Genomic DNA, 144,179 nt, shown 5'->3' on the forward strand with positions numbered 1-144,179 from the left:
CTTTCTATCGCCAATGATGAAGCCCAACAAAATAAAAATGTTCACATTGTGCAGCCCCAAGACTCGTACTAGGCAACATTGAAGGGCATCGCCTTAGATATAGGTAGCTTCTTACATTAAGTTAGGCCGCAAGGCATTGTAAGTAGGCTCATCTTCTTTTACTTGATCGGAGGAAGACTCCCCGATGTGTGTATAAGTCTCCTTGTAGACTCTCTATGTAATAATCCTTCCTAACTAATGTGAAAGTAGCTTCATTTTGGAAAAAAAAAATTGTTCACATTGTGCATTATATTGAGATATTTGCATTTTCAATTGACATTAGATAGAATAAAAGGTGTAATGTGATATATATGTACAAGTTTACAACTCATAAATCCAAGCACTTTTTAACAAACAAGAAATATTGATCAAGTTTGTGTATTGTTACTTCCTTATTGCAACCATCCACCAATGGGACATTAAAGTTTCAAAAGTTTTTCAAATGTGTAGTAACGATCACCATAGACACGAGATATTTCGTGGCAAAACACAATGTAGAATTATAGACTTTATTCATCTCATAACATGTTAGATGCCTTCTCAATTAAATTGCTTATGAACTTACAAGCTTGGATCAAAGAATTTATATGGAGTTGTCATCGAGCTTGTCCTTTGCAACATTAATGTTGAAGGTTTAAATCTCAAGCATGTGTTGTCATGACTCTTCATAAACTTATTGAGATTAGGGATATTGCAATATACCCAAGCCATGATCTCCAAAAAAGTTGTTTTCCATATCAACCTAAGGGTTTAAATCCATTGCTTTGTCTTTGTAAAGTTGCGTTTGAAATGGTATTAATAAATGGATAGTTAATCTAAATGTCCATGAATGTGCACTTGCCAATGGAATTTATTGTAAGGTTGGAGAGAGAGAGCCTAGATGAATGTAGCTCAGTTGACCAATGGAGACCTAGTGTTCGGGGGTTCAACCCCTACATTCCTCAGTGGCATCTGGTGAAATAAGAGATATCTATGGACTAATAGAGAGGTGAGAAATTTTGGTTTCAAACCCAATATGTAGTGCTAGTAGGGTAACAACTTACCATAGGGTAAGCTAATTACAAATTACAATAAGACAAATAGAGAAAGAGATCTATAAGATGGGCCACGAGAGGGAGAGGGAGACCGATTGTGATCTATAAGACAGGACATAGCCCAAGGTGAGGATTGAACTCGAGTTCTCTCAATCAACGCACAAAAGTCACAACTAATAGCTTAAGACAAAATAAGTCAATTATTATTTGGGAGACATATGTTCACATGAGAACATGCAATATAGTAGTTTTTCCTGAATACATGGCTTTACAACCTAAAGTGCTAGAAATAATATGCATTATCTTCATTACTCATACTAGTTGAGAAGTTGTATCATATATATTATATGCAATATATATGACAATCCAAGATACATTATTGCACTATTAGGCAATGGTATTGAAAAAATATATTTTGCATGGAATATCTACCAAATAGATATTCATGATGAGCATTAATATTGATATTATGTCAATATGATAAACACGTGTCAATAATAATATCAGGATGCCTATCATTGTTCTAACATGGCACTTACTATCAACGAGGAAAATTGATGAGTTATTGCATTTGGAACTAAACACTGATTTGTCGGAAAATAGCTTGACACATAGATTTGTTGTCTATTTCCTAATATCAATGATTGTTGTTTCTTAATACTAATCGAGGGCCAAGAAATGTTTGCCATATAAAAACAATTGTAAGGAATCACAACAGGTGGCAAACTTTTGAGCAATTGTTAACCATTCCCACCTACCATTAGCTTTTGTTGCTAACATTTTATTCACCAACACTAACTTTTTATTAAACAAGTATAACCCGATACCAACAAAATCTCTCCACACCCAAAGCCTAAAATTTCAATGCACTTCAAGCGAAAACATGAGAAAACACTCCTAATCATTTCAAATGCAAAGAATATAACCTCACACAACGTTGTTAATATCCAAACTCTTTTTCTAATGAGATGAGGAGAAGTCGACACATCACAACATTAAAAACGCAAGAAGATATCAACTAATTTAGTAGCGAGAAACTGAAAGGTATGCAATTTAAAATCACCCACTCTACCCCATGTGCATCAGTGTCGAGAGTGGATGTTGAAAAAGGAATTACCCGATAAAAAAAAGCATAAAATAGTTCATGACACATGATTAATCACATTACTATATTTTGTTACAACTTTCCTCGAGATACACCTCTATTGATGTGCAAAAACACCACCACTCTATGAATGTTGATGTTTCATAAAAAATTATGAGACCATGGGAAGAACAAGTTGGATTATTATTATTGATTTTACAAGTCTCTTGCAATATAAACTCACCTAGCATCATAAATTACATTATTGTACCAAAAATGAGTAGTCTACAATTATTTTCAGAGACAATTGCTGGTCCAAAGTGGAATTATGCCATACCTTGATTTATGTTGGATAGTGGATAGTAAGTATTGTTCTACTTGTTCATATATGACATCATCTCTATCATAAGATGTACTAGCTTTTGTATCTTACAAAAAGAAGTGAGATGAAATGTCTCCTTCTGTTTTTCTTATGTAGACTTTTCAAGTAATATATTAAGGTGTATCTTCCTAAAAAAAAGAAAGAAAGAAATGAGTAGTCTAAAATGTGTTATGCGCTCCTCCTATTTTGATACATAACGAAAGGGAGAAATCCACCATACTCTTAGTTGTTTCATTTGGGAGTGGAATAGATTTCGGTCGAGCTTTGAAGCTCCTTGGTAGCCAACTCAACACATCCAAACAAGTAACATCCCATGTCAATGAGATGTGAAAATATGTATGAAATTTTGTATTAGAATGATGTGATCTCAAAACTACAAAGGGTTTTCTATGTAAGCAAGGTGTGTGCAAAGCCATGAAAGGGATTTTGCCTTCTCACGAAAGGAGATAGGGACTTGTGTTGACCCTAAAATTATGGAGCCAGTGATGATATTCATGAGATTGTACATGCATGGAACATAAAGTTAATCCTTGTATTGAGAAGATTAACATGGGAGTTCTTGAGTTGTCAAGAACACCTAACTCTAACCAGTGGTGGTTCATGGTGTCGAAAAAAATATGGGACTTTGTGCATCATTCAAGACTCCTAGCATATCAACAAAGTGGCAATTCACAATATTGGGATTGGGATGAGCATTTATGAGTTTGCCAATGCATTTGCAATTTACTAGATTGAAGAACTATACTCAGAAGTACAACCAAATCCACTTGGTTGTGGAATGTAGGGATATTGCGAAAATGCCAGCTTTGATTGGTCTAGTGTGAATATGTACTTTATTGCAAGTTGACATTAATTTTGTTGCCCACATACTAAACACAATGAACAAGGTGCTAAGAGGTTGCATCCTAAACATCATCATGTCTTTCCTCGATGATATTTCGATAAAGGGGTGTTTGAGAGAAAATGAAAGCAAGACCTTGGGCAAGGATGAGTGCAAACATTTCATGGCCAACCACATTGCTGAATGTGACAATACTTTGCAGAAATTAGAAGATGCATGTTTTACATTCTTAGTAGAGAAGTCAACATCCGGGAAATCAAAGATTTTGGTGGTAGGGTACTTCTACGAGCCACATGGGCAATAACATTCTTTGGTGAAATTAGATGTCATCAAAGAGGTGAAGGAGGAGGCCAAATAAAAGATGGACGTCAGACCATTCTTGGGTCCATGTGCATTCTATCACATTTGTATCCATTATTATGCTCACATAGTTGAGCCCTCGTATACGTTGCTCAATAGGGCAAAAGTTCAACTGGGAAGAAGAGCACATAGAGACAACGAGAAGGTTGAAGGGGATGTTGCTAATGATACCAACATCGAGGAAAGTCATGTACAAAGATACAAATTTGATTGGGATTGGGTGGGTTTTTATTTTGAAAGAAAAATACACCTTAGTATATTACATGAGAAATGTACATATAGAAAACTGAAGGAGACATTTCATCTCACTTCTATTGTAATACAAAGGCTAATACCAACATCTGATCAAATAGATGATATCATATAAGAAACAAGTGGGGCACAAGCTACAAGCTATGCAATAAAAAAGAAAGTATGACATAATTCCACCTCATACCACAAGTTGTATCTGAAAATAAGTGAAGCTCTCGCCACCATTTCTTAAAGTCCACTTGACGTTGCCTTAGAGCATCAGTTGAACCCTCTAGATCATCATTTTGCCCACGTAGGGTATGGACAAATAATAGTCATAATTCAATAACCATGGTGAGGAGATGTATGTGAGCATTATTGAAAACAACATCACATCTCACTTTCCATATTGTCCAAAGAGCTAATGACATAATAGTATGCCAAATAACCAAAATTTCAATTCTAAACCGTGGAATAAAAGATGGAAAAAGTGAGATAGAGGTACCCATGGGAAAAGTGAAAGACATGAGAAGCATGGCTACTTTCATACTTCATAACATCTCCATGAAGGACATCCTATAATAATGGTGTCTCAGTAATAAAAACAACTTACTCCAAAATTGCTTGATCCTAGGACATAACCAAAACAAGTGCAAAATAGATTCCATAGATGCATCACAATACATTCCGCAAGCATATTGCTGATTTTGCCTCAACCAATCACCAACAATTTGTAAAGCGGTTTTTTTTTAAAAACCCACAATGAATAGCACCCTAAGCATTCTTGAAAGGGTGGATCCAAGAACCATTTTTTTCCAAATCTTGCAAGTACTCAAATAGCAAAAACATTGGCGGACATCCACACATCTGATGCAGAAAATACAGGCCACAACCTACCATCATCATCCACATTAAAGTATATAACATCACTCGTAATGTTAATTACTTTAGCTCCTAAAATAACTTTTAAAGGAGAGAAATAACCAAACCAAATATGATTGCTAGAGGGGGACCATGAAGCCATAAATGGTCCCAATGCCACTTGCATATCATTGCACATAATAACTCTTGCTCGAACGGAAAGCATCGACAAAGATTGTAACGGTCGATTCATAACATAACATCCCCATGATAGAACATTACATGCTACTAATGCATCCAAAGAAGCCCAATTCAACTGAGAATGGCTCCCAAGTAGAAAACCCCTTCTATCAGAAAAGAGAAAATTCTAGGTTAAAGGTTGTCTCAACAAGTCATCTGTTGTCGAAGGCACCTTCTGAACTAAAAACTTTTTAACAATTGACCAACTTGTGAGAATTACAAGGATTGGGTGGGCCATGATGAACGAGAAGCATGTAAAGAATCAAGAGATGGATTCTTGGGAAGCGGAAGAGATATGAGTTATGTGTGTGTATGAGAGAGAGAGAGAGAGAGAGAGTGCGAGTGAGAGAGACAAGGAATAAGACACAAAGAATACGCAAGGTAAAAGTATATTAACAATGGAGAAAGACTCGACACAATACAAGGTGGGAGGAGGGTGCTTTATATAGTCACCCTCTCTCTTCATTAACTACAAGACTCATGGAGCATGGGGAATGTGAAGGCTCATAAGTTATGTGTCATAGAATATGATTCTATGACTCATACTAAATGCTAGAATACAAAGTGGTGACATAGTGGTGACTCTTGACCGTTGGAGTGTCTATTCACTCTCAAGGTGAGTTCACACACTAGACCAAGTTGAGCTTGATTCTTAACACGCCCCCTCAAGCTCAAGTCGGGTCGGTTTCAGACGGTATCCAAAATACGCTTGAACTCGCGTTCCGGAGTCCGCGTCGACTTGCATTTATGCGAAGTTGCGGAATCCGTGCTCTAGCTTGCATTGTGCATAGTTACGAAGTTTGCGCTTCGGCTTGCGTCTTTCTTCACGGCTTTGCCCGGTAGATCGGCTCTTCACGGCTTCATTGCGCGGTTGCGTAATCAACGCGTTAGTGCGTAATGTCTTTAGTACTACCCCTCAAGATAGGGAGGTCAAGGATCGTCAATCCGAGATCGGTCATGAATTGCCACAGCTTGTCGGCTCCTAAGGCTTTAGATCGGCTCTTCGCGGCTTCATTGCGCGGTTGCGTAATCAACGCGTTATTGCGTAATGTCTTTAGTACTCCCCCTCAAGATAGGGAGGTCAAGGATCGTCAATCCGAGATCGGTCATGAATTGCCACAGCTTGTCGGCACCTAAGGCTTTAGTGAAGATGTCGGTCGTTTGAAGATTTGTGCTAATGTGTTGTAGGTCAACATCGCCAGCTAGAACGCGCTCTCGGATGAAGTGATAGTGCACTTCAATGTGCTTTGTCCGCGCGTGGAACACCGGGTTCCGAGCTAGATAGATACTGCTCATGTTGTCGCAGTAAAGGGAGGTCGAATCCTTGATGGGTACGCCCAGATCCTTCAAAATCCTCTTGAGCCATATGGCTTTACACGCAGCTACGGTTGTGCCCCTGTAGTCCGCCTCCGTACTCGAAAGAGCGACGGTAGGCTGCTTCTTGCTACTACAGGATATTGCTCCGCTGCCGAGGGAGAAAACAAATCCAGAGGTTGATCTTCTATTGGCTTTGTAGCTGGCCCAATCGACGTCTGTGTAACCCTCGAGTCGTATTGGCATCGCGGTCTTGTAGAGGATGCCACAATCCATTGTGCCGCTCACGTATCGTAGAACTCGCTTAGCACAATCCAAGTGAGTATCACATGGTCTTTGCATGAATTGGCTAAGGAGGCTGGCCGGATAACTGAGATCGGATCGAGTGATTGTGAGGTAGATGAGACTCCCGATGAGTTGCCGATATTGAGTCGGCTCACACGTTTTGGTGCCGGAGTTCGCATCCAGTTTGAGATTGCGATCGAGCGGGGTTGCCGCGGATTTGCACTCAACCATCCCGAACTTGTATAGCAAGTTGAGGATGTAGTGTCGTTGAAAGATCATGATTCCGACCGGAGTCCGAATTACCTCGATGCCGAGGAAGTAGTGGAGCTCCTTCATGTCCGTCATCTCGAACTGGTCGGAAAGGAGGGATTTGACCTTATTGATTTCGACGAGATGCTCACCTCCAATGACTAGGTCATCCACATATAAGATGATGACGATCGGACTTGCAGAATCGCTTCATATGTACAGGGAGTTGTCCAATTTTGACATACGGAAGCCGATTTGATGAAGATATTGCGTTATCTTCAAATGCAAAGCACGCAGTGCTTGCTTGAGGCCATAGAGTGGCTTCTTGAGTCGGCACATAACTTCCGGATGAATGCGTGATTCGAAGCCGGGTTGTTGTATCATGTACACCTCCTCTTCTAATTCGCCTTGTAGAAATGCATTCTTGACGTCCATTTGATGGAGGTGCCACCCTTTCGCCGCGACAAGCGCAATTATGGTACGTACCGTCGTCATCTTTGCCACCGGGGCAAAGGTCTCCTCGTAGTCAACTCCGTGCGTTTGGGCGTAGCCTTTCGCTACGAGTCGTGCTTTGTAGCGGTTGACGGAACCATCGGCATTGTACTTCACTTTGTAAATCCATCTGCATTAGATCGCCTTTTTGCATGGTATCAAAGCGATTTGGTAGTTCGATCTAGCCCATTCGCCTCATCGTGATCGTGTGTTGTGCTCCACGTCGACGACCAAGAACCGTCTCATCGCTATCGTAGCTTCGCTACATAGCTCGCATTCGAAGAGAGAAGAAGAAGAAGAAGAAGAATCGACATAATGAATACTCAAATGGGGAGCGCTCTCCCTACCGAGAAGTTGGATCAAAACAACTTCACATCTTGGGAGTACAAGATGCACCAATACCTTGTCGGACAAGGCTATTGGAACTACACCAAAGGAGCGCATGAAGACCGACCCGCCGAAGCGACTCCCGGATATGCGACATGGGAGCAAGCTGCAAGCCGCGTGATGTATTGCTTGGCGACATGTGTTCACGATCACATGCTCGGCTACATTTGCGAAGCCAAGACGCCGAAGGAAGCATGGGAAAATCTACGAAAGATTTTCGCGGCGAACACAACCGCAAGGAGGTTTCAACTTCGCCAAGAGTTGAACAACATTCAACAAAGGGACATGTCCATCACGACATACACCTCGAAGATCAAGGAGCTTTGTGATTCGCTCGGCTCAATAAGCGTAAATATCGATGATGATGAGATGGTTCAAATATGCCTCAGCGGCCTCGCACCACGGTTCGGCACGATGTGAACCATCGTTCCAGCAAGGGAGAAATTTCCCTCCTTCTTTGAGCTCCAATCAATGCTATTGGTCGAAGAAAACCACGTGCGTACAATGAGCAATGAGTCGGAAGGCCACATGCTCTACACGCACTCGAACGGAGGAAGAGGACGCAGACGAGCGAGAGGCCGATTCGGCCAAGGACAAGGCGGACGAGGTCCAACCTACGACAACAACTCCCAATTTCAGCCGCAAAACGAAAGCCAACGAGGAACCTTCGCAAGAAGGGGGAGCTTCCATTCTAGACCGAGCCGTCAAAACGCAACCGAATGTGGATATTGCGGAAAGCTCGGCCACCACGAAGAAGAGTGTCGAAAGAAGATGCGTGAAACGGCTTCCACAAGCCGACAACTCACGAACTACACGCACAACTACGACTACGAAGATCGTGGTGGAATGTATGCACACAACTCCGACCGTGGCGGAATGTACGAGCACAACTCCGACTACGAAGATCGTGGCGGAATGTATGCACACAACTCCGACCGTGGCGGAATGTTCATGATGAAACATAGAGCAAACTCTATGACGGCCTCTACCTCAACTAGTGCATTCGGTTCGATAGACGTATGGTTCGTCGATCCCGGTGCCTCAAATCATATGACATCGCATCAAGAATGGTTCCAAGAACTTTGCGAGCCGGAGCGACCCGGCTATGCCGAAACCGGAGACGACACTACGCACCCGATTCGGCACATCGGCAATGTTCCATTCGGAAAAGAAGGTAAGCAAAATTACATTAAAAATGTCTTGCACATACCGAGCATGACGAAGAATTTGGTCTCCGTCGGCCAAATTGTAGAGCAAGGGATGCAAGTTTATTTAATCAAGGCGGTTGCTTCATGGAAAAAGAGGACCGACTCATCGCACGTAGACGAAGAGAGGGCCGAATGTTCATTCTCGACTCACACGAGATGAAATCGGCCATGTTCGCAAAGGGCATGAAAGCCGACTCCGACATAGAGTTATGGCACAAGTGGATTGGCCATATAAATCTCCAAAAGCTCAAAGCAATGAAATCGAAAGGAGTCGTCATCAGACTCGCAACATTCAAAGAGAAGGAGATTGAAGGTGTATGTGAAGCGTGCCAATTCGGCAAGCAACACTGACACCCATTCCCGAAAGAGCGGAATGCGAGCAAAGGTCTACTCGACGTAGTCCATTCCGACGTATGGGGACCGGCGCAGACGGCTACATTCAGCGGATGCCGATATTACATGCTCTTCATCAACGACTTCTCTAGGCACACGTGGATCTACCCGATGCGGCAAAAGAGCGAAGTGTTCAGACACTTCCAAAAATTCAAGAATGAAGTCAAGAAAGCCACGGGCCGACATGTACGATGTCTTCGATCGGATGGCGGCAAGGAGTACTTCTCGGACGATTTCACGGCATATCTCTGAAAGGAAGGAATTCAGCGAGAACTCACTTGCCGACACACTCTGCAACAAAACGGAGTAGTCGAGCGCAAAAATTGGCACATCCTCGAAGTAGCGCGGGCCATGATGAACGAGAAGCATGTAAAGAATCAAGAGATGGATTCTTGGGAAGCGGAAGAGATATGAGTTATGTGTGTGTATGAGAGAGAGAGAGAGTGCGAGTGAGAGAGACAAGGAATAAGACACAAAGAATACGCAAGGTAAAAGTATATTAACAAAGGAGAAAGACTCAACACAATACAAGGTGGGAGGAGGGTGCTTTATATAGTCACCTTCTCTCTTCATTAACTACAAGACTCATGGAGCATGGGGAATGTGAAGGCTCATAAGTTATGTGTCATAGAATATGATTCTATGACTCATACTAAATGCTAGAATACAAAGTGGTGACATAGTGGTGACTCTTGACCGTTGGAGTGTCTATTCACTCTCAAGGTGAGTTCACACACTAGACCAAGTTAAGCTTGATTCTTAACATATGGAAATATTTTACCCCGTTATTTTGGGGTTTTGTTGTTTTTGATAGGCCTCATCTCCTTCTTTTTCTTGTGTTTTAGGGTTTGGGTATTATCTTTACCCCCATTTAAGCAAGGGTTCTCTTCTTGCTTCTTCATTTTAGGGTAATTTTTTTATTTTAAGTGTGAGAGTGGATAATGTTGGGAAACAGATCCCTCCAGATGCGAAGAGAACGAACCAAATCGATGGCGTTAATGAGTATTTCGGCCGAGGCCGAAATTGGGAGACTATATATGTAAATAGTATAAATGTGCCCCTTGTGGGCTATGTATGTAAATAGCCAGAAAGTTGTATATGTACAAATACAACTAGGGCAATCTTTGTAGATATAGTTCATCGCTATAGTTGTATAGTTACACAGAAGGTAGTTGCCTCTGTAATTGTGAGAGTAGTAACTCTACAGTCGTCTGTCAGACGAAGAAGATCTCGAGGTTGTTGGCTCCGAGTATCTTATTGTACTCCACCTCATCATTAGTGTTCTAGCTCGGAGTTCGACTCCCGTGGTTTTTCCCTTTCAGGTTTTCCATGTTAAAACATCTGGTGTCTTTGTACTTGTTTTATTCTATATTCTCGTTGATGACAAAAGTTGAGGCGGTCATCATTGACAAACTCATGTCACCAAAACTAGAAATACCTTTCTCCTTGTTTATTTCCCCTTTTCCAAAAAAACATATCCTTCCATTAGTTTTAAAAAACATATCAGCTACAAAATACAAATAGGTGGAAAGGAAGTGACTATCCTTCCCAACAACATATTATCCAAATATATTACTCCAAGCATTATGCTCTCTTTCTCCAACCTTTTTGATAATTCCAAAGCTATACAATTGTATCCATTATCTACATAACCACCCAAAATTTCGACCATAGTTCGAGCATCATCTAATCTACCACATTTTCTGTACATGTCAACAAGTATACTTGCAACAAATCTATTGATGGAAGCCCAATCTTTTTTAAAGCGGCATGTTTATTTCCCCTTTTCTTTGCAATCTAACTTTAATTCTACCATATTCAAAGGGGTTTCTTATTGTAACTAAACACTAGTGATTTGTTCTCAATCTAACTTTTGGTGGACAAGAATGTTGTTTGTGTAAAACAAAACCTATGTTTGTAGAACAATTTGGGGAAGGAACATTATATATACAAAAATGGATAGAGTCTTTACGATGTCTTCCTTTTAGCCTTCTCAAACTAGTCTATTTTGGTATGGTATGTTTTCATCCTTACATGTCTTGTTGGGGGTCAGAGGTTTACTTCGATGTTTTACCTTCAGGACGACTTCATTCTCTCTTTGTGGAAGACAGAATTGTAACTCAAGGGAGTACATTGCCTATTCATATATAGTGGAAGACAGAATTGTAACTCAAGGGAGTACGTTGCCTATTCGTATATAGTGGAAGAAAGAAAGAAAAAAGTGTTGAATCCACATCCAATGATATAAACAATCTCTCTGAATTGTGGGTTTATTAGAGTAAGCCCATTTATCGCCTTTTGTGGGATCCCGGTGAGTAGAAATGGCAAGCCATATCAACGCAAGGAATGTTAGGTAAGCAAATCCCATTTTTTCAATGCTCGGTAAAAATGGGTAGAGAATTGATGAGGGGTGTGGCAATTATGCCAACAACTTGTAAAATTTGGAGATCTGGTAATGTACCAAACTCTTGGTTGAATGCTTATTGAAAACGGCTATGGGCCATGCAAATGCCTAAAAAAGTTGTGTTATTTAGATGGTTGTCGATACATTATGGCATTCCTGTGAAGTCATGGATGTGTGGGCATTGCCATGATTTAAAATGTGATAGTTGTGGTTCTCCCATTGAATCGGTTTACCATGTTTTATGGATATGTCCTATTGCTAGAGCAATTTGGAAAAGAATGTTGTATCCTATTCATGGTAAACAGGTGTACACATGGGTTTTTGTGAGATGGGGAAGATTGGCTGAAGAAATACAGAACTATGAAAAGGAGTATGTTGATTTTCTTCTCCTCTCCGATGGAAGACATGTATTGGAGGTTTCTTATACTACAACAATCTATTGCTTGGAAGAGGACAAGGTTTGGTCTACGATCTCTTCTTTAGTAGTTTGGGTATCGTGGAAGGTTGGATGTAAATGTGTATTTCAGAAAGTCAAACAAAATGCAGTGGAGTTAGTCAAGGAGACATGGTTAATGCTCTTACATACTCTAATAGGTCAATATGAGGCAATAACTGGCGAGATTGATGTTCTGATTCGTAAACAACAATAATTTTGAGAAATTTGGGAGAAGGCAGAGGTCTTCACTTCTTTTGGAGAGTGAATAAAGTGGAGATATGCTCCACGAAGATGGCTTTTTCCGCCCCCCGTCTTGGAACGGCCCTACATGAGGGCTTTTGATACTCAACATGTTGGTTGATGTGGGTATGAGGGTTATAATCTATTGTATGAATTCGTTGTATCCTTTGGGCATAGTTCCATTAATACCAAGGTGAGTCTTCATTTAGAAAAAAGAAAGAAAAGAATGTTGTTAGTCTCATCATGTAAATGTGTTAAGCAGACAAGGGAGAGGGGTTGATTTGTGGGTTTGTCAAGCAAGAGGGCAATAAGGTTTTGAATCCACGAAAGTTGTTTGTTGCCCATGCTCCTATTAGTTGCATACACTATCGTGATGTAACAGGTCCAAAGGTAGAAATTTCACAAAAAGAGGGCTAGCCATTAACTAGGAATCTGAATATGTATTTTTGAAAATAAAACTTAATTATAAAAAGTAAATAGCTTGGTGGTTATGGGCATTGACTATGTACAAAGGGGTGTGGAGTATGAATCTTCGTTAGTGTGTATAAAGGAACTATTCTTGTTTGCATTTTTTGATGCTACATAAACGTTTAATACCGAAAATAAGCGCCTCTTTCTCTATAAAAAGAGGAGAAGAGGGATTATTTTGAGTTCTTTGTTTTCAATTTAGGAGTGGACCATTAGGGTTTGTGAGGTTTCTTCTACATCTTACCATTCATATTTACTACTTTGAGTTTTATGGTTTCTTCTTACTCATTCATGAGAGTTCAAGGTTCTTCCTTCTTCCTATTATTTCTCATAACTTCAGGATAGTGTGATAGTGTCAGGTTATATCTCCTTCAACCTCCCCTTTTCGTGGAAAGCTCAACTCACTATCATGGAAGCTTTAAAAACTTCCATACACTACTCCGATTCAAAGGTCATCGTCATTGTCGTTGAGCAAACTCCACTCGATCTACTAAACACTATAAGAAAGGGGTTGAAAGAATTTTATCACAAGGCATCTTCGTCCTCTATTCAGGTTCGTCATAGTCTTGCTCGAGTATCACACACACGCATTTACATGATAGTGTCGTTTGGATCATTTTGTTTGTTTCAAAGTCGTTGTAAAGGACTTTTTTAAATCTTAACTTTATACTCGGTAACCCTTTCCATGGACATGATCTTAATTAGAAATGTTTCCATACGAATAAGTAAGAGGGTGTATGACGTTTGTTTATTGCCTTGAGGAATCGTAATAAAATGTAGACATTTTCAAACTAATTTCAAGTGGATTTAGGGATGTTATTGCCCATGCTTCAACCCATAGAGAAGAATTATTGTCATCAAAGTCTCAAAAAGACATCCCTTGAAGACCTAGCATTTATTTTCTCCACAATTACATGTAACAATCAACAACAATTCGATTTGATCTAAACCGAACCGCAAAACCGTGGCTTAACGGTTTAAACGGTTTGGTTCAGTTTCAACAGTCAGAACCGCGGGTTAAACGGTTTTTTATTTTTTTATTTTTAAAATTTTAAAAACAGTTTTTAAACAATCTTTTCATTTTTAAACTTTATTCTCACATTTTAGGAACATCTTTGCAATTAAAAAATTTTGAAATAATAAAATATTTTAAATTAAAAAAATGTAAACATTTAAAATTAAAAATTTGACCTAAGTTGAATACCGAAACCGAACCACGAAACCACGGTTTTAATGGTTTAATGGTTTAACAGTTTGAAATTTTTTAAACGGTTCGATTTAATGGTTTTGTGGTTCATTTCGGTTGGGTTCAAGGTTTCAAAAATTTTAATTGGTTCGGTTTTGACCCTCTCAAGCTGAACCGAACCATTCCCAATTGTTAATTACACATGTTTTCAAATGCATAATATTATCTCTTTCTTGCCTTTAAGTGGGGGGTAGCACGATCATTCATCTATTATTGGAGAGAACTTCAAGTTCAAGGTTAGTGCAAAGAGATATGGAGTGAAATTGTAGCCACTCTGAAGAGCCAATATGATGGCTTGAAGGGTGGCTCCGAGGGAGTTGAAAGACAACGAATAGCCTTCATCCAACAATGGTCGTCCTCTCCCTTTCTTGAGTCAGTGGGCATCCACATAAGATGGAACTATTGCGTCCCTTCAGGGATTTGTACATAATCGTCTCATTTGTAAAATTTTATAACTAATGGAAAGAGTTTTTTTGGAAAAAAAAACAAGTTCAATGTATGTATTTAAAGCTTTAAATGGTTTAGCTTCTTGTGTTGTTTTCCTACTTTCTCTTAAGGATAATGCTACAAGGATTGGAATTAGAGATCTAGTATTACCCCAAGGTTTTTAGTCATATCTCTTGTATATAAGTCTCGTTAAGAGAGAGAAAGGGGGGGGGGGGGGGCAAGATGAGATTGCCATTGGATTGGAGTTTTTGAGGTCACTAGTTTGAGACATTAATGTGGCATGCAATTTTGTAGAAGTGGCATATGGTTTGATGTGAAAGTAGGGAATTGGGATATAATTTGAACCTACTATGTTGTGTCGGAAATTTAATGAATTATCACTACGGCAAGCACTTTGCGAGAGATAAATAAATGTTATTATCGTATTCAAATGTCAAATATGACTTGTAAGACAAAAAGTGTAATGTTTTCATGTAATACATGTGAAAGTGAGTGTGTGTGAGAAAGAGTTCTATGTTGTTTACATGTTCATGCTCAGATGTTGTGGTGCTATACTCTTAAAGGCATTTATTGTCTCACTTCAATGCTGAGTGCTGAAGCAAAACTTGAAGATGTAGAGAGATAGCAATATTATTTTCTCGTTTTTCATGCTTTCTCTATGGCTACGGGGAAAAAAATAATATCCATTATGAATGATCAAAACGTGATTGTCTGTCTTTGGTAAATGAAAAATCTCATGAACAAAGTTATAACTTATGACCGTGAAAACCTAGAGAACAAATCAAGTACTTGACAGTTGAGATATTTAATGTTCTAGAGGTAGGATGAAAGTAGAGAGATATGATGCCCCTCGCATAAGTGAAGGATGAGATCACCCAAGCCAAGTTCAAACAAGAGACAATCACTAAACTTGATATTGTGAGCCCAAGTTATCAAAATTTATGGAGGGGAGTAAACGAGAGATAACAATTGAGAAAAATGGTTGTTTTGTTTACATTCGAATACGTGAAAGAAAAAACAACATCCTCTTTGTCACTTCCATATGTAGCTATTAGTCGCTTCGCCTGTTTTCCGCTCATACATTTCATTCCTCCTATGCCTAGACCAACGAGACATAGATGCGTTGTAACAAACGCAAGACTAGAATGCAAGCTCAACATCCACCAAGACACGAGGGAGACCATCGACGAGACGAGGTAATGAATATATGTAGAGAACCAAGTCACAAATAAAAAAACACAAGGAAAGGGAAAGCATCACTACAACAAATGTAGTCAGAATATATGTGGAAGTGGCCCTCCTCTCATTTGCTCGCCACTTCAATTGTAATGTGTTTGTACCTGTCTCATGGCGAGATGAGCGAGGGATGTGAAAGCTTGAAGCGAGAACTAGAAATGGATATGAGGTCCACTTGATGTGCGTGTGTGCGTGTGTGGGGGGGTGGTGTTGAGTGAGAAATGGATGGGCGGATGAAGGGGAGAGATGGAGATGGATGGGCGGTGACGAGTTTTCGGGACAATGGCCGAGAGAATCCCGAGAGAGCGAGGGAGCGATTCAGAGAAAGAGGAGAGGGGCTCATTCACTCAAGTCTTAGGAAGAGAGAGAAAGAAAGATATATTAAGAGAGAGAGAGAGAGAGAGAGAGAGAGAGAGAGAGGGGATAAAAATAGAGGAAAACAACAATTGTGATGATTTTTTCTCAAGCAAAATAAGAGAGAAACAAAAATCAATACTAAACAAAAAGAAGAAGAAGGAGAACTCAGAAGAAGAAGAAGGAAGATGGGCAAAATCTACAAATGAAAATGAAAATGAAAATAAAAATAAAAATAAAAATAAAAATAAAAGAAAAAGAAAAAGAAAAAGAAAAAGAAAAAAGAAAACCCTTCCCTTCCCTTACTCTTCACCAATTCTCTCTCTCTCTCTCTCTCTCTCTCTCTCTCTGTGTCTGTGGTGAAAAGCAAAACAAAAAATCCTAACCCTAACCCTAACCCTAACCCTAACCCTTGTCTCCCCATACATGTTCCCTCTCCATGGTTCCCTCCCCCCATCTTCCCCTTCATCTCTTCTGATTCTCCATCGCCTGATTTGACCCCCCCAGTCAGCAGATGCATATCAGCTCTGATGCCCGATCTTCTGCGAATGCTCGAGATTCCTGCATGTCTCCCCCTGATCTTTCGTCTGTTTCTACTTCTTCTTCTTCTTGGGATAGACCAGGTGGCTGCGGTAGAGAGAAGCTTGATCATCGATTCGGCGCAGAAAGAGATCGAGACAGATTCCTGGGGAAAGAATGGAGTTTGGATAACAGATCTTGCTCATACAGGTCTTCGTCTTCGTTTCCCGCTTCTTCTTACGGCGTGTCAGGATCTCTTAACGGCAAACGAAGAGCTTCAGGTACACTGCCTTCTTATCTGCTCTAACTTTTTCTCTGTTTTTTTTCTTGACCTAGTGTGTTGACTCTTGCTTATCGCTCCTCTGCCAGGTTCTATATCTTCGTTAATTTCTGTTGTTTTCTCTGTGTTATTTTCTGCTGTACATCATGGCCTGACATGTGGATGATCTCTTCCCAGTGTTCTTTTCTCGACCTTATTCTTGTATTCTGTCTGTAGATTTATTCGGATCATCATCTGTGGAGAAAGATCATGTTTTTGGATCTTTCCTTTTAAAAAAAAAACATTTGCTGTTCGTTCTTCTCTTTATTTCTCTTCTGTGATCCCTATCTTTTTTATTCGTCTTACCTTACTTCATTCTGCCTGTGTTTTTATTGACCTATTTTTCATATTCCCTATTTTCTCTTCTTTTTTCTTTTAGTTCTGCCCCATATCCATTGCTATGGCGTTCTAAGTATGTTCTCTGTGTTTTCTTCTCAGTAAAATATTTTGCTTTTCTGTTCTCCTTTAAAATTGGTTACTTTTGTATTCTTTTCTCTGTTGGTTTTTCTCATCCTCTCATCCTCTTATTCTGTTAAATTTGATCTACTAATTCAATATCTTGTTTTCTATTACTTTCCTCTCCTCTTTCCGCAAGAAATCCATGTAGAAAAACACCATGTAGTTTGGTGCACGCCATATCTTCTTCTTGATCTTATGCAGAGTATTTCCGCCCGTTTTATTTCAACATATGTTGATTTGTTTTATTCTTCTGTTGATTCCGCTCTTTTACTATCTTAATTGTGCCTTCCCTGAGTTATTCGTACCATCATTTTCATTTCCTGATTTTTTTTTCTATAGTTAAATTACTTGATCTTTTTCTCTGTTGATTGTGTTTGAAATCATGTTTTTTCTTTGACTGCGCATCCTTTTCTCTCTGTCTCGTTTCGCCTGTCTAAATATATGGAGAAAATGATGTTTTTGGTACATTCTCTCCGTTTTGGTAACCAGTTCTCTGAAATAGACTCTGTTTTTTTAACTAATATGTTGCTTTTTTTGATTCTTTCTCTCCTCAATCTTTGGTGAAGGGTTATACAATTTTTTTTTGTCTTAAACATGCTCATATCCTGATCAATAACGTGAAAAAGGCCATGTTTATTTGCTATCTCTGATTTTCTTGTTCTAACATTTTGATTACCTGCTCTTCTATTTCTCCTTAGTTCTCATTTTTTTTCTTTTTACTCTACTTGGAATCTAAAGAGAATGGCTATGCTCTTTTCTTGGTTTTTTTCTTCATGGTTCCTTTCCTTGTTATCCTCTGTTAATCCTGCTCAAAGCCTATGAAGAAAGAACACTGATCTTTTTTTCATTTCTTCATCTGTTGTGCTTTCCATCTTAGTTTCTGGTGATTCTGCTATTTATGAAGAGACCATGTTTTGGGTGATTTTTCTGGGCTTTGACTTATTGTTTTTCCCAAACATGCTGATTATGTATTCTAATCTATCTATCTATCTATCTATTTTGTTTTGTGCTCCAAATTTTCTCTGGTGTGCTTACCCAATTAAAATCTAATTGAAGAGGCCATGTATTTTTGGCCTATCCCTGCCTGTTTTACTTTTCTGTACTCTGTCTTCTTTTATAGATTTTGTTCTAAATTTGGATACAGAAAGCCACTTATCTGGTTTGAAAATCCCTTATTTTGTCAGAAAAACTACGTTTTGTGTGACTTTTCCACATTTGCACTTTATCTAATGTATGACTTTCATACTCTCATCTTTCTCCATGGTTTCCCTGTTGTTGTGTCTGCTTCTCTGATATTGAATCTGCTCTAGATCTATAAAAACCTTGTATCTTGATGTCTTTGGTGTCATTTTTCACCTGAAATACGGATTCTTGATTTCTTGATGGATTTGTAGTCTTATGTTTCTCTGTGTTTTCCCTGGTGTATATATTTCTCTGATACGGAATATGTTCTAGATCTATGAAAACCTTGTATCTTGATGCCTTTTGTCTTGTTTTCCTCAAATATGTATTCTTGATTTCTTTCTCCACAGTTTTTTGTTGTTCTCTATATGCTTGCTTTCAGGTTTTTCTTTGTCTTAACGTGTGGCCTTCCTGCATTTTTTTCTTTTCCCCCATCTGTTTTCTGTTGATATAGCCAGGTCATGTTTTTGGTTGCTGTCTATGTATATTTTTAAATGTATGTAGAATTACCTTTTACACAAAACCAATGTAGAAGGACCATGTATTTAAATCTATGCAGAAAACCATGTATGTTCATGTCTATGTAGAAAAGCTTGATTATTGTGTCTTAGCATGGACATAAATAATGATTGTCTATTTCTGTTAGTGATTATATTTGTGAATTTTGTGTGCATCTAAATGCTAATCTACAGATGTGGAAAATTCTTCTTGTCTGTCTAGAAAATATCTTCTGAATCTTTGTACAGGCAGGGCATTATTCTAATTGATATTTGCAGGGCTAGCCTGCTGTTTAATTCTCCTCTTATAAGAGAATGTTCTAAAGTGAAAGAGATGTTTTCAACTTCCTGAAATCTTAGAAGCTGGTCGAAGTACCTGTGTAGGGGCCTACTGTTCATTTTTTCTGTTAAGGGTTATGTTTGCGAACTGCTTATGTATATGTTGAGGTAGGAAAATTTACTTCTCAATTTTCTTGGTTTTTATGGGGTCGCCAGGTTTGTTTTTACAGGTAAACACGGATCATCTTCTGAGAACCAAAGAGATGCCTTCAGCTTCTCAAAACATTAGTATAAAGAACCGAGTAGGGGCTTAAATGCGCAATGTCTCTCTGTTAGGCTATGGTTTGCAAAATTCTTTCGTTTTTCCCAATAGCAGATTCTTACTTAATTATATGTTTGTCCTATCACCAGGTTTGACAGGAAGGCATGGTTCAGTTGAAAGTGGTAGATATGGACCCACTTTTGTAAGATCACCTTCTGAGAATGGAAGAGATGGCTTCACATACTCGGGTGGTCCTAGCCCAGGGTGTAATAGTAGTAGCCCCAGCACAGAGAAGCATATGAAAGATATAGATGGCATTCATTTCAAAGATATCCACCTTTCACCAGGGGATTCCATAAGCCCATCGTATGATCCTAGCCCTCGTTATTACAACCAGAATAACTTGGAAACAAACGGCATAAGAGAGGATGAAAGATTGAAATCCAATACTTCACATTATACGTGGGAACCAATCAGTAGAGATCGCGATTTTAGGGATAGGTCTTGGAGCCGGACAGAATTGTATAGAAGAGCTTATGATTTGCCAAAAATTGATTCGACAAGTGACTGGAACGTAGAAGATAAAGAGGTTCTGGAAGGGAGGATTGATAGATATGGGAATACATCTAATAGAGAACAAACTTCCTTAGAGACTTATAAGGATCAATCTCGAAATGAATGGGGGACTAGGGGAAGGGGTCTATGCAGTAGTGCGTTATCTTCCCGGATGCCTGCTTGCATGCCTAAATCATCCCTCAGAGACATTGGGAATAGCTATGTAAGAGCAGGAGTATTGGGGACGAGATCACCAGCTCATGATGATGTTGGCATTCTGAATTCTCTGAGAGAAGAGTCCACTGGAGATGAGGTAGTTGGCAACTTGAAGAAAAGACCACGGTTGACATGGGGTCAGGGTCTTGCGAAGTATGAGAAAGAGAAGACTGTGGATGATCCATCAGGTCAAAAGAGATCTGATGAGTATAGTCACAAGGGTGAAGGGTCCACTATGTGTGATACCCCCGGACGTTGTGCACAGAATGAAGATGTCTACGGTCATCCTAGCTATTGGCGTGATGAACAAATAGGCAATGCAGGTAAAGCATTTCTGTCATATGAGTTTGTGGTGCTTGTCTTAATGCCAATCTTTTATGCTATTTTGCCTAAATTCTACACATTGTTTTATATTAATTCTTATAGTAGAGCAGTCAATTACATTACTTAATTGAACTAGGAAGAGCAGTCACGTACATTACTTAATCAAGGTATCTAGTCACAAGTGGCCAAAGCTTGATCAATTAGTTGAAAGCTACTTGCATAGAGCAGTTTAACTCGTGGCCAATGATATTGATTACAGGTTATCACTTGAGTAATGAAATTGTTTTTTGGTGGATTCTTCCAGCAACAAGTTTGGCATTTTGATAGAATTATGTGAGACATTTTGGCAATTTCACATATAGAATGGCATGTTGGTTACTCAATTTCATATGACGTAATTACGTAACCAGATATCAATTACAGGGTAGCACTTGAGTAATGTAATTGTATTTGGAGTATATGGATTCATATGGCAAAAAGTTTGGTGTTCTGGTAAATATAGAATTACGTGCAACATTTTGGCCACTTCACCTATAGAGTGGCATCTTCTGAAATTCCCTTAAATACTTATATAAGTTATCTTCTGGTTTATTCTGTTTGTGATGGACTGACCTGGAGATGTGAATATTTTTGCAGATGCCACAAATAATGATGTTCAAGGGGAACAACACCATACATCTTCACCACAAGCAATTGCAGCTGCCAACAATAATGATGTTACACAAGAGGAACCCTGTTATACTCCATTGCAGAAATCACTTACATGCTCTAGTACAGAAGAATCGATGGAGACTTTTGCCATAAATCCCACTCATTGTACAATATTAGGAAGTGATGCAAACGATACGTTGTTAGTTTCTGTACCGTCAGCATCGGCTTTTACTTCTAGTATACAATGCATCCATAAATTTCTGGAAAGCATTCAAGGAAAATCCCCAAGTATAGCTAAAGAAGCCCTTACCCAGTATGTCGAGAAAGTGGAATTTGAGATTGATTTGGTGGAGAAGGAGATTATGAAGCTAGAAAAGGAGCAGGATTTTATTACACAATATGTCAAGAAGGTGGATCTTGAGATTGACCTGGTCAAGAAAGAGATCGTAAAGCTAGATAACAAGGATGGCATTGCAAATCTATACTGTAGTGGTTCTGGAATTAATTCCTCTTTGGATCTCTCTGAGCCTATACTTGGTTCTCTTGTTTCTTCTATACAACAACCATCACCTGATCTAAAAGTTGCTTTGCTACATGGAGATCCACCAATCAAGGAAATGGTAACTTCAACAAACAGTTTAACGGAATACGATAAAGAAGTGGAATTGGTTGAGGAAGCTAATGAAACAACCAAGTTTGATAGGTCTTCCTTAAAAGAAAATGTAGTATTGATCCCAAGCATATCATCCTCTCATAGTTCCTGTCTTGTGCTGGATAATGCTGAAGATATTGCGGCATCCGAGGAAGGGAAGAATACCATTAGAGAGAGTGAAAATGACATTTCATCTCTGTTACTTTCAAATAAGGGAACTGCTCGAGAGACTTCAGGTGCTTTATCTCACCTCTACCCAGCTTGCATTGACCTCATACATAATGAGGGTAGTGTCTATGGTTGTCCTCAAGAAGCTGAGGTTTGGAAACACAATGCTGAAAATCATCAAAAGAAGAGGAAATTCCTTGAATCTAAAATTATTGAGCGTAGGGAGAATGCTAAAATGGCTGAAAAAGCTTTGGCTATTAAATATAGGGTTAAAAGGGAGTTATGGAAGTATCAGCAAATTGGACATCTTCAGAAAAACTGGAATATTGATCCCTGCATCTGGAGTCCTGTGCAACGGGGCAGTGATGCCCCTTCTATACAGGAATGCTCTAGTGTGTCAGGTAATGTTGTGCTTTCTGTTTAGATTTATTTTTACCTTTGCAACATAGTGTTGCACTTTCTCACTACAGGGTTGTAATGGAGTAATATGTATGTTTTGTAATGAAGATTTTTTTCTGCTCAAATGTAAATTATTTTTTCATGTGCTTTTTCAGGTTCTGCTATAGTGGAAGCTAATAACAAAGAGATGCTGATTGCAAGAGAACTTCTTAGGATGCTTCCAAGCAAGAGTGATAGAGAATTCTTGAGGATGCCACCTATGACCTTGGGGAATGATCAGAAAAATCTTCATTGTTTTGATTCAAAGAATGGATTGGTTGATGATCCTATTGCTGCCGAACAAGAGCGCAAAATCTTGAATCCATGGTCTTCAGATGAGAAGAGAATTTTCCTTGAAAAGTATCTTTTGTTGGGGAAGAATTTAAGGAAAATTGCAACTTTCCTTGAACACAAAACTGTTGCTGATTGTGTGCAGTTTTATTATCTTAACCAGAAGTCAGAGGACTTTCAGAAGATACGTCACAGGCATATACTGAAGAAACGTAGAGATTCGAGGTCTAGTGCTCTGTATCTATCAAGGACCACATTAAGTAGTCGACAATGTGAAGTGGATACTGAATGTTTGGAAGGCCTATCATTGGTTGCTGCTGCTGCAGCAGCAATGTCTAGTCCAAATGGAATACGAGCCTCAGGTAAGGAGCGCAAGTTGTTGATGTGAATTTTTAGGAGCACAAATATGCTTTTATTCCCCTTTTTGCATACAATAGCTATTTTTTCAAACTTATTCTGCATGAGCATATTTTACTTAGCAAATGTATTATATCAGAGACAATATGAAAAGTTGAAAACTTGATTACCCCTGTACAGAAAGAAACCAATGTTTAAAATCTCTGATGTAAATGTGGTGAAATTTATAAAAATAAAATTCAACAAGATCCTGTTCAACAAACAATTAATTTGCTAGTAGAAGTTTCTATTTGTTTTGATATTTGATATTTGCATATTGTTCATGTAGCAGAAATAACCAATCCGAATGCTTATCGGGAGCAAAGTTTGAACAAGCAAGCATCAAGTATGTGTGCTCTGGTAAGCAACTCTTGCAGCGAGGAACAAATTCTATCCAAGAAGTCTCGGAAATGGAACAACCGATCGTTTAGGCAGATTAATGAGGAACATGAATCTCAATGGACTGATGCTGAAAGAGATCTTTACTTGAAAGCACTTCCTATGTTTGGAAAGGATTTTCATAACATTGCTTTGTATATCGGTACAAAAAACCAGGCACAATGCAAGTCTTTTTTCAGCAAAGCCCGTAAGCGATTAGGCTTAGATAAACTTGTGGAACATTATTTAGCAGCGGTTCACGCTGTACACAAAGAAAAGGAAAATGCTGAGTGTAGAGGTGCTTTTAAAGTTGATCCAATTGTCAAGATTGAAGAGCATCATGAGAAGCTTGAGAGGTTTTCACCTGATGTAGATGAGGTATTGCACAAGACACCAGAGAAAGAACTTCAGCGTGAAGATGATTTTTGTGTAAACACTGATTTGAAGCCATTGCTAGAACCAAGTGACATTAATGTCAGCGGGGTAAACGAAATTAAATCTGTTCTAACTATGGATAATCCTATCAATGAATGTGCAGCTATTGATGTTGATAGTGCTAGAATCTCTTGCAACAATCAAATGACCTTTGGTGAGAGCCTGGTTTGTGAGGAAATCCTGCATCTGAAGACGCCCCTTAAAGTAAAGAAAGAACCTCTTAGTTCATCAAATGGCACCAATGTGCCTCATACTGCTTCACATGATATTCCTACACGTTCAATGTCAGTAATGAGCACCCCCCCTGTGCTTCCTGTGATGCTATCTTCTCAAGTAAAAGAGAGAGGTTCTAAAGGATCAGAGACAAGAACTAGAAGAGAACCCACATCATGGACTCAGGAAGAGAAAGATATATTTATTGATGTCCTAAAAACACATGGAAAGAACTGGGAACGTCTTCGGGAAAGTTTGCCAGCTAAATCTCTTACACAGATTAAGACGTACTTTCAGAATTCAAAGGCCAAGCTATCTTTGGGGTTTGAAGGGTTTTCAAGTGGTAATCTAAGGGGTAGTTCATTTAAGAGAAAGGCAGATGATACAAATTCCAACACTAACACTGCCTCTGGCAAAGGAAATATTGCAGAGAAAGCTTCTATTCCATCTGATGATCTAAGCCTGAACACGTGTTCCAGCATAGTGCCTCCAAACAATAGTTTTGGAAGAAACTTACATGATGCTGTTGGGCTTGCACAAGGTTCGAGTGCAGGTACACTATCAAGTGTGAATTCTCCAGTGTTAGGTCCATCAAGTACTCACACTGCCCAGCAGTCATATTTGCATACCCCATCCATAGTTATACAGTCTCAGCAACCAATTTCACCGATGGTGGTTTTGCACCCAGCATCATCAACAGATAGTCACGAGCCTTATCAGCAACAGTCCATAGTTCGACCAAATCATGTGCCTCAATTACAAGCAATTAAGCTATCTACACTTCAACCACAACAAATGCATCAAATGTCTGAATCAAGGTTGCAATCACAGTCTCTGCCTCTGATTCAGCCAGGATTTCAAGAAGATCCTCATAGTTTCCACCATGATCTGAGTCACCTGCATGTTCAGTCCAATCTCTCAACTTCATCTCTAGCTATGAATAACCTGTCATTAACTTCTAGCCAAGGTGTGGTGATGCAATTTGCATCTGTATCTGAATGCTTACCTACTCAGCAATGTAAAATGTTTCAATCACAGCTTTGTCAAGTACATTCCAAGCCACCAGCTTGTCCCCAACAGACCAATCCCCTTATCAATGAGCAACATCAACAAAGAGAATTGGCAGTATTTAAACGATGCACACAATCAACTGCAGGGGAGGAAACTTCGATGCCATGTGAGTGTGATTATTCTCTAACTCTTGCCAAGTCACCTGACTCTATTTGTCCATCTCCTGGTGTGCCAGATGTACAAGAAGCCTCAAATAGTGATATTAAACTGTTTGGTCAATCTCTGTTACTGCAACCTGTGTCTTCTAATTCTAAAACTGATGGCAAGGCCAGGCCTGCTTCCTCCCCAGCATTAACACCAAGTAGATATCTTATTAACACAACTGGTCATCTGCATACCAATTCTTTGAATCTTGAACAAACGCCAGTTCAGAGCATACCAGCTTTTGTGAATGGTAGTTTAGCCAATGATTTGGAGAATCAGGATCATGAAATGATAAACTTGAGTACAAGAACAGCCCATGGGGATGATCGGGCTGATGGTATTTCTTTTCCTAATCTTAACCTTGTACAGGGTGAGAAAGCTTATTCTGAACTTGTCAAAGATGTCCATTCTGATCCAGAAAGCTTTTTGTGTGGACAACCTAATGAGAGCTCTACACATCTTAATATGATAACAGCTAACAAAAACCAAGTGCAAGAGTGCACCAGTTTCTCTTCGGTTACTAATGGACATGCAATTGTAGCCCAAGGATTGCCACGTGTCATTGATGCATTGGTTGCTTTAGCTGAGTGGCGACTACAAAACTCAGGTGGAGGTAGTGGAAAGTTAACTGATGAGTTTCTTAATCAGTCATGGGAAGCTCTTCAAAGAGATCCTAGTTCTTTCCTTGACTTAGGGAAAGTAAATGGAACTCTTGCACAGCTTTGTTCTGGAGGATCAGAAATGCTTCAGCATTTGAAAGACAGGGTTATTTACTCTCAATCACAGCACCCACAGCGCCATTCAATAGGAAATATAGCACATTCAAATGGCACACAAGATATGCCATCATTTCATGGTACAAATGGAATACTTGTGCCTGATGAAACTGGGAGGATTGAAATTCAAGATGTAGATGGGAGTTAAAGAGTTGGTATAATTTCTATTACCTTCGTTTTGACTAGTAAATGCATATTGTTGACCTAGTCGACCAGCTACCTATCAAAGGAAGCAGAAATTGAGGATGTCAAGATCAAAACCCTCATTTGGAAGGGCTGTAATAGATCACAGGTAAAACTTCTTTCCCAGAGGTTTTACAAGCAATCATCTAGTGTAAATTTCATTTCATATGAATAATAAGTAACGAGTAATTGTTTCTTTGTAGAACAGGCCTCCTTGTGTGATATTCCATTTCCTTGGGATTGGCAGAATTACTGGTGGTTCTACCAGGACCGGAAGAGCCAAATAAAATATTTGTTAAATAGTCCTGCGGTAAATATGATTTATTGGAATCCTTACTCAGGATTTTACCACATATGAGCATATGTACATAGTTGTCTTTTGTATGCCTTTCTTTCTACTGTAAAGTGACATTAGTGCATCTAATGTAACAGGGGGAGAGCTTGTTATTCCAATGTTGGAAAGCGTCAAATATTTATTTGTTGGCATGTACATCGTTGTATGATGAAGAAGGCCTCTTTGTTTTTGCTCAATTTAATGCTTCTTCAGTGTAATTTCTTAAGCACAAATTCAAAGTTTATTATGTAGAGTGATTTTGGTGGCAAAAAGTACTCTCATTTGTATGGGTGCTGTCATTTAGAAGAGAGTATTGTAATTATTTGAAGATCAATGAACATGCATTATTCCATTATGAATGGCCCTACGGCTCAACATTGGGAAATCTTCTACATGACACATGAAAGCAGTAGTAGATTTGGTTGAAACATGTGCGAAACAATATTAGAAGAGCAATTTCAACCATTTGGAGTATTGTAGTTGGAAAACAAGATATTTCTATAACACATGCAAATTTGGTTAAATGTAATTTGTGAACATAAGAGGAAGTTAATTTGGCATCACATTAGGAGTCTGATGGATTTCAAGCATAGTATGAACCATATTTACTATATGTGCATTCACATTTGAGAATGTTTCAATCATTATAGTATGATAAACACCCTCAAAGTATTTTTTAATTTAAGGTAAGAAAGTTATTAGGGTTTATTGTAAGGTAATTTTGTTAAAGGTAAGAAAGTCAAGGTAAAAAGTGTAAAAAAAACATAAGAATGTTATGATAACATACACATTCGTTTGCAAACGTATGAAAAAGAATGTTTGCCAATGCATCCGAGTATATTATGTACTATGATTCCAAGTATTCTAGTTGGTAAACAAGTTATTTTATGTGGTAATTCTTTAGTACTAAAATTTTAGATACATGGCTACTAGATTGGTGTACACATTCCAAACACCACACTACGAGGGGTTTTTCATCACCTAATGCTCTACAATTGAATGTGTTTGTGTAGGCTACGCACAAGAGTGGTAGATAATCATGATTCATGACTAAATCCTAGTTTGTCTCACCATTACTGTAGTCTATAACCTTGTTGTACGTTCGTCAAAACTTGACATAAGCCGAGGTTTGATCTCTTTTAGTATGCTAATCAATGATAGGTATATAAATTAAGGTAAGAATTTGATGGGTGTCATGCCTGTAAAAACATACACATAGTAAAAATGCTTGTCAACTGACATATAATGTTTAAATTTTTATTTTCATGTGAAAGGCCCCTACAAATTATACATGTCAAATGACATGCTAAATTTCTATTTTCCATGTCATATATATTATATACATATACATATGTCACTTATTATAGATACTATAAAGTGTGTATAATAATAATATATTTATACAAATATTATATGTTTTTTTTTCCCAAAAATTATATGTTTTTTATAACACCCTTAAAATAATATCATCATCATGTAATAATGATATATATTCTCAAATATTTATTCTTTACTAATAATATTAGTTGAAATTTGATTAAAATTTTAAACAATAACAGTTATTAAATACTTTAAGAGTGTAAACTCTAGGTTTGATTTTAATGTTTTAAGTTTTAAGTTAAAACTAAATTTTTTACTTACATAAAAATTTAAGTTAAACCAATTTTTTTTACTAACCATTTTTTTCATACTTATTAGTAAAAACATTAACACATATTTATTTTATGTATTTCATTATCTTTGTGAGGTAGTTATATTTATTTGTGCATCTTTATGTACTTTTTATAGTAATGAAATGTATAACAATGAAGCATCATATAAAGCTTTTCACTATTAAAATTTATATGTCAAATGACATGTTAGTTTTTGCACTCTCATGTCATATGACATACATCGTTAAAACATACCTGTAAAAAAACTTTAATACTAACCCGTCCAATTCAGGCCCTGGTACATAATAACCTTTCGTGGTTTTGCCTAACATGTTTCTACGGGTTGACTTATCATAGGGAGAGAACAAAAGTTTCCCATTATCTATCCTCAATCAACGAACATCTATAGTCAATGTAGCTAAGTTGCCTTACATATGGCCAACTCGCTAATATATCATAGCTAGGCTATATGTCAAGCACTCTTGAGTCGAAGATGAATGGAACTAAGCAATCTGCTAAAGTTGTGGGATGTCAAAATACATTAAGAATATGATTCATGAATGGTCCTTGGTAATTGAAGTGCTCATTAGTGAACTACAAATCACTATGTAACGCAGAATATTTCATGACGTGTTTATTAGATTTGTTCAAAACTCTGCTTGTAAAGTATGAAATACGGAAAAAAAATTGGGTCTTGATTTCCTTAACTTTGAAATTTGTGAGCACCACTAGTGCGGCAAATAGACCCCTAGTCCACATAATCTCCACTTTGACATAGTTTAGAACCCTTTTGAGTACCTTGAATTTGAAGGAAGCGATTGGAGAAGGAAATAGAACTCTTTTGAAGGAAGCAATTGGAGAACTGGATCTTTAAAAGATATATATGATAATGTGGATTGGTCTTTTCTAAGTCAATTGATGGTTTATATGGGTTTTGGAGATTGTATGTCAAGTTGGTAATGCTTAATGGAGTAAGCCAAGGTGTTCCAATTCAAACATTAGTTACTTGAGGGTATGTTGTTAGTTCATTGCTCTTTATTATTGTCACACATTTTCTTTTTGCTAAGTTATATGGTATGGAAGCCTTACATCGCACTAGCTTTAGCAAATTATTGTACCATGTTTTTTGGGTTTCATATGTAATGCATACTGGAGTAAGCCAAGGTGTTCCAATTTAGAGGATATGTTGTTAGTTCATTGCTCTTTACTATAATCATACATTTTATTTTTGCTAAGTCTTATGATATGGAAGCCTTACATCGCACTAGCTTTAGCAAATTATTGTATCATGTTTTTTTGGGATCTATGCTTGTTATGTAGGAATTGTTTATTTTTACATTAATGTTGGAGTTCAACATGCATAAGTTTGTTTCTATTTCATGTATGTGCTTGGATGGTCTATATCTAGGATATCCAATAGGGATGGAGGTTTCTTATGCTAATCTTATTGATTGGGTTTCTAAAAGGCTTGAAGAAAAGCCCTAAAATTGGTGCGATACAATAAACTATTATACCCATGGTATATTATCTCATGTTATGGTAAAAGAATGCTACTAAGAAGGCGTGGAATTCAATGTGGTCATTTTTGTGGAAGAGGAATGGGAAATCTAGTATTTCTTGATTGGTCTGGAACCATAGTTGTACTCCTCCTTGACTTGGTGGGATGGCAATATTGAACTTGTATGGTCATATGGTGGCCTAGAGGATTCCTTTGCATAGATTTCTATTCCAATGTGTAACACCTTGGATTGAAATGGCTCAGTCTTTACCATAAGGGCATGCATCAAGTTTGGAAATGTGGATTTAGAGACAAGTTGGTAGAATGTGGTGAATTCTAAGAGAATCATAAAGTGTTATGGGTATGATAATTAGCCATTTAATAGTAGTTTGGCAGTGTACTGAATTTTATACATTTATTTTTTTATTTTATTTTTTTCAAAACAAAATATCCTTCCATTAGTTTTCAAAAAACCTATCAAGTACAAACTACAAAATAGATGGAAAAGAAGAGAAAAAAGGGACTATCCCAATGGCTAGCCATGGATCCTTCATTTAACTAAGATCCATCTCAACATCTAATTTGATTTCAGTATATGACTACCAATTCTCCCATGTTGCCACATGCTTTCAACATACCAGAAAATGTCATCATAGTAGTTAGAGACCTTGCACAAGCATTCAGGGATAGAGTTGTATAGCATCCTCATTCTTATCCTGCTCAATATAACCCAATAACATGGTAGGCCATTGTACCATATCTCCTCGAATCATGAGTGATAAATGGAGACCTGCATGAAGTGATATACAATTAATTGTGTATGAATGGAGATATTGGCAATACATGATTATTTGGACTGGACGTAAATGGACTTCTTCTTCAATTTAACTGAATGGCTCGATAAGGATTCGTTATAATGCGGGATACCATGTTTGTCACACAAACAATTAATTGCATTTATGGCAACAATGTTGACATTTGGTTTTCCAAGAGGATAAATGCATATTTGCTCACATTTCTTAGTATTGCAATGTCCAATCCCTCCAAGCCATTGTATAGAGTACTAAACGTGTTGGGGGCTATGGTTGTGTGTATGCCCGATCAATTTGTTTCTTGTCCAATTGCGAGAATGGTTTGGAGGGTAATCAATGTAGCACCGATGTCTCTGACTAGTTTAGTAAGATCTATATTCAACTGGGTATTTCACATACATAGAGTTGAGTGCAATGAAGCTCCATTCAAGACTATTATAGAGTACTTAAGGTGTTGGGGGCCTAGGCTATGGTTGTGTGTGTGTGTGTGTGTGTGTGTGTGTGTGTGCATGCACGCCATGTCTGAGTACTGAAGCCTTCACCCTAACCAATGCGTGTTTGCCATGTGTTTTGTGGAATAATACCGGACAATGTTTTGTCCGCCCAAATTTTCGTGTAACCGGCCGAGGCACATTTTGGTTGTATGAATACAAACACATCAAAGTAAGTGATAGATTTGAGAGACTCTGAAGGAAATCTTCATGTTTTTCCAAGGTCTCTTTCACGCCTTCCCCTGTTTTGTCATGAACTAAGTAGTAAGAAAGCCCTTACTCTTGTCTTTGTTGAAAATCCCCTGTTTTTCCATGAACTATAAGCTAAGCCATTGCTACATCGTTTTAACTCTCCCTCTCCCTCTCCCTCTCCCTGTTCGATGAAACTCTATCTTTACATCACTTCAGAATATGATAATTGGGCGCCCCTGTTTTGTCATGAACACACCACACCCCTCCTGCTGTCTTGTTGAAAAATCCCCTGTTTTTTCCATGAACTGTTTGCCATTGCTACATCTTTTAACTATCACTGTTTGATGAAACTCATCTTTACATCACTTCAGAATATGATAATAGGGAGGCAACCACCATGTCTTCCCCATCACAATCACAATCACAATCACCATCACCATCACCATCGTCATCATCTTCTTCTTCACTCAAATCAGCCATGGAGGAAAACCCTGTTTCTGCTTAATCTAAGGACCTCGCTTTATAGGAGGCTGTATTTCAATTTCAATATATCGCGACGATTGAACCTGGTGAAGCTTGGAAGAGATGAAGGTAATTCTAGCTCCTTTGAAGACAGCGACTTTATCAAAGCATTTAACTATAATGAATCTAAAGAACCTATTCCCAATGGATATGGTGAAGCTAAAGAACCTTATCTCAACGGTTATGGTGATGGAAGGTCAGATTATGATAATGTATATAATGACCTAACCTCTTACACTAGGTGGAAGCTCGGCTCAGTCATACCCAATGCATATAAAGTAAGAGAAGAACAACAGGAAAGGGAAGATAGACCAAACGTGATTGCATGTAATGAAAGAGAAGACGACTCACATGAAAAAGAAGAAATATCAATGATGAATGCATATGAAGAAAATTCAAAGATGAACGCATATAAAGAAAGAGAAGAAGTTTCAAATCTGAATGCATACAAAGAAAGAGAAGAAATCTCAGACATGAATGCATTTAGAGTAAGCGAAGAACTGCAAAAGGAAGAAAACATAATCATGGATGCATATAAAGTAAGAGGAGAAGAAACATACAAGAAAGCAAAAATGTGGAATTCGAAAGAAGGAACAAATGAGGAGCTTGAAAGGCTTATGACTATAGGCAGTGCCCTTTTGAGAGAGGGAGAAGAGGGTTTATATGGTGGGTTAGAAGTCGGAATAGCCGATCGGATGCTTAGAGAGGCATCATTCCTCTTTGCATCAGCATCATCCCTCGATCCATCCAACTCCATACCTATCAATGCTCTAGGAAACACTCTCCTTCTCCGAGGACAGTTGAAACTCTTGCTGACAGAAGAATTGAGAGAAATTCTATCCGACTCTGGCTCGAACTCAAATGTATATGGAAATGCAAACCGAAGAGTTAATGGAAATGTTAAAAACCTACGAGGGGTTAATGGGAACTATCCAAATCGGAGAGGAGTTAATGGATCGATAAGGAGCTCGATCCCAAAGATATGTAATGAATGTGAAGGGTTGTTGGTGGAGGCTGGACGGAAATATCACATGGTGCTCTTGATGAACAAAATGGATGAGCATGCAATGTATTGTTGGGGTTTAGCACTCTTCTTCCGTGGTCGCTTGATAGGAGCACATGATCAAGAGGTACCCATACTTTTCCACCCTCATCATGACGTAACTGAAAGTGGAATTTGATGAAATAGTAAAAGAAAAAAGAAACAGTGCTATTAGTGGAATGGTGTTGTCCTTGAATTGAGCTATTGTGGGTATGATTGATTAAGTGAAATGATTTGGAACCCCAGGACCTTATATAGTAAACTGATTTGGTTGGACTTACAAAATGTAAATGGTCAGGTGAATTTATAGCTTATGAAACCCTGAAAGTATCAAAACTTTGCCTAGGTCAATGACCTCTGGAAAGTAGTATCAAATTCTTGGATTGGGATTTTGTGAAAATTTTAATGCAATATATTTCATACCTTATAATGGGTGGTTTGCTATACACTATTAAAACCCTTAATAATAACCACTGTTTTCGTTTGAGTAGGATGCAGTAGATGATGCAAAGAAGGTTTATCAAGCTTCCATTGCTAAGTTCGAAGCTGTTGTCGCACTAAACAAATCGTATGTTCCTTGCGGTGAGTCATAATTTTCGTCATACAGTATTGGAAGTTTGGGTTATTAAATATATATGATTCAATTGCAATCATGCCAATCATTGCAAATTATCAACATTAATTATATGGGGACTAGACATTGAGACAAAAGAAGGTGATCTAGAGTAGAGTGGAAGCCAATGCAATTGCATGTAAGTCAGCAACCCATGTCTTCGGGCTCATATATAAATTGCATTTTAACTTTTAATGATAAATTAAATGCAATGACAACCCATACTAATAATTTAGAGTTGTATAACAATACAACAAATCGCTATACAGCGCACTAAATTGATTAATACTGAAGCAAAACCTGTTTTTCTTGATAAACTCTTAGGAGCTATGCCTTCTTGGTGGAACAATGTGTAGGCATATGGTGCTTGGCACAAATATGTATCACTTACTGTCTAGTATAATCTTCTTGTTCATGCTCGAAGAATGAAAAAAAAATCCCTTCTCTTCTTTAGCATTGAGGGGTTATGTTTTCCTAATTAAACGTGAATACATATGGCAGGTGTTAGCCTATCCAGGCTCTAATATTTTTCTCTCATTTTCTAATATAAATTTCTTTATCATGGCCAAAAAGACAAAAAATCTCTTTTCTCACATAGGTGATAGTGCAAACTTCTATCATAGAGATAATATGACTTTTTGTTTTCTGTGTGTCTCTTTGATAGCCTTGTTGTATTGGGGATTAGCTCTTCGAGATCAAGCCTGGTTGTCTCAAATTGGAATTGATGAGAAAATGAATCTTCTCAAGCAAGCAAGAAAAGTATTGGAAGATGTGATAAGAGCATACCCAAGTTATGCACTAGCCAAATTGGCGGCTGCGGCATGTACTGAGGACCTCAAACATCTCTTTTACAGGAGTACGTTCTGAATGAAAACTGACAAATGTCCATTACATAGATAGATGGTATTAGCACTTCAGCTGATTATACATACCATCTCCTGAAATTTTGGGCAATATAGTTGAATTTGCTATGTTATGCAAATTCAAGTTCATAGAGTTGTACTTGTCTTGTATACTTCTTGGGAATATGTCGACAAACATTGAATTGCATGATGTATGTTATATATATATATATATATATATATTGTATAAAGCGAGAGAGCTCCTATGCATTTTCCTTTCTCCTACCCTCTTTGCTAAAAAGGGATTTCTGTGGTGCTGTAACTTTAAAGGTTTGTTCCATGTTGGGTAATAAGAGAAAAACTCTATTTATACCTACTTGCTTCAAAACATGATTTAAGTCTCTCCAAATAAGGCATTATAATGTAGTTGGACGTATTGGACAAATTCAAAAGCATTAGATTCAAGTAGTGTTGGTTTTAAAGTTAAATTCAAAAAATGAACTATTCTTTTTTTAATACTGAAACTCCCTACATACTTTTTAACTTTGAGGTAGTAGCATGGGGCTATTATCACTCCAACGCACCCTAATCACCATCACATGTACATATGGATTGAGCTCAAGTGTTACATTCCACATAAATTAAAAGTTGATTTGTGGATATTTTGCAGCAAGTGGTTTGAGATTGAGTTTTACAGTTCACACAGATTAAAAGTTTATTTGCAGTAGGCAATTGAGCTTAATTCTTATATTCCACATAAATTGATAGATGATCTATGGATTTTCCTTTACTTAGAAATCTTTTACCTTTTGCATAACAATAATATTTCCTTGTCCCAAGGGATGTTAACTTATATTCCACATAAATTTAAAGATGATCTGTGGCTTTTCATTACTTAGACAGGTAACAATAATATCCCCTTGTCCCAGGGGATGTTAACTCATATCCACATAAATTTAAAGATGACCTGTGGCTTTTCATTACTTACGTATTTTGAGTCATTTACATTAATCAATGACATAACATTAATATTCCCTTGTCCCAAAGGATGTTAACTTCTAGAGGTTGTAATTATCTCGTGGTGACACAAGGTATGATTTGTCAATTCATTAGTTACCTTGGTCTTAATGATATCTATGCATCAAACGCATCATATTTTCTCACACAATCAAAGGGAGAATCTTATTATTTTTTAATTGAGCTTGGCCTAGGACCATTAATGTAGATTTTAATATTAACGAAACACAATGATATCATCTTGGCTCATGCAAATAAGCAGACAAGAATTTCAATAGAAAAGTTTATGAATATGATTACCAAAACTACATATTGGTATTCCACCACCTTGTATCTGGTAGTTATTGAACATCTAACAATTAGAATTTTGAAGCTATACATAATACTAATGATATCTAGAAAAAGGATCAACGCCACCATAAAGAAGGGATTAACACGTGATGTACACAGCAGGGCGGCATTCACAAAATCTCAGTAACATTCACAATATATTCCACCACCTTGCATTTGGTAGTTGTTGAACATCTACTGATTAGAAATCTAACAGGGATGAAATGTGATGCATACAACAGGGCTCAATTCACAAAATCAAGGACAAGGGTTTAACACCAACAAAAACATAAGGTGAGAAAACAATAGAGCTCATTGACTTTTTTCTCCTCAACTATCATGTTGTGCGGATCCGTTTTCGAGCCAAATACCGTTCCTTGGCAGCTGATATTGCATCTTCTGAGGGTTTACGATCTGTCTTCACTGTTTCACTATTCCCCTCTCTCACTTCCTCTCCGGTCACAATATGTTTGGATGGACTAAGCTCTCTTGTTGTTAATGCCTCTTCAAGATTGCTTCCTTCAGGTTCTTTAACAGAAGTTGTGTCAGAAAGTGTAGAGGAGGCATCATCTTTGGCTGGTGGTCTAATATAATCGCTTTTTGATTCCTGTCTTGAAGGACTCTTCTCTAATGCTTTTTTGGGACTAGCAGGCTTTGGACTGGTTTCTTTACCTACCTTCCCTTCTGTTGTACCTGCACCAAATGCGACATTCTTGGAAAACAAATTCCTATAGAAGTCACTAAGATCACTTTTCTTCGTAACCTGGGAACAGAGAAATTAATGTGTTAGCAAAAATCTTCAAGGAAATCTTCCCATGAGGAGGATTCATAACCATTGTTTTGGCCTAGTTGTCAAAGCCCTTGCAATGAAGTCATGGGTTGACTCCCATTACAAGAGAGAAAAAAAATTGATTTCGAGAAAAACGAAAAAATTACCCTTTGAAATTTGAACTATCAACCCCACCATTAAGAGAAAATAGATTTTGGAAGTTGATGCCCTCTATTATGAGAAGCAAAATGAAATAGATGAAAGTACAACTGTAAATCACCTCTTCAGCTTCTTCTCGTAACTGACGTAACCGCTCTTCTTCATTCCATTTCTCGAGCTCTGCTAGTTTCTTTTTATAGGCTGCAGTCACAAATTTTTCCTTGTCTCCATATAGGTGGTCCTCTTGTTGCCTCTCCTTTAGAAGTTTGCGTTCATACACGATTTCTTGCTCTTGCTTGCGAATCTTGGCTTTCTCGACTAGCTTTGTTATATACTTAGGCTGCCAAAAAAAACGCAGATGATATAAGACATGGATGTATTCTGTTAAAACTAAGCTACACCACTCTAAATTCACAAAACATTCCAAATCAACGGGTAATCCATGGTTGTATAATGTCATAAAAAGGTCTCATGTCTCCTAAAGTTCTTTCAGATACATTGAGTTGACACTAGAAGGTAACCTAGAAAAAGTAAAAGTACTTTAGTATTATCATTTGTGCCTCCAGGTTCACTAATTTTCAAGATGCAATACACGGTTACATCTACTCTCCATATTTTATAACAACACTGATTTTCATGATGTGTCTCTTTCAGATTTTCAAGTAACAAATAATGATCTTGGAACCATTCATGTCATGTGAGACACAACAATACTACAACATTCTTGTTGTTTGGAACAAAGTCTCTCATGGCATGCATTCATGATATGCACAACACAAACAATACACAGCTTTTTTTCCATTCAAGAGCACAAATATGTGGGCATGTGCTTGATACATTATATTTCCTTAAGTAAAGATTCAGAAGGTAAACCATTGAAAGAATGCATGTGAGCATGATATTACCTTATCTTTCTCCCGAGCTCTTGGTGGAGGAGCCGATTTCGCTTTCATTTCATCATAATATCCATCATAATCAAACACTGTTGAATCTTGTTCCAAAGCAGCCTTATGTTGAATCTCTACCTGTAAATTGATGAAACCACATTAACCCATGGAATTGTATGAATCCAACCCTTGTTTCTGAAAATACAAGAAAATAGAAAATTCATCAAAGAGAGAAACTCAGGTGGCCAAAATCTGTGAGAAGGTACACATACTATTTCCAATCCAGGTTTTTGTTTTTAAACAAGGAAAAAAGAAAGGATCTATCAAAGAAAAAGAATATAATAAGAAACCTTTAATTTAACCTTCTTTTTCAAATGCCAGAAACCAGAAAACCCTAACCAAACTAAGAGATGCATTCACTAACGAATCCATTCTAGTCCAAGTTTTGTTTCTGAAAAGGGGAACAGGACCCTGGTGAAACAAGAAAATATTGAATCCAGATGTGGTGTCTCTAAAAATCAGAAAACCAGCCCAACTACGATATGCATGTACTAAAGCATATTTTCTATTCTAGTTTTTTTATCTATAAAGAGAGAGAAGGATCCATTAAAGGAAAAGAGCCTTGAATTAAATACTTGTTCCTCGAAATAACAGAAAACCAATCAAAGAGAAGAAACTGATCTAAATCTATTGTAAGAGTTTACAGATGCATTATGCTAGAGGATTTATTTCTGACCCATAATTTGTTTCATATAAAGAGAAAAAGAAATGACCCATTTTTCAAGGGAAATCACATCTCGAGGAACCAAAAGGACATATTTACTTCTTCTCTTCTTCTTACAGATGTTTAAAAGAAGTCATATCGTAAACCGATTTTGCTTATCTGGAAAAATCAAAGATCAATGGAGCCCTTTTGAAGAAGGAAAACAGGGGAACTGGACAAGTCCTATTTTCTTCTGTAGGATTATACTAGAGCAAACCTTTTCTAAACCAATTTCATTTTCTATAGAAACAAAGAAAATACCAGGCAAAAAACAGAGGGAACCGGTGCAGAGACATGCTTCATTCCTAACCAATACTTATTTTGGTTCTCAAAAAAAGATAAAGAATTAGTTTTTTTTTTTTTTAAATTTTGAAAAGGAACCCAAGAAAGGAAACAAAGAATCAGGAAACAGGAGATATTGAGAGGAAGAAGGAGAAGGCTTACTTCTTTAAGGGCTCGTTTCTTCGCGGCCTCGCGGGCGAGGGTCTGTTCCATGTCTTCTTCATCTTCGTCTTCATTGAAAATCGATGGTTTCTTCACAGAAGCAGAAGGAGGGGGGGGAGGGGGGGGGCGAAGCTGAAGACCATATTTCTTCATCTCCCTGGCCCTGACTCTGAATCTGACTGTGTCTCTGAGTCTGAGTCTGAGTCTGAGTCTGAGTCTGTGTGTAAGGATTGAGGGAAGAGGTGAAGGAGGGTAGAGGAAGGAATTTGTATAAACATAGACAAGCAAAGCAAATACATATGTATATATGTATGTATATGTATGTATATGTATAATTACATATGTAAGTAAATAAAAATATGTATGTACATATGTACATACTGCCACCAAAGCGTAATCCTTGACTTTTGGGTATTTACCGAAAGTACCCCTCTCCCTCCCACTGGCCTCACAAACAGCTCGAAGCATGCCCCCTGCAGAAAACCGCAAACACAGCTATAGCCTATACCTATCTATCTATCTATCCCTTGGACAACACTAGAAGTGGGGCTCTTTCCTTCCTCGTCTCCCTCCCTGTATCACACACACACACACACACACACACAGAGTTTTGCCAGCCCTGACCTTTCTACCTCGTTCTCAATCCCCGCCCCAGGCTCCCCGCTTTTTCTTTTGCCATTTGACTCGCTTCCCTGAATCAACGGTTCCCCTCTGGCTCCGCTTGTGTACTTTGTCCCGATGCTTCTTTCATCTCGCTTCAGACTTCTTTGTCTATGCCACCGCCTCGGCTATGTCTATAGGTGCAACACTCTCCTCGTTTCTTGACAATATATAAAATCGAGACTTGAACTAGAAGCATCTGCATTATAGACCCAATTCTTAACTCCCACGTTACAACAAGTCTTAGAATCTCGACTTATGGCTTAAATTTTCGATAGACAGAATTAGAGCACAAAGACAACATTGAAACAAGAGCAAAAATAAAACAATTTCATACTAAGAAAACCAAGCATGTGCTACAAAATATATACGAGGTGACATGTAATCCACAAAGAGGTAAGAGAAAGAAATATCACAAGTCTTGCCACCTCATGTTGCAACGTATCCTAACCCCTAACCCAAGGAAGAGATCAGAAGAATTTGCTAAGTAAGAGAAGAGTAAAGGAATTTGCTAATATCATAACAAAACAATAGAAATAAGCAGCGAAAACTATGTGATAACAATCACAATAAGTTTCGAGAATGAGAGTTCTAGGGATTGAAGATCTTTGCATACATGGGCAGTTACCTTTATGTGAGGACAAAGGAAGGGATTCATTGTTATGTCCACAAGTCACACTACAAGTGCTTGACATTTACAAATTCCTAACCTACATCCCCTCCCCCGACTTCCAAATCACCTAATAGAAGTGTGTTGTACTTTTGTCCAATTGGTCGAACTTAGTTATTCATATGGGTATCACCAACTATTGGCTCACTTCTTAATTCTGATGATGATGTTCACATGGCTCGTGAATGAAACTCATGTTCATCTTGATCATGGCTATGCCTCCATGATGTTGACTTCCCCCACCTCACCCACACTTATTCCTTAATCCGACGCATCCCCTCTCCAACCACCCAATCTTTCCTCACATCCTATGTTTCAATTCACCTATAGCTCTCCCCCACACGAGTTTGGCCTCACACAATCCCACATCTTCTAACTTGTCCATTGACTTTGACAAGCCTCCCTCCTTGTTGACACCCTTGCATGTACCTCCCCCACCTAGAAGTATGCATGTATTAGGTTGGGGGCATGCCATCTATATGTTGGGTCATCTTACCTCCAATGTTACGGTTTGTAGATACATTCAAGACTACTTATAGCAATAGGGATATATCTATATATCTATATATACATACATACATGGAGAGAGATAGAAATAGACATTAACATTGTAATGGGTATTCATACATATGTGAAATAGGGATACACACACACACACACACACACACACACACACACATAGTAGATACATAAATATATATGAAATAGGGACACACACACACACACACACACATAGTAGATACATAAATATATATGAAATAGGGATGCACACACATACACACATACATACATACATACATACATGCAAAGCTAAGTGGATGAGAATGCTCACTTAGTGGAAATAAAATATCTATTACTAGGGAGTTGATTCAAATGGCAGGCGATAATCAGAGTTGCATGCTCAAGTAATCTGATGTTTCATGGGAAAACATAGTATATTGAGATTCAATGCCAATTAATACAAAGGCTCCGTTTAGATGAGAATGTCAAGTTGGCATCCAAGTAGAAAGAGGTTATCAACAAGTGTACAAAGAAGAGTAAGATCATACAAGAAAGTGAATAATGTGGAGTTAGGCACATATATCATATTAACTTAAGATCCAAAATTGGATAATTTAAGCAATTTGAATATTCCTAAAGGATGATCTCTCGACCAATAGATTAAAGAGACTTACTTTGGTGGCTTTTAGTTTATTTTTAGGAAAATGGTCAAAACTTTCACATTAGAACTCCAATTTGAGACATCCTAAGTGCATTGAGATTTTGTTACCAAGATATTTTGAATGATGATTCATGTGATATGGTTTTAATAAGATCTACCTAAACATTTTCGCCACCTCAATGCAAAAATATCTGGAAACATGGTGTTTTTTTACAAGGATAATTTTTTTGTTCCAATCTAGTCTAATGAAAGATAAACCAAGAGTGCATTATATGAGTTAATCAATTAAAACTTTAGCTACCCTCAAGACTAAGTATACTTATAACATGATGTCTATAACAAGGCCCAATTCTTGTCCAAATTTGTGAGGCAAATTATGAGATGCTCTATAGGGTTAGCCACCTAATGTAAAAGTGGCTTTTGTGAGATACCTAAGGTTGGTTCTCCAGTTCAAGCTATTGACTTTTATACGCATTTACTTGCGTAGGAACATATGAGGATATAACTCCATCACATCATCCATTTGTAGGATTTTGTTTGGGCATCTCCTTCAAACGCATTTGTTGTTTTAGGCTTGTATTGGTTTTCCAAGGAACCCCATTAAATAAGAACGAATCAATCATATTGAATATCACACGTGGTTTCCATTTTAGTGAGGGAGGCGAGAGATTCGAGGATCAAACGACAAAGTCATAAGAGGTTACGTTGCTATCACAGGTCACCTTCGTTCTTAAAGAAGGTGGCCTATTGTATTGACCTTGTATACAATGGTCTTGTGCAGCATGCCCTGCACGTTTCTGTTGTCACTAGAATAGGGACATGACAACAGTCGTGTCAAGATTTGAACTCTTCACCTCTTGTACATAGTACAAGTGTTATATTCTAACCGACACATCCAAATACATGGTCATGTTATGACCATACCTTAGTAGATTATTAGTAGATGATCTATTCCAAGTTCTAGGGAGTTTTCAGAAGCTTCCAGTGTCCATGACAATAGTTATGTTTTTTTTTTCACGCTAGGTGCAGGTCCACGAGAGAGAAAACATATGTGATCCGAGAGAGTGAGACCAACGAGGGCATCGAGCGATTCATGGGATTGCGATTCGGAACTTATCATCGGCAAAGCAACATAGTATCGGACAGAGGCGGCTTCTCGACATATGTATTGTACATACATATGTTTGACCTGGGAGTCATTGGGTGGTTTTTTTTTGTTTTGTTTTTTGTTCTTGTGTGTTTTGGGGGGGGTGGTTTTGAGAAAACCATGGTATTGGTCATGAGAAGTCATAAGCAAGAGTCGTAGTTCCCCCCTTTCTTCTTCTTCTTCTTCTTCTTCTTCTTCTGCCTCCCCTCCCCTTCCTCTCTCACCTCCGATCAAAACAAAAAACAAACAAAAAAAAAAACAAAACTCTGATGAATCCGCCATAGCCCACCATCGCCGAGCTCCTCTGCTTCTCCTTTTGCTCCTCGCTCTCCTGATTTCCAGTGCTTCTTTTGAAAAATTCCCCCGAGATTCTGCTGCTTCGATTTCATTCCGACCACGATTCTGCCCTTTCAACTGCGCGCGCGGGGGGTGGGGGGGAACATAAAAAAAGAAGCTTCGAACTCCTCAGTAAGAATAAACAGGGTAGATAAATTTCTCAGTCAATCAAATCAACTTAATTTTCCATATTTACTTTTCTTCATTTTTTTTTCCCCCCTGCAGAAAAGAGAGAGTTGGAAAAAAAAAAACCCTAAAAAAAAATCATAAGCAGAGAAGAGTCACACCCACCCTACAATTTGATGCAGAGAAGGAAATTTCGTCAAATTTTAAGCAGATAAGGAAACCCTAACTTGAAACAGAGATTAAAATCCTAATCTTTTTTGGGATTTTTGAGACACGGCGCACTTTGAGCTAATATACATTGTTTGAAGTAGAAAAAACCAAATGTGGTGAAAAAGTAAACCTTGATGTGGTGAAAACAAACGCCAATGTAGTGAAAAGGTAACCCTACTGTTGTGAAAAGTGAACTTGGATTGGTGAGGAGCAGACCCTAATGTGGTGAGGCACAACCCATAATGTGGTCATACTAAATCTTAATATGGTCAGTAGTGAAGCCTAATGTGGCGAAAAGTGAACCTTATTTTGGTAAAAAGTGAATCATATCTTGGTGAGAAGTAAAACCTAATTTATTGACAAATAAACCCTGATGTGATGATTAGTGAAATGGAATGAACTGGAATTTGGGAACAACTAAACCATAATAGGAAGGATGAGGCTTAGGAGGATAGATAATGCAGGAAATGGCTATGGTTTAGCCCATCTTATGTATATACTTTGTTAGCAGAAGATATAGCCCTAATAAGATTCATCAAATTTGCTATTCTCAGTACTTGTAACTAAATCCATAATTATATTTATAACTATATCCATAACCATATCCGTAGCCATTGGTTGAGATTTGAATGCAAAAGAAATAGAGGGAAAGCTTTGCCATTGATGGTGGAGAGTAAGCAAAAGCCATTTCCACCGGTTCATAGAGCTTCTTCTTCATCTTCATCGAAAAATTCTGAAGGATGGAATGATATGGAGAGAATCAATGTTCAATCAATCAAGGATCATATAGCAAAGAGAGTTGGAATAGAGAAAGCAAAGAGGTATTTCTCTCACTTTCGAAGGTTTTTAAGCTTGGGGCTAAGTAAACCCAAGCTCGATAAGCTTGTAGTGAAAACAATTGGTAAAGAGAATGTATCATTGCATAATCAACTTGTAAGAGCTATATTGAGCAATGCTGTGAAAGGGAAAGTATCACCTATTCAGAGCGTTCAAAGTGCTCCTTCAAAACCACCTCTGATACCAAATTCTCCTTGTGTTACAAGTGAAGATACCATACATTATGCTTCACCATCGACCTTAATATCTAATGGAGATTCATTTCTTCCTTCACCTCGGAGAGGAAGAACTCTTCGAGACCATAAAGCTAGCCCACTTGGGCCTCGAGAAGATCATTCTCATTCAACCCCAGATTTATTTAGATCAACCCAGCAATTGGATGGTGTCAAGCCTGATGATGAATTGAATAGATCTCTTCAACCGCTTACCAAACGAACTAAGCTTAGTGGCAGTGGTATAACTGAATTAACCATACTGTCTGGTGAGAATAGTGGTTTGCTCATAGAAGGGAGGGATGATGCTATTTTGTCTGGTGAGAATGATAGTTTGCTTAAGGAAAGAAGAGAAGAGGCTATATTGTGTGACGACAATGGTGGCATGCTTAAGGAAAGGGGGGACGATGCAATGTCTCTTTCTTTTCCATTCAGAAGCCCGCTCCATGCATTACAAAGCACTCATCACAAGGTTTTGCCACAAGCTCTTCCTCATATTTTGCAAGAAGCTTTTGAGGAGGACTCTATTGATGCTAGAAAGCTTCCAGATGGAGATAGTATGCACATGTACATGGAACAGATGACTGAAACAGAGGGTTTAGAGGGTGTTAGTAGAGATAGTGCTGACATACTCAACCTTGCATTAGATGCATACTTAACTAGACTGATTAGATCATATACAAATGCAATAAGATCTCAAAATACATATACAGATACTTCATCAGATAAAAGTGGTAAAGAAGGTGGTCCTAAAGCTCATCATCAAAGTATAAATGGTGTACGGCAGGGGCAATATATGAAGGTTGAACATCGTAAGAAAGATAAAGAAAAGCTGAGAAGTCCAATATCTCTTACAGATTTTAAGGTTGCAGTAGATTTGAACCCTCAACTACTTGGAGGTGATTGGGCTCTACAATTAGAAAAGATATCGTTTCGAATGTTTGATCAAATAGCCCCTACAAAAGATAATCGTCACTGAGATAAATGAACCTCGAAGTTGTGTCATAGATTTTGATAGGAAATCATCTTGACGCCAATATTGTGAAAATGAATGACCTAATGACCTTCTTTGTGTTTACAATGGTGAGGCACCAACAGTATATGTTTTAGAGGATATTCGGAAAGATGAAAGTGTGTCTCTTTTGCAGTAGTTCAAGAAGGGAGATTTGTACCCACTTGAACAATTGAGAGAGAGAGATGGTGTAAGATGAAATTGGACTTAACAGCTTAGCATACAAGAAATTCCCCTTGTAAACATGAATTTATTCACTCCTTTATATTGTTTTTCCCCAACCTCAACATGTTTTGGGTTTTATCCAATCCAAACACTGTGTCTGATGGCTTCCTGTTGTACTTGGAATAGAATCATATGTTCTCAGTTCTAGTATTAATATTCCTAGAGCCAATTGATATGTAACAGAGTCAGTCAAGTTTTGCTTCAACTGTGAGTTAACTCTTCCTTCTTTATCATTTGTCTAACCTTTTTTGTTTTGTTTTGATCTACAACTTTTGTACATATATATATGTTGAATGAAGGAAATATCTTTCAATTTCTGGCTGCTAACTACCTTGACATCACGAGAACTACTGGTTTGTCACAATTTGAGGCTGGTATTCTCTTTGGCCGTCATTCTGAGTATTGTAGATGTGTTATATTCTTCCCATCTTTAAGGACTGTGTTCATATTAAAGAATTCTTCTGCTACTGTACTTGCTTAATCTTCTCCAGGTGATATGCCTGCTTCAAACATAGCTCCATTCTTTGACTTAATGCTACTAAGTATGGCATGCATGTCACATACCTCTGGTCTTCAGGGACTTTGTCCTCAGAGAAAAGAAAATTCTTTCGGCTACTCTGGTTTGCCTTACCCTCATTGGGTGAGGACTGCTTCAAAGGTTGGCTATGAAAACAGGAGTGAGTGATTGATATCTTCTTCTTTTCCAATCATCAGTGAGTTACTCTGGAAGCATTAAGGAACAACCCGGAGATTTCCTTAAGTGACATCAAAGAGAATCATAATGCCCAGTGGTAACAATCTTCAAACCTCCCCGTCATTCAAACCTTGGCTATGAAGAAAGAGTTGGTGATTCATATCTTTCTCTTTTCTGACCATCAGCGAGTTACACTGGAAGCATTAAGGAACAATCTGGAGATTTCCTCAAGTGACATTGAAGAGAATCATAATGCCAAGCAATAACAAGCTTCAAACCTCCCCTCCATAACAGGAATTTCCACATGCACATTGACATGTCCACATCTGCATATGCAGGTGTTTGTGGAAATGAAGAAAAATTCGAGTGTATTTCAGAATTCGTAAAAAGATAATCTGTAGCTTGATAAGATAATAGCAGCTTTTTTTATCTGTGAGAATGTCAATAACAAAGTTATATTTGAGTTATATATTGAATCTGTATTGCTTATTAATTGCTCTTCATTGTTATTTATTTTATCTATTGAATGGAGATTTGCTTTTTATTTATTTGTATTTTGTATATTGAATGTGTGTTTCTTTTTTCCTTGAAGTAGAAATCAAAGGAAAAGAAAGTAACATATATGCATCGAATGCAAATCAAAGCACACAAGTATATATGTACGTGCTGTGCGAATATATGTACATGTACATTTTGAATTCTCGTTCTTACGGTGCATATTTGAAGATGTAACTCATAATTAATGCACAATTAGAGACCATTTTGATCTCTGAGTTAATTAGAAAAAGTTTCTTAATTATGTACATGACTAACTAAAATATTATCAACTAGCAAGTGGGAAAGCATTGTCATAAACCTAGGAAATATAAATTAGCAATGACTATGGTAGATCTAATTTGATACTACTGGTTAGTGCGGAAAAAGGTGCAATGTTTTCCGAATGCCTTAGTTTGAATAGTAGCCAAATGATCCTATCTCTTGATTGCATCATCAAAAAAAACTTGTGAAAGCTTTCATCTTATTAGAAATGAGACCAATGGAACTTAATTAAACATGGCATCCAAGGCATAATCGTATGATTCTTTTGATGGAAATATTTGTGACCCATACTTAGAAAATGCTAATCCTAGGGTGTCATTACAATTTTTACCTTTATGCACATTCACATTGAAACATATTATAATGCATTGTTCCCGTTTTACCTTTATATGACTAACATGTTTCGATGTCAATGTGCATGATTTGCCACAAGAAGCCATGCGAATGTTAGGACTCAACGTTTTATAAGTCCTTTCGTTGAAACTAACATCATTTTTTAGCTCGCCTAGTTTAAGTAGTGCCATTCTTATATGCGCTTCCTAGATAACACATGTGATGTATGAGAAAATATTAACTTAGATTTAAAATTGACTCAAAATTGCACACTCAAAGTTGGTTGTTAAGGGACACACATTTCACAGTTCGAACAATGATTTACATTTGAGAGAAAAGGCATATCATCACAAACATGTCAACATCCCATGTGTGCTTTGAATTGTGCAAACAAAGCTGCGTTCATTAATCTTACACATATTTGTGAAAATGTACATTGTGAGAGTGGTTGGGTTACAAGGGAGAATAAAGGAAATTTGGAGACACAATGACTATAGTAACAGTTTGGGGGAAATATATCACGTCTTCTTGACCATGTGCCTTGCAATTTCACTAGACCATCGATGCACATTAAAATGTTTTTTGTAGGAAAATGAGACCCTTAAAACTAGTTTTTTCTTCATCTCTAGACTATTATCCTTCTTTAATGGAAAAGATTCTGTTTGTCCTAGAAGGCATGGTCTTCATTGTTCAATCTTCTTCGCTACTTCTCATAACTTATTTTAGTAGCTTTTATACTAATAATTTGTACCAAGGGGAGGAAATCCACTGTTACGTCCTTACAAACTTCAAACATTTAGATGCATGTCAAGTTCATGACTCACATATTCGAGAGAGGACTTGGATGGACTTGATGTTTTACTAAATGAATGCCATCACCTATCGTGCATTGTTAGTGTTTTTCTCTTAGTAGGAATTGACATTGCTAGTGATAAATCTGAAGCTATCATGGTGAAACATCACAAAACAATGGTAATGTACAAAATATTCCATGACAATGTTGTGGTCTAAAGGAACTCCAAAAATGTTTGCAAACAATATAATGTAAGGCAGGTTGAAGACTATGTCATTACATAATATCCATATAATCCATAATCGCTTAAGTCTAACCAACATATGGAACATAAATAAAAGAATTAAATAAGATGTGAGTAATCTTGAACAAAGTCTCAAATTACTAAGCACATTCACCACTAGACACCATGACGATGCTTCCCACTAGACTTGCATGCATTACACCTCACGAATATTCATACAAAGACATGTTCAAATTCATCATGACATCTATTAGCTTCACCAATGGTGTGGGTGAAACACCAAGTAGGCAACACAACGAGAATGCCCTCTCCTTGCAAAGGTTCAAATTGATCATAAGACTGTCTTATGTGGACAAGAAAACATGAGCAATGGTTTCAAGAAAGTGCAGATCTATGCTAGATGGCAACTTTGTTATCTTGCTAGAACGAAACATCGTTCGAGAAAAAAAAATGCAACAAGAATTAATAAATGGATATGAGCTTGTGATATACAGGTCTACTAGTGTTGCTACATATGGCCGGCCATAAGGGGATTTCCATGGGTATGAGATGCCCCACCGGTAAACATGGCATGTATATATCATACTATGAATTGACTTGTCAGCATTACCATGAATGTGGATGATGCCTAATAAGAGTGATCTTGGCACAAACATGCAAGACCATCCAATGTATGGTGAGACCCATGAAAACTACTTGATGCCCATGTGTACTTGTACCAAAATCACTTTTATGAGGCCTCATACACATTCAAGGCCAAATCAATCCAAGGGATCACCATCCAATATATGAGTAAGCACACATGGATGAGGCCTAATAAGAGTGATCTTGGCACAAACATGCAAGACCGTCCAATGTATGGTGAAACCCATGAAAACTACTTGATGCCCATGTATGCTTGTACCAAATGCACTCTTATGAGGCCTCATACACATTCAAGGCCAAACCAATCCAAGGGATGACCATCCAATATATTAGTAAGCAATACTATGAATGACACCTACCTAATATATGCCATGTGCTAGGGAGATTGCACGGCAAGACACATCAAACGGATGTTATAATGTCATGAACGTCAATACATGCACAATAAACAATTATATGACCATGACCATGTCAATGAATGGGGATTCCCTACCTATATGACCATCCCATGTCAATACTATGCTTACAAGCTCAACACTATAGGCCCTCTTGACCTTCATATATGAACTCACATTCACATATATGTTGTTTACATGTGCTTTGAATAATCTAAATCATGTTTGGTAATGCAAATGATAGCATTGAGCATAGGAAGAAACAAGTGAGCTATAAAGATTCATACCATGAGTTGGATTCAATTTTTTAGGAGCACATTTCAGAAAGCTTTATATACTGAGTTGAAATGCTCAAAATCTTATATCTAACAAAAACATTAAAAAAAAAAATGAAGATTTTTCGGCATTATGTAAGGCAAGGCAAAGGGTCATCGGGCTTCTTCTCAGATACACAAATCCCGAAAAACCTGCTCACCTATGAGTGTGCCGCCAAGTCAAACAAACCGTGTGTGTGAAACTGAGAAGTCCTGCGGACTCAAACGAGTGTAGTTTGAGTGTAACCCCGAGTTAAAGACACCGGAGTGTAACGCCTAGTAACATACTACATAGGAGTGTGACACCTAGAGGCGTACAGCGCTCGTGTGAAACTTAGTGACACACATCACATGTGTGAAACCAAATCCAACCCAGTAACACACATCATAAAGTGTGAAGCCAAAACTCTAAGCTGAGATAGATGACTTCCTCCTGACTAGTGATCCCGTGCTCCCTTCGAAAAGCTCGCTCAACTGGCTTTCCACATCCTCTGGTGAATACTTAACATATTTCTCGGGATTCCTCGGATCAAGGTGGTTCAGGAACCTCCCCAGAAATGAGCGATATGCCGGGAGTATCATCTCGGTGATGGAGATTTGTAGCTCGGCGCAAAGTTGAGGGTCAGGGACTATCCAACTCGATTGAGTTTTCACCGTCTCTTCGAAAGCCACATTAAAGCTTCGGAACCGCTCGCGTAGCATATGTCTTGCTGACCCTCCGGTAGAACCTGACCCGCTAAAACTCATGCCCTCATCACGGAGACAAGACAACACCCTTGTCCATGCCGTCCTTCTATATTCGTTATGATGTTGGTGGAGTTTCCCGCTCTTGCGCCGGATCCATTCATCACCAACAAGTTTGCGCACAGCATCATCTTTCGACTTTTGCACCATATAATGCAAGTTGTTCATCAAGAAGAGAGATGTGAGGGCTGGATCTCGGTACAACTTCGATTTTGCATCAAGATTCCTCTCTAGCAACTCCATTATTGTGAGTGTCGCGACAACGAGAGGGGTTTTGCCAGTAGTGTCGAGGTGCCTGTGAGAGGAGCTACCTTCCCCAACTGGCGCAAGAGGTGGAACATTCCGGTCCTTGAGCACCTCGTTTAGTGTGTCCGCATACTCGTAGAAAAATTTCACATAATTCATGATATATCGTGTGAGAGGATGCAAGGCACCACCTGGGGTTGGAGTGCGTGATACATCCCGTTGGATGCCATTCTCGAGCTCGGAAAAAGTCCCTCGTATGGCATCTGCAAGACGGCTCAGAATGGCTGTGCCCTCGGCTTTCAGAGATTCATTCTCCATCCCCGAGAACAATTCCTCTATAGCCGGGAGGAGATCCCTTAATGTCTCATACATATCGAGAATTTTGAATATCTTCTCCGGAGCACGCCTCCCGATTGCCACCGCCTCGCCGAAGTTGAGTAAATGGGTCATCGAAGCTCGGGCAATGTCGGCAAACACCGCATCCGACCCGTCTTCTTCGAAGACCTTCTTGCAAAGCTGCTTCTCGCTATAGAAAAGAACCTTGACAGCGACCTTCATGATGTGGACCCATTTCGTGATCTCGGACTCGAGAACCTCCCACGACATCCTTTGCACCTCTTCGATCGTCGGCCTCTCGAGGCCGAGCCTCTGCAGGTTCTCTTCCACCATAGCTCTTCTTTGGCAGACGAAGACTTGCGTGCACTCGGTTCGGTAGCCGCATGCCACCATCCGCGACGCGATTTCACGCACATCTGATAAGGTGTCGGGCTGCAGAAGCTCAACAGACACCGACACCAACGATCCGACATCATTCGGGCTATCTGGTTTCTTAGAGGCATAGACGATGTCCGAGAGATCTTCTGGGTTGCCGGGCACGGAGCACTCCTCGAGGAGATTCCGGAGCTCTTCCTCAAGGCGGAGCATTGCGATCTGTAAGAGGCTCTTGGCGTGGTCGATGAGGGCGGGATTGTCGCGATCCGAGGGTCCAGAATGGTCGGCTCCGAGGATGGGATCACGATCCGAGGTGGATCGAGATCGGTTTGACCCCAGGACAACCTCATGGACAGGGTCACGGTCTCTAGGCCGCCGCACTTGGTTCGATTCGACCACGAATTTATAAAGGGTGTCGATCGCCGAGAGGTAAGATTGGGCACAGTTCAGATTCTCGGTCCATATGAACACATGCCTAGATGGATCAGGATCCAAGGAAGAACCGAAATCCCATTTCAGGATGAGGTCTTGAGCTGAAATTAGGGCAGGGTCTGTAAACAATCCGTCCCCTTCTCCTTCTCCTTCTCCTTCTTCTCCTTCTTCATAATTGTCTCCTTGGGATGTTGGCCGTGGTTGAGAGAGGCTAAGTGTCGAGAATCGATCATCGAATGTCGAAAGGATCCGAAGCATATCATTCTCATTGTCTGAACCCAAAGTTCTTAAGATGTGATGGGCTGTGGCCATTACTCTATCATCTCCATTAGAGCCTTCCATAGCTGTGGTTACCTCTCTCTCTCTCTCTCTCTGTGTATATTATTCTCCTGTCCGTCCAGTCTCTTATTCTTTCACGGTGTGAAATAGGCTAATACTTTGATGAATCTCTGGCTGTGATGAATGCGCAGAAATTCAGAAGACAGATCTGATCTGATCTTTTGATATAGGTAGATCAAATAAACCCTAAAAATGAGATCAATGAAAACCAAAACGAAAAATAAAAGAAACACGACAAGAAAAATAGAGAAACAGAAAGAAAATAAGTACAAGAGTAAATGAATGGTCGATGGAACCCGAAAATACAGATTAACGAAACCCTAGGGATAGACAAGAAAACCCTAAAATGAATATGAGAGAAGCCGTTGAAAAAATACCACCGAAACCCTAAATTATGGATAGAAACCTTAAAAAAGGACAGTTCAAAGAAGCTCTAAAGAACAGATAGGCAAAGGCATAAAAATTAGACAAAAAAAATACAGAGAGAACCGGCTATAGAGATATCTGAAGTCCTCGAAGTCTTTCATAGCTCTGAGATTCCTGAATCTGATAGTCAAGCTCCATCTCCCCTTGATCAAACCGAAGGTTTTTGTTTTTTCCCTTTTTCCTTTCTTCTTTCTTCTCTATTATGATGAAGAAAGAAGAAACTTGGCTCAAAAGAAAAAAAAAAAAAGAAAAAAAAAAAAAGAGAGGGTTTCTTTACTTCTGATGGAGAAATTGGCTATGGTGGGGATGATTCCCTCCGTTTGTGAAGAAACTCGCTTGATGGGCGATTTGGGAGATATGGGGGGGGGGGGGGGGGGGAAGCTATGGATATGGTGGATATATCTCTTCCTTCTCTTCTGTAGACTTCAAAATAAAAGAAGAAGAAGAAGAAGAAGAAGAAGAAGAGGAAGAAGGAGACATAGTGGCAACAAGTCCACAATTGAAAAAGTCTACAAGACTCTCTCTCTTTCTCACACACACACACACTCTCTCTCTCTCTCTCTCTCTCTCTCTCTCTCTCTCTCTCTCTCTTTCTCACACACACACACACTCTCTCTCTCTCTCTCTCTCTTTCTCTCTCTCTCACACACACTCTCTCTCAGTCTCTCTCTTACAAACACACACACACACACACACACTCTCTCTCTCTCTCTCACACACACACTCTCTCTCAGTCTCTCTCTTACACACACACACACTCTCTTTCTCTCTCTCTGTCATTGATTAGGCAAGTCACTATTGATGCACCATCCATGGGACCATGACATACATACATACATACATACATACATACATAGTCAAGAGTCACACTCTGGCGCCCACGCATTCGCAATGTGGTGCCGAATCCCCCCTTCTCTTTTCGATCCTCTCGCATTGTCAAAGCCGCAACATCTGTCAATAAAATGATCACTAGTAGATACTTGACGTGGTGCCATACCATAGTAAGTTCCATCACTGGCCACGAGTCAATACACCCCCCCCCCCCCCCAATGGCCGGCATCAGAAGCACCCGACCACTTGTGTGAACACAATCCCAGTTGTGCCCCCCCCCCCCCCCCCCCTTGTATACACCTTACTCGTGGATTCTTCAGACACATTCCGTTTCACACTCACCACCTGAACAACTCCATCCTGGATGTGGGCTCTTTGAGAGATGCAGTGGAGCTTTCTAGGAATTAAAGTCCACAGCCTCCTAGTAATTCCCCTTGGAAAGCACCAATTCAACCATAGTGTGTGAAAGGGGTGGGTAAAACGTTTTTTCATAAACGCGCAAAACCAACAATTTCTTTTAAAACTCTATCATTGACCTAGAAATATATATACATGTAAGCATGATAAGGTATATAGGTACACAATAATGCCTAGTGGGTTGAAGTAAATCACCTTGCATAGGCATTGTCACAAGAAACTCTTCCTAGAAAGCATGGACAATTGATGGTTAAAATGGGTGGGGTGTGCAAAGAATGGCCATGTATTTGCAACAATGGGTTCAAGCAAAGGAGTGGCGGTAGATGTTTGGAATTGAAGGAAAAGAATCAAGGACGAACCTTTGTTTATATTCGTTTTGATTGGCATTGCCTCGAGGGCAAAACAAGTTACGTGCATGCCATATATAGAGTTCGTTATTAAAACGTTCTCCACGAGGTCTTCTTTTACATGCTATAGAGGACGTTTGTGTTTATAAAGTTCTCTACCTTTCTACGTAATTGCCATTTGCTCTTTACATGTACGCTATAGAGAAAGTTTATGTTTATATGGTTCTTTGCCTACAGTTGCCCATTGCTAACTTTACCGTTTCTTCACAAGTCCTCTTCGAGACAACCTCTTTATAGTTGTCTCCAATTTACGAAAACCCATAAAGAGATATTTCAGCTTTAATTTGAACACTTTGGAAGCTATGCACATTTGTATGTTTTGTTTTATATGGTTTTTTTTGTTAACCTCAGGTTGAGTTTTCCAAAGAGTAATATATGCATTGTCGAAAGGTTAAAAACAATCTGTATACTTATAAAACTTCTTACATGTATGATGTAATTTGGTAAGTTTTATTTAAATCTAATATGGGGGAAAAACCACTCACTTATTCATAGTTCGAACAAGTATATTGACAATGACTCGAGTGAGTGGTGGAAACCGCAACTTTTTCTTGCCAAATATAAATTACCTCTAAAGCCTAATAATATACGCTTGCAAATAGCAATGAAAACTATTGCAGCATTTCATGTACAAGAATTGACTTAAAATGTTTTATAGTATACATATATAAGAAGTCGAACAAAGGACATGCATTGGTATGTTTCTAAAATATACGCACGAACTCATACATACATGGACACACATGCCCATATATGTATGTGTGGGCATATTATCAATTGTGAATATTTCTTCACGATAGTATGCTTTTGTCAACAATGGGATTGGATTTAGATAAAGGAAAACAAGTGTAAACATGCATTTCACAATAAATATTCTGGTTTTCCTTATTAATCATACATGCACGTATTAGACAATCTACAACAACAAACGACAAATTGTGTTTATGTGGGAATTCCATAACGCACAAGTAGGAGTAGGGCTTTATAGTGATCTATAGACGAAACGTTCTAAAGGTCTCTAATAGTATTTTTGACATACACGATTTCTAGGGTTTAATGTAACAATTGTCTTGTTTTCTTAGGTGAAAAGAAAAGTTTGAAGTGTGCATAGGTTGTCACAACCTGAAATGCGTAAGGAATCAAGGAGAACGAATATAAACAGACTATGCTCTATATCAAAATTACCCTTCTCACTTTTTGTGAATACAAATTCTACCCCTCACGAGAATGCAATGTAGTTTACTACTCATCTCATCATGAGTAATCAAATTCTAGAAGTGATGAAGTTCAACCCTTGCCATGGGATAGGCCCCGTCTCATAGATCGCAATTCGTCTTCCGTGGACATTAAGAAGTTATCAATCTCTCTCTTTATATTTCATTATCTTCTTATGGTTTTGCATCGTAGCATTAAAAATCATGATCTTCATCATGGTGTTAGCCATGTTCGGAGATTGTAGTGGACATTTAAATATTGATTCTTGAAAATTCTCTCTCTCTCTCTCTCTCTAAACTTGTGATTTTTTAAGTTATGGAATAAATGTTGAAAACCAACATTTACAAATACTCCAAGTTTGATCCTTGCCATGTCCCATAAATTGTTTAACACGACCCATGGAACCATAAAAAAGGGTTACAATATAGTCCCCTTTATTGGTGATTAGGGGTTAGCCACACATATCTCATGTGTTTTCTTATGATCATACTATGCATTAGTAGGTAATACATGTGCTTAAGAGGCTTGTTTTCAAGTGTCCAACTTTATTCCTATAATTGGTGGGTTGGGCCCTGGGGCTTGACGCATTGTTAGATGAACATGAATGTGTCACATCATAGTGTGAGATGCTCATTATCTCTACTATCATGATTAAGGTGAAATGTGTAGAGAGGGTTTCCTCTAGTGAGTCCTTCAAGATTTATTCTCAAATTTAAAACCATGATTACTAGTGTGAAGGAGGGTGATTGCTTTTTCTCATATTAAATAACATGGGGATTGAGAAGATGTGAATGCATCTTGTCGTTTCCTTGTAGGTGTCCCAAAATTTGGGTTTTATTGTGTATAGGAATATTGGAATTGACTATTATTGCCATGTTCTCATTTCGTAGAAGTTGCAACAATCAGTCACAATTCAAAGTTTTATCTCGAGCATGTAATTAGTCGCTACCTCAAATACCGTAACCAAATTCAATAACTTAAGCCATTTGTATGGTGCCCAAATATACGAGAATATTTTTTGCTTTCATTATCTTTGGCATCCCATGCTTGGATTTGTAGACGATCTTGTCTTTGTGTCCTATGATTAGCCCACATACTTGTGGGTTCTCATCAAACACCCTCTACAAGATGGGTACTAAATCCTGATGTCATTCTAGCTAAAGGTGGGAATATTCTTTCCTATACCTCCACACAAACAAGACTTGGATTACCAATACATTAAAACTCATGATCATGGTGAGTGTACATGTGTGCCCACATGTGAGAGAGAACGAATGATTGATATATTTTTAGCTTCTATGGAGACCAATTACAAATTAGGGAGAGAGGACATTTTTCTATTTTTGAGGTATTGGGGATTGCACCATTATTGGGATATGCACAATGTTTTCGAATTTGATGGTAGTCATAGAGTTAAGGCAAATTGAAGTTCAAGTGAGTATTGATTTAGTGTTCATAGGGTGTTCTTGCCTATCAGTGAGTGCTGTAGTGTTTCTCAGTACTCATTTTGAGATGGAACTAAATTAGTTGTAGTATTGTAGTGTTTTTCACATACAATCAATATAACAGTGTGTCTTCACATAGAGAGAGAGAGAGAGGGCGATATAATACGATCCTTGATAGGTCAATGAGACCAACATTCATTACAAAGCACACACCCTAGCAATGTAGGTGGAGTATGGTACACTAAAATGTAGAAGAAAAAACAAAAGTACAATTAAAGTTGAAATAGAATAACTAAAGTTATTTCTTTACTTGACTCTTTGGATCTTCCATGAGTTTGGATGGTTGAATAGCAAAGAATATGCCTAGTGTCATTAGAAATGGTTGTGTCCTTCGTAGGAGCTATTGGAACCTAGTACATCCAAGAATTCTTCCTTCATTAAACCAAGTTAATAAACCTTTGAAACTCAGCCATATGTTTGCAAATGATTCTAGCAAGGAATTATATACTAGCAAATGAAGTTGACAATATTTTAACATATCTAAAGAATTTAGTCACACAATCATGAAACAATATACATCTTTATCCGTCTCTTTGGGAAACATGAGTAATGGGACCACCATCAATAGTGCTTCCATGAAAGATTGGACATTTAAGCTACATCTAAATTTTCCAAGATATAAGTGGATTCCCTTGAATGCTCACTCAACAATTGGGGATTCACATGGACCTATGTCATAAATGGAAGAAGATGCATGGACTAGAGAAGAGTTGCATCTATTATTTTTGAATTAAGAGTATAAGCTTATAAAATTCCCTTCTAATGATTGGTTCAATATAGACTGTTAAGAAGCTCACCAAAAAACTAAGGGAACAAGCCAAGCAAACCATTGAAGTGTAAAAGCCAAAAGAATACATATCACTAGTGAAGGGACTGGGAGAATGAATGCCAAATATTAACACCCCCTTCAAGACAAGAATGTAGTCATGACTCACACCTTCTTTATGAGCAAGTCCAATATGTTCTCTTATGAGTTCGGAGGAATGTTAGGATGAAGGGAGTTTGGCAAAGTCAGTAACATTTAGTTATGTTGCTTCTCTATGCAAAATAAGTGGCGACCTTCTCACTAATTCAGCAATGCTTGCTTCACATCCTAAAGATTTGGCCAGTCTTGTCCACTCTAGTTGATCTATGCATACACTAGTTAAAAGATTTTGTCATGCAAGAGCACAATGTATTTTACACTTGTCAATGCTTGCTTCACATTTTTTGTTATTTAGAAATATTTGGTTATGTATGTGTTTTCTTACGGGATATAGACAAACTTCTTCACTATCAAAGTTTGTCTCTCCACATTGGGATGATTATGGAGTTTGATCCTCGCCATGAGCTAGGCCCCATCTCATAGATTGCAATCGGTCTCCCATGGGCATTAAAAATCTATCTATCATGTGGAGCCAGACCAATGTCTATCCTAATACCTAAAGTGTTAGTATGTACAAGATATGAAACCATTCCAAAGCCGGTAAATGCTAGTGCTAATCACTTAAGTGAGCTTCACTTAAAACACTCATATAATCATTAAGTGCTAATAAGTGAGATACATTAACCTTACTATGCATATTTTTCTTAATTTACTAAATTCTGGTGTGGAATATGTATTGGTTGAATGATGACCTTGTAGTCATTGTAGTCGCCAGACAACCTCAACGTTTAACTACATCGCTCTCTCTCTCTTGGTAAAAGCACACAATTATATTACTAGTATGTAAAATCCACTTCTTAGGCACCTTTACCTATCTATCCTATCTTATGTAGGGAGAGGGATGTCTTGTAACGCCACTAGAAAACCTGAATATGCATGTGAGGAAATGATCCCCACATGCTTTAACATACATAAATTCCACATAAGAATTCCTTTCAACTTCTTCATATAGGCTTTTACCCCATCTCTACCATCAAACATGAACGCATTACACATTCTAATTGTGTTGTCCCCAACATCGTAGAAATTGCAACAATGTTAAAACTTGCCAAACGTTCGATAAGTACTTCCAAATGATTCTCTCTCTCTCTCTCTCTCTCACACACACACACACACACACAAATATGTATTTTAAAATAACATGACAATAGAAAAAAACTTTGGTGATGCACAAGGATCTTACGACGAGGGTTGGACATACACATACATCTTCTCTTGCCATAACTCAACTTATGGAGCTTCAAATCATAATATTTTGTTTATTTCATTGCTATATCTATGAGGCAATCATCATATACACCATTTTATTGATCAAAACAATTTTTTCCAAAGAAAATGAAGTGCATTCACATGTGCATACATAAACATGAGAGCATATTCAAATTCTTAATGGACATCAAGATTCAACAGTAGAGGCATTATCTAATGCCTAACAAAGTCCAAACGAAGAGGAAGGAAATGGAGGTAATTAGATCAATTGTAAAGTTGTATTTTTTGAGTTAAAATAAATACACCCAAATATTTAATTGTGAATTTCACTTCACAATTAGTATTGATGCTTATATGAGAGTAAACTTTTATGTCACTCATGAAATTCCATCACCATTGATCTTAAATCAGAAATTACAAACCAAGAGCACTCAAATTACAAGTGGCGATGTAGAAAAAATCACATACAGTCAAATGTACCAAGAGGGCAAAACAAAACAAGAGAACAATACCACACTCAAAAAAATTATACTAATTCACGTTCAATCACATCAAAAGATTACAACACACAACTATGAAGGTGTAATCCATGTTAAAAACCACAATTTAAATGAATTCCAAATGACAGATGCATGTGGCTTTGTAATCCCACCATTTATACCCACAACTTTGGCCAAAGTGGGTACTACAAAAATTGTTAGAATAATAATGGAGCCCCATGGGTGATGTTCAAAGTTTTCATACTAGCAAAAGTTAAACAAAAGCCCTAGTGCTTGCTATACTTGTTGTGTCCCTAGATTGGAATTAATCGAACCATTCAGCATCCACCATCTTTGCTAAGAATGCATATTTATCACTTGCCTCATCAATCTGTGTAAAATAACATAATCATTCCTTTATATATAGTCCTCATCATGTCCACACATCAAAGCCAAAAAATCTACAATCAAGAATGTAAACATGGGAAAAGATGATATCTTGTTTAGTTAAATCGCACCAGCTTTTGTGTTGGCCGTCCAGCTCCATGTCCAGCTTTAGTGTCCAGACGAGCGATGATAGGATTTGTTTGCTTTCTTTCTTTCACATTGATACACAACTCATATTGCAACGTCTATAAGACAAACAGTAGCAACAAGGTTTGAGTTCAAAACCGATCCAAAAATAAAAACACAAAATTGGTGCAACAATGTACTTTACCCATATACATACATAATGTGCATGCATAAAGGTATTATTTATAAACCGATTAAATAGAAAAATGTACATTTTATTGATTGAAAAATGTCGAACAAAGAAGGGCTTCAGGTTTATTCAAACATTTTTATTTTTCACATGAGGAAATAAACTAGTAAAGATTTTTACCGCGAGAAGCTTCAAAGAATGAAGGGGTACAACCCTATCATCATGATCAGCCGTTAGCAACATCATTGCAGGATATTGAACGTCCTTGTTACCTGACATTTCCCAACTCCTCCGAACATTATGAAGTGGGGAATACCTGAAATATATGCCATTAAATCATGCACAAAGCTAGTACAAAACATTATCCACAACAAATTGTTAAACTTCCTTACGCTTATACATCATTTTCATCTTTCATAGACAATAATACAACTTTCTTTCATTCTATTCTTCACATCCTGAAATTTAACTATATTTTCTGTTAAAATTGTTGAATGATTTAAGTAGCTACCTTTTGCTTGTGAATATTCAGATTTTAAATTTTTTTTAAAAGCGTGATATGTTTAGTTTCAATTGCAACTTTTTGTTTTTGAATTTGTTTTATTTTTGCTTTTTAAATAATATAAATTTCATGGAGAGATTAGTGGACAATAATATTTTTGGTTCTACACATCTCAAACATGATCGAATAATAATAATGATAATTACCCAAAAAATGGATTTGTGTTCCGTTCCAAGGAAATGAAACACATTTAGGTTTTTATCATTTATTAAATATAGTTCTTTTTTTCCTGATAAATGTGTCACATTGTTAAACGATTACAAAAAGAAATCAGGGTCAAGCTATGGAGTCTATGCTTACTTGATCAACCATTTGAATTCTTCTTCCTTCTCAGAGCATCCATAGTCACTGGTCCAAGCATGTCCTAACAAAAGTTCAAAATGTACCAATTACATGAGAAAAAAAGAAAATTGTAGTGTTAAGAAGAGGCCAGAAATTACCAGTTGTAGATTTGTAAAAACTTCAGAGCTCAAGAAAATAAATAGCTAAACTATTCATATAGTGAATTTACCAATTGTAAACTTATGAAACCGAAGCATGTCCATCACGCCAACATGTGCAAGAGCACATCCAAACAATTCCGGCCTCTGTGGCAAAAACAGAAACAAAAGAACTGTCTCTTAAAGGGGGAAAAAAAACAAACTAGAGCCCAGAGAGCTTTCTTTGAGCGAATCATTGAATCATGTTAGGAATTCCACCGAAAAAACTCCAACTTTCTAGATGGGAGAAATTGGAGACTAAATCCTGTAATCAGAGACTTTTCTACTATTACAGAGTATGCAGCCCCCCCCACACACACAATTTTCAAATATTAGCATAAATAACCCTACTAAAAGAAGTGTTGGATAAGAGACCTGATTCACACAAGCAGCAACAAGAAGCCCTCCATTGCTGCCTCCTTCGATACAGAGCTTCCTTGATTTTGTATAGCCTTCTCTTATTAAGAACTCAGCACAAGCCACAAAATCATCGAAACAGTTCTGCTTATTCCCTAGTGAGCCTGCCTTGTGCCATTCTTCACCATATTCACCACCTCCTCGTATGTTTGCAAATGCTAAGACACCCCCACAGTGGCGGGCAAATACAATCCGTGAAACACTGAATGACGGTGTTATGTTTATATTGAAGCCTCCATAGCCGTACAGTAAAACAGGGTTTTCACCATTGAGTGTTATGGCTTTTTTAGAAACTATAAACATTGGTATCTTTGTCCCATCCTTACTTGCCACGAATACCTGGCACGACACCAAAAGATCAGCTGAATGAATGCTTGATGGAAAACAAAGATTGCGAAGAATATCACATGTATACAGATGTATATGTGTATTTTTATGTGTGTGTGTGCGTGTGGATACTCAGCTTTATGGACAATATGAGCAACTCGAAATCAGCAGAATCTTGGCAATCAGGTTCCAATCCATATTGATTATTTAGGTTTTCACTCCCAACAATCAGTTTACGTTTATCATGCCTCTCAAGACATCGGTGAGCACATTTATGCCCTATCTTTTGAATTCTAATTTGACATATTATTAACAGATAATATAATGCATTGCTTGAAAACAAGTGTGTGCATTTGGAATGGAGATAGATATTTCTGGTGAAAAATGGATTTACCACACAACTTGAAAACAACGTTTAAGAATGATTCTAACAATAACAACACTTATTCTAAGATAGATCTTATCCTTGCAAAGCAATTTAGAAATCAGACAAAGATGCCACATTCAGGGTTGTAGGCAAACCAGATTCATAATTTTTGAGAATTGATCTTGTAAATGTCTCCCTGATAGATTTCGGACATTCTATAAAATGCATACTCTTTAACATTAATCTTGGAAAATATCTACATTGTAGTTTAGACAGATTCAGAGAAAAAGTACATGTGTGAAAATTGTAGTCAATCCTCACACATTTTACTAAAAAGCACAGAGATTTCCAATATAGAGCATTCAAAGATCTGTAACAAGACCATATCACCTCATTGCATATCCCAGAAAACTAACAAATGAAGTAATCCAAGGTAAAAAAGTTGAACTAACCTGTGATGTTTTGAAATCCGTTCTATCAAAATCTTTCACGTTGATTTCTCTAAACACTTGGAGCTGTAGCTGCGCCTCTTCCAAGTTGCATCGATAAATTATGCCAGGAGTTAAGAAACTCGTAAAACTGATAAATACCTCTTTGTCTTTTCTTTTACCAGAAACAGCAGATACTGAACCAATTTCAAGAGGCAGTTGTTGCAATAGATCTCCAGTCTCAAAATCCCGAATCTGCACTACATACTTCACATCACTAAGATAACAAACGATAAGATGTCTTCCATTGACACAATTGGCCGACTCAAGAACATCTTTCTCAGATTCCGGGATGATATCTGTCCATACATCTGGATTTTGAATATTGACTCGAACAAGCTTGTATCGCGGGGAATCTTTATTTGTATGGAAAGTGAATAATGCGCCATCATTTGCAACGTAGGAATATTGTGCATCAAAGTTGTCAATGAGCTTTTCTAGTGGAATCAATTTATTGGAACCTTTGAAACCAAGCAATCCATGTGGAAGTGATGACAAAACACAATAATACAACCTGTTAACAGGGTCACAACCTTCGGTGATGGAGACTATCACGTACTGTAATGGTGAAACAAGAACGTTTTTAATAAATATTTGACCCAAGACTGTATAAATGTGCTGAAACTTTAGAACCCATATATCAATAAAAAAAGTCAGCTTAAATAGATCACCTTCCCATCGTCAGTAACTGATGCATCAAAGATCCACTTTGGATTTGTTGGGTCCTTCCAGCAAAGGATATCTTCTGCTTGATCGGTACCCAGGAAATGGTAGTAAAGTTGATGGTTGAGGTTGATATTAGTTTCTGTGCCCGCATCGGCGTTGACGCTGGAATCGAAAATTACAAGGAAAGAATGACACTCCAACTAAATTCAACCACCAAAAACAAAGTAATCAATGATTTAAACGTAATATTTTTGCTTTAGTAATAACCTTATATACTAGTAAGAACCTCAACATGAGATGAATATTGCAAACCCACAAAAGAATGTTGTATGAAGTTGCAAGTGGAATAGCATGGTGCTTAAACGCCCTTCAAAAATATTGGAATGTTGCCTACTGGAAAGTCGACCATAGAACAGAAGTTCACATGACCAATTTTACGACCAATGTGGCGGGTCAATTCCCATTATTTAAAGGTCATCTACAGGTTGAATTACTTGAGAAGTTCCAGATAATGATAGTCCTTGCAAGTACTTAATTAGTTCTGTGCTTTAATTAGATCTTTTACTGGCATGTGTGTGTGTGTGTGAGGCATTGAAGAGATGGAAACATTTGTTGAGTTTGAAGGTATAATTTGTAGCACACACTGCTAAATCTTTAGAATATCAAAGCCAAAGAAGGTAACATGACAAGGAAAAACGTTGCTTTATCAATATGTAGCTTTTTATTGAAAACCACACGCTTACTTTGGTGCAGGATATCGGCAATAGAAGAATCCTTTATGATCATGGGTCCAAGCAATCGAAGAAAATTTTACCTGCAAAACACAACATGCACATAGATAAGACATACTCACTGACTTCTGGCTGATAATAATACATTTAGTGTTAGAATGTACCCAGGAGAGCACGTCTGGTTCCCATGATTTATCGGTTACTCGCATCACTTTTATACTCATCCAGTCACTTCCACTAGAACTAAGGCCAACTGCCATAAATTCAGCATTCTCACTGAAAGCTAAAGTTGATAATGCAACAGTTCCATCATCACTAAGCTTATTTGGATCCAGCAAAACTTCTGCTTTTGCATCCAGAGAATCCTGTTATTAGATACCCAACAGCCTTATAAACGCATAAGTTGTCAACAAATAAAATAGCGTACGTTAATCTTAGCTAGGAAATTGCAGATTAGACAGTAAAAATAAAGTTAAGTATCACAACAAGAAGCGTTGGAATTAAATCCCATTAAATTCTAACAAAATGGATCAATGAAGGATGTCAATGTGTTTGTCTGCCTAGTGTTCCTCTTCCATTAATATATTTTATAGCTTCAATGATTTCAGAAGATCTACAATGTTTTTATTATGTCTGCGTTTACATAACATTTAATAAGTGGCCAAGAGTAAGAAAAAGAACACATATAATGTACATTATCTTAATATGGTATCAACATTTAACCATATGTGGAATAGTTTCAATATATCAGATATATGTTGTCAAATGATCAATTCACTTCTGAGATATGAAACATAGGTTTTCTTTTCCTATGTTTGAATTTTGGAATATTTCCAAATGTACATGTTTGGATGCATGAGCTATGGCACCTGAATGCAAACTAAGAGTTTGGATCTATTCCAAACGGCATCCAAACAGACTCTATCACAATAACAGTAAAAACTATCGAAGCTCGAATAATATCAGTTGAATGAGGTATTACACCTCTCACCTTTCCTACATAGTTTCACTCTTACCAATGTTTTTAGAAGTCACTATTCACAACCAGACACTAATCTTGATCTTAACTTTTTCTAGCACAAAATTTAGATGTTGGTTCACGAACCTGGATGTACAAAACGCTTTGTGCTTGCAATCCTGTATTGTGAGAGTAGAAGTACTTCTCGCCCCTTTTGAAAGGGCAATCATATTTCGGATAATCATAGAGCGCTGTGGTTCGTTCTCTCAGCTTTTCTTTTAGATCGCATGTCTTAAGTATTGAGTGTGTCAATGTTCTCTGTTCTTCAATAAATTGTTTCACATCTTCGGCATCTGGATCCTCTAACCTGTCCAAATCAGTTTCAAATATCACTTAATGCTAGAAAATGATTCCTCAAAATTTCAGTGTCGCCAAAACATTATGTCTTGCATAAATAAGTCCGTTCAGTTGTCTAGAAACCAAATTGAGTCGGCTTCAAGCTGTTAGGACAAGGATAAATAAACATTGCTGAAAGAACTGGTTTAAAGCTCAAATTTCTTGATGAAAATCCAACTTTTGAGATGAAAAATGAGGTTTCTTTAATCTATTTTCACCTTTTCTTTCCTTCAAATTTGATTCCTAGATAATACATATTCCTCCAATATGTGCAAGATATTTTGGAGCTTCTTGATTAAAATTTCGCTTCATTTTTTAATTATTTGGAATTCCCTTAAATTTCCTTTCTTGGTGCCAATCTCGAAAATCTTGGAGCTCCAAGGGTTTATTAACACATTACTGAGGGATTCAAAGAGCAGCACGATGAAGTCTTCTTGTCAGTTCTAAAGATAACGACGTTGCAGATAGTCTACCCATAATATGCAAGCTCTTGTGAATCTTCTAGTTTAAACTTGGGCTTTCCTTATTTGATTTTTGGGTTTCCTTCACATTGATTTAGAATGTACTTAACATGATTCCATAATATGCAAGATTTAGAGGAACTTCTTAGTAAAAATGAGCTTTTTTATTCATTTCCTGGTTTAAAGAATCAAAGAGATTTTGCAAGATCCTGCATATAGTGGAGACATGTAAGCACCTTATAACATCTTGTTTCTTTCTTGAAATTTATTGATTTATTTTTCCTTTGAATTTTTCATAACATGCAATGCCTTAAAATTGAGAAGATACTCATATACTACACAATATGAGAGACAGAAAAATTTCCTGGTTAAATTTGAGTAGATATGTAAGATGCATAATAGCACTCTATAATATGCATGATTTTCTGCCCTCCCGTTAACTGCTTCTTGCAATATACTTATATATCTCTCTATTATATGCAAAATCTTCCGAATCTATGCAAGCCATTTATAGACGAATTTGAAAGCTTTAATTTTCTACCTACATAATCACGTCTCTCTCCATTATATGCAAGATCTTGTGGATTTATGCAGGATATATAGAGAAGATTTTGAAAACATGCCAGCGATAAGGATCAGGAACTATTGTGCCATGGTAGTCATCCACGATTGATGCATCTCGTTTAGCGAATGGGTATTGGAGTTGCTCCGAAACATCATCCAAGGACCCCATCGTTGCCGAAGTGTGAATCACTTTTGATAAATGATTTGCTGTGTTAAAGAAGGAAATGAAGTTCGATGATGGTTGGGAACAATAATACTTGTGTGAAATGACGGTTGATGAAAGCGAAAAGAAGCTGGATTTCCTCTGTAAACAGGAATTTTTGCAGTCCAAGACCGAGCCACAAATCGATTTCAAAGTATTTTGGGATCTAAAGCATGAGAGGCCCAGCATTCAGACCTGGGAAGAACAGACGATTATATACCAAAAAAAAAGGTTTTAGAATATATTACGGTTCTTATTGATCCATATACATATTTCACAAAATGCATACGAATATTTCAGTAAATAATGCATCTGTAAGCCTAAGTATGAATTAAAGACACATAAAGATTCTGCAAGAGTGGAGAAGCCAGTTCACAAAAGACTCGCAGTAAGAGCATGAATATTAAGGATTACTGAGATTTCACAAATCCCAATTCAGATAGACAAAGGACAAAGGCAGGAGCATAAATAAGAACCAAAGATTTCATACAACAGGGTGAAATATTTTTACCGGAGCAGCTGTGGAATTGAGTAGTGGTAAGACCATAAGTAAGAGTAGAAAGATTCAAGACTGCATATAACGTTTCAGAAAAAGCATGGGGGAAAAAAAAATATCAGAGAGATTAGACATAGAATTCAGAAAACATGGTGAGTTTCAAGGACTATAAAGATGTAAAGAAGAGCAGAAATGGAATTGTTACTCATAGATTTCAGGGAGCATGAAAAGCCCAAAAAATTCGCATACACAACTGAATAAGCTACAAGAAGATTTCCGAAAACATGGGATGTTCTTATATGTCCAAGAACAGATCTAAGGAAGAAAAAGAAAAAAGAAAAGAGAAAAGAGAGAGAGACCACAGAGGGGGGGAGGGGGGGAGACATCTCTCACCAGCAAAGAAATTATTCCTTTGTTGAGCTTTGAATTCCTCAGAAAAGCTTTTTTTTTTGCTTGTGTGGTGGGGATATTGGTGTGTATATACATACATATATGATATATGTATGAGTAGAGAGCTCTCAATAATACGTAATGGTGATTGATGGTAGCTATGGCGATGGCGATGGCGATGGCGATAAAATTAATATAATACAATAAATATTATTTCGTCTGCAGTCTTGACTGAGTTTCTTCTTCTACTTGGCGGTTGGGCGTTGTCTGTGTCTGTGTGGCTGGGCTAGTTTTGTCCATACCAATCCGAAAGTCTCCCCCAACAAGATTTTTTTTTTTTTTTTTTTAAATTTTGGGTTCTTGTCTCGGATTCTCGTACCTGATCCGATCCGATCCGATCCATGGTTTGGACTTGTCTCGGATACTCTCTTTTTCCCGTCAACGATTGTGAAGGCATCGACTAATCCTTATGTCTACCAGAACAACTGTTGCGTGTCTGTGTGTGCGCCTGTGCCTGTGCGTGTTTCGAGCCAGGTTCAAAAGTGACAAGTACAAATGATGATCCGTTTAGAAATGATTCTTGTGCCCGATCCCATGTTTCTGGACTCGTCTCCGGATACGTTTTTTTTTTGCTAGGGGCTGTCGTGTCTACACGAGGGCGAAAATCGTGGGTCCCATCAAGCAATGATCCGGGTTCTTAATTTGTGGATGCGTTTGTGGGCATCGATTAATCCTTATGTCTACAAGAACAAATGTGTGTGGGTGGGTGTGTTTTGAGCCAGGGTTAAAAAGTGACAAGTAAAAATGATGATCCGATTCGAAAAGTGTCTTGAGATATGGTATGCTCACAAGAGGCGCCTATTTACATGCGTCGTCTCAGAGCCAAATTTATTACAATGTTGATGATATATAGTTTCGGCTTGAGTATATAGAAGAAAGCTCATAATGACTTGAATCTTGTTTGGATTGAGAGCGTGACAGTTGGTATGGTTGGGTTCATAGTTTGCATAACTTTATCAGATCTAGAACCATGCGAGGTCATCTCTAAGTCTCCGTTAAAAACATTACTCAAAAAGTATGCATCTGAATGAGGATATTCTTGAATATTTCCCGTTACCGTATTTTATAAATATATATAGCACCTGCTTGGCACAAGTTCGATTGAATAGCCATAGAATATGGTTCGGTGATCAAATGAACTAATATTATGGATGCCACTTAAATTCAAGGAGAGAACCACCCATTTCAAACCTTACATAAATATAGAACCATGCGAGGTCATCTCTAAGTCTCCGTTAAAAACATTACTCAAAAAGTATGCATCTGAATGAGGATATTCTTGAATATTTCCCGTTACCGTATTTTATAAATATATATAGCACCTGCTTGGCACAAATTCGATTGAATAGCCATAGAATATAGTTCGGTGATCAAATGAACTAATATTATGGATGCCACTTAAATTCAAGGAGAGAACCACCCATTTCAAACCTTACATAAATATAGAAAACGACACAAGGTGGACCTAAAAGTATGTGGTGTCATTTATTAGAAAACTTTGTGCCATTTAAAAAAGTTCACTTTTACTACCCTTCCCTCGAGGAACCATATAGGAGAAAGTGCATGGTAATAGACATAGTCTAACTTCATCATAACATTCATCTTTCTTTTCTAAAAAACAATATTAAAAGCATGGTAATAGATAGTGTCTAGGTTCATCATACCATTACATCTTTCTTTTCTAAAAAACAATATTAGAAGCATAATTTATCCTGTGTGAAACATTGAATCCAGACATAAAAATGCTGCCAAAACATATCGAATGAACCAAGGATAGAAAGTGTGAAATTTATAAACTAAAGTTTAAAACACGTGCTTTGATTATACACTAAATTAATCCTTTCAAAGAAGAAGGTGCAGCAAAACAATAGTAAGATCATAAATGATGAGGGAATAATGAGAAAAATTGTTTTCACCTCTTTTATAGAGATGGAATGAACACAATCACATGAATTTGTACATGAGGGATTCATCGAATGCCATGTCTTTTGTGTAATCAGTTGTATGTTTGTAAGACAATTCAGTACAAATGTTTATGGCCATGTTGCATTTTATAGCAATGTGATTTTTAAGAAACCCACACCTTAGTGTTCACAAGGATTGCAATGCCCTTATGGAAATGTAGATTAAAGTTAATCTCAGCACCAATTTATCATCAACAAAAAACATAAGATGTACAACACCCATGATGTGGCCAATGGGGCTTGGACCAACCACTCAAAAAGTTCCACTTCACTACAAAATATTAAATACCAAAGAAGGAATGACCATAATTGCCATACCTATTACCAATTTGGGAGGATTTACAAATTCCACCATTCAATACTAAATGTGTCCAAACCAACTTCACTACTAATTGCTATAATTCATGGTACCAAATGGTTGGATGTACAATAAATCGATCAGTTGAATTTTTCTATTTCCTTGGGGAACACTCCGGAAAATAATGCTCAAGATGCTGGATACGAACTATTAACCACCTTTATCGTTCTGTTTGAACCGCTTTCAATAATACTCCGTTGGTTCAAGCTAATAGCTTATGCTCCTCAAAAAGTGAATACAAACTAGAGGACAGTCAAAAAAGATGAATGTGCATGTATCTTACTTTAATATTATTAAGAGAGTTAGACCACGCCTAAAATTGAGATTTCAATTAGCACTCATTCACAAATTTCAATACTATCCTCCTTGTAGGTTCAAGTACATCAAAAAGTGAATTCAAACTAGAGAGTCAAAAAAGATGAATGTGTGTAGCTTACTTTAATATTATAGAGAGTAAGACAAAGGTATTATTGTATTATCAACTCATTTGGCCACTGTACATAAATTGAGCAATAGATTTGCAAGAGCGTCAAATTAATTTATGTACTAGGAATCCAAAGTTTCAAATGCATCAAAGTGTCAAGTCTACCATACATTATTATGGAAGCCTTTCGACATCCATTGACAAGAAGCAAAAATTCACTGAATCTATATAATTGTCGCAAGGTGTGAGCACAATCATTTGATACATATGATTGATCGATCGATTGATTCTTCTTGTGAAAGGGTTTTAACCTTCCCAAGATGGATCAAATAAGACAGTGATACCACCCAAAACACAAGCTAGGTATAAAGACAAGGCCAGAAATTTGGCAATGCCAAGCACCCATGCGAAAAGAATATAGCAAATTTGATTAAAGCAACAGTTTAAAATATGAATACGATGCCGTCATGGATTCTTGACTTTTGATTTTGTGCCACGCACTCAGATATCCACATGAGATTCCGAATCTCTTGCTCTCGCAATCTCACATATGCGAAGAAAACTGCATAATGGAACTGTGCATCCAAAACAAAATACATACTAAGCCTACCTTGGAAAATAGTAGAGTGCTAGATTTTATGATCAATCCACTTCATTGATTTTAATTCCTCACAAATTTTATATTAACCATCTACCTGTTGCTCAAATGCCAAACAAAGCCTCTTCACTTCCTCCTCGTAGAATGCTTTATCGAGCATCTGGCTCTCACCATAAGAAAGCTTTGCAAATATAGAATTATATGTCGGGTATTTCTCCATCACCCCACGAACCTATACATAATACATTCACTTAAACATCTATATGCAAAATCCCCAAAAAGCTAATTGAGTTACTTATAGATCTATTGTTTTTCACAAAATATCATGATCTATTTATATGCCCTTGTAAGTCTATCTAAAAACCCAAAATTCTTTAAAATGCTTGTTTGTGTTTTACAAATATCAACTATTGACATGCACTTTTGAGGCCATTTTTAAACAATGACACAATAAAGGAGAGAAATACCTGATCAAAATCCTCGCACAGGGCAAGCTCCTCATGACCATATGGATGCCTGTAACATGTTAAGATTGAAAAGTTTGTCAAAAGACATGGGCATGCATTTTTGTTCCTCAGTATGTCAAACAGGCAATAGAAAAGATTACAATAGTCCAAAGTTGGAATATAGCTTTCTCCGGTCGTCTCGAGTGAGCTCAGTGCCGATACTGTTGAACAAAAATGCAAAATTCTTTTACCACTTTGAAAACAAGATAATGTTTTCCATATTCGAATAAAAAAACAAGATAATGTTTTCCATATTCATTAAGCTATTTCAGCAATCTATCATGATCACATATTTCTTTTTCTTCTGGAACTAGAAAAAGAATCACTAACTAGGGAAATCACTCATAATTAGATTTGATCAGAAATGATCCTTTTTACACATTATTCCAATACAGAAGGTATACAAACTCATGGGCTACACCAAGATTGAATCTAGAAAAAGATATGCAATTCTGATTTTTTCCCTGGTTCTAGATATTCCAAAGTACACGAGCGGTAAATAGTGAAAGAACTCAAAAATATCTCTAAACCTTTGGGTATGTAACAGAATACTTAAGGTTTTCCAAATTTTGTGCAAACACTCGCATGGAGTAGTTGTAAATGGTAGTACACAGGCATATTATAGCAAGTGTCTAATAAAGAAGAGCCCATAAGAACACCAAAATATCCCTGAATCTTTGTGTATTTACCAGAATGCTAGAAATTTCCAAAATTTACAGGAACATCCCCCATAGATTCTAGTTGATGTTGTACAAAATAACACTGGAAATGTCTAAAAAAGAATGGCCCATAAGAACTCCAGACTCTAATGTGTCTAGGTATGTACCAGAAATTATGCTAGAATTTTGACGTCCTTGGAGAATTAGTGTTTTTAATAAGAGATTATATGTGTTCAGAAAATGAATTATTACCTGTTTATGGTAATGTTGACAGCCCGTCGATCAGCTTCAAAGGCTAACAGATCACACATTATTTCAGAAGTTGCCCCACCAATTTTCTGAAGACGCCCCAAAAAAGTTAATCAATGATTTAAATTAACTTCACCACGGGTTGAGCATTACAAGAGAGATTATTTTTAACACTACAGATAAATATATCCATTGGTTCTACAGCTAAATTCATTGCAATAACGTGTTTCCACTCTAACTATACTACTTTAGCTTCTGAATTTATGTCTAGTCTAGCTTCGGTTTTGGTTTATAATTTGAGGCTTGGAGTTTGGTTTTCCTTTTCAGGAAATATGCTCTGAGATTTATGTTCATATGCCATTTTCATAGTAATGTGTCAACAGATCAAACTTAAAAACACATTAAAGATATTCAGATTATAATAATGGCATAAGTTTCAAGAATATTTATAGTAACCTATCTTCATGACCATTAGCAAAATAGCCAGAAGATGAAGTTGAATGTATGCCATGAGTGTGTGTGTGTGTGTGTGTGTGTGTGTGTGTGTGTGGAGTTTGTGAACAAGGAAATAAAGAGAAAAAGTGTTCAATCACCAAGATTCATAATTTTAACATCACTTGCCTTGCAGAATTTGTAGAAGTCCTCCAAGTAAGCCTTGTATAGTGTATTCCGCATTATTTCAATGTTCATTTCATCTAAATCCTACATAAAATCAACACACTTCAAGTCACAAATTGGTTTACAAGCAATTAATAGAATAACTGCTGTTGTTGATCATGATGCAGCTGAAAAGGAAGACTTAAAAAGAGTAATTTTGAATTATTAGATTTACTTCAAGGTTTCCATTGAAATTCAAGGATTGAAGATATGCATCGGAAGTAACAATTTATGTAAGTAACAAACAGGATCTCTAGTGTCAAAAATATCTCAAACCATAACTCTTAAGGTTCCCATAAATCTCTTTAGAGGCTAGAATGATTCTCTATTAGATCCTTCGATCATCACATGGATGAAGATGATGATGAAAACACTGATGATGGGGCTTATCTTGATGCTCATTCTTATCGAGTCATCATTGTCCACATCATTGTAATCCAGATGGAATTCTTAAATACTGTAAATCATTTTTGTGGATGTTTACAAAGCCATCAAACTTCATTAAAATCATAAGTCAAGTTCCTTATCTATTATCTCAAATATTCCAAATGGTAAGTAAACAAAGAGAGAAATTTATATCAAACAAAAAATTATAGGGAAAAGCTGTAAAAATATCCACATTTCTCTTTATTTCTGGTATAGGTACCAAAGAGCATGCATAATTACTTGAGACAGGGGTTGGCAAAGGACATTTGGGGAAATACAAAAAACATAGAGGCATTGGGGAGATAAAAAGAAAACTCAAGGTTATCCTAGAGTTTTTCCTGAAATTGTATCCCACCTCAGATGTTATGCACTCAGCAAAGTACGGAGCGAGAGGAGTGTCAACAAGCACGAGTCGATACAATTCCCTCATGTTCTGAGCAACAGCTAGTGTCGCAATGCTGCATAAGGTAAAGCATTAAATTAGACAATGAGTGACTATATCTAATAGCCTTTTATGTCTTAACTTTTCTTATACCTTTCAAACATTCCAAGAGGATGGCATTTTTCCAAAAGCTCCTGTACATCCCTCTCATGCAATGTTCCCGTAACAATGAGCACAATATTATCAATCATGTGCCCATATCTGAATCACAACACACCAAATGACTTGACCATATAAATAAACCGTATAATCAAATAACAATATCGCAAGCAGTACAAACCAAAGACAGGGATCAAAAGGAGACAGACACACAGAGACAAAGATAACACATTTACACAATTTATATTCTAAATAAATTCACAGAGAGGGACAATACGTGATGTACTCCAGAAATGTTGATAAGGGTTCAGTTGCCTGTGTCAACATGTGTTTATACTCCTCCACTAGTTTTTGAGTGCATTTCTCAACAATTGTCGTCGTGCGCAATGGAGAAGGCTCTGAATTTAACAAATGCAAATTATAAACTGTAAAGAGGCCTGCAGTATCTCAATTACACTAAAATCTTATAAGATTCAATTTTTTCAACATGCATAAATCTATTGACCTTTCCTTGATTTTAATTCAAAAGCCAAAAGTGCTGGTTTTGTTTTTCTGCAAAGACATATATGTATCTGTTTTCTATCATTATCTCCGTCAGGAAAATGTCCAACCAGCAATATCTGAAACTGCTCCTTGATTTGTGACATAGAGGGAATACGGCTCATTTTTTGGTGTCTTTTTCAATGATACATGGATAATGCTAATTATTTTCCAGTATTTTTTCATTGTGGCATGAGATAAAATTGCACATTTATCCGGTATGTTTGTTATGTGCCTTGCTTTAATCATCAAATGATTAAGTGAAATAAGGTGCAGATCATCTTAATCTAATCCCAAAAAGTCAACACTGCTTTCTATCGCTAAATACTAAATTTTACCCATCCCCAGGCTGTTAGCTAGATAGATCTTCTATACAGTAAGTTTAGGTAGCTGTCATATTCACGAAGCTGCTGGCTCTATTATTCCTGAAGCTGATGACACATTTCTTATCTCTGTATTATAGGTGTTGTTTACAAGATACTTTTTTTGGCTGGAACTCATTAATACTCCAACACAGACGACTAGAGACCAAGTAGTGATTCCAATGCACGTTACATATTTCAAATTGGAAGACAATTGACCAGTACTCCATGGTGTTAAGAATAACATTTTGCATGACAATCATGAAGTACCTAACATTTACTACAGGGAGGAATATAATAGGTAAATCATGAGACTTACTTTGATGAATCATACAAGAGAGAGACAGTGGTTTTGGATTACCCTGTAATGTAAGTTCACTAGCAGAAAATGTGCAGGAGTTTTTACGCCTATTCAAATTTGTAATCAAGTAAAAACATGGACCCTACACAGTTCTCAACTTCTCATAACAAATCACATAGGTAATCCCATCGATGTAGCTTTTCTCAAATCCAATGTAAGCATAGTGCTAAATTTTAAGGGTTCTTCAAGGCTGCTATGAACCACAGAGTAACCACACACATACATGATTACACCGGTTCTCCGAGCTATGATCTTGAACTGATTTGATGCAATTTTGTGATAGCATTACCCTTCTTTTCTGTTATTATATTGGCACCCTAAGGCTTAGCACCTATATTCTTATTCATGACCTTTTACTTAGTCTAATTGCAACAAGATATGATATGAATTTTCATTAATGACCATTGATGACACCTAAAGAGCTTACTCATCTACATGTGAAAGTTGTAAAGACATCAATAGCAAATTCATCTGTTGTCAACTTGTTCCACATTTTCATCACATCGATAGCAATCCCATAAATCTGGAAGATCGTATTCATCTATAATGTGACTTCAATTTGACACTCCACTATCTTCCTTTTAAGAAACCCCAATTCATCTATAATGCGACTTCATTTGAAACTCATTTATCATTCTTTAAGAAACCCAATCCATTATATGAATCTAAAATATCCTATTTACCTAATGTAAGAACTCTATTTGCAAATAAATCTTCATTTATATTGCATAAATCAAAGAAGAGTTTCTTCAATCCAATCATTCTTTTAAGAAACCCAATCCATGATATGAATCTGAAACATTCTACTCACCTAATGTAAGAACTCCTTTATTTGCAAATAAATCTTCATTTATATCGCATAAATCAAAGAAGAGTTTCTTCAATCTAATCATCCTTTTAAGAAACCCAATCCATGATATGAATCTGAAATATCCTCTTCACCTAATGTAAGAACTCCTTTATTTGCAAATAAATCTTCATTTATATCGCATAAATCAAAGAAGAGTTTCTTCAATCTAATCATCCTTTTAAGAAACCCAATCCATGATATGAATCTGAAATATCCTCTTCACCTAATGTAAGAACTCCTTTATTTGCAAATAAATCTTCATTTATATCGCATAAATCAAAGAAGAGTTTCTTCAATCTAATCATCCTTTTAAGAAACCCAATCCATGATATGAATCTGAAATATCCTCTTCACCTAATGTAAGAACTCCTTTATTTGCAAATAAATCTTCATTTATATCGCATAAATCAAAGAAGAGTTTCTTCAATTCTAATGTATAACAAGATTCTCAAAGCGATTACGCATCTATTGTGACATTTTTAAACAGTTTTCTGGTATGTTCAATCAGATCAGACCAAACCACCATAGCAAACCCTGAAATAAGCTAGATTTTTGGATTAACTCAGAAAAGAAACCCAGCTACAGATAAAATTCAAATTCAATTGCCAAGATAATTAACCGATCACAGCCATCATAACTGCTGAATTTTTGGATTAAAACAGGAAAAAACCTCAAATACAGATATATATTGAGTATTACCATTCTGATAAAACATCCTCAAATATAATGATCAGATCAACCCAATCATAGATTTCCCTTACAAATGAAAACTGTTTGGCTTAAAACTGAAAACCCCCAATTATGAATACATACATAAATACATAATTATATATAAGTAAATCTATTGTTGGAGTAGAATATCACTCAAATAATAGTGATATGATCAAAACCACCGTAATAATCCTGTATAAAAGCTAAGTTTTTGCAGAAAAAAGAGCAATTTACGCACATATGTGTGTGCTTCCATATATATGTACGTACGTATACATACATGCATACATACATACATACATACATACATACATACATATATATATATATATATGCAAAGTTACTATTCAAATAACACAAAATATCCCAATTAGTGATCAGATCAGCTCATCATACGAACAGCAAAAAAAGCCAAATTGGTTTAAAACCATAAATTTCTAAAACTAATGATAATGAAAATACAGAAAGAGGAGAGAAGAGAAGGGAGGGGCCTACCATTTTGAAGGAAAGGTCCATAATCGGTAGCCGAGAGATGCATTTTGATGTCATCTAGGGTCTCACACTGACAGAGATTGTTGTAATCGACGGCTGTGAGGAGGCCCCCACGATGGCCGCGGACGATGGCCTCCAAATATCCACCGTTGATGTTGAACGTGAGAGCTTCGAACCCATACATGGCTTGGCTGCCTTCCTGCGACTCAGATCTCAGATTAACCTGAAGACGAAGAATCTCAGAAAAAGAGGAGAACAAGATGGAGGAAGACCATCTATATTCATTTATTTAGTTATTTACTCTTCTATTTTTGTATTTGTTTTTTGTCTTTTAAATTTTGATCATTTTTCCTTTGGGTTTTTATTACCTAATTACTTAATTTTCTTCTATATGTACATATTTCCTTGGTGTGCATACATATATGTATGTACATACATATTCTGTTTGCATTTTTGTCTTTTTTCTTTTTTTGGTTTTGTTAATTAAATTATTTATTTTGGTATGGGACCAGTGGCCTCCGAACATCCACCGCTTGTCCATCAGACAGTTAATTGGCCGGTCAATTGGTTGGGGGCTCTGGTTTCATATAATCTTGCCAGTCTCCTTGCCATCTAAAACTACGAGCAAAGCAAAAGAAAGAAGAAGAAGAAGAAATGAGTTCACAGAGCTCATGTGTACACTCCTCGTAGACCCATCACTTGCCTGCATTTTGTTCGTTTTCTACTTGTGTCTCCGAAGTGTTTTTGCATGTTGATGATAAGCCTCTTTGTTTTTTTTCCAAAAAAAGGATACTACGTTAATATTAAGAAACGCCCTAAGGCTATACATACAAGATGTACCTTTCAATAATGAGCCCCTTTCTAAATTCTAACGGTTGGCTATATGCTCGTGATAAGCCTCTTTGATGTTTCATTATGATCAATCAGTTCCTTCCAAGAAAGGATTTGGCCATCCCACGATCACCAAATGAGATTATGGTAATACCACTGTAGTCATGATGCTCCATATATATGCAAAGTGCACATACATTGGCAACATTGAGCACCTCATGCGAAAAAGAATGTGATTATTCCCTTTAAGTGTTGTCACACATGATCCAATTCTTTTGTAGACATAATTTTGTTCCCAAATATTCATAAAAATTGTTAATTCCCCCATCACACACCTATTAATTGGTAAATGGGTCATTTCCTTGTAAATTAAGTGCCAAATCTTAGCTTTGATAATCATAGGACTTCTTATAGTAGCTACCCTTCTTCTTCTTCAGTTGGTTGATTCTTAAAGGTGATAGTAGATACCATCATACACGAGAGTTCATCCTTAATTGTAAGAGACATGAACTAATTTAAGCATTAGATAAGGATAGAATATAGATCTAGATAGAAAGGAGAGAGAGAAAGAAGGGTGTCGATCCACCCGACAACCCTCAAGCGAAGGGATTGAGACGGACTCGAGCCTCGGTCGGCGTCCCATACCACCACCATGGCGTCGAGTCGTACCTGGTGCTGGCGCGCTCGCTACAAGAGTTGACCCACCACAAGACAGAGTCTCGACGTAGTCAACAAGATGATGAAATGAGGGTAGTTAGGCCTCTTATTTATAGCAATACCCAAGGCCCCCAGGAAAATTCACACTTGGCCTAATGGGTTGTCTCAATCCCGAGGATTAAAAGTAATCCTCCCCTTCTTTACACTCTCGTTTAACCCTCACACTTATCCACGTGTATAGAATACTACGGTAAATTCTGACCACGGGATATTATATGGTCATGATCGTAACATTAATTCTATATACATTGGTGGGATACGTGATATGTTTTGTTGTACTAATATCTTATCAAAAAGGAAAGATGGCAATACATCCCTATCTATGATTATTTGTATCTCAAAAAGTAATAATTCAAACATGTCCATATTCATAGTATGAAGTTCAACCAGTGGAGGTATTTGGGTAGGGTTTAGGGCTAAGTGTGGTGGTAGCATCATGGCATCATCACCCAAAATGAAGATATGCAAGGTATGCAATTGCAAACTAGTGGGGGATGAATATCACTTACTTATTGCATATTCAATGTATAAGGCGATTCACACGAGATATGCTAACTTCTTAAACTAGCACGATAATGTAAGTATAATGCTAATGTCCGCCAATAAGGGTGAGCACATATGTGCATGCATTATTTTCACGTAGAAATTTTTTACTACAAAGTAGTAATCCCCTTCTTAGGAAGGAGATATATACACGATTATATGTTGACTTGGTTCCGTAGGTCAAATTTGGCCTCTTGCAGACAATAAAACATGGATTCTATATTATTCTACTAAAACCAACCACCTTTTCATGAGTAGGTATACTCATACTTTCTCTACTATGACCAAATTTGATCTTTGTTCCCTAAGTTTTATTTAGTATAAATGAGCCTACATGGATTTCGCTTTTACTAAAGCTTTGTTCTCATGATATTCAACATCAAGACTTGATACTTGCAAGTCAATCCTTGGTAATGCCTCAACCCAAACAAATATTATTTGCACTTAAGAAATCATTTGAGGTGTTTACCTTCGACAAGGTTACCATCTCCCTTTTGAAACTCCATCTTGGCCACTCAAGCTCCACTAACCTCTCCAAATGAGGAAGATAATTCTCCAATAAGAACCTCAAAAGATGCATGAGTCACGACACATATATTCTAAGTATTCATTTCAAGGCAACCAGATGGATAATTGCTTAGGCATTAAGATGACTTGCACAAATTAAGGACTAGTCACAATTACCATACCAAGTTTCCATGCCATAAGTTTCCTCATTTCAACTTCGTGAACATTGCTAGTCTACAAATATTGCATTTATTTCGAGACAAAAAGATTGTACAAATTTGGCAAGGTATTACTTCAAAATTTATGCTCATATTGTTAGCACTATGTGTGCTTTAGCCGGTTAGTATGTGTCTCAGACACACTCATCCGTGAGAATATGAGATGATGAACTAGTTGGTTGTAGAATAGCGACTAGGATCTTTTGTGTGAATCAAACAAAGAGATACAACACGTGAGAAGTAATCTAATATACTATGCAACACAAATATTGAACAAGAAGATGACAATTACATAGAGAGATAGTTTTTGTTCAAGAGACAATCGTATTATTAATCCCGCCAGAACTTCTTTACAAGATAGAGTTTCTCTCTTTTATAGTTAGGGTAACTAAGCCCAATCTATGAGAGTGTTCACACTAGGAACATAATTGGGCGGAGTAGGACTTTTACTTCAACAAACTCCCCCATAAAGAACAACTCTAATTCTTTACAATGAAATGGGGTTATCTCCCCCATAAGCTTAAATTACATTTCAAATTTAAACTACGATTAGTATTTTACAAGTTGGATCGGTAGTGGTAAAGTCAACTAGTTGCCGAATCGGCTTTCGACCCTTTGGCCATCGACTTCTTTCGTCGTTGGTCCTCATTCCTTCTTCCAGATCGATGATCGGCTTCCCGCTCCTTCTGCCCTTTGATCGTCTTGTAGCCTTTTGGCTTTCTCGGACTCAGTGGCCACTACAACCTTTTAGTTGTTCGGGTTATTGACTTTGTCGTTTCGGCTTGTTCAGCCCCTTCTGATTTTTGACTCCCCTGCTGCTCCTTCTGATCCGGCTTTTGTTTGCTCCTCCACTTGCAGTAGTCCCATTCGTCTCCTAAGTGTGCCAAGCGATGATCTAGGAGTGGCTTTGTCAAGATGTCGGTGATGTTTACCTTGGTATCCCCTTTCTATACTTTGAGCTTTTTGTCTATGACGAGCTCTCGGATGTGATGGTACCTCACCTCAATATGTTTTGTCTTTGCATGATATACTAAGTTTCAAATGAGGTGGATTGCGCTCTGTGAGTCACAATACAAGGTCGGCGTTGGATAGTCGATTCAATTTCTCTCTTTTATAGTTAGGGTAACTAAGCCCTAACTATGAGATTGTTCACACTAGGAATACACAATATAGCTCGTTCTTTATCTTCAAGGTTTAGAATATGGTTCTAGTAATACACCATAGATTATGATAAAAAAACATATAGCACATGACTTGATATAAGCTTAGAACAAATATTCACTAGATGACATTGGTACTACAAATGTTAACTATTTTTTATAGCCAATGCTCATAATATATATTTGTACATTCAACATTTGACTTAGTATTACAAATGTCTGCTATAATATCATGTCAACCTAACCTTGTTCTTAAGCATAAAAAATGTTTGATACACTAAAGGCTCAAATGAGCAAGATCTAATACCTCCATGGGATATGAACTTTCATTTGGTGCAATCCCAAGGGTTACAACTTTTAATGATTTTACTTTTGTAACAAAATAATGAATGTGAACACGTTTAAAATATTTACATTCTCTCTTATAGAAACTTGGCAAAATCAAGGGATATCTTAGACCAATGGTATTACAACGAGCTTCACAATTTCATATGGCTTTCATGAGGAAATCCGCCCATCAATATGTGCAGTGGAGTAGACTATAGATTCATTTGTCTTTCCGCTCCTTTACTTCAATGATTTCCTTTCAGACAGAAAGATTGGCTAACATGCTTCGTCTTTTCACATTGTTTTAGTGTGTTAATGAAGATGATGCATGATCAGGGGACAATTATTAGGTTGGACATGATAGAGATTGGTGGTGGCTACTGATAAAGAAGAAATTGGTTTCGATTAAGTTTCACGAATAGTCGTTGAAGCCAACTAACTTATCAAACAGCTTGGGCAGCAACTACATAATCCGTTTCCATCAATGTGACTGCAATTGAAGTCTCATTTGATTTCCAGGATATGGCTCCATCAACAAGAGTAAATACATAGCCAGATGTAGAGTTTTGTGCTCATTTGATTTCCGGGATATGGCTCCATCAACAAAAGTAAATACATAGCCAGATGTAGAGTTTTGTGCTCATTTGATTTCCAGGATATGGCTCCATCAACAAAAGTAAATACATAGCCAGATGTAGAGTTTTGTCAGCCCATATCACTACTCCTGTTGGAATCTGACAATCCTGGAATTTGAAGGTGATCCTATATCAGGATTCCATGTTTTGCTGTGTACTAAAGATATTGTAGCACGGTGAATAATGTACTTGCATATTGTTCTCAATAGTGCATGAATCTGGAGAGTAAGTAGACCTGTAACGAGAGCAATATTCACTTGAAAAAGGGAGGTGTTTCCGAATGGGCCTACAATTACAGCAACCCTGAGCTGAGCCCCTTGGGGAAATTTTTTAGAATGTTATTGATGAATGCACAACATGTTATATGAGCTAAACCTTTCAAACTTCTTTTGTTAACAAATTCAAGATCCTGAACCCCTGAATACACAAATGCTCTTAATATACAAGAGTCGTTTATGACCAAAGTATTCATGTATAACTTATATAGTTGTGTCATGGGAAATCGCCTGTTTTACATGTATGAGTGTAAACACCATTAGCGTTATCCCATCAGATTCAGGCAGAAGGTTAATTAGTGACATTCCAGAAACAACCATGTTGAAGTACAAAATCTACATAAAAGCAACAATTAATTATATAACCTACAACCACTGAAATTAGCAAAACACAAATGTTTCCATTTGAAGTCTATAAAGCTTGTCAGACAAAATTTCACATTAGACTGTCGACGCTTTTTGTATAACTATATGTGTGCACATGATAGATTTCATATTGATGCTTCTAAACATCACAAGAGGTTCCGACAATAATAATGTCTTCTCTCGATTAAGTATAGTTTCCACATCATTTTTAGGAGCTTCAAATGGAGATGGAATTTACTTTAGTTCATAGAATTGCATCATGATATTTGAGGCTCGAAGACAAGACAATGTGCATTAAACATTCTCATGTTTGCCGCACATTACCAAGTCAGTACTCCATCCTAGCAACAGAACACAATCAATGATTTGTATTTTAAGACACCTTTATCAGAACATCTCTTTTTAACATAGATTTCTCATCAACAACATCTGTCTGTTTAGCAATGCCAACCGCAAATTTGCTGAGCTCATACTCTTCTTTGACGAAACACCCTGACATCTCAGTTGTCTCCATGAACCAAAATCAATGAGACCTTGTTGAATGAATAGTAGCTCCCCATTTCAATAGTATCCCAATGTAACTATATGATGGTACTTGTCGCCTACAAATATCTGCCCATTTGATAATGTGATGAATCTCAGCGTGAATGACTATTGGTGTTTGTATCCTATAAACATTCTGCATATGCCCATTTAACTATTCTAAATTTATATGCATATTAGTCATCCCAATAATATATCAAGTGTGTGACCTCTTCATCTAGAGGTTAAATGACACCAGCATTGACAAGGGAAAAAACTTCGATTATCCCAAAAAACTCAGACTTTCCGAGAAGAAACAAAAATGAAAATGAAATTTTCAAGAACCCTAACAGTAGCTTAGACTTTTTGAGTACCAAAAACCTTAAATTCTCTGCATTTTACTAGGAAAATAAACTGGGATGTTATGAGGAGAAATAAGAATAAAAGACTAACTCAGACTTTAAAGTAGCTGGTATATTTCAAGAAATTAAATAAAAAAGGATTTTAAGAGAAGATTCTGCAATAGATTGGATATTCAACAAACAAAAAACTTGAATTCTCTGCATTACCTTAGGAAAAAAAGTTGGATCTTGCAAGAGAGGAAATTAAATAAATTCTGATTTACTGGAAAAAAAGCACTTGAATGCTTTGAGAATTAAATATTTTCAACACATTCACTAGGAAAATAAACTCGGATTTTACGGGAGAAAAAAAGGAAGAAAAACAAATAGATTCTCCGAGGAGGAAAAATAGTCAATACATTAATTAGGAAACTGAATTCTCTGCATTGCCATAGGAAAAAAACTTGGATTTCGCAAGAGAGAAAACTAAATAAGGTCGTAAAATTTTTCAATACATTCATTAGGAGAATAAAATAGGATTTTATGCGAGAAAAAACACATGATTCTCCTGAGGAGGAAAAAAACTATACATTCCTTAGGAAATAAAATCATAAAAAGATGGATAAAAATAAATTAATAAATCCAAAATCTTCAATAATCAATTCATATTTTCACCAAAGCAAAAAAAATGCCATCATTTTTTCCAAGAGGAATCTAAGGATAAAAAAGGAGGATATAGTTATGCTTACCGTGCTGGAAAATGCCTCCATAATCACAGGATTCAAGGGGTTCATGTCTGTATTTCTTCGAACAAGTTTCTATCCAGCTTCAATATCTACACCTGAATTTTTATAGGATAAACGAGTAGGGTAAGATTATGGTTACCATGAGGGAAATGCCGCCAATTGCAACAATTCCTAGATCCATTTCCACATTTCTTCGACCAAGTAGTAATCCAGGTTCGATAAAGCACCTATTGTGTGGTGAGGGGGGGGGGGGGGCGGGGGGGAGATTTCTGCAATTCTTCTTCGACCAAGTTCTGGGCTCGAGTCATGATCATCATCATATTTCTTTCGTCTTCGTCGCTAAATACAGAGAAAGAGGAGAAGACAGGAGAGCTCCGAAACATGAAGGAGGAGGAGGAGGTTTTTCTTTATTTCCCCAGATGCCCCTAGGTTTTCGTTATTCCCACAAAAAAATGCCCTTTTTGGGGGCGCCCCCACAAGCCAATCTAAGTGTGTGTTCATTTGCACCAAAATTGTGTGAGTGTGTGTGAGTAAGAGAGAGAGAGAGAGAGAGAGAGAGAGAGAGAGAGAGAGATAGATTAACGTCTTCTAAGACCAAAATTGGCCCACGAGACACTTCGTTTACAACCAAATGGGGTGTGTACCCAATCATCGAAAATATAAAAAATAAAAAATAAAACCTAGATAAAAAGAGTTCTAGTATTGTACAAAATGTGTTATGGTTTAACATATTCTACAAAGAGAGAGAGAGAGAGAGAGAGAGAGAGAGAGAGAGAGTGTGTGTGTGTGTGTGCGCGCGCCCCCCACATCCACACATCATTTGCTTGAGCACCTTTGCTTCCTTTTTAGGGGTTGGGATAAGGGTAGGGCCAACCAATGATATTTGTCGCGGATTGGGGGTGAACTCAATGAAAATGTAGGGGGGGCATTTCATAGACAAAATAGGAAGACTGGCTTTTTTCGCACTTTTTTGTCGTTTCATTTCTTCTTCTTTTGGGTTGGGGGAATTTATCATGTTCTTTCGATATACAAATCCATGGAGTGCGGCAAATATGCAATTGTATTGTCAATGTCAAATATTGCGAGTGGATTTATCTTGACTTTACTTAGACACCCAAAAAAGAAAATATATATCGAAATCTCTCTCTCAAAATGATAAATCACACACTCAATTACATTGTCCTTTTGAAAATTGGTGTGCCTAAGCCTATGATGTAGTGACTTCAAACTATCCTCATTTCGCTTATTGTGTGCGCCTCAAAGAGACTTACTATTAAACCTTTCAAAATTGTCTTTTATATTTTGTGTGTGCTCGAGTCTTGAGATGTTCTCATATCTTGACTTGACTTGGACACCCAAAAAAGAAAATCTCTCTCTCTCTCTCTCTCTCCAAGAATGATAAATCACACACTCAATTACATTGTCCTTTTGAAAATTGGTGTGCCTAAGACTATGATGTAATGACTTCAAACTATCCTCATTTCGTTTATTGTGTGCGCCTTGAAGAGACTTACTATTAAACCTTTCAAATTTGTCTTTTATATTTGGTGTGCGCTCATGTCTTGAGAAGTTCGTATGTCATTGAATGATGCTTGAAATTCTTCATCTGGCATTTTCCCACTTTCTTCTTTTCTCATTGAGATTTTGTGTCAACGAACCCAAATGTGTTTACACTGAGAATGGGTAGAATTTCCAAGAGAATATCATACACACAAGCACGAGAACTATACATGGGGTGAAAGAAAAGAAAGGAATATCTTGCACGAGTTCTTTAAGTATATACCCAAAGGAACTTTATTAATGAGTGACTAGAATGTCAATCAAAAGATTGATGATGCATTGGAAAAATTTGTTGAATACATGATATAGGAAACAATGGATGAACATGAAAGAAGACGTCACTAGATATAAACCATCTATGTTAGATGCAGTCAAACCATGGTCTAAGACCCCACCCCACTCCTCACCATTTGTACATGGTTGAAGATTTATACAATATTCATTTTCCATTTCGTATATACATAATACCCTTGTACATATATGTAAAAAATGTATTTCCTTTTTTGACAAATGTTAAAGATCTTTCCAACGTCTACATTGGAAGCATTTTGATGTCACCTTTTATGTCTATGCTAATGAATCCCCTCTTGACCACAAATCCATTTGAAGATTTTCAATATATATATAATATGGTAACAAAAATCAAAGAAAATATAATAGTTAATGCCTCTTGCCTTGAAACCCAACTTCTTTACTTTTCTTCTTAACTCGATAAAGTGAAGCTTTATCCTTTAAATTGAGAGTGATATTGATAATCTTGCAATTGTGACGAATTCAACTTCTTCATCGTGTGATTGATCTCGTTTCTTCTCTACATACGCGTTTCTTGGTATAATGATGTGCCTATGTGAAGGTGGATGTGATTAGAAGGAACAAAATTTTGCCAAGTAAATATATGACACATGTAAATTTGAAATAAATAAACAAGCTCATGCGTTACGAAAATCCTTAAGATATAGGCATATTTGAGTGATATTCCTATACAGATATAGAGCTAGAGAGTGAGGACCTTAGAGAAAGTGGGATCAAACAGAGAAAGAGAAAAGAGGGAACAATCACTACTTGATTCTCACCATTAAACATATAAAAATAATATTTGAATAGAATGATCATGCTTTTCAATTCTTTACAAATGTTTATAGTTTTATGACCTACATTTTCCACAAGGTTACGGAACCCTTTTTTGAGCCGAGTCACAACAAGTATAATTTTGACAAATGTCAAACATGGTTTCCTAATCTCTTCAAAGAGACTCACAAACATGAAAGTTGGAGTGTGATCAATGGTGAATGAAAGCAAATCAATGTCGACAAACAACTGACAATCATGAGAAGGTGAACAAATATCAATATCAACGAACAAGACAATAGTGTGGAGCTTTTGCTATTCGACATGTTGGTTGATGTGGGTATGGTGGTTGTGTTTTCATGTATGAGTTATTTGTAGCCTTTGGGCATCTTTCCATCAATACCAAGGTGGATATTCAAAAAAATAAAGACAATAGAGTGAGGCATCAATGTGAATCAAAGCTAGTTGATGCAAATAATGGAATGTAAGAGAAGATCATAGTTGAAGCTCGATCGTATACCATAGAATTTGACATGAATCCATAAGGTGCCTTGCATGACCCACATAGCCACATAGTACAATCTATTTTTATTTTTGAAAACAAATAGCCATTCTAACCACATCAAAAGTCTAGGGTAACGTGGTTGCCGATGTAGGTGCATTCAAATCCTATTCATTGCCCTCGATGTAGAGCACATTCACATGTACTAGATTTTATCTAGTAACGTGGTTACCCCATACAAATGATTTTCCACGGGCTTGCTTTTTAACAACAAACCTTTAACTAATTACACCACCCAAGTTTCTGTGAACAACCTAGTTTTTGTAAACAACACACTCGTTTGAAAAGATTTAATGTATTGTGCTACTTGTTGGAGTGTAGCATGGTTAATTCATATGAATTTGTAACTGCCCACTTTTCTTAACGTCGTTTGGTAAGTACCCGGCAACGCATGTGAGATCCAATTAATACTAGTTGATCATTCAGTTGGACAACCCCAGAAACTCTCGTTAAGCGTAATACATAAATAATTCAAACTAAATCAGTGAGGATTGAATACATTACAAACTTTACAGTAGTGTGATTATGAGTGACGAAACTAATTTTGGATAATGATTCAATTATTTAAGTAAGTAATATACACATTATATTTGCATTCATGTTAGTTTAAGCAAATGGATTAGTGTGACAAAGGCATGTTTGATTTGGCCTCCAACAAGGAAAGCTTAATCATATCTAATAGTATTAATAATTATCCTCGCATCGTGTTAATTTGCTTTACAACAACCATCTTTTGTCTCTCTCATCTACAATGTGTGGATTTTCAGTTAACAAATTCTCCCAAAAATTGTCATTAGATGCATAATTTCTTAAAACACTTGTATTATTCTTAGTATCTTTGTTATCATGGCATTTGAAATTATTAGTACCATCATAAACCTGACAAGAATATTCCTCTGATGACGAACAATCACGAGCGATACTTGAGTTTGTTAACGTTGATGGCAATAGTGGTGGTATAGGATCATGTTCCCATTGGGTACCAGTCACTCCGGAGCCTTGACTTTGAGGGCTTTTGTCTCCATCATCATCATCATTTTGCCCTTCGTCGAGATCAATAATGGAATTTGCAACTTGTAGATTCACGAGATTCCCCTCAAACAACGATGTACGTCTCGTGTCATCGAGACTTTTCAACATTAGATTCTCTGCATGTATTATAGCATCTACACTTGTGTCGACAACATCGTGGGTTACACTAGTAGAATCCACATCCACTACACTTATGTTGGTGTCGATATCATCATGTGTGCATGAGGAGCCCATATATCTATTGTGATTGTCGACTCTAGCCACCTTAATCACCTCCTGATGATAATCATCATGGTTTATATCATCTATTGATCGAATTCTCTTATTGGCATTAAGCCTTAACTGCATTGGAGACACCATATTATTGTCACTATTATTAAGATTGTTGTCATTTTGATATTGGTGTACAATTAGGTCCATGAAAGACCCCGGATTGTGCATAACTTGTGCTAAGAATCTTATCACCTTCTTGTGTTTATCCTCCAAGGCCTCAAGGTGTTGACCAAGGATCTCGAGATCCATTTCTGTTGCCTTTTGTTGTTGTCGTAGATTGAAAAGCTCCGATACGATTAAGATCTTGTCATGTTTCAGCCGTTGAATTTGCTCTTCCAAGTCTATGTGTGTGGGATCATTACATGATGTTGAGGAAGAGACATTGGAATCTTTTTGCGATTGTGAAGGATGTGGTTTGCGACGGTGAATATGTTTTAGAGACTCCTTGTTGCCTTTGATGAACCCATCATTAGCGAATTCCCATCTATCAGGGTCAATTTTGTGGAAACCCTACATTAATAACAATATCATAATAAAAACAAACCATCAATACAACCACTTAAGGTAGTTACCACTCAAATTAAGCCAGTGTTACAACACCGCACTTGAGGTAACCATTCAATGGCATTGCACTACATCAAGGTGACCCCTCAAAGCCATTATTTAACTTAGGATGACCACTCAACATTTGTAACACATCAAGATGAGCATATAACATATCAAACGATGACATAAGACATGAAAGTGACCCTCAACTATTAGTGTGGATCCTCCAAATCACCACATCAAAGCCATTGTGCCGCATCATGACTACCATAGAAGATATCAAGATGACCAAACACAAGAAAGGTCATTGCAACACACTGACATGACCACTTACAAGGATTGTGCCATGTGAAGTGATCACATGACACACAACGATGATTATATAGCACCTCAAGATGAGCATAAAGTACAATTAGAGCCCTTCCAATAGTACCTTGACCAAACACCAATATCATGAACATGAAGTTTTTTTATTCATTTAGATGTGCAAGTTTTCATGACCGGTCATTGTTGCAGAATTAGCACAAATTAATTGCCAGTATTATTGAAAACAACAACATGTATTCTCTCTAATTATGAAACAAATCAACGAATTCATGCACAGAGATTCAACGAATCCTTACATATGTATTGAGTTGTCGGACAAAACTCGAGAAGTTGTTGTGTTTGAAGTATTGAGGGAGTAGATCTTGAGAGAAATGTGAGACATTCCACACCACGAAGCTATTGTTATTGTCACTCCAGGACACAATATGGTCGGTGATAGGGTCATCGACCATTTCATATGTCTTTGTAAGGAAAGGAGGAGGCCCATTGTTGTTGTTGTTGTTGTTGTTGTTGTTGGCAATTTGAGATCTTTTATGTTCAGGACCCATGTGTGCACAACATTCACTATTTTTTATTTATTTCTATTTTGTTGATCCCTAATCTCACTTGATTAGCCCTAACCTTGGGTGATTAGTTCCCTTGATTATATAGTTAGTGCTCCTAATCTCACTTGGGATGTGTCAGTGTTCTTAACTTCACTAGGTTAAAGCCTACCCCTAAGGGGATTAGTGTCTCTTAATTCCACTTGATGTAAGCCCAACAAAATTGAGGTGATCAGCGCTCTCAATCCCTCTTGATTAAGCCCACGTGGATGTGATTAGTGCTCTGAATTCTACTTAACTCAGGCCACCTGAATGTGATTAGTATCCTTAATTCACTCAGTTGACTCCAACCTTGAGGTGATTGTGTCCTTTAATCCCACTTGATTACCTCTATCCTTGAGGTGAAATAGTGGCCTTGATCCCGCTTGATTAAGCTTAATCCATGAGGCAAACCCAACACCTTATAGGTTCACTGGAATTGAATTTTGAGTGATGAATTGAGATAATTTCTGAAGCAGTACAATTACAGGGGGTGGGGGAGGGGGGGAGATAACAAAGAAAAGGAAAAGGAAAAGAAATCAGGAATGATTTTAATTATGGAGATTGGTTCCTAAAGAGCTTCTGAGGGATTGCTACTTCTCTAAATAGTTTTTTAAGCTAAGAAGGTTAAAAAGGAAAGGGGGGGGGGGGGGGAGAACCGATTCCTCTTCTTCTTTCTTTCTTTCTTCTTCTTCTCGTCGTTGTCTTCAGAGGAAAAAGTCTCTGCTTTTTTTTAGGTTTTAAGTTTTTCTTTTTTTGAACATTTTCTAAGGGTCACTCTTTAGCACATCATTTCTTCAAATTGCTTTCTTTTTAAGCCCCCCCCCCCCCCCCCCCAAGGGAAGGAGGACCCCACACCTTTTTAGTGGCTTACGTTAGATTATAAGTTATAACACACATATGCAAATTAGCCTCCATGTTTTCCTCATGCCCTAAATTATCGGGGAATCCGACGAATCGAGAGAGAGAGAGAGAGAGAGAGAGAGAGAGAGAGAGAAAGAGAGAGAGATGTCATTGTTCACACCATCTCGCCCCCCTTCGTTCATTGCCTTGATGTATTCGGTCTCAAAGGAGCAAAGGAGCCTCGTGATGTAATCGGTCTCAAAGCAGCCTCGTCCAAAATGAGCGCATTTATAACCATTTCTTCGTGAGTAAAGAGCAAGAGAGATTGGCCTCACCATCACCCCCTTCCCCCCACCACCACTTTGTTGCGTTGATGTAATCGGTCTCGGTCTCTAAGGAGCCTTGTTCAAACTGATCGCATTAAAAAAAATCGTCGTTAGTAGAGAGAGAGAGAGAGATTGGCCTCGCCATCACCTCATTCACATTGATGGAATCGGTTCTAGGAGCCTCATTTCGGGAAAAACTGAGCACGTTAAAATTTCTTCGTGAGTATAGATATAGAGTGGAATTGTCATCACCATCATCTCATCTCGTTCACATTGATGTATTCGGTCTTAGGATCCTTGTTTCGAAAAATGAGAGCGTCAAATTTCTTCAAACTTCGAACATTATTGGTCCAATTGTGCAATATGACGGGATGTGGAGGGACTTGGACTGCTGACTTTGCTTGCCTGAACGTAATCGACAAAAATGAAAGAACCTTTCATTTCAAATTCTTTGCATTAGAATTGTTTGTTTACTAGCGCAAAGCGCGATAATGCTCATGTTAACATAAATGCATACATTTATAGGGTTGAACCCTACCCTATTTGGTTTTTTATCTTGAATATATTATTGAGACATGTTCAACATGAGACATATCAATACACATGTATGCATACGTATATAATGATGGCAATGTGATAAACTTAATTTTTGATGCTCCAATAGCCTCTTATCTATTTGCTACAAGTACGATGTCCCCGTCAAAATAATGCAAATACTTATTATAGCAAAGACAATTTCACCTAAATTAGATAGATTTGTGTGTGTGTGTGTGTGTGTGTGCCAGGCACATACAATCTCACAATTGTTATCAATGCACCTTTCAAGGTCCATGGATGTATAATTGTATCCATATCCTACTTATGGGTTCATGTCTTCGCAAAAGTAGAATGTGTGTGTGTGTGTGTGTTAGATGAACATTTAAAGCATGATGACAGATGCCCATTCAAGTTTAAGGATCGGGAAGTTTGAACTCTACTAGAGATTTAACATTAATTAAAATGATCACACCTTACCATTAGTCTTCATTGCTTTTCACTAGTATTTCAATTTGTATATCAATAAACCACGCAAATAACTAACATATTAGACCACTCTAGGTTGTCCATCCCACAAGAAAGCGTTTTGGATTGCCAATCATGCCATAATCCAACCTTGTAAGAGCTCAACACAAGGTTGTTGTCATCGATAAAACCTAACATGGTCTAAATATTTGGGCTACCATATGATTCTCCAAATTCAATAGCCCCTCCCATCATTTATTTGGTGTACATGTGTAACCAACCACCCCAAGTGATAGTATAAATGAACCATATTCATTCCCGCATTTACTCCTCCAACACATTGTTTACAATATATCATGTGTGTCTTCTATAAACAAAACAATTTTATCATCATCGTGTTAGAATATTTCTTAGATAATACAGTCCCATTTGTGCCATGTCCAAATTCTCACTAGATAATACTCGTTTGCTTGAATTAATCATTGCCATATTTGAATATTGTTGGGTAGCTATTTACCATGCTTGAAGCCTTAATGGACAACCTTCATTCACAATTATTTTATCAAACCCTCCTCACTAAACTATACTCATCACATTGGCGTGTTCTCTATGGTCAGCACTCATTCAACCCATGCCACATTTGAACCCTCCCTAGACAATTATATCCACTTGCCAATGTTGTGTTCAAACCCATTAAACTCACCAACCAATACATCTTTGCATATAATACCCTTAACTTTTAATTGTTTTGTATATTAATGGTCGGAAATCTTAATGTGAAGTAATGGATGTGGGGGCATTACCATGATTAAAAATGTGATAATTGTGGTTTTCCCATTGAATCGGTTCACCATGTTTTATGGATATGTCCTATTGTTAGAGCAGTTGGGAAAAGGACTTTGAGAATTTTGTATCTTATTTATGGTAAACAAGTGTACACATGGGGTTTTGTGAGATGGTGAAGGTTGGCTGAAGAAGTAAAGAATTATGAAAATGAGTATGTTGATTTTCTGCTCCTCTCCGATGGAAGACATGTATTGGAGGTCTCTTATCCTTCAACAATCCGTTGTTTGGAAGAGGACAAGGTTTGGTCTACAATATCTTCTTTAGTAGTTTGGGTATTGTGGAAGACAAGATGTAAATGTGAATTTCAAAAAGTCAAACAAAATGTTGTTGAGTTAGTCAAGGACATATGGTTGATGCTCATACATACTCTAAGACATCAATATGAGGCAATAACTGGTGAGATTGATGTTGTGTTTCGTAAGCAACAACACTTTCGAGAATTTTGGAAAAAGGCAGAGGTCTTCACCTCTTTTGGGGAGAGAATAAAGTGGAGATATGCTCCACCAATATGGTTTTTTACGTCCCCCATCTTGGAAGGAGCATGCATGAGGGCTTTTGCTACTCAACATGTTGGTATGTTGGTTGAGGTGGGTATGAGGGTTATATTTTACTATATGAGTTTTTTGTAGCCTTTGGGCATCTTTCCATTGATACCGAGGTGAATCTTTATTCAAAAAAGAAAAAAGAGAGTTGAAATATATGTATATGAACTTAAGCATGTTCAAAGCTATTCACAAAGAGAATGAGCCAAAGGGTACTTAAAGAAACAACGAATGGGATTGACTAAAGACCGCATGATTTTGCATCATCCAAATGTTCCAAAATCTTATCCAATGGAAAAAAAAAGGGCATCATCTTGTATCTTATTGGGAAAGAGGCAAAACAATAATAGAAAAGAATTTCCCAATTGAATATTTGGGAATTGAGTCAATGATTAACTTTGATTTAATAGACAAGTACACAATGTGTGAATCATTGTTCTCCCGCAAAAGAGAATGCAAATTCACCATCTCTCTAGGTGAAATACTACAAAAACTATAAACAGTAAGTACTCCACAAGGACAAGACCTTGTTTCACTAGTGAACACAATTTCCTATTTCCCTAATTTAATATGCTTTTCCTTTCATCCCCCAAATTTCGAGATTTTCCAAAGAGTATTTCCATGAGCTTTGAACCCAATCAGGGAGGAAGTGTCACCAAATGTCACGAGCTAATAATACAACCATCTTGATTTGAACACATATGCCACCCACTTCAATCGCCAATAAACAAGCCTAGTTAATGCTTCTAGTAGTGGTGGCACAATGGCAAAATGGTTTTCATTTATCCATTGTCTTAAACTATATTTATGCGTTGAAGCCCAAAGTTGTATCATATGGTTGTATCTTGAGACCTAACTATTAGAGACATGTACTAAAGTAAGCATTAGATAAGGATAGATCTAAGTAGATAGAAAGAAAGGAGAGAGAGAAAGAAGGGTGCCGATCCACCCGACCACCCTCGAGCGAAGGGATCGAGACGAACTCGAGCCTCGATCGGCGTCCCATACCACCGCCGTGGCGTCGAGTGGTACCTGGTGTTGGTGCGCTCGCTAAAAGTGTTGACCCACCACAAGATAGAGTCTCGACGTAGTCAACATGATCATCAAATGAGGGTAGCTAGGCCTCTATTTATAGCGATACCCAAGGCCCCCAACCATGTTCACACTTGGCCTAATGGGTTGTCTCAATCTCGAGGATTTAAAAGTAATCCTCCCCTTCTTTACACTCTCGTTTAACCCTCACACTTATCCACATGTATAGAATACTACAGTAAATTCTCACCACGGGATATTATATGGTCATGCCCGTAACATACTCCCCCTCTTTAAAACATTGCACTCTTGCAATGGAAAGTTAGGGAAGTTAGTTCTGAGAGTATTTTCGCGTTCCCATGTGGCATCTTTTATTGATTTATCCATCCATTTTATTTTAAATTCTCGGATTTATTTAGTACGTAATTTTTTTGTTTTAACATCAAGAATTCTTTCTGGTACATGTGGTTTAGAAGATAATTCTTCAGAAGTAACCAAAGTTTCAGTTGTAACTGTATTGTCGCCAGAACCTAGAAGTTCTTTTAGACGACTCACATGAAAGATTGGATGAATTCCAACACCATCAGGAAGAGCGAGACGATAGGTTGATGACCCAATGCGTTTGAGGACTGTAAAAGGTCCACAAAACCGTGGGGCTAACTTAGCGCACTTACCCGTAGACAATGTCTTAGAATTGTGAGGTACACGTAAAAATACCTTTTGAAATACCTTCTGTCTAGGGTTGAATACACGAGGTTTCCTATGATGATCGGCATAAAAACACGCTCTATCTTGAGTTATTTTTATATTATCTCGTGCAATATGCAATATAACTTGCATATCCCAAAGAAAGTTTTGCGTACTTCGCAACTCATCATGATGTATATTAACATCAATCGGGGCTCGTGGCTGAAAACCATACATCAACATAAAAGGACTATATCCCGTTGACGTATGCTTGGAGCTGTTATAAGCAAACTCCAGAATTGGGAGATAACGTTGTCGCGAAGATTTGCGCATGTGTGTGCTACTCGAGCAACCACCGGGGTCTTGGACTGGGGAGGACGTTCGCAAAATTATCGAAGAGATGACGATCAATGTAAGATTTGATGAAATTTGTTCACTTGAGAAGAAGAAGGATTGTACACTTGAGAAGTAGAAAAATATGAAGAAGATAAAGAAGAATATAATTATATTGATGATAGTGATGTTGGTGATATCACATATTGAGCCCCCCTTACACAAGCTCAAGTAGAGGCTTTTATAGGTCTTTCCATGCTTGTGACATGCACAAAACCATGGGCTAAAACCATGGTTTTGTGCACACTATTTTGCTTATGTCATGCACAAACCATGGGTGTAGAATAATGGTTTTGTACACATGGTTTTCTATGGTTGTTTCGTCTATAATTTGTATATGAAAAGGAAATACATAAAATCTACACTATATGATAGTTGTCCTAGTGGTAAGGCAAATATCTTGTATCTTAGAGGTGTAAGGTTCAAACCTTGCTTGCATCCCTCTGTATGAACTCAAGTGCCACTAGGCATTATGAGGCTTATTTGCTAAGTGTATGTGCAATGTTGCACATCCTTGGTTTATTCGTCTCACTCGGTTTCACACCATAGCCGAAAATCGTCACGACATACACCCCCACCAAACCTGCACATCCTCCGGTATGTTCTGAGAAAGGTGAAGAGGTGAGATCTTTGGCAACGGTGATCAACCGAGTTCCTCCGCACGCTCGTCGACCTCGTCTGACTTCGTCTTCCACTTCGAGTATGCATAATCTTTCCAACCGAACCACCGTAGCCACCCGATCCACCATATCCGGCACTCACACCTTCTTCCCCGATCGGTTGTAGTAGATCTATTGAACAAGGTCGTCGATCCGACCGCTCTTCCTTCGTCCACCGCGTGTGTCCTTCGATTGGATTCCTGGCCACTCCTCGTGCTCATCATCTTCAACTGGGTGTTGTAGATCGTTCGTGTCCATCTCCGATTATGCCAGGTTTGCCCTTGTCCGGATCGGTCTCCACCGATCGCTTCTTGGCTTGGTTGGCCTTCGTCCGCATTCGCATTTCCCTGAGTCAGGCTCGACCGATTGAATCTGGCTAGGTCGGCCCCCTTTTGGATCGGAATCGTCCGATTGATTTTCGCCGAATCAGGTTTCGGCTGGGTCGGCCCCGGTCGATTGGCTCCCATGTGGATCTTCCTTCGTTCGGGCCGGAATCCCGATCGGATCGTCTTTCGGTTCGATTGGTTCTCAACTCTTCATTCCTTCCCGCATGCGGCCTCTCCATCGAACTCAACCGCGGCTTCATCGTTGGCCTCCTCGTCGGCCATATCCCTCCCTCTGTGTATGCTCGCCTCGAGCCATATTGTCTCCTCTTCGCCACCTCCTTTATCTTCGGTCTTATGTCGACACACAGTCTCGACTACCGAAGTCTCCGGAACCAGTGTGAAGGAATCCCTTCGCTCATGCACATTTACCTTGTCTTCCTCATCGCCCTTCCGGTCGTCCACTTTTCCGTCCACACATTCCGTCTCTCCAGTCTCACGTTGGCGCACATGCACAACCGTCGAAGTCTCTAGAATAGGTGTGGGGATATCCTTTCTTCCTCGATCTTCTTCCTCCTTGTGTTGGGCCTTCGTCTTCCCGTCACCACCTTCCATCTCTCTGGTGTCACGTTGGCACACAGGCGCAACCGCCGAAGTCTCTGGAACAAGTGTGGACAAAGTCTCGACATGGCTATCCGTCGTCGACTCGTCCATAGCCACCTCCGACTCGATGTCATTTGTCATGGCTACCTCCACAATCACGTCGGACTCAAACACTTTATCTCCCTCGATCATGCAAGTTTTTCTCATGCTTGCACCTTCATCACCCGATGTTTCGTACACAATGCGTGTTCCGAAACATTTATCCTCCCTCGAAGTGGCGTTCGCCGTCCTCGAGTCATCGGCCTCCTCCTTGGCCGTCGTTTCTTCATAAGACAAGAAGGTGACTTGTTTCACACCTTCTCTCTCGGTACCGTCATACCGAACCTGAGCCTTTGTATCGGCCACTTCATTAACCCGCATTTGTTGGGAGGTCTCTTCTTCCTCGATCACCATTCGCCTCGGTTTTGTCTCCCTTTTAAGCTTTATTTCTTTTGTTGGTGGCGCGTTGCTGCATCTCGCCCCTCTTCGATCGTCCCTCATGGACCGTCTTGTTGTCGTCGATATTCTCGCTCGCCCCTTATCGTGTAGTCGGCATACACTTTCCACTTTTCTCCAATCCTCGATGAGGCCATTTGCACCATCATCTTCTTCGAGCTTGAGGCCAATGGCCATCCTTTCCATTCGATCGATTGACTTCATGAACATAAGGACCTTATTGACCCCCACCAATCTTTGTTCCCGCTTTGAGAGTTGAGAAAAATGATGCTCGAAGTCTACGAATGCTTGTGCCGCGCCTTGGTGGGTGTCACTGATGTCACCCATTGGTCGAAGTTGCGTCGATCTCGTCCCTTCAGTCTCTCATAGCCATATCCCTCCAATAGAGCCTTCTCGAAAGTCTCCCACGAATCATGAGCTTCTAGAAGCTCTTTTACGTCTTTGAAGATCAGTTGAGACACCACCCGACAAAAGTACTCCAGCCTCATAGCTTCGTCCACACCTCTTGAATCCATCTCCGCATTGTAGACTTTTAGAAAACTTTGGACTTCAGCGCTGTTGAAATAGCTCACTCGCTCGACTATGCTATCGACGGCTTGTTGGGCTTCATTTCGTCTTTTCCCTTCTCTCAAAAACTCCATCATCCTTTTTGACATTGCCTCCATGAGATATTCGCCATCCATCTTCGTCCTCCCCTGCTACTCATCACGTTGAGTTCACCACTTGTGTCGTGCCTTGCGGCTCTGGATCGTTGCGTGAGTCGGGTGGGAACCGTTGGGGTTTTGGACTAGGAGGAAAGAAAATTCTAAGGCAATTAAGAATATGCAATATATTGTAAGAAAGAAAGATATGAAAAACTCGTGAATCCCGCAAGTATAGTGTATTAGTGAGTACTCAAATTAAGAGAGGAAAATAGTTAGCAAACTCGTGGATCCCACGATTATATTATATTAATCAACCCTTGTAAAAATAATCAACAACCTCTATACATCTTTCTCTCTTCCTTATATAGTGTTGGAAGAGTCTAAGTTTATCACATGCAAGCATCATGCTTTTCCTATCTTTAGTTTTCATGCACACTGCATGTGCATGATTAGCTTTCTATCTCATCTTTTCTTTTAACTCGAGTGTCTATGCATGAATAACTTTTTGTACCATGCATGTCTAGAAATTTTACATTGGATAAAGTTTAGTATAACTTTAAAATTCATAATACGCTAGTATAATGATAAGGCTTAACATTATTAACATGGAGGTGCAAGGTTCGAATCTTGCCCTATGCATGTAATATATATATATTTATACTTTCTTCTATTTACAAATATGTCTCTTCATCCGGTGAGAGACTCTCACCGGCCTTCTTCATCCGGCTCTTTCCGGTTCTGCTTCATCCGTAGTGTTGAAGAATATCAATCTGTTTTCTCGGAATTTCAATGCTTGAAAGAGAAGTTCCATGCTTTGGAACAAGAAAACCAACGGTTGTTGGGGGATCTTCAACAAATCTCCTTAGAAAAGCAACAAATGCAACAACAGCATGGGGAACTTGCGTTACGCGTGCAACAACTCGAAGCAACCATCGTAGCGATGCAACAACAAGGGCCCGGAACACAAGGGATTCATAAAGAACCCAAGATTGGCCTTCCCACGAAGTTCGATGGAACGCGATCGTAGTTTAGAGGGTTCCTTAACCAGGTACGATTAGTTATTCAAATGAATCCTTCCAGATATCCCACCGATGCATCACGAGTGGGTTTAGTAGGCACTTTGTTAAGTGGCTCAGCGTTGGCATGGTTCGCTCCACTATTGGAAAATGAATCTCCGTTACTCAACAATTTTGAAGAGTTTCTAGGTGAGTTTAAAGCATGTTTTGAAGATACTGATAGCATCAGGACCGCAATCAAAAAAATTCGGCGATTACACCAAGGTGACCGTCCAGCCTCCGCATACGCTGCAGATTTTCGCCTACTCGCCGATGATATCCCTTGGGATGATCAAGCGTTGATGGAGCAATTCCGTTATGGTTTACACAACGACATCAAGGATTTACTCTTGACCTTCCCCGAAGAGCCAAAGTCCTTAACAGAAGCAATCAGTCGCGCGGTGAGATGTGACAACCGCCTCTTTGAGCGACGTTCGGAACGACAACTACAGATGCCGAGGGCAAGATCAGAGCCCACCTACGCCTCAGTGGTAGCAAGACCTTTCCCGAGGGAGTCATATAATGCGTCTCCAGCGAATACTTCGACTCCGATGGAGATTGACACTACACGTCGTCGAGGGCCATTATCCGAAGAAGAAAAGCAGCGACGTCGTACAAATCGACTATGTCTTTACTGCGGTGGACCAGGACATATTGCAATAAATTGCCCCCATAGGCCAAGAAGACAAGTAAACCAAATAGTCGCTAGTTCTAATTGTACTAAACCTGAGCCTGTTTCAGTAGGGATATCTGATAGTCCTAATAGTACTAATAGCCCAGATCTAGCGAACAGATTTGATGTCCTTAGTCAGTTAGAAGAAGAGTTAAACGACTAAGTCCAGCCAAAATAGGAGCCGTTTGGTTGGACAGCCCTAGATCTGTGCAGCCCATTAGTGGTTCCATTCCCTCTAAGCAAGTTAGTGATGTGTTCGTAGCCCAAGTAATAGTTAGTACTAAAAGTACCCCTCCAGTACATGTCCTAGCACTCCTAGATTCCGGAGCTAACTCTTGCTTTATGGATAAGAAATTTGCTCAAGCTCATAAGATATCCCTAAGAAAACTCCAGTGTCCAGCCTCTGTAGTAGTCATTGATGGACGTCCCATTGCTTCCAGAAATATCATAGAAGAGTCAGAGCCCATTAATATTGTCCTAGATAACTTAGCATGTGTAGTATCATTTAATATTATTAGTATCACAGAACATCCCATAGTTTTAGGATTGTCGTGGTTCGAGTTACATAACCCAGACATAGATTGGAGAACAAGAGAAATCCGGTGTCGACAAACCCAAGGGTCAACTCAGAAGATGGCAACCATTTCGCTACATCAGTTACGTAAAGAAGGGCTCAAGGAGGAGATGTTCCTTTTTGCAATATCAATAAACCCCTCCAGCACCACTAAAGAGGAATCCACTGTTCAACTTCCCGAGAAGTATCGTCATTACGCCGATGTGTTCGATAAAGTACAAGCCAACACACTTCCTCATCATCGACCGTACGATTGCCCCCTCGATTTACAACCGGGAAAAGAGCCGCCATGGGGACCGATCTACAATTTGTCACCAACCGAGTTGGAAGTCCTTCGGGCCTATATATAGGAGAATTTGGAAAATGGTTTCATTCGGCATTCGAAATCTCCAGCTGGCGCGCCCATTTTCTTCGTCAAGAAAAAGGATGGATCGCTTCGTCTCGTTGTAGATTACCGTGGCCTGAATAAGGTTACAATCAGGAATAGGTATGCTCTTCCCCTTATCTCAAGTCTTTTAGAACGGTTCAATGGTGCCAGGTTCTTCACGAAGATCGACTTACGGGGAGCATATAACCTCGCACGGATCCGACCAGGAGACGAATGGAAGACCGCGTTTCGCACCAGATATGGGCACTTCGAGTATACGGTCATGCCGTTCGGCCTCACTAATGCGTCGACAGTCTTTCAGCACATGGCTAATGATATATTCCGAGATCTATTGGATGATTGTTTGATCATCTATTTGGATGATCTACTGGTTTATTCAAAGACCCAAGAAGAACATGATTCTCATGTACTATTAGTACTAAAACGACTTCGAGAACATAGTCTGTATGCAAAGCTGGAAAAATGTATACCAAGTGGAATTTCTCGACTACATCATTTCGTCAGAAGGCATCTCCATGGACCCAGCTAAGGTCAAAACAGTGGTAGAATGGCAGACTCCGCGTTCGGTGCGGGATGTGCAATGCTTCCTAGGCTTTGCCAATTTTTACCGGAAGTTCATACAAGATTACTCAAAGATCGTTCTACCTCTCACACAACTTACCAGGAAGGGACAACCGTTCATCTGGTCTGAAGAATCGGACATGGCTTTCGAGAGTCTTAAAAAAGCATTTACATCGACTCCAATTCTAGCTCATGTCGATCCAGAAAAACCATTCATTATCGAAGCTGATGCATCGGATTTTGCATTGGGGAGCATTCTGTCACAACAGGGGAATGATGAGAAGCTATATCCTGTGGCTTTTCACTCACGTAAGTTTGACGCCGCCGAAATCAACTACGAAATTCATGATAAGGAGCTATTGGCAATAGTGGATTCTTTTATGCAATGGAGGCATTTTCTGGAGGGATCCCCTCATCCGGTCACCGTATTTAGTGACCACAAGAACCTTGCCTACTTTCAGGATGCTCGTGTGTTGAATCGACGTCAAGCACGGTGGGCCCACTTCCTCACGCGTTTCGACTTCAAAATTACATATCGTCCGGGGAAGCACCAAGGGAAGACAGATGCATTATCACAGCGTTCGTATCTAGCACCCCGTCCTGGCGAGCCAGCTTTCGATAACCAAAAACAAGTCATCTTGGGACTGGCACGACTACAAGCAACACAGATCTTTGACATGCCCATGGATTCCCGCGTTATCGATACCATACACAAAGACTTGAAGACAGATGTGTTCGTCCAAGCTATACTAGCACAAATTGATCCCTCTCAAGCGTCGTGTTCACAATCACAACCACCAGGTACGGACTATCATCAATTCAAATACCATGATGGATTACTCTTCTTTAAAGACCTTTTGTACGTTCCTAATGGTTCTTGCCGCCTTCAAGTAGTACAAAACTGTCATGACACATATACAACTGGGCATTTTGGTAGTACTAAAACGTTACATTTAGTACAACGATCATTCTGGTGGCCCTGTATGCGACAATTTGTCGAGGATTTTGTTCGGACGTGTGATACATGTTGCAGAGCGAAAAATGTCAAGGCATCATCCATATGGTTTATTACAACCATTACCAATTCCAAGCAAGTCGTGGCAATCCATTGTTGTAGACTTCATCACAGATCTTCCAGTCTCTAAGGGGTTCAATGCGATTCTAACGGTGGTCGATCGATACACGAAGATGGCTCATTTCTTGCCATGTACTAAGGAGATCTCCAGTGAAGACACTGCCGAAATTGTCATGCGTGAAGTATGTCGGCATCATGGACTTCCCAATAGTATCATCAGCGACCGTGGACCCCAGTTCGTGTCAAAATTCTGGAAGCACCTTTTTAACATGCTCAAGGTCACTTGTAACCTCTCCTCCGGCTACCACCCACAAACCGACGGCCAAGCCGAACGAACCAATCAAACACTGGAGCAGTATTTGCGGTGCTTTCTCAACTATCATCAGGATGACTGGGCAGATATTCTCCACTTCGCCGAATTTGCCTATAACAACTCTATCCACGTATCCACTAAAGTTACGCCATTTTATGCTTATACGGGATGTCACCCCCGGTGGTGTGTACTTGAAACCCCAAAGGTGTCCACAAATCCTTGCGTAGAGGATCGTTTGGAGAGGTTACGCAAGATACAAGTGGATTTATCTACTTTTCTCCAACAAGCTCAAGAAACACACAAGGTTTATGCGGATCGTCATCGACTCCCATCTAGTTTTAACATTGGAGATCGGGTATGGCTACTCCGACGACACATCAAGACTACTCGCCCATGCGAGAAATTGGATTATCGGCGATTAGGTCCCTTCCGTATTATAGGAAAGATTAATGATGTTGCTTTTCGTCTTGATCTACCTCTACAACTTCGCATACATCCGGTGTTTCATAGTTCTCTCCTTGAACCCTATCAAGAGAGCACCATCCCAGGACGTATTACACAGCCTCCACCCCCGATCGAGCTTGAAGATGGACCTGAGTACGAGGTTATCGCCATCCTTGATTCCAAGCTTGTTCGCAACAAGCTCTACTATCTAGTCGATTGGCTAGGATATAGTCCCAGCGAGCGTACTTGGGAACCGATAGAGAATGTCACCAATGCTCGTGCTCTTCTTGAAGACTTCCATCGTCAATATCCAGACAAACCGGGTCCTCAATCCAAAACGACTCATTACACTTGTCGTTTTAAAGGGGGGATAGTGTCATGATATGGCAAGACTCGAACCCATGACCTTCTGCTACATGGGTCGAGCTCTTGACCATCAGACTATACATTGTAATATATAAAATATTATTTTCTTTTATGTTTTATTATAGAAAATTGATGTATATTCCAGATTTCTCTGGAACATTCTAGAAACTTCAGGATTATTCCTTAGAACACTATAAAAGGAGGGACAAGGCATTATTTCGAACCAAATCGGTTCAACGCCAGTCTTAAGCCTCCTAGCTACTCTACATTTTCTTCACATAATATATATCTTTTCTTATCATCACTCTCTCTCTCGATCTCGATCTCTCTCTCTCTCTCTCCCTCCCTCTCACTCACTCTTTCCTTCTCTCGAGAGTTCTTCACCTCTCTTAGTACTAATACTTCTTTTAGTACTAACTCCTTCTCTGTCTTAGTATTGTTCCTGACACCGGCTCTCCGTAGCCGGGTACTCGTCATACGGTTTCGGCCTCGGCCTATTGGCCTCGGCCGAGTTTGTTCATCAGCACTGTTCTTCTCCCTTCCCATCCGGAGGGACCTGTCTCCCAACAGGTTCTTTCCTTTTTGTCTCCCGTAAATGGCTTAACGACAAACGATGGTTCACCCTGTCGCTCATTAGGTCTATTAGTCTCACGTTGTAGACTAATGACACGTGCCTCGAGAGCACTTTGAGATTGCCGAAGTTCGGTCATCTGTTGAGCAGTGAAACTAAGGTATTGGGTTATTTGCGAAAAATACATCTCAATGGACATTTGTCCAGGAGGATTCCCTTAAGTTCCTTCCGCTTGAGCGGATGACATCGGGTCGTTATTTTGAGCCATTAAATGATTATTTCTGGAAAAGAAATATGATAAGGTCAGAGAGATAGTCATAACATCATGTTGTGATGTAAACGTATCATGGGAAAACATTAATCGATATCATGATCTCACGTCAATACCCCTCTAGACATATGAGATGAGGTTCAAGATCAGGTTACTATGGTAACACAAAGGTGTTTTAAAAACCATGGGGGTGACAAATTAATGTCTTTCCTTGATCTCGATATCGATTTTATATGGCGGCTCCCCGAGGCTCAACCATGTATGTTCGCGTCATGAATAGTTTATACAGGAAAAAAATGTTAACAATAAACTATGTTTCGGTGCCAACATATGTGGTTTCGGCTCTTTAAGTCCTATTACGAGGACCCCAAACTACACTTAGACCTCAAGTCTAAACATGTGTTATAATCATATGTATCAACGATGGTGTATGGTCTTGGTCATATTTGAACTCGAGACCTTGAGAACAAATGCATTAAACATTTGAGCCAACCAAGTAAGTTGCTCTTCTTGAATATTTAATGTTTCATACGTATAAGAGATATGCGAGGCATTTGCCCATATATGTTTTTTTAAATGAAACATATATGTCAAGAGTCCTTATTTCGCCCTCATTTACTACAACTATGTTGGTACGTTACCTAACCTCAAGTCTCGTAATTACAATGGCATACGCCAAAGTGCAACCTAATGGTCAAGCCAAATGAGCCCTCTTTTCGTAGTAGGCCCACGTGGCCCATCACATGGTCACGTCATTACGAATGGCTCTCGTAAGAATGATCTCATGGTGGCATCGTATCCTTGTAATGAGGGAGGGATGTTGGATACGTGTGTCATAAGAGCGACCTCACATGAAGTGGGTCAAACCCTACGTACTCAACATCATTATGGCTACTGGTGTTTCTTTACGTAACGAAATATCGAAGTCACCAACGGGGATTTCAACAATAAAAAAATTGTTAAAAAAAGGGATGGTGACAACACGATTCTCACAAAAATGTGAGGACGGCCACCAAGAACCTTTCCCCGAAAAGGAAAACATTTGATTTAAAATCACGTAATAATTTATATACACATATGTATATTATTACATATATACGATCAACTACGTATACACGTGACCACATATGCCTATATTAAAGAAATCATTATATTTAATAGCCAAAAATGATGTAATCGAGATACATAATCGAGGCATATACCTCTACGCACACGAGACATCCAAAAATAAGGGTTCAACGTAATACGCAATTGAGGTATTGACCTCTTACGCATACGAGACCAAACGCATATCATTTACAACAAAATCGAGGTGTTGACCTCATACGCAAACGTAACATATGTTCGTGAACGTAATACGTAATTGAGGTATTAACCTCGTACGCATACGACACTCATCACATATTATTTATATGTCAAATGAGGTATTGACCTCGTGCACATATGTAAGCGTTTTAGATAACCAATTAAATACCACTACAACATCATTTTATTAATGAAAATAATCTACATATTAACCATACACACGATTAGATAGGAGAAGAAAAAATAGACAAAAAATAACAAGAAAGATTACCGAAGTTCCTTGTTGATCCTTGTCTACATGAAGGCCAACCGCACAACGATCGATTGCCATCCATCGAGAAGATAAGACCAACAAAAGAAACATTAGTACATAGGCTCGGATACCAAATATTAGAGACATGTACTAAAAGCATTAGATAAGGATAGATCTAAGTAGATAGAAAGAAAGGAGAGAGAGAAAGAAGGGTGCAGATCCACCCGACCACCCCTGAGCGAAGGGATCGAGACGGACTCGAGCCTCGATCGGTGTCCCATACCACCGTCGTGGCGTCGAGTCGTACCTGGTGCTGGTGCGCTCGCTACAAGAGTTGATCCACCACAAGACAGAGTCTCGATGTAGTCAACATGATCATCAAATGAGGGTAGCTAGGCCTCTATTTATAGCGATACCCAAGGCCCCCAGCCATGTTCACACTTGGCCTAATGGGTTGTTTCAATCCCGAGGATTTAAAAGTAATCCTCCCCTTCTTTACACTCTCGTTTAACCCTCACACTTATCCACGTGTATAGAATACTACGGTAAATTCTCACCACGGGATATTATATGGTCATGCCCGTAACACTAACTAAGCACATGCCCATCATAATTAGTGACATCATAAATTAACACTGCATTTGACTACGAACAATGCCCTATATGCCTAATCATGCATTTATTGAAAAGAGAGTACCAATGGAGACTCTAACGTATCATGGAGTTACTAGCATGAGCTCCTCTACTATTTCAACTAAAAGTTTTGTTGGGATAATTCACAATCTTTGACTAATTTGGTCATAAATAGAAACCCTTCGATACAACAATAAAACAAGCCTCGATATATTCCAAATAAGTGATCTCGCAAATCCAAAAGGTAGGAGATAAAAAAAAGACATCCATACATATCAAATAACATCTTTATCTACGGGAAACTTGATTAGATTAATGTATGTAACAACATAGCTTTCCCCGCAACATGTGCATTGTGCAACTTTAAATCAAGTAAATTTAATAAACCAACAATCCTTGGTTTTACTCGTGTTAAAACCCTTAGTCTAGCTATGTTTCGAGCACCAAAAATTCAATGATTACATTTTGCAACATGTACTTAGCTAAACCAAGAGGAAAGTAATAATGTAGATAAACCATCAATGGCTCGATGTTTGAAGGTATATTTGGAAGGCTCGATGTTTGAAGGTATTTCAAAATATGACTGAAAGACCTGCTCAAATAATCTCCGGAATTTGGATAGAGATTGTACATAATCTTAGAGGGATTTTGGATGGTATAAAAGGTAATACGCATCAAGCGGAGCTTAGGCGGGTGGAGTTTCATGCCATTTGGGACATAGGTATATTTTATAGACGGTATTTTGGTAAGGTGGAGTGGTTCTACTCAACACCAAAGTGCTTATTCAAGCCAATGGTTAGACTTTAGAAAAATATAGGGGATCGGTATAGCTTGTATGTTTAGCCTTATGGCGGTTTTCTAATACTAATGTAGTATCTTTTTTTTGAAAAAAAAAATAATGTAGATAAACCATCAACATTGATTGCACTATTGATACGCATGTTTGGAATGGCCAAGTCACTATTTTCTAGCACTTCAACTTTTGTCATACTTTTTGTAAAGCCCATTCATCCCTTTTATTTCCTATTGCATTTCGACCAAGTGGACATCGAGAAGCCTTTACTATCTTTTGTTTTCCGAAAAAAAACTGCTTCCCATCAATTAGGTGAATTGCGTATACAAATCAAGTGATGTAAACTCTAAGTATCTACAAATCCTCTACTATTTACAGGTCGTTTTCATATATATTGGGCTATCTTTGTGTAACACCTTAGATAAAAAAAGGTGGGGCAATCTCCATCCACATAACTTGACATAACCTATTATTTTTCAACAAGCATTAAGACACATTTGTGATACTTTTTTGTAAAACCCCTTCATCCCTTTTTATTTCCTATTGCATTTGGACCAAGTGGATATCTAGAGGCCTTTACTATCTCTTTTTTCCCGAAAAACTGCTTCCCATTAGTTAGGTGAATCACATATACAAATCAGGCTATGCACACTCTAAGTACCTATAGATACACTACTATTTACATGTCACTTTCATATATATTGGGCTATCATCGTGTGACACCGTAGATAAAAAAACGTGGGGCAAGCACTATCCACATAACTGCAAACAATTGCCTAACAAAACCTATTATTTTTCAACAAGCATCAAGATACAATTAGCAAGCTTCTGAATTTAGCTAGACATTGATATCACGGAAAGCAATATGGGTGATTTGCTAGCTAGGGCTGAAGGAACCAATGAGGTAGCTGGAAGTAATAATTGGCAATGGTTCAGTTCGGTTTGAAATTGTCAAAACAGAACCGTTAAATTTTTTTGAAACTTGAACCGAATTGTTAAAAAAATTTCAAACCATTAAACTATTAAAACCACAAATTTGTGGTTTGGTTTCGGTTTTCAACTTAGGTCAAATTTCAATTTTTAAATTGTTTAAGTTTTAAATTATTATTATTATTTTAAATTTCAAAAATTTCCAAGAAAATGAAAAGATTGTTTAAAAACAATTTTTAAAATCTTTTAAAAAATAAAAAACCATATAAATCGTGGTTTCTAACTGTTGAAACCGAACCAAACCGTTTTTATCATTAAGCCGTTAAACCACGGTTTGTTTCGGTTCAAAACGAACTGTTGCCGACTGTTAGCTAGAAGCACCAGTTCAGATGTCCGAACTCCTGACATGAAGTCCACTAATGGTGTAGATTCCCATAGTGAGATAAATTTGTGCTTGTGCCAATGCTTGAGCCTCTGAATTTCCATGTAGGTTTTTGAATTGTGCATGCAAGAATACCACTAGATCAATCCATATAGTTGTGATGGAATCTACAATTGTGTGTGTTTTGCGTGAGTACCATTTGAGACATTTGTATTTCCAAATGTTCCACATATCGATTGATGCCACAATTGATTGTGTTTTTTGCCGATCTTGTGAATCCTCCCAAATTTGCGTACATCCAATCGTTGTCCATGTACAATGGGTTCTATGCACTATGAAGGCTAAGGAGGAGTCCCATGCTTCACACATCCACGTCTTCTTTTGTAAGAGACCACCATATAACATAACCAAATGAAATTGAGCCTTCCATGCCACATGCCATCAAAATGCATATAATTCTTTCCCAATCATATTTGTGTGCGTGTAAGACTTTGAATCGTAGTTGCATCTCTTACAGGCACCATCTTTGCCTCTCCATTGTAACCATTTACCAACGGGGAGGGCTTTATGGTTGATAAGCTAGAGAAAGGATTTGCATTTTTCAGGCAAGTCAACTGCCTACAACATTCTCCAATAAGCTTGCATACATGTGTCATCTAAGCTCTCCTCCCTCCATTTAATACCAAGTGCATCTTTGTGGATCCCTTGTTGTTGAATTATATTTTGGCCAAAATTTGTGGTATATTGAAACAATTGTTTTTTTTACAGGTTTTTCCTACGTCCCATAAAAATTATTGTCTTTGCTAATTATATGCCATGCCATGCATATGCATTCCAATCATATGAATGTAGCGATAAGAGTTTTCACTTAGTGAAATTGACAAGCAACCCAGTAGCAACACCATACAACACATAATGTTTCATTACATATTTTGGGGATAATAGTGTGGCATACAATATTAGTCATATGTATATGCTTGAGTCACAAAATCTCTCGAATTGAGTGGTTGTAACCCATATAATTGACAAAATATGACAAGATTATCTAGTGAGTGGTGATTGTGTAGAACAAAAAAAACACAAAATAATTTTGGTTTATTGAATTATACAATGTTCTTGAATAAGTAAATTGTCCATCCAATATACCTACAACAAACAACATAGCTTCCATAAATCTTTATTCGATGGCATCAAATATTTCCCAATAGCCACCTACATATTCACTAAATCTATTTTTGTATATTTTGCATTCTCGGCAACAATATAAGCAAAAGTGAAGTTGTTCATTATTTGTCTTCATGGCTATAAAACCATTATTGATCAAGATGGATGCATTTGCGTAGACATTATTTAGCTATAATCACTAATAAACTTTATAAATCAAAAACATATGTGACACTAGTCTCCAATTTGAAAGAGTTTCACATCATTTCCTCTTTGAACAAAGTTTAATCAAGCCCTCTTTATATGAACAAAGTAATTGCCGATCTTCTTGTGCGTTATTTGCCAGAAATAACAGTGAATCATCAAGCAATCCCAATACATTATAGAATTTAACAATAGTGTCATCCCAACTAGGTGCTTTCCATCGTCGTAACCCACTTCTTGCCTTCAAAAGTTTATCTTATTGTAATTCTAGGTGCCTTGTTCTAGAATAATGGGTTGGACATATTTATTGTATACTCCAATATGGCTATATCATGATTGAGAAAAAAATGTATCAACACATTCCCTTGTTGCTCTTAACTAGTTTTGTGACCGATTGCCATTCCTCCTCTTAATGTATTTGATGATTACTTTTTTTTCTAACAAGATAGCACAATCTCATTCTTGTAATTGCCTTGCCTTAAACTACCAATCATGTATTTTGTGTTATCATGTATGATGTAACAATAGTATATGCTTTGCTCTACGAAGCACATTATCTATCTTCTATGATGGATGTAGGTGTAATATGTGATAATCCCATCAATGCTTTATCAATTATATCACTATCCATGATGAATTGAGATACACCATTGACCATGATCATTAATGATTGTTTGTAATCTATTAATGGATCTTCTACAAGCTAAATCAATGTCCAACACAATCGCTGCATGTAAGACAACATAATGGTGGATAGCAATCGGCAACGGTTCGGTTCGGTTCGAGAGGGTCCAAACCAAACCGGTTTGGAACCGAACCGTAAAAAATGGTAAAAACCTGAACCATGAAACCGTTAAACCAAACTAGTAAAATTTGTCCAAACCGTTAAACCATTAAATCGTAGAAACCACGGTTTCGTGGTTCGGTTTCGGTTTTCAACATAAATCAAAATTTTTAATTTTTAATTGTTTAAAATTTTTAAAATTTTTAAGATGTTCCTAAACTGTGAGAATAAGGTCTAAAATGAAAAGATTGTTAAAAAAACAATTTTTAGAATTTTTAAAATAATAATAATAATAAACCGCTAAACCGTTTAAACCGCGGTTTTTGACTGTTGAAACTGAACTGTACCGTTAATAAAAACCTAAACCTGAACTTAACCGAACCGTTGAAACCGTTAAACCATGGTTTCGCGGTTTGGTTCAGTTCAAACCGAACCATTGCCGATTGTTAATGTTGGATGCTTTATCCGTAACTAAGTCATATTTGGATGTTAAAGAGTCTCTTTTGAGGAAAAAGAATGCTAGTGAAAAGAGGTGTGAAAGATAGACGTAGTCATAATGAAGTATAGTTAGAATGTTGAAAGGCATGATCACACACTTATATTGTATGTGAATTTATCATATTGAATTGCATGTGCATACCATATACTTAATAGGGCATGCTAATTTTAATGGTTGAGTTGAGTGTAAATATGAGTACATTAGGATATGAATTCTTCCATGACTCAAGCCAATCAATTTGAAAATCTCTTAAAATCTCGGTTATTTTTTCCTTCTAACAAAATATAGGTGAGTGAATGGTAGTATTATCATGTATATTGGGAATCTCAAGATAATTAAAAAAATCAGTACCATTTTGAAAAGTTAAGATGAGATACATTTACCTACCAAGGATGAATCTTCTCTAAATTTGATGAATATGATGAGTTGAATACTAGATCTTATTCATTATGGACAAATGGCAATGTACAATCTTGTACAAATACATATATTAGGGATGTAATTAATAAAATAAGGGATGACTACAATTATATCAATATATTGAACATATGGTAATAGCTTATATATGAATTAGTTAACACTTTATAGGTGGGGGAGGAGGAGGTGGTTCATGTATCTCTACCTTCTAATTACATGTGGATATTATATGAGATATCCTTTTGCATTTGACGTAACAATTATTTGCTTCCACATAACAAGGGTAGTTACATTCTCGCAAACAACAAAGGTATGATGAAGGAGGTGGTCTTTAATGCATACAAGTGACCCATTATGTGTGTTTATATGATGTAAAAAGTTGAGCTTGTTATCCCAACAAGCAAGCAATCTCTAATATGCATCTCTCTCTTTCTCTCAATTAATCTCTCTTATTGGTTATCGTCTGAGAAAATAGAACAACACGCAAAATCATATAACCCTCCTCTTGCATTTTTCTCCCATTCTCTTTTCACCTCTATATGCGTTCATAGCCTATAGGTGAAGATAATAGAGTAGTAAATGAAACCTTGAAATCTTTGTTCATCTCCTTTTTCGTCCTTAAATTAGACTTTGCACGTAAAAAATATGCCAATCACAACATTGGGTTGTCTTCAAACTCTCGCCATGCGATATTTTCGTGTTCACGCCTTCCAATCGCTAGTTATGTGTGTTCACGAGCGATGCAGTAATCGAGACACTCACTCACTCGCGGCACAATAATACAAGGTTGTTGGCATTGATCAAGAGATCGATGGTAGCTATGGGCCTGGTTCGGTTTCGGTTCAGTTCAATCACTTTGCCTTGAAACCAAGCTGAACCATATATAGCAAACAAAAACCAAACTGAACTATTTATGAACTCTCGAGCAACTTGAACCAAACCATTTTTGGCAAAGGTAAAGCAAAACCTTTAGAGAAAAGTTGAAACAAAACTGAACTATTTTATAAAAAATTTAAACCTAACTATTTAGGTCAATTTAATTAAAAAGAAAGTATTTAATTAATTAAGCAATTTAGGCAATTTAATTAAATCACTAAAACAAAAACATTAATTAAACTATTAAGGAAATAAAAAAAAGTTAACCAAAAACTAATAAACCGATTTTAGAACCAAACCGAATGAAATCCAAACCGTTTAATTATATTGGAACTGGTAAACAATTAAACCATAACCGAACCACTTTAACCAATAAATTAATAAAATTGAGTTTTAGAACCAAACCGTTTAATTATATTTGAACTAGTAAATTGTAAAACCCATAACCGAAGCACTTAAACCTATAAATTGATAAACTTGAGTTTTAGAACCAAACTGAATAAAAACTGAACTGTTTAATTATATTGGAAACGGTAAACCATTAAACCATAATCGAACCACTCAAACCTATAAACTGATAAACTTGAGGTTTAGAACCAAACCGAATGAAAACCAAACCGTGTTATTATATTCGAACCGGCAAACCATTAAACCATGGATCTCTCCTTCTCCTCCTTTTGCTGTTGCTTCCACATGGTGTCTGTGGCCAATGGCAATCATGCTTTGTGATCGAACACCAGGAGAAAGGCCAGGCCCCATTCGCCCCCTCCTCCTTCTCTGTGCCCTCTTTCGTTAGTAGAGATCAGATATGAGAGCAGGAGAGGAAACCAGATGTTTTCAAGACCTTGAAGAGCTCCGATTCCTCACATCTCATCCTCACGCCACGGATAAGAGAGGGAGAAGAATCATCAGAATCGTCGGAAAATACCTCCCAGGTCTTCTTTCTTCTTCTCTTTTCTGTCCTTTTGGAGCTTTCACGATTTTCTTCTTTTTAAGCTTTCTTTTTGAAGCAAATCTTTTTCATTTTATTATTTACGTTTTAAGTTCTTCTTTGGTCTCTTACATTGTTTGCTTTTTTATTTTCTTGAGATGATTGGCTTGCTTCAAGTAATTTTGTTACTTCCTCATCTTTCATGGTTTTCGTGATTGCCTTTGAATTAAGTGTAGAAGAGATCATAGATGTATACTGGACACTCAAATAGTGTAAAGATCATCGCAGTGTAGATCAGCAAAGATTTCACAGATGCATACTATACTTAGACCATGTGTCTTAAAGTTGCAAAAGATTGTCGTAAAAGAAAACTTGAATCTTGGATAAGGATTCGGACCAGCTTAACCACTGTGAATATGATGGTTATTAGCATATAACCATTTTTGTGAAGAAAACTTGATTGCTGGATACGTTTCCAAAGTCACTCCAGCATTTCCAGCATGGTCCATTTTATAGAGAGATTGCCTTAAGAAAACTTGAAATTCGGATTGAATCCTAGTTACCTTGACATTTGTGAATATAGTCGATATCTTCTAAATATATCGAGAACCTGGAAATTGGAATTGGATCCTAAGTAGCTTGACCAAAAATGAGTTCATGAATAGTGGATGATCAACAGCAAGAGTGTGAAGTTAGATATGGCTCCTTGTGGACATTGTGAGAAAAAAGGACAAATTTGTCAGATTTTAGTAGAATTTTTTTATGATCAATAGCAAGAGCGTGACGTTAGATAGGGCTCCTTGTGGACGTTGTGAGAAGAAAAAACAAATTTGTAGGATTTTAGTAAGAGTGAGAAGTTAGATATGGTTCCTTGCGGACATTGTGGGAAAAATGACAAATTTGTAGGGTTTTATTAGAATTTTTTATATTTCTATAAGATAATTATGTCCTCAGTCAGAAGGCTCTTGTGATAATGTATACCCAAGTTTATAAGGTCAAATTAAGGCAGATATACCCGTTAGTCAATGGATTATATAGCTTGAAAATAATACTCATCATGACTAAAAGGAGTTGTTGCTTGGGTTGGCAGTTGTGCAGATTTCTTACACATCATGATTAGACACACTTTAAAAAGAGAGAACAATCCTGACTCTCTTTAAAATTATGCTACGTAACCAAATCGAGCTCCCACTTCTGCTCATTAACATTCTTTTCCAGGCCATAATCAAAGTTTCGTAACATTACACTACTAGACTGTGCTATGCCTCATGGCATCGTGTACAGGCCACACAATATCCTCCTATTCAAAACTGATAAAGTCAAGAAAGACTAATGCCTACTCTGAGAGTGAAAGAAACAAAGTTCATGGAATGCCAGCAATAAGAGGAATATGATACATCCACCGATTTGGGGTGGCCTTCTCTATTGTGGACAACCATGCTTAGGTTGGTGTAATACAAGTGTGGTTGGAACTTGGGAGATGAGAGATGAGAGTTATGCTCTTTATCCTTCCATAGTTAATTGATTAATTATGTTCTAATCATGCTTAATTGTGCAAGGCAACTGGATTTTCCCATGAGGTGCTGCTCCTCCATATACAAGATCTTGGAAGGGCATTAGTAAGCTAATCAATGGCTGGGTGGTGAATGATGAATACATGGTTCTCCTCTCCATCTTCAAGGAGCAGCTTTAATTTGATCGATTCGCTTCTGATGTGAAGATGGTTTTGTTACACACTGTATAGAGTCCAGAATTTTCAAAAGAAACAATAAATTATCAATATTGTATTATGGGTAATGTTGTCTAACTCTTAGTAGCCCTAGAAATACCAATGTATACCTCTTGTAAAAATCTGGTGCATTCTTTCAATAATTTACCCTTAACAAAGAAAAATCAGGCTTCCCTACTAGCTGGACAGAACATAACGTTGTGCCAATCTTCAAGACTGGAGACCCCATGATGCTGAGAAATAATAGATCAATCATTATTGGTGATTACTTCGCTGAACTATATGCTAAATCCTAGAGTCAGAATTGATTATATGGGCAGAGAGCAATGGCCACTGATCAGCTGGATAGGCAGGCTTGCAGAAGGGGTTCACAACATTGGATCAAACAGACCCTCTGAGCCCTTACCAAAGAGGGGAGAACCCATAGTAAGAGGATTTATTCCTGTGTTGTAGATTTCCAAAAAGCCTTTGACACTATACCATGTACTTGGCTCATGCAGCAGCCAGAAGCCCTTGGAGTTCCTATAGACATGTAACGGCGAATCTATGCACTGTATGAATGTGTGTCAGAAAAGGGACGGTGATACTATTGCACTGTATGAATTGTGGCTATTTGATACTATTGCCACATCTTTGCACCATAGTAGAAACCTAGGGACGAAGTCTTTAGACAGGAAATAACTGCAAAGATTTCGAGGAATCATTTGTCTTGATGATTGCCCACATGATAAGGAACAAAGTGTGAATGTCTCATGATATAATTCTGGCGGAGATGGAAGCAGCCCCAATATTCACTGAGGCATTATTCTGATTAGTGTCCGATATCAAGCAGCTTTGAAAGCTCTGCACAAAGGTACTCATTGTTGGCACTTAAGTCATCAAAACAACTTGTTGAACACAATGATAATCAATGTTGATATGCTGAAATGCAAGAATGCTTCGAGTCACATGACATCAAGCATAAATGCACTATCCTTCTTTTTTTTCATAAAGAAAAAATTTTAAAATTTTAAAACTTTTTTGAAATGTTAAATAATTGTTAAATATGTAGAATACATGAAAATTTGAAAATGGCAGTTCTAAAACGTAGAATACTTCAAAGTATTCTAAAATGTAGAATACGCGTTTTGTAACAACTATGTCAACAGATAAAGGTCATTATCTCTACCATCACATATTCTTCCCTTGCTTCTGGTACCTCTCCATTTTGGATTGACCTATTCTGGAGATCTTTCAAAGACAAAAAAATCAAAATATATCTGACTTGAGAACCTTACATGTATAGATGACGAGATTGTTTAGTCACCTCTTATTCTATTTCTATTTACTTTTTACTTAGCTACATTGATTTTGGTTGTTCTCAAAGACGAGACAATGTTTTAAGATATAGAGTTGTACAATCTCGCTCTCAGAACTGTACTACAACTTCTAAAAGAATTTTTTGTACACTGAATGGGATCCTTGGACAAGATTCCCACTCAGCATTAAATATGTGTTTATGACACCATGACTTAGCTGTCCCATCATCATTTAAAGCTCCTCTTCTAAGAGCATATTCTATGTATCTTTAATAGAACACGCACACACACACACACACACAGAGGTGTGGACTCCTATCTTCTACATTTTTTTAAGAGGTGGGCGTTTGTTCACAGTTTTCGCTTTCTTCAATCTCTCCTATGTGTGAAAAACCCATAACTGGTTTTAGTTCTATATTTCTGTCTTTAGATATTTCAGAAAACTGTCATTCTATCGTCTACTTCTTTACAACTAGAGTGTGTAAATGTGCATTGGAAATATACGAGGAAAATGCACCTCCTTCAGACCAGGGGCATAGAGTGATAGTTCAAGAAATGCACTAATGGTATGGTGCCTCTAATACGAGGGTGAATTTTGATATTTTCCGAAACACAAAATATAGGTAGTGGCTGAAGAGACATTAATGTACGCATTACCAGCAACAAATAGCCAAAGGAGTATCAATGCACACATGCACACCCATGAATATGTATACGAAGTTTTATTTTGTTTGGGTATATGATAATAATTTATTCTGGAGGTTGTATAGCAATTAAATTCTACACTACAATTTATTAGGCAACTACTTATGCCCAATTTCTTATGCCACATGTCGTGATTTGTGCAGCTCCAGTTGTTGATTGTTTTCGCTTGAAGGATTTCATCATTCAAAAGATATCCAGGGAGTTCTCAGAGGGGCAATTTTGCATTGTGTATTTCCATACTCTAGTAAATAGAAAGGATAATTGTCCTGGAGTGTTCACATTAAGGTGGCTTTATGAAATATTACCACAAGAATTCAAGCAAAGGCTACAGGTTGTTTACTTTGTTCATCCGGGGCTTCTATCAAGGACAATCTTGGGGACACTTGGTCGGTTTGTTTTGAGTGAAGGGTAACATTCTTCTCCTAGATAACTACATCATACTCTATATATAAGGAGAGAAAATGGTAGTTTCTATTCATGTTTTCAAAAGAGCTGTCAATTTAAAGAATCAAAAAATGGAATGCTGAAAAAAGCTAGAGACATTGAACTCAATGAGATGCTAGAAGGCAACAGAAAGGATTATGAAGAATCAAGATACATTTCAAACGAGTAGGATTGGTTGAGAGAGAGAGAGAGAGAGAGAGAGAGAGAGAGAGAGAGAGAGAGAGAGAGAGAGAGAGAGAGAGAAATGTTCTTGTTAAAAGAGGGTGGTGGTCTTGCAAAAACTAGTGGAGCTCTTCAGTGCAAAGACCATTACAACAAGAGAATGTAGTTAATAAAGGGGTGGGGACGAAGAAGAGGAAGAGAGAGTGAGAAAAAAGGGAGTGGGGAGGATTTGATTTGTGTAGTAAATGTGATATAATAGGAGGTGGTGATGAGAGAGAGAGAGAGAGGGAGGGATGAGTGTAATGATGGGTATAAGAGTGAGGGGGGAGTTCTTAATGTGATGAAAAAGGGTTTTAGGATGGCGATATAATATGAAGTGGGGGATTTGGGTGGATTTTTTGAAAACTTAGTCTTAACCATGAGGGCATGTATGGACTTAGATTTTGTCAAACATATGAGGGGGCGTGAGATGCTAGCAAGCTCGGGATCTAGCACTAAGTCAGTATAGAGTTTTTTTAGAAAACTATGAATGCCTAAGTTTGGGGTATTTTTGGTGTATCTAAGTTTAAAGATTGTAGGGTTAAGGGAGTTAGTAGTTTTGGGTTGATATAGGACTGTTTTTCTAAGATTAAAGGGTATTTTCCTATAGCTTTTTAGTATGAAGGAAGGGGGGTAACCACGTTTAACTAGTCTATTGAAAAAGAGTTTTTTCATTTGGTAGCAACCTAATTGTTGGGTTCTTGTTTGAATCACAAACACTTTCCCACTTTAGGGTTATGAGAGTATTTATAGACGGGGGAAATAACCCCCTAAAGAGGGAAAAAATGCCCTTGTTGTCCTAAGTGTGTTCACACACATCACTGTCCTAAATGTGTTCACACATCACTATCCTAAGTGTGTTCACACACATCACTATCCTAAGTGTGTTCACACAGCACTGTCGTAAGTGTGTTCACACACATCACTACCGAAATATGTCAACAAATCCCCCTTGGGAGTGATGTGGTGAACAAGGAGCTGGCACTCATGGCTAAGCAAGTGCAAGCTACGTGGATAGAGATCAATCCACAAATGCAAGTAGGTCTAAAGCTTTGCGGAAAACTTCAAACTTCTCCCTAGGCAGAGCCTTTGTGAAGAGGTCTGCAATGTTCTCTTGCATGGGCACATAAGCCAAAGTGATCTCTCTAGCAAAGAACCTTTCCCTGACATAGTGATAATGCACCTCAATGTGCTTAGTGCAAGCATGGAACACAGGGTTCCTCGCAACTGCCATTGCGCTTTGACTGTCAGTGAAGATGGAGGTTGCAGAAGACTGACCAACACCCAAATCAGCTAAAAGGCGCCTGGGCCACACACACTTAACGGTAGCTGTGAAAGCTGCCCTATACTCAGCCTCACAACTAGAAGTGGCCACAATAGGTTGCTTCTTGCTCAACCAAGATATGCATGAGTTACCAAGCATGAAACAAAAACCACTTGTGGACACACGAGTGCCATAAAAACCAGCCCAATCAGAGTCGGAAAAAGCATGCAGGTCTGGCGGTAGTGATCCTCCCTTGGGATAAAACAATCCAAGTGACCAGGTACCACTCAAGTAGCGAAAGATGCGCTTAACTGCCTGCCAATGCGTAACTCCTGGGCAATGCATTAACCTGCTCATCTGAGAGACAGAAAACTGAATATCAGGTCAGGTTATGCATAAGTAAATCAAGCATCCAACTGCCTGCTGATAGAGAATAACATCAAATGCATCTCCAGCATCATGAAGGCTCAAATGTAAACCTGTCTCCATGGGAGTGGCAATAGGTTTACAGTTTTCAAGGCCAAAACGCTGCAATAATGTGTCAATGTATTTCGATTTACACAAAGCTATTCCACCATCAACTTGCATAAATTGAATGCCCAAATAATGATGCAAATGCCCCAAATCTGACATCTCAAAAGAGGCATGCAAATCAGCCTTAAAGTCAGCAATATGCTTCTCATTGGGACTAGTGAGCAACATATCATCGGCATACACAACCATGATCAGAAATACATCATCAGCACGCTTAACATATAAGGTGCTTTCAGTTGGACTATTCTCAAACCCAAATGCAATCAAATAGGCTTGTATCTTTTCATACCAAGAACGTGGTGCTTGCTTCAAGCCATATAATGCCTTTCTCAACCTACACACTTTGTGTTCATGCCCTTTTTGCACAAAACCACGGGGCTGAGATGCATACACTTCCTCATGAAGATCACCATTTAGAAATGTTGTTTTAATGTCCAACTGATGTACATTCCAACCACGATGAGCTGCAATTGCGCATATGCTACGAACAGTAGTCATACGGCAGGTGGGAGCAAAGGTCTCATCAAAATCAAGGCCTTTTTCTTGGGCATAACCTTTTGCAACAAGCCTAGCCTTCTACCTGTCAACTGTTCCATCAGGTTTGCGCTTTAGCTTGTATACCCACTTAGTGCCAATAGCCTTCTTGCCAGGAGGCAAGTCACATAAAGACCATGTACCAGTCTTCAGGAGGCAAGTCACATAAAGACCATGTACCAGTCTTCATAATAGCATCATATTCTGATTGCATAGCAGCCATCGAATTTTCTGAATTTTGTGCTTCATCAAAAGAAACAGGCTCATTCTCATCACAAAGACTAGAGGCAGCCATAACATAACAATCTGATGCAAAAGCGTGAGAGCATCTTGCCAAATATGGTCACTTATTTTTGACCTGGAAGAAGCATTCACAACCTTTTCTAAGCAACATAATTGAGATGCGGTGTCTTACACCGCAATGATTTCTGGATGTGGAAACTTGGAAGAAACATTCACTGTCTTTTCTAAGCAACATAATCGAGATGTGGTGTCTTACAACGCAATGATTTATGGGTATGTGCAGAATAATAAAGGTTTTTCAGCTTTGAAACCTTTGAGCAACAAATATGTGTAGTTGGTTGACCTTATTGATAGCATGTAGATGCTTTGGCAATATAGATAGGGGGAAATTGTGCTCGAATGAAGCTTTTTGAAATTGGATCCTGATACAATAGTAGGATATGCACTGATGTCAAGCATGTATGCTGAAAGTCACATAGTGGAGGTTGTATATCTCCTAATCATCTCTCATTTTGGTAAAATAAGTGGACTGTATTTTGTAGATGATATGCGTTTTAAAACTAATGGAAGGATATCTTGTTTAGAAAAAAACAATCTGATGCAAAAGAAACACTATGATAACCTGAGCGAGTACGGTATGACAAAGGAAAATCCAATTTGCTGTTTTGCAAAGTCTGCAACAGCCATTTAGGCACAGTCTTTGCCTCCTCTATATCAGCCCTCTCATTAATAAGTGCATCATGTAAGTCTGCATCAGAAATAGAATGATCTACATCATTATGAGTAGCTTCCAAAGGCTGAGAAGGTGCCTCAAGTGGGCCAACACTTAACTGTCCACTTGTAAAAAGAGGCAACAAAGTGTCTTACACATCTTTGGAGCTAACTGATGTCTCCTTAGTACATGAAAGAAGTGGCTGAATTGCATCCTCCACAAAAACAACATCACGACTAACCAGAATGCGTTTAGATTGTGGATGATACAGACGATAGCCTTTACTTTCAGAATTGTATCCTACAAAGATACATTTCGCTGCTTTATCATCCAATTTTTTTTGCGTTGTTGTTTAGGCACTAATGCATATGCCAAACAACCAAAAACATGCAGATTAGCAACAAATGGCTTTTGGCCATGCCAAGCCTCATATGGAGTGATAGAGTGCATTGCTTTAGTGGGACACCTGTTAAGTACACATGCACCACACATGACAGCCTCAAGCCAGAAACTATGCGGTAAAGCCTGACTTTTGACCATACACCTCGCCATTTCCATGAGTGGCCTGTTCTTTCTTTTAGCAACTTTATTCTGTTGAGGTGTATACGGCACTGTACACTGATGTTTTATCCCACATTCAGCCTGAAATGCATTAAACTCAGAAGACATATACTTCCCACCTTGATCAGAACGGAGGGTGCCCATTTTACATGCTGACAGATTTTCAGCCAAAGCTAGAAACTGTTTGAAGCACAAAAACACTTCGGACTTTGCCTTCAATGGATATACCCAAGCATGCCTAGAAAAATCATCAATGAAAGTCACGAAGTAAAGATAGTTCCCAAGAGAATGTGTCTGCATAAGACCACAAACATTACTATGAACAAGTTGCAATTTTTGCGTAGCTCTAACTGAACCAACTTTTGGAAAAGATGAACGCTGCATTTTGCCCAAAATACAGCCTTCACAAACATGATTACGAGGTGCCTCAAGTTTGGGCAAGGAGGACATCATTTCAGATTTTTGCAAGTGAAGCAAACTTGCAAAATTCAGATGACCAAAGCGTGTATGCCAAATCTTTGCATCTGAAATAGCCTGAGAATCTTGTATTGCACATGCTGAATCATTTATAGATCTTTCATAATCTACGAGCTTATACAACCCATGACATAAAACGCCAAAAGCAATAATAACATCGCCATTGAACAGATCATGAATTGTACACCTGTCATCAACAAATTTAACAACCAACCCAATCTTGGCTAATGCTGAAACTGACAACAAATTTTTTCTTGATCCTTGGCACAAATAAAGCATCTGACAAGGTGAAAGAACTACCATCAGTAGTAGTCAAAATGATCTTACCAACTCCCATAACTGGATAAGATGAGTTGTTGGCGCATGTGACAGTATTCCCTATAGGGGTGGGCTCCAATGAAGTGAAGAAATTGTGCTGCGAGGTAATATGTTTGGTTGCCCCACTATCAAAGTACCAAACATTTGATTCTACATTGTTCAAATGAAGATGGGTCAAAACTGCAAACAATAGTAAATGCCCATTCTTCATTCTGCACAAGATTTGCAGACTCTGTTTTCGGTGTAGAGACTTCTGCAACAGTGAGTCCTGCCTCTTTTGCAACCAATTTTGGACAGTTCTTTATAATATGATAAGTTCCTTTACAGTATTTGCAAAACAGTTTTTGTTTCTTCTCTTGTTTTTTTCATTCACTTGTGAAGTATTAGCAAATCTCTGCTTGCTAGTAGATGAGTTCCATTTACCATTGCCCTTCTAACTAGCTAGGAAAGCTTGATTTTCAACACGCATAACAGACCTGTTTTGCGTAGACTGATCTTCATGTAACAAAACAGAAACTAACTCCTCAAATTATAAGGCATTGGGATTACCTTTCATCATTAAACAAAGAGTAGAAGCAAAACTCTGATATGAATTAGGAAGACCATTTTGAGGTCTGCACAAGTGAACTATCTGGTATCATTTCATCAACATAAATCAATTGTTCCTTTAAATCTTTGATTTTTGTGAGAAAACGTCACCTTCGTTCATGTGCTCACTCTCCAACCGTTTTCGGAGATAAGCAACATGAGCCTAATTTCTTGCCTGGTACAAAGTGGTAAGAGTATCCCAAGCATCCTTTGCTGTCTTGCAAGAGCGAATATGGGAAATAATGGCACGTTTCACAGACAAAGCTATCAAAGCATGTGCCTGAGCATCTCTGCCATCCCAATGAAGTTGCTCTGCATTTGGTACAATAGAAATTGCATCATGAGCATGAGTAGGATGATCAACATCCTCAACATAATCAGTACCATTAGCGTTTGTGTTCACAACAACAGGACGTTTTTCAACCCCTTGAACCACATTCCACAACCCTTTTGCTACTAATACGTGGTGCATCATATAAGCCCAAAGAGGGTAATTTGTTCCATCCAATTTATCGTTGACAGCAAGCTTCCGAAATACATCATTTCTCTCAACCATGGCCATTGACTGAATGCACTTTGATGCAGAAAATGGACTGCTGAATGAATAAAAAGGAATAACGTACCTCTTTGACTTAGAAGATGAACCAATGAAGAGAAAAGGAAGCAAATCTGATTTCTGTGTAGTAACTGCAAAGAAAACATGCAGAAATTTGTTTTGCAACAGCAGAAAAACGCCACCACAGATTGTGTACACAGAATGCGGATGGAGGCCGTCACCTTGTTGTTCACTTGTTTTGCTGCTCAAACGTCACTTAGTTGCTCTGATACCACTGTTGGGTTCTTGTTTTGAATCACAAAAAACTTCCCCACTTTCGGGTTACGAGAGTATATATAGACAGGGGGAAAAACTTCCCCACTTTCGGGTTGCTCTATTTCAGGCGTGCAGTGACATGCCTAAATAAATTTAATACATATGGCAGACCAAAAAAATGGAGTGGATGTCTAATGTATAAGATTATATCCAATTATGAGAATGACCTAAATCTGTATTCATCTTTCAATCTAGCTTCGGGTTTTAACTAGCCAATAAAATGTTCAATTCACAAATAAGGGTATATATGTTACTAAAATATGCGTATGTATTTAAAAATTCATATTTTATTATCAAAATAATCGATGTATATGCTTTGTTGAAAATTAACATCATATTTAAAACTTATGTATATGTGAGCTTCCAAAGCATAATTTACAATAATGAAGTGTTTGGGGGGTAATCATTTTGAGGGATAGGCTTATTTGTGGACACATTTTCTCCTTAAAATGACTTCTCAATTAAGTTTAATTAGTGAATGTAATGCTTGATTTGCAAAATACGCAATATTGCCTCAACCATAGGTTTTATTACAAGCTAAACTACATCGACCGAATCGAGTTTTTGTGGGACCACATAAAGAAAGGTGAAGTGGAGGTTCCGGATTTTGTCTTTGACCATGATAAAGAACTTGAACATAGGCCTTTGATGGATTATTGGATAGATTCGGATCCAATCCATGTGTACAATAATTCATCTTCTGGTGTCCGTGTTGCTCGCGAATCAGCGAATTGGGTTCCTTGACAAGGGATGTGTAGGTAATAAGGATTGCCCAATTTGGAAGGAAACCTGGCATTGTGAATGATAACGTCATACTGAAGAAACAATGTCTGGTTCATCCTTAGAAACTAGCTAGCACCAGAGAAGATCATGCGGTGATGGTCTTGGGCAGTGCTGAACTTTACAAAGTATGAATGTAGTGTCAACAAATGGATTGATGTGTCGGTGATGTCATCAGGCCCCTCTTTTCTCTCAATCAATTCTAGGGTTTTGGACCGATTTCTTGAATTAAGAGCATGCTGTACTTAATATCGTATCCAGATGAGAACCTGTTGAGTTTGGTATTTCAGATGGAACGCCCAATGGGATTGCTTGATTAACTGCATATTATTAAGTAGAGTTAATTTGCACTTGAAAGTTACTTGTTTCCTACTGGGAAACTTATATTTCATGATGATTCTTTTACCAGAAATATACTAACATTTCTGTGACTATTAGCTCAGCTTTCTTATAATCTGAAATCTTAAATGTACATTATAAAAAAAGCAGTTAGCATTGTATATATTATCATCCATAAGCTCAACCCTGATTGATCGATCATTTTAACAATATCAAACTGAAAAGATAACACACACACCCCTACCTTTCAGCTCTTGGAAGCAGCCATTCATCAGCTATTCTTTGCCTACATGCATGATGTGATATTGAAATGTCTTAGCCATAATTGTAAATAGCCATGGATGGTAGTAATGTTGGCAATTGTTGTTGTGGCAAAGTTCATTGCCCTTTTAGTTAATGTGAATATCATTGTCAAATTAAAAACTCAGTTTCACAAGGTTGTAAAGTAAAGAACACATTATACCATTGGATAAAAATTGCTTAAAACATAATGTAAAATACCACCATTTCAAAGAACTGTGATTGGACAACATGCAATTTAAATGATGGAAACAATTAATTTTAAGTCAAGTTTTTCCTAATGATCATGATCCATTGCATATACCTCTAAATGCAGTATATCAAGTGAAGAATGCCTAGTCACACCAAAGGATACACTTAGCTTAACCATATTTACATCGTTAACCCAAGTCATTTACATTCTACAAAAGACACTAAAAGAGGGAACGTCAATGTAATCTATCTTTCTCAATTATCATATTTGTGCTTGCAAAATGGTTAACAATCATGCATTTCATTGAGTTATTGTGTAAATAGGGAACCTATAGTTGCAATTGTGTATGAAAATTAGATGGATGCCCATAAACTCTTTGAGCTTGATGATGATAATGATTTATTATGAATTGTATAAATAGAAAGAGAGAAGGTTTAAAATCACATATTTTTATTTCAAATGTTAATTCCCGATTATACTCGATTCTTGTCTAGTACACTACCAAAAGGTTTCCACACAAATATGCCATTTTATTTATTGGTTGCAAAGATTTGATGAAATGATATATTATAGCTTATAAGTCATACACGTAAAGAGAAAATAGCTCACATCATACTTTTTTATTTCAAATATAAATTCCTGAATAGACTTAGAGTTTTGACATGTACACTAACAAAAACTTAATCCCAAGAAATGTGGCATTTTATCAAGTTGGATGCAAAGACAATAGTGGATGTCATGACTCCAATGCATGTGCACTTCAACCTTAATGGCTTTTGAACATTATACCCATACCTTTAAAATCTCCACAATTCATTAAAGCTGCTATTATTGTCGTTACAATGTCCATGCTTCATTAAAGTTTATGCCAATAATTTTATCTAGTAAGTCTTATATTGTTTGTGCTTCACACAAGTGGGTAGCATTAACATCATTTTATCTTGTTATAGCTACGTCTTTATAACATCCATGCTACGTTTAATTTGATACCATTTACACAAATTTGTCTTGTTATAGCGTAGTCTCATCCTAGTCATATCTATTAAAGTTGATACCGTTAACAATGAAGCACTAATATATGCACTTATATATGTAGAGCAATACGTTTAGCTACAACTTATATGCTAGTTGAAGTGTCAACACAACACATGCATAACCTGTGGATAGAACTATGTATTTATGAAACACTACTATTTCAACATAGCACAAAGAATATCAAGTATAATTGATTGGGCCATTATATGCAACAAACAATAACAACAAAGTATTTGGATGTTTGCAATTGTGAGATAAGGTTGCTTGGACCAAGCTAAATGCAAACTTTGATGTTTTTTTCGTCTTGACTTTCATATAATTTTAGTTTGTTTCATACATCATGAGACGAATTTAAGAGAATCTCACATGCATCAAGTGGCAAAATTATGTATTCATATTCCCATGGCCTCAAGTGGAGAATTTATAAATCATAAATTATAATGTCAGAAATGTGGTTATTCATGATTTCGTGTCCGTGCATGGATTAACCACCGTGTTCCATTAGGTAGTCATTTTATAACTACGTTATGTACACTTACAAACTTAACCCACTTCAAACTAAATGTTTTTGTTGTCCTAGAGTTTATACTACATTCTCCACTTTATTAACCCTTGCACTTTCATCTTTGGCCATGTGTAGCCAACATGTCTAGACATGTCTTGGTTCTTTAAAGTATATCCTTATAGATAATGGCCATTGCATTAAGTTTGTAATTGCTTCAACAGATTTGCACTTTGCTCATACGAATTAATATCGTCACCACAAATCTAATGCCTTAATCTAACATAATGAGGAAGCCTAAGTAAAGTTGGATATTTGATCTCAAATCTTGTGATTTCTTTTTCTTTTTTCCAAAAAAAAGATACTAAATTAGTATTAGAAAATGTTGTAAGGCTATACATACAAGATAAACCTAGAAAACATTGTAAGGCTATACATACAAGATAAACCACATATCCCTTTTTTTTAAAATTCTACCCGTCAACTTAAATAAATACTTTGGTGCCGAGTAAAACCACTCCACCTTATTAGGCAATCGTCTATAAAATATACCTATGTCCCAGATGGCATGAAACTCCAATCGTTTAAGCTCCGCTTGTTGCGTATTACCCTTTATACTATCCAACAAACCTCTGATATTATGCACAATCTCTGTCCAAATCCCGTAAATGATTTGGGTAGGTCTTTCAATCACATTTTGAAATACCTTCAAACATCAAGCCTTCCAAATATACCAAATTGAAATACTACTTACCAATTGCCATGGTTGAGGTTTATCTGTCTCTATTTGTAGATTCAAAGGTATCACTTTTTTTTCCATCAAACCATGTCTCATCACAATAGCATCTGCAACCTCCTCTTGTTCATATACCATAGGTTTATCTTGTACTACCGCCCATAATACCACTCCCCATGTATACATTGCTAGAGGATATACTGGTATTAATAATGTTATGATTCGTTTCCATATGTCTATAACAAAACCAGAACTCCACAAACAATGCTTAGCAATCTCCACTAGATCCATACAGAAAGGGCACATCTTGTCTACATTCCCTTTTCGTCACCCATTAATTGGTATAGCTTTATGAACCAACAACGAACGGAAACAAACAATTTTTCTGCCCATTTTTATATCCCACAACCATTTCCAAAATTGTTTGAGATGTTGTGGAGAAAGTCCATTTCGTCTCCAAATGGCATTCGTAAATGACTCTTTCCATGATGTAGTACCTAATATTTTCTTATCATTCTTCACAGAATATTGATAAAAGGCACATTTTATCTGATCTTGAACCCACACCTTCCAATATAGTTTTCAAGGATCCCAAGATAATCTAGATATTGGTCTCCTTTCCATAATCCATATTTCCACAATGCATCAATAGAACCAATAACACATTGCTCAACTATATACTATAAAAATCTACACTTCTTTCCTTGGACATAAGAAAAGACAAATTAAAATATGAGGAAGATGCATGCTTTACCCTCTTATTATCCCTTTGAGATATTGTGTAGCCAAATCCATGTGAATCTCAAATCCAATCATTTCTGGCATCATGTCTACGTTTGCACGATGTACAAAGTCTATTCTAAGGCCAATGTACACATAGGAAAAGAATAACAATAATCTCTGCATAAGACATATGCAATCAATATATTGAATTTATAATAGATATGCAAACCCACACATAAATAATCACAATATGTGGCACACATATCACATTTAATGTTGTAGTCTTGTGTAGCCATGATACATATTCCTTGACAATAAACAATACTTGTCAAGGAATAGGGAGAGGTGTCATGTACACTAAGAAATTTGTTGGGACCGACTCAGTTGAAAATGTATCATATGCCGTCTTGACTCTCACCATGCATTGTATGTATCTAGAATCTCAATCACAAGTTCATTGTCACGAATGTAAACATTGCCTTTCGAGGTTTGTTGTTCATAAATAAGACTATATGTGGCAAGGTACAATGTGAAAACATTGCCTTGTACATTTGTTATGTCATTTTAGGACTCCCCACAAATTTGATCTAGCGTATTATCACCTATTATCGAGCAGCGAGCTCATGCTAACCATTTGCTCCATGCTCTCTTGACAAAATTTCTTTGCATGATCCAAGGTCTAAATCCAATATTGTTACCTTTCACGCACAACTACTAAGTGGCTCGCACAAATCAATTTCGACAAGGGCATGGTTAAAAACAATTCGTTTAAGTCAACATTGCCAAATAACTACTCATTCTATACCAAGGCATTCTCAAATATCCACTTTAAAAGAATTCATGCAAAAATTACTGAGTATTTCACCTCCTTTATATGATTGGCAATTTAACGAAGTAGATTTTGTGCTTTTAGAGTAATCTATATTTGTATTAATGGTTAAAACACATATTTCTTTTGAGTCGTTACACCGCTTAGCAATCAATCCATAGACTTGGCTCAATTATGCACACCATGCCACATCTTTTTTTAAACATTATACCTCTTTATTCTCAACATCATATACTTGTTCCAACGATGACAATAATGACCTTGCACCCACCCAATGTATATGATTGACAATTTACCAAAGTAGATTTTGTGCTTTCAAAGTAATTTTCGTATGTTTTAGCGTTAAACCACATATTTCTTTCAAGGCGTTATACCACCTAGCAACCCATCCATGAGACTGAGCTCAATTATGCACACCATGCCACATGTTTTTTCCAACATCGTCGCCACCATGCTTGTTGCCACGATGACAACAATGACCTCTCACCCCCTTCATTGTTACACAAGTGTCCACAAATCTAACATTTTGAAGACCTTAATAGTCCCATTGCATAAGGCTTTTTGCAATGTCAACTTGTTAATGAAGAACATGCATCAACCTTATTCTTAATTTATACCAAGCACAACACTTATAATTGGTGAAGTGTTGTTATAAACATGAATGAAATTTTGAGTTATTTGATCAACATATTCCATAGTTATATAAGACAACCACACAATCACAATCCAATTACTTTAATGTTACGAAGACTTTTTTATTGTCTTACTCCAATGAGTAAGATTGATTGATAATATCAATGCTATTCTAAAGTGTGTAACTAGTCAAAACAATGCACGTGCCGCCTAAACGTATAAGGACACATTAGAAACAAATCAATTGGGGACACTTAACATTTCTAGTTCATAACTTGCACAAATCAATATAATGAGTAAAAGTGATAAAAAAGTCCTATAGCTTTTCGTTTTACTTTTGGCAAGGGCATGCAAATAACTTCAACAAGGTGATTGATGTAAGGGATTTTAAAGAGAAGACGAGGACTAGCAGAAATGGGACACTCCAAAAAGATGTTGCATTCATAGCATTCTCGCCAGTATCAATCAAAGCAAAGGTTGTTTCCAAGTTTAAGACAAGCAAAGCAACAAGACATAAATGAATACAATCAAAACTACAATTACTACTACTAATACTACGATGTCATCAACTTTCCATGTCATCCTTACATTGCTTGCGAGCTAAAAGAAATCCATCGAGTAGGATGATTTACAAGTTATATTCATTTTGATTTCACTTTCCCAACAACTCTTCACTTCCATAACGCGGTAAACATAAAATCAGCAGGCAAAAGTTGCTAGAAAAGCACAACCAATATTTTTTACATACAAGGTCTCTTATTATTACATTTGCTAAGAAAACAAAGATGGCCTATGGACCTATCTCGATTCCCTTAAAAAGTAGAGAGTAGAATATATTTTTCTTATATGCTTCGTCTTAACTAGGTTACCCGATACAAAGTGATTGCGATACTCTTTTTTTTTGTTTTCCTTGCGAGACTCGTGGATTTAAGTTTGTGGATATTTAAGTTCGATTCCGAAGGAATTGTATGGCTTGGTGAGCGATACAATATGCAACGGATTGGATAGTGACCATCGGGTTCACACCTAACGCGGTGGGGAGGACACTTGAGTCCGCGACAAAGAGATTGGAAACGTCCCAGGTTTCACCCGTGGGGCTCACGGCCGAGGACCGGGGATCGACGCCCATGCGGCACGAGCCCATCTGATGTGCCGAGCACAGGGGGGCGCCGAGCCGGTCGATACTGTGTGAACGCACGCGATCGAGGAAGCTCTCAATGTCCGCCTGTGTGGTGCGTGAGTCGATCACAAGGCTGTCCCCGTAACGATGGTGTGTCCCGACCTCGGACGCACCCGCGGCAATAAGGACACGGAGCGCAGCCACCCCGCCCTCGAGGAGGTTGCGCTCGTCACGTGGGTTGAGCGCGTACTGTATCTTGCGGTGCCCCAGGCACGGGTGTGAACCAACGGTCCCCGAACCGTGGTCACGTGCAAGGGCAAACAAGCTCACAGTCCTCGAGAACCGGCGCATGCGGTTCCGGAAGTCCCGAGACGAGAGCCACGGCGTAATGACCGAGAAGACACCGGGGTGGACGCTAGGGCATTGGAGGATCACTCCGTGGCCATCAAGGCTTAGGTTGGCTAGTTGCGAGGACATGGCAGTTATGATGGGGCCTTCATAGGTGGGCTTGTCCAAGGTGGGGAAGTAGCCCCACACGAGTTGCACTGGGTGGAGCCGTAAATGTTTGCCGATGTTCGGGTTCCGGAGGCCACTCCGCTGGAGCAAGACGGGCGTGCTCAATGCGCCCCCGGACACGACGGTGATTCGGGATTCGACGAAGAGGAGCATGTCCGACGACTCGGTCCCGGCCACAAGACCGGCCGCTTCAGGTCTCGACCGTCCCCCTTCGGAACCCTTACGAAGAAGCACACATGTGGCCGACACACCCGTCACGATACGAGCATTGCCGGTGGAGACCGCGTCGACCAGCCACGTCTCCGAGGTCGATTGCTTCGTGCCGCTCCAGCACCCGAAGCCACACCAGCCACAAGAATGATGATCCTTCCCCACAACCCCGGCCCCTGTGTTGGTCGGGACATCGGCCACTTGGAACCCGAGCCTCTCACATCCCACGCGGAGCACCTTGTTTTGAGTGTTCTCTTCCTCCGTGCGCTCGGAGACCACGCCGAGCCTATCTAGGACGGCTCTCATCGCGTCTTGGTACTCACCCCCAGGCCCGAATGCCGAGAGCCTGTGAATGCGCGACCATTCCTGGAGGACATGGGTAGGGGTGGGTAGGGACGCGCTCCAATTGATGGCCGTCCCACCCCCGACCGTGGATCCCGCGAGCACAAGTACATTAGCATCCTCGGTCGGCAAGATGCCGCCTCCCTCGTACATTTTGTCCATGGCCTCACCCTCTAGCAATGAGAGGTCATCCCTAGCCAAGTACTGGCCTTTCTCCACCACAAGAACCTTGTAGCCCGCCTTGGCGAGCACCGCGGCCATTACGCCCCCCCCAGCTCCTGACCCGACAATGACAACGTCACACTTCACGCCGACCTTCGTTACTGTCCCGTGGTGACTCTTCTTCGGCTCCGGCTCCGGCTTCTTCCATAGATTCTCCAAATGGCTCACATCCTTCAACACCTCAAACCCCGATTCTTCCAGCTTGATGGATAGCTTCTCTTTCAATGCCATTGCATCGAGCACCGCCCCGTCCAAAGGCTTCTTTGCAGGATTCTTCGTCTGGGCCTGGCGATGCTTGATTGCGGCAGGATCGGGACCACAGTAACCAATGGCATTCCATGCCAGATTACTCCCTTGTTTGTTAAGCTACACACATTCATAAGTCTCATACCATTAACACCATTGATTCATTGATTCATTGATCATGTCACAGGGGCTCACACATCACACACTCACACACACATCACAACAAGAAATGTTATGACATTTAAGCATACCAAGGTAAGGTGCATACCATCGAAACACTAAACCCTAATCCTGCGACGGTATCTTACCAATTGTTTCTCTATAATAGTGTTTTGAGACTTTGCCGCAATTCGCGAGAGCACCCTAAGAGAACAATTGATGAATGAATAAATGAATGAAATGCACCAATTTTAAGTTATACAGAACTCTTGAACGAAATGCTACTGGGCCGAACATGCTGAGAATTTTAACCCGTGAAGAATCCTCGAAGTGGTATTCGGATTGCGAAGAGGATCCGTAAATGGTAGCGCCCAGAGAATCATAGCATGAAATTAAGGGATTTTGGAGCCAGTGGGATTGAAAGCAAATCATACATGTGATTAAAGATTAAAGAAAAAGAACCCAACAAAATGATTCAAGGTTTTTTTTGTTTTAAATTTGGAACTCTTAAGTCTAAATTTTGCTTTGATTTGCTTCTTTGCTTTTGGTTTACTGTTTTTCTGCTGCTTTCTTTCTAATATGTTTAGAAATTTCTTTTTTGGCTTTACCTTGGTGAAGTAGCTGTATGAGGTGAAGATCTTGAAAGCATTGAAGAGCTTTCTGAAGGTCTGTTTTGGGCTATGGGACCAAGCTTCCAGCAGTATCTTCTCTCTCTCTTGTGGAGGGATGTCAGGGAAGGCCCTTGCATAACAATAGATTGGGTAGCCTTGGCCACAGCCAGGGAGAGCTTTCTTCTTCTTCCAACACAGGCTAGCTTTGCCACAGAGAAGGAATGTCCCCATCTTTGAAGAAAGCAGAAGTAGCACAAGCTTCACCAGCATTATTAAATCCGAATTCAATTTACTACACATTAGCCCTGCACCCTGAAACCCACCAAAAATTTAAAAAAACACCAAAAAGTTAAGGTTTGGGCTTTGATTCATTGCACAATTGTAAACTGTAGGGTGGTAAGGTTTGATTTCTTCTTTCATAGCAATATAGGTTAGGGCTAGGCTTTGACTTAAATAAGGAAAGCACAATTTAATCTGTAAGGGTTAGGGTTTTTGTTTTTAGATTTTGGGGGGGGTGTGCTTACATAGGAAGGGACTCCATCATGGGCAGCTGAGAAGCCATAGAAGGATTGGAGGTGATCATGAGAGTGTTTCCATTGGAGCTCGTCTTCAGCAGTGGCATTGCAAGAAGAAGGCGAGGAAGAAGACGAAGAAGGCGATGACAACGGGGAGGACGAAGATGGCGGCGACGACACCGAAGGAGGAGGGGGAGGGGGAGGGGGAGGGGGAGGGGGAGGGGGTGGGAGGAGGAGTTGAGAGGATTGGTGGGGGTCATGGAGAGGAATGGAGGGGATGAAGGTCTCAAAGACAGAGCCTAAGGTCCTCATGAGGGTGGGAGAGAAGGTGTGAGGGTAGCCATGGAGGCTATAGTTGTTGGGGTCATCCATCTTTGGTGGTGGTGGTGGTGGTTTTGCAAGAGGAAGGAAGAAAGGATGTATTGTGTTGTGTAGTGTTGTGTTGTGTTGTATTGTGTTTGTGTTTGTGTTTGTGTTATGTATATGTATGTGAGGAAGAAGAGAGGAGGGAGGGGGTGTTTGAGGGTGTTCTTTTTGGCTCTTGATTTTGGGGCTGTTCTTTTGATATGCTAGAAGAGGGGGCAGGGCAAGTGTTTGGGTTGGGTTGGGTTGGGTTTGGTTTGGTATGTGGGGGGGGGGGGGGGGGGTATTGGAGTGTAAGGTGTTACATAGGTGGAGGGGGACCTTTTGTTTTCAAGTTTATACACTTTGGCAACTCATGCATTTACTGCATTCAGAAGAGGTGAGATGAAGTTGGGTGGGGTTTTTGTGGGGGGGTGGGATTGGGTCTCTCTATGGCTTTTATTTTTAATTAGTCTCTCCAGTTGGACACGCAGAGTCGATTGGCTTGCATGCCGGGCCCCATAGCCACTGACTAGTATTTGCTTCCGTATGGGCAGCACAGGTATGGGATATGGTTCCATCCCCAAGTCCAGTCAAGCGAGTGAGGATCTCACTATGGCTTTTATTTTAATTAGTCTCCCAAGATGGTTGGTCAGTGGATTGATTGGCTCGCGTGTTGGGCCCCATAGCCACTGACTAGTATTTGCTTCTGTATGGGCGGCACACGGGTGGGGTATATGGTTTCATCCCCCAAATCTAGTCAAACAAGCGAGCAAACTTGGCTTGGGCATATGGCTCAAACTACAAAAAACGGTGCAAACATGAACCATCCCCATCCTGATTGTGTTGGGTTCAAGCCCATGCTGCAATCTTGAGGCATGCAAACGTGTGACGGCACGAAAAGTAGGGACTAAAATGGGTGGGAATTAGAATGGCCTTTGTTTTTTTGCGAAAGAGTTATCATTGCATTGTGTGCCCATGAAGTAGAAAGCACTCAAAATTTATCTTCTTCATGGTGCTTTTGGGGTGTGAGTGATGAATGATCTATTTGAAAGGGTTTTATGATCGAGTTGATAAAGGCCATTATTCTATGTTTCTCCTATGAATGACCTATGACAAATGCTTGATTTAACGAGAGCATGGAATCCAAACTTGCGTCGGGACTAAGGCAAATTAAAAAAAAATACTAGCCGTTGTGTCATATGCACATTGATCCACAATTAGTGTGCGCTTCAATGTATTGTGCAGGGGTGTCTGTTGGCCCTCTACACATAGTTGGAAGTATGTTCATTCACAAGTCTGCAATCAGTGCATTGAGCTCGAATGTGGACAATTCAAATAATGATTGTGATCATGATCTTCAGACATGTGCACCATGGGGATAGCCATTTTTAATGGTAAGTCAAGAGGAGGGAAGGGGTGTTCTTTTCTAATAATTTTGGAATTGTCACATCATATTGTTTGTGTGTGAGATAATGATCATCACACATGTGCATCATGTGGTGAATGGAGTATGGCATTATGATCATTGCAACGTGAAAACAACCTTATCTTAACTCGGAGCGGAGAGAGAGAGAGAGAGAGAGAAAGAAACTACTTTTGATGTTTTCGATTATTGTTATTTGAGGTATTTACAGAAATATAATACACAAACAAGGTGATCCATTAAAATGTTCGCTCAATTCTCTCTTGTGCAATTATAATGTCACCTTCGGTAGATTGATATTTATTAGAACATTGATCTTTTGACCCCTTTCTCTTCACCATTAAACAATTGGTTGTAGTGCACTTCAATGTTTGGTGGTGTATTTTCTTGATCATTTCTTTTACGTTTATTGAGATTTTAGAGATGCAAAAATCTCAATCATCCCAATAAGGCACGCTTGTGATTGCCTTTTACGGAGTATTTACTTGTGTCTAAAATCAAAATTTGATTTCTTTCCATTATTTGCAAGCAACAACTAGTTCAATACTCCACTAATTAATTAGCTTCATGCCATACTCCAACCGATGAATCAAGTGGACATTTTTTTTTTAACGTGACCGCATCCCAGACTTACGTATTCATATCATACTCCACAAAGTGCTGGAAGACAACTGCACTTTCTCGAAGCATCCAAGGATTGAATGTCAATACGTGTTTGTCTTCTAAAAGTATGACTTTAACCTTTTTGGTTGTTTGGTCAATTTACGAGCATGTTTTAACTTGTGGCATTATGATTGTGCCTCCATCTGGTAATCTTCCACATTTAGTATTTCCCACCACTAGAAGGATGTTAGTTTGCCATGATACTTGGTGGTTGCTTTTCTCTTTTGTTGATGTGAATGTCCTTTATGAGAACCTTTTACTAGGATGCCTTATTACCATGCATATGAATCAACCAAATAAGTTTTTTTAAGACATTTTCGAAGTGAAAATCTAGTTTATTTAGTTGAATTGATAGTTTGTTTCTCCTATGAGTGGAAAGTTGTTGACGCTTTTCAAACTTTTCTTTTTAGTACGTCAAGTCCAATGGAGTTGCTTGTCTCCATTAATCCTACATTTGAAAGTATAGCAAACATACAATATGTAGATGAAGTGCTTAGTTATAAGTTGGTAGTAGTCCAACCTAATAAGTTTTCTTGGTGTATCTAGTTAGCCCAACCATTGACATTGATAGTTTATTTCTCCTCCAAGTCTACAGTCGTTAACTCTTGTCAAATTTATTTTTAATACATGTATATTTAGAGTACTCGGACTCTAGTGGAGTTGCTTGTCTCCATTAATCCTACATTTGATAGTCTAATAAACTAACAATAGATGGATGGAGTGCTTAGTTATGAGTTCGTAGTTCTTGCGTTGGTAGTATGCATATGAATCAACCTTATAAATTTTACTAAAATTTCTTCACAGTGATAAACTAGCGTATTTAATTATTCCAAGCATTGGAATTGACAATTATTTCTCTCGTCGTTGTTTCGATTAATCCTATATTTGATAGTGTGGCAAACAAACAGTAGATAGATGAAGTGCTTAGTTATGAGTTGGTAGCACACATATGAACCAACTAATAAGTTCTATTTAAAAATATTCCAAGTGTAAACCCAGTGTATTTAGTTAGTCCAAACATAGACGTTGGTAGTATGCATATGAATCAACCTTATAAATTTTACTAAAATTTCTTCACAGTGATAAACTAGCGTATTTAATTATTCCAAGCATTGGAATTGACAATTATTTCTCTCGTCGTTGTTTCGATTAATCCTATATTTGATAGTGTGGCAAACAAACAGTAGATAGATGAAGTGCTTAGTTATGAGTTGGTAGCACACATATGAACCAACTAATAAGTTCTATTTAAAAATATTCCAAGTGTAAACCCAGTGTATTTAGTTAGTCCAAACATAGACGTTGATAGTTTATTTCTCAACCAAGTGCACACTCGTTAACTCATCGATGTTCTTTATATGATGTGCCTTTAGAGTACTTCCACTCAAAGGAGTTGCTTGTCTCCATTAACCTACATTTGACAGTGTAACAAATAAACAATAGGTGGATGGAGTGCTTAGTGAGTTGGTAGTATGCATATGAATAACCTAGTATATTTTTCTAAATGTCTTTGAAATGAAAAACTAGTGTATTTAGTTATTCCAAGCATTGGCATCGACAATTATTTCTCTCGACCTTGTCTCCATTAATCCTACAGTTGATAGTGTAGCAAACAAAAAATAGATAGAAGTGCTTAGTTATGAGTTGGTAGCACACATATGAACCAACTGATAAGTTTTATTAAAACATAATTCCAAATGTAAAACTAGTGTATTTAGTTAGTCCAAACATAGATGTTGATAGTTTATTTCTCAAGTAAGTGCACACTCGTTAACTGTCGTCTATCTTCTTTGTAAGATGTACCTTTAGAGTACTTCGACTCCAAAGGAGTTGCTTTTCTCCATTAATCCTACATTTGATAGTGTAACAAACAAACAATAGATAGATGGAGTGCTTAGTGAGTTGGTAAGATGCATATGAATCAACACAATAAATATTACTGAAACGTCTTCGAAGTGAAAAACTAGTGTATTAAATTTATTCCAAGCATTGGATTGATAGTTTATTTCTCCTATCCTTCTCTCCATTAATCCTACATTTGATAGTGTAGCAAACAAACAATAGATAGATGAAGTGCTTAGTTATGATTTGGTAGCATACATATGAACCAACTATTAAGTCTTAAAAAAACAGCTTCTAAATGAAATGCTAGTGAATTTAGTTAGTTCAAATATAGACATTGATAGTTTATCTCTCAACTGGGTGCATAGTCGTGAACTTTCATCAAACTTTTTTTAAAGATGTGCCTTTCAAGTACTCCATCTCCAAGGGAATTGTTTGTCTCCATTAATCCTACATTTGATAGTGTAACAAACAAACAATTGGTAGATGGAATGCAGAGTTATGAGTTGGTAGCTATTGGGTTGGTGATGATAACATCATCAAAGATATGACATAAACATGTGATCAAAAGTATTATGATGTTTATAGTTATCTTTTTAGTCTAAAGATTTGCCATTGAATCAATTGTCGTTATTCGTCAAGAACTGTCAATTCAAACAAACAAGCCTGACTCAAACCGTTGTGCTTGTCAGTATCAGTTGGTGTTGGCACATGAACAAAATCAAACAATTGTAATCACGCCAAATGTTTAGCCACATATTGACGTGTTTAAATTCTAGATTTTAATTTCTCAATTTGGCACATGAGCACTTGAAATTTTGTAAATACATCATTAAATTGAGTGCAATATTGCCATCAACAAATTGGAAGTCCAATATTTCTTGCAAGTTGTTGGAGTTTGCCCATATGGAAATGAAGACTTCTAGGCATGGCATTATTATATATAAAGAGGGTTATATATTTCAATTTATTTTTTTCCAAAAAAGAATATACTCGATAGTTAAAATGTCATCCAAAAAAGAATATGGAAGTAGGCAATGACTACCCGATAAATTATATTTCCGAACACCATCTTATGAAGTTTGAGGCTTATAGTTTATTTGACAAGGACATGATCATAACACTTAATCATAATTTAGCAACGTAATCTAAAATGGTTTTTAATTCTTCAGATTAATCCAGTGTATCATATTATACAATCAACAATACCTTCTAGCTCATGTTGTCTAGTAAGGTGATCACAAATACATAGGTTTATGACCACCATCTTTCCAGGTGCATACATATATCCCTTTTGCTTGAACTAACCTTTGTCATGTTACACTCTCGATGTGCCGTCACACATGCCACACACACTTCGATTAAAAAATACATTGTTTTATGATTTGGCTTTGAATAGTCCTTTTGATTTCCCGGCGCATTCATATAGAATAGTTGTAACCCCTCATATATTGTTCCTCTCAATAAATATTACTTCTAATGTCATGCCCCATTGTTTCGTCGGGTGCGTTAAGCTCCACAAAAACACATATACGAGACGTGGACAGATTATACTTTTCTATCATCTATTGTTTTTATGACCTCTAACTTACTAGTGGGGATGTGGTTCACCCATTGTATTAAATGCCAATAGTTACCATACGAGATTCAAGTACAAGGGAAAACATAAACAAAGTGGAGAAGTCACAAGGACAAAAGCTAGCCTTTCGCACTCATAGGTATGATGAAGGATTCATGACAATACCATCTTCTTGTGATGAACACTTTAAATGGAAGATTGAAGTATGAATGAATCAATAAATTTACCATTTTTTTTAGTTTCACTGTTGGAGAGGTTTCTCACCTCTAGAGATTGAAATGTGAGGATTAAGTTAAGGATCAAAGTGCATATTCACATGCTAGTTACTTAGCTATATGACGGTCTTAGATAATGATAGGATTTTCTTTGTAGCAATGATTCCAAGGGTCATTTACTACTCAATAACATATTAATCTTAACACAATATATTCAATTTAAGTTCAAACTAGAGAAAAACAGAAATTTGAAACTAGATAATGTTTTTGTGAAGATACTCAACTACACTCGATAATTAGATTAATGTAGAATTTCACACTCTAAGAAATTTTCGAAATCTTTTTTAACATGTGAAAAAAACCAATGACAAATTACTTTGCGCTCTTCCATTTGTGCAAGCCAATGTTTCATGTTTAGGTTATTGGCCACTTGGCTTGGAATTCAATGATGGAATGGTTCCTATGTTCTATTACCAAGAATGATGGAAAGTTCTCAAAACAAAATTGTTTAGTTTTTTATAAATAGATTTCTTGGTTTGGGTGAAATTTTGGGGGTGTAGGATTGTATTGTAATTTGTAGGTGTCTCCAATGTCTTTTCTCAATGATTTCATCTTCTTTTAACAATCACATCTACGATTTTATTTTATTTTATCCAAAAAATCACATCTACGATTTTTTATCTATTTTTCTAACAATTTGAAACAATTTAGTATCGACGGAGACTACACACACACACACACACAAAATAATTGTATCAATTTGAAATCCGACCATGATAGACCTTTTTATGTCATCGTTGATTTCACATAGATAGCTTGTCTAAGAGTTGACCATTTAAATTATATGCAAGAACTTTCAAATAATGGTATTTTGTCTTAGGAAGATACATTAAAGTTATTCACATCTGGAAATACATCAATTTGGTAAGGATTCTTCTGCAATTTGGTTAGGACCAAGAAAATTAGATGAAAAGTTTTTGAGGCTTGTTTTTTAGATACTTTGATAGTACAAGTAATATCAATAACAACGTCATGTTTATCTGATGGCGTATTAGTAATATGGATGAAAAGTCATGCTTCAAACACGAGAGGAACATATATTTAGAAGCATGAAGAAATGTGCAATCTTGGAGAGTAAGTGTTTAGATAGATGACATGGTCTTGGGGACATGCATATATAAGGCCACCTCTTCTATCAAAGATATCAATGTCGAATAATACATGTACATGATGTAAGAGAGAGATATGAGAGACGTTTGATATGAAAGTGACATACAACATATGGGTATTTCCTTGGCAAGCGACATAATTAGGTATAGTACTTTGTCAGAAATAATTTAGTTGTAAACTTGTATGTGATAGTGAGTGTGTTTGTGGAAGCATGCAACTTTAGGAATCTCTAGATTGTGTAAGGGTTACGTGATCTTGTGCATGCATCAACAATGCAATTAGTTGAGGTTCAAACACATGCATTGGCCTAACCTTTAGCTCATTCTTGCTTGGTGCAACGCACCTACAAAGAGTAATGGAAAAGGACTAGAAGAAAGATAGAGTAATTAATCATGTATATAGATGTTTTCAAATTCATTTTTGTATTGTGGTTTGGCGGTTTGATTGTTGTGGTCGCAACATTTTTTACCTCTTGAGGATCAACTTGCAAAACTCAATCCTCTCGGATATATTTGTGTAGGATATTTTACCTTAATTATTTAAAATCAGAAATTGTGTTCTTTCTTAAATAGGTTTCAAGTATTCATTTATACACCTCCACTGCGCACAAAATAGGAATATGACTTTGAGATGATTACATGGAATCTAGACATTCAAACTACATGGAAAATATTGCACATCTTGCCTTCTAGATGTAAGGGTAACTAGTGATTATGTGTTCACTTGATTAGGGATTTGCAATAGAGGACTTGATAGATTTTATTATCGTGCATGGAGATTAAATATGAGAACCCAAATCGAAACATTTTCTCAGAGCGTGTGAGGAGCTTAATGACACTAGATGTTTAAGAATTTAATATAAGGTATTATGTGCCGAAAAAATTAAGTAATGATAAAAACTTTACAATAGGGACAAATTCCATACAAATCATATGGTAAAAGAGAAGAGGAATGTAGTAGTAAATAATAGATGTCATGCAAGAGAAGAAACATGTTAAATGAATTATAGAAGTGTTTATTAACATTTCAAGATGGTATAACTTCAAACAAGCTAGTTGAAACAAGACCCCAAATACAAAGCATTAGTACACAATATATTTCTATTGATTGTTATTGATGCATTTTTTGTTCTTTCCATGGTAGAAGGTTTTCCGCCTTTCACATCACCAAGTTCTTACGTGAAGAAGAAACAATCAAGTAAAGGACTTGGAGAAGGCTAGCCCCTTAGTCAAGTAGCATGAGCCTTGTAAGCTCATTTCATGCTTGGAAAGACATGTCCAATCCAGACACAATAGATTATGATGCAGAATCTTTTATGTGGTCGAGAAAGAGAATAGAGGTTTAGATTTTTTTATTAGAAAAATATCCACACAACCCAATTGCATTGACTTTTAGCCAGTCGTGACTTAGAAAAGGATACGTACAATGATTCATTTTTATCTAGCATGTTAAAAACAGAGTTGAAAACACTAGTTACAACACGGTGAAATAGAGTTTCCGTGAACGTCTAAAGGACTAGAAAGAGAGCAATTAACATAGTGTAGTATACAATGTCATCACATGGGACACACAAGTACTCGACAAATGTAGCACAAATGGTAAGGTTCTCTTTGCAAGGATAAAAAGTCATGCATGCATTTAACCACTCCATTCCACACAAACATCAAATAGATTTATGAGCTTCGAATTGAGGTATATGTATGGATTCTTAAAGATATGGCTTACAAAATCTCTAGTCAAAGTAAAAAAAACTGAAAAGGATGAAGT

General features: G+C 37.9%; 9 protein-coding genes, 1 long non-coding RNA gene and 2 pseudogenes across 17 annotated transcripts; 4 read left to right on the top strand and 8 right to left on the bottom strand.

Annotated features, from left to right (window-relative positions):
• Positions 1-16,640: 16,640 nt before the first annotated feature.
• LOC147863768 (uncharacterized) lies at positions 16,641-27,191 on the top strand. 5 transcript variants are annotated; one of them, XM_087319463.1, is made up of 7 exons: positions 16,642-17,031; positions 19,898-20,842; positions 21,480-22,715; positions 22,869-23,405; positions 23,729-25,357; positions 25,400-26,748; positions 26,848-27,191. In XM_087319463.1, the coding sequence occupies exons 1-6, from the start codon at positions 16,746-16,748 to the stop codon at positions 26,602-26,604; spliced, it is 5,838 nt and encodes a 1,945-aa protein (XP_087175589.1). In that variant the 5' UTR covers positions 16,642-16,745; the 3' UTR covers positions 26,605-26,748; positions 26,848-27,191. The 5 variants fall into 5 exon arrangements, with proteins under 5 accessions (XP_087175587.1, XP_087175586.1, XP_087175589.1 ...); XM_087319464.1 differs by adding an exon at positions 19,717-19,788 and having other exon boundaries at positions 16,892-17,031; positions 23,729-26,748; XM_087319461.1 differs by having other exon boundaries at positions 16,641-17,031; positions 23,729-26,748; positions 26,843-27,191.
• Positions 27,192-31,947: 4,756 nt separating this feature from the next.
• LOC147863769 (uncharacterized) lies at positions 31,948-34,843 on the top strand. 3 transcript variants are annotated; one of them, XM_087320432.1, is made up of 4 exons: positions 31,948-32,037; positions 32,074-33,270; positions 33,674-33,764; positions 34,460-34,843. In XM_087320432.1, exons 1-4 carry the CDS (start codon positions 31,963-31,965, stop codon positions 34,660-34,662), a joined length of 1,566 nt encoding a protein of 521 aa, XP_087176558.1. In that variant the 5' UTR covers positions 31,948-31,962; the 3' UTR covers positions 34,663-34,843. The 3 variants fall into 3 exon arrangements, with proteins under 3 accessions (XP_087176558.1, XP_087176557.1, XP_087176556.1); XM_087320431.1 differs by having other exon boundaries at positions 31,963-32,275; positions 32,309-33,270; XM_087320430.1 differs by having other exon boundaries at positions 31,963-33,270.
• A 1,204-nt stretch (positions 34,844-36,047) lies between these two features.
• Positions 36,048-39,224, bottom strand: LOC147863770 (uncharacterized). The gene is made up of 4 exons (XM_087320538.1): positions 39,007-39,224; positions 37,818-37,937; positions 37,034-37,252; positions 36,048-36,747 (listed from the first exon to the last, which is right to left on the bottom strand). Exons 1-4 carry the CDS (start codon positions 39,157-39,159, stop codon positions 36,322-36,324), a joined length of 918 nt encoding a protein of 305 aa, XP_087176664.1. The 5' UTR covers positions 39,160-39,224; the 3' UTR covers positions 36,048-36,321.
• A 3,982-nt stretch (positions 39,225-43,206) lies between these two features.
• LOC147863771 (uncharacterized) lies at positions 43,207-46,736 on the top strand. Its single transcript, XM_087319555.1, has 2 exons — positions 43,207-45,977; positions 46,095-46,736. The coding sequence occupies exon 1, from the start codon at positions 43,981-43,983 to the stop codon at positions 45,343-45,345; it is 1,365 nt and encodes a 454-aa protein (XP_087175681.1). The 5' UTR covers positions 43,207-43,980; the 3' UTR covers positions 45,346-45,977; positions 46,095-46,736.
• A 3,108-nt stretch (positions 46,737-49,844) lies between these two features.
• Positions 49,845-53,102, bottom strand: LOC147863772 (exocyst complex component EXO70B1 pseudogene; annotated as a pseudogene).
• A 6,662-nt stretch (positions 53,103-59,764) lies between these two features.
• LOC147863773 (uncharacterized) lies at positions 59,765-67,267 on the bottom strand. The gene is made up of 12 exons (XM_087319526.1): positions 66,905-67,267; positions 65,572-65,791; positions 64,631-64,831; positions 64,479-64,549; positions 63,741-63,897; positions 63,034-63,627; positions 61,846-62,226; positions 61,503-61,578; positions 61,292-61,355; positions 60,610-60,745; positions 60,245-60,358; positions 59,765-60,117 (listed from the first exon to the last, which is right to left on the bottom strand). The coding sequence occupies exons 1-12, from the start codon at positions 67,234-67,236 to the stop codon at positions 60,052-60,054; spliced, it is 2,412 nt and encodes an 803-aa protein (XP_087175652.1). The 5' UTR covers positions 67,237-67,267; the 3' UTR covers positions 59,765-60,051.
• Positions 67,268-70,840: 3,573 nt separating this feature from the next.
• Positions 70,841-77,958, bottom strand: LOC147863774 (V-type proton ATPase subunit d2). The gene is made up of 10 exons (XM_087320049.1): positions 77,695-77,958; positions 74,653-74,773; positions 74,370-74,477; positions 74,190-74,292; positions 73,373-73,453; positions 72,755-72,840; positions 71,945-72,004; positions 71,805-71,853; positions 71,435-71,569; positions 70,841-71,314 (listed from the first exon to the last, which is right to left on the bottom strand). The coding sequence occupies exons 1-10, from the start codon at positions 77,873-77,875 to the stop codon at positions 71,183-71,185; spliced, it is 1,056 nt and encodes a 351-aa protein (XP_087176175.1). The 5' UTR covers positions 77,876-77,958; the 3' UTR covers positions 70,841-71,182.
• Positions 77,959-81,741: 3,783 nt separating this feature from the next.
• On the bottom strand, positions 81,742-85,206 carry LOC147863775 (uncharacterized). The gene is made up of 2 exons (XR_015529746.1): positions 84,883-85,206; positions 81,742-82,864 (listed from the first exon to the last, which is right to left on the bottom strand). It is a non-coding gene; the product is annotated as an uncharacterized LOC147863775 (long non-coding RNA).
• A 3,393-nt stretch (positions 85,207-88,599) lies between these two features.
• On the bottom strand, positions 88,600-90,940 carry LOC147863776 (uncharacterized). Its single transcript, XM_087319121.1, has 2 exons — positions 90,544-90,940; positions 88,600-89,884 (listed from the first exon to the last, which is right to left on the bottom strand). The coding sequence occupies exons 1-2, from the start codon at positions 90,793-90,795 to the stop codon at positions 88,787-88,789; spliced, it is 1,350 nt and encodes a 449-aa protein (XP_087175247.1). The 5' UTR covers positions 90,796-90,940; the 3' UTR covers positions 88,600-88,786.
• A 23,582-nt stretch (positions 90,941-114,522) lies between these two features.
• LOC147863777 (SEC14 cytosolic factor family protein / phosphoglyceride transfer family protein) lies at positions 114,523-126,455 on the top strand. Of its 2 annotated transcripts, XM_087319911.1 has the most exons (4): positions 114,523-114,689; positions 118,561-118,825; positions 125,689-125,922; positions 126,010-126,455. In XM_087319911.1, exons 1-3 carry the CDS (start codon positions 114,563-114,565, stop codon positions 125,906-125,908), a joined length of 612 nt encoding a protein of 203 aa, XP_087176037.1. In that variant the 5' UTR covers positions 114,523-114,562; the 3' UTR covers positions 125,909-125,922; positions 126,010-126,455. The 2 variants fall into 2 exon arrangements, with proteins under 2 accessions (XP_087176037.1, XP_087176036.1); XM_087319910.1 differs by having other exon boundaries at positions 125,689-126,455.
• LOC147863778 (secreted RxLR effector protein 161 pseudogene) lies at positions 119,985-120,815 on the bottom strand (annotated as a pseudogene).
• A 5,496-nt stretch (positions 126,456-131,951) lies between the features above and the next one.
• LOC147863779 (long-chain-alcohol oxidase FAO4A-like) lies at positions 131,952-135,615 on the bottom strand. The gene is made up of 3 exons (XM_087320008.1): positions 135,185-135,615; positions 134,658-134,972; positions 131,952-134,010 (listed from the first exon to the last, which is right to left on the bottom strand). Exons 1-3 carry the CDS (start codon positions 135,545-135,547, stop codon positions 132,178-132,180), a joined length of 2,511 nt encoding a protein of 836 aa, XP_087176134.1. The 5' UTR covers positions 135,548-135,615; the 3' UTR covers positions 131,952-132,177.
• Between the last annotated feature and the right edge of the window lie 8,564 nt (positions 135,616-144,179).

Source organism: Azolla caroliniana, unplaced genomic scaffold (assembly GCF_043228905.1).
Source record: "Azolla caroliniana isolate FFs.n. ecotype wild unplaced genomic scaffold, voAzoCaro1.0.p SCAF_5, whole genome shotgun sequence".
In the NCBI taxonomy this organism is placed as follows: Eukaryota; Viridiplantae; Streptophyta; class Polypodiopsida; order Salviniales; family Salviniaceae; genus Azolla; species Azolla caroliniana.

Bases quoted from the DNA above. Each gene is read 5' to 3' on its own strand.
- LOC147863768 (XM_087319461.1), top strand. From the start codon at position 16,746: ATGCATATCAGCTCTGATGCCCGATCTTCTGCGAATGCTCGAGATTCC. The intron at 17,032-19,897 runs GTACACTGCCTT...TCCTATCACCAG, and splicing joins CGGCAAACGAAGAGCTTCAG to GTTTGACAGGAAGGCATGGT. The intron at 22,716-22,868 runs GTAATGTTGTGC...GTGCTTTTTCAG, and splicing joins GGAATGCTCTAGTGTGTCAG to GTTCTGCTATAGTGGAAGCT.
- LOC147863769 (XM_087320430.1), top strand. From the start codon at position 31,963: ATGAAACTCATCTTTACATCACTTCAGAATATGATAATAGGGAGGCAA. The intron at 33,271-33,673 runs GTACCCATACTT...TCGTTTGAGTAG, and splicing joins TAGGAGCACATGATCAAGAG to GATGCAGTAGATGATGCAAA. The intron at 33,765-34,459 runs GTGAGTCATAAT...TCTCTTTGATAG, and splicing joins CAAATCGTATGTTCCTTGCG to CCTTGTTGTATTGGGGATTA.
- LOC147863770 (XM_087320538.1), bottom strand. From the start codon at position 39,159: ATGAAGAAATATGGTCTTCAGCTTCGCCCCCCCCCTCCCCCCCCTCCT. The intron at 37,938-39,006 runs GTAAGCCTTCTC...ATCAATTTACAG, and splicing joins AGAAACGAGCCCTTAAAGAA to GTAGAGATTCAACATAAGGC. The intron at 37,253-37,817 runs GTAATATCATGC...TTTTTTTGGCAG, and splicing joins GAGCTCGGGAGAAAGATAAG to CCTAAGTATATAACAAAGCT.
- LOC147863771 (XM_087319555.1), top strand. From the start codon at position 43,981: ATGGTGGAGAGTAAGCAAAAGCCATTTCCACCGGTTCATAGAGCTTCT.
- LOC147863773 (XM_087319526.1), bottom strand. From the start codon at position 67,236: ATGCTGGGCCTCTCATGCTTTAGATCCCAAAATACTTTGAAATCGATT. The intron at 63,898-64,478 runs GTAAGCGTGTGG...TTTCGATTCCAG, and splicing joins TGCCGATATCCTGCACCAAA to CGTCAACGCCGATGCGGGCA. The intron at 62,227-63,033 runs GTTAGTTCAACT...GTGTCGTGCCAG, and splicing joins CGGATTTCAAAACATCACAG to GTATTCGTGGCAAGTAAGGA.
- LOC147863774 (XM_087320049.1), bottom strand. From the start codon at position 77,875: ATGTATGGGTTCGAAGCTCTCACGTTCAACATCAACGGTGGATATTTG. The intron at 74,774-77,694 runs GTAGGCCCCTCC...TGTTAAATTCAG, and splicing joins TGGACCTTTCCTTCAAAATG to AGCCTTCTCCATTGCGCACG. The intron at 74,478-74,652 runs GTATTGTCCCTC...GTTGTGATTCAG, and splicing joins ACATTTCTGGAGTACATCAC to ATATGGGCACATGATTGATA.
- LOC147863776 (XM_087319121.1), bottom strand. From the start codon at position 90,795: ATGGGTCCTGAACATAAAAGATCTCAAATTGCCAACAACAACAACAAC. The intron at 89,885-90,543 runs GTAAGGATTCGT...TTATTAATGTAG, and splicing joins TCCGACAACTCAATACATAT to GGTTTCCACAAAATTGACCC.
- LOC147863777 (XM_087319910.1), top strand. From the start codon at position 114,563: ATGAGAGCAGGAGAGGAAACCAGATGTTTTCAAGACCTTGAAGAGCTC. The intron at 114,690-118,560 runs GTCTTCTTTCTT...TGATTTGTGCAG, and splicing joins CGTCGGAAAATACCTCCCAG to CTCCAGTTGTTGATTGTTTT. The intron at 118,826-125,688 runs GTAACATTCTTC...CCTCAACCATAG, and splicing joins CGGTTTGTTTTGAGTGAAGG to GTTTTATTACAAGCTAAACT.
- LOC147863779 (XM_087320008.1), bottom strand. From the start codon at position 135,547: ATGGATGACCCCAACAACTATAGCCTCCATGGCTACCCTCACACCTTC. The intron at 134,973-135,184 runs GTAAGCACACCC...GGTGGGTTTCAG, and splicing joins ATGATGGAGTCCCTTCCTAT to GGTGCAGGGCTAATGTGTAG. The intron at 134,011-134,657 runs GTAAAGCCAAAA...GAATGTGTGTAG, and splicing joins CATACAGCTACTTCACCAAG to CTTAACAAACAAGGGAGTAA.